This window comes from Myotis daubentonii, chromosome 10 (assembly GCF_963259705.1).
Source record: "Myotis daubentonii chromosome 10, mMyoDau2.1, whole genome shotgun sequence".
NCBI classification, from domain to species: domain Eukaryota; kingdom Metazoa; phylum Chordata; class Mammalia; order Chiroptera; family Vespertilionidae; genus Myotis; species Myotis daubentonii.
Genome location: NC_081849.1, coordinates 18760897 through 18905075, shown reverse-complemented (window position 1 = coordinate 18905075; position 144179 = coordinate 18760897). Strand labels below are relative to the sequence as shown.

Below are 144179 nucleotides of genomic sequence, written 5' to 3'. Positions count from 1 at the left end.
GCCAGTGTTAACATAAGAAATATCCAAACCTGTAATAGAATTTTTTGGAGTTAATTTGAGCCAAACTGACAACATATGCTAAGAAGCAAAGTCTCAACAGATTGAGAAAATGCTCCAGAGAATGGCAGTTTTGCAGCTTATTGTACATTAGAATTAAACAAAGAAGGAGACTTAAGTAGGGTTACATGTAATCTATTGGTGGTAGGATAAGGGAGTGGGAGAAAACTTAACAAAAAATCTTTAGGACTAGATAAAAGGCAAAACAGAAAAGCACTTACTTCTTTTACATTGGGAGGGGGATGCTAGATAGTTAATAATTAATATTTACAGCACATGGAAGCAAGATAGCAATGAGGGGTTCTGGTCTCTCATACTCTTCTGGTCTTGTGTTCTGGTGCAGTTGTCTGTGCCTCCTAGGGGTAGGAAAAGAAATTTACCGTGACATTTCAAAGGTATGTTATCCTAGACACATAAGAGCAATGGACAGGGCTCACTTAAGGTCAAGTTGACTTTGCTAAGGAACCAACCTATACGCCTGAGACATGACTACCCACCATGGCCTACGCAAGTAAGAATTTGACCAGACCCTCTCTGAGTTGTCAACCTTTCCATGTGGCTCCCCTGAGCTTGTCGGATTAATTGCATAGTCCCCTTTTCTTTCACATCAGTATCAGCAATTAATGGCGAGATGTTTTCACAAGGGCAAGAAAAATGAAAGTTTTCTGCTTTTCAGCTTTCAAGTATCCGTGCCCCATTTACTTAACTGACATGTTCTCAGAACTTGAAGACGGCTTCCTCGTGAAATTAAGTTCATAGTTCCATTTGGCCATTTTTGAAAGGTTACCTTGGTTAAACAGAACAGCCACGAAATGAACCTGTTCTGGAATCCTACCCTGACACTTTTATCCCAGCTTTATCTGTGATGGGCAGTAGTAATGAGAGAATGATAGAGCTGGAAGGTCCAAGAGGTTTCGATAGACGTTGAAATCTCTTACGACATGTTACCTACCCATTTATCACCTAGCCTCATCGAGCCATGCTTCTTTAAGGGATTCTTTCCTCCCGACGTTTTCCCCTCTGGGTACCAAACTGTATATATTTTATATTGTTCTAGTCAGCGGGCTTTTGTGGTCAAAAAAGATGATTTAGCCCAAGAGTTGAGAGTCCAGACTGTTGAACCAGATTGCTTGATTTTTATTATTATTTTTTTTGAGATCCCATTACTCTCTATCTGACACTCTTTCCCTCATTTCCCATTCCTCTTACCCTAAGCAACCACTGTAAAAACCATTGTAAAAAAGTTAGCTTGGCATAAAGATAAAATGTGTTTTATAGCCAACCGTCTAGCAAATACATCAAACTGTTTTCAAGCAAAAAGACAAAAAGAGAGTTACATTTACTGAGAGCTTATTGTGTGGCAGACAATAGTTGATTTAAGAAATATGTTGGCCCAGGTCAAGGCTGGAGCATGACTAGATGTCCTCTGTATGCCCCTGGCAGAACCACTTCCTGTGACAGAATGTCCCAGGGGCTCTGTAACCCTCACAAAATGCTCGGAAAGACTGCAACAGACACTAGACTCATACCTTGCTTTGCATGGGCCCAGGATATCTGTAGGGGAGACCTGAAACCTGGTCCATATATGGTGTTCAGGCCTCCACAACTTGTCCAGGAAACAGAGATCTCCTGAGGTGGCTTAAAAAGGCACCTCAGAACCTATGAGATGTGGAGGTCAGGCCTGAGTTGGTTATTGATTATTGATTATTGCCTGAAGGTCAGAAGAAGCAGTGGCAGCAGGAGGCTACATTTGAACTTCCCTGACATTGTCCCCTGCCTCTTAGGCTTGAGTGCGCTATAGAAGGAAAACACTGAGACCTAAGTGACAGATCGGTTCCTGTGGGGCCTGTTACAGTATCTCTGATCATGAGACTCCAAGGGAGTTTTCCTACTGGCAGAGAGAGAGAAGCAGGAAATCAGCAGCCCAGGGGTAAGAGCAGAGAACATGAGAACAAAGAGACGACAGGCAACTGCGCCCATGAGGCCTCCCAGACATAATAAAGTAATGGGAGAAGCTGCTACAAAAAGGCCAAACTTTCTATTAGTCGAATAGCTCTGGTCTCAAAGCCTTGAGATTCAGGATATTATTATAAATGTGCAATATTCAATGTCCTAGCAGGAGAAGCCCAAGGCTATGTGGTTTATGTGCAAGTAACCTTCACAATTAATTTGACAGGGGAAAAAATCTAAGCGGGGCGAAGTAATTTATCTAAGTGCACAGGGATCATAAGCGGCAGAGCCAAGAGTCAAGATCAGCGCTCTCTGACTCCAAAAGCCAGGATCTTTCCCCTAAACCTTAAAGCTTCTCAAGATATGGGGGATTCAGTGGTGCACAATCAGTAAGCATGTATAGCATTTCAACTAATAAGAATAAAAAAGGACAGATATCCTAAGTTATTTGACTGCGTAAAAGTGTGACGTACTGAGAAGTTTACCAGTATTTTGATGCCTTTTTCCATTGTGTTTCTATCAGTCAAAGAATAATGTCAGGGCCCTGTGCCCTTGATGTCTAGCTCTCCCCTGTCCTCAGAGTGAGAGTTCCTAGGACTCATTTCAGAGCCCTCAGCCAGTCAATCGATTAAACTGCACTCTCCCCAGGGGATGAAAACCAAGGCCTCCAGAAAGGGCCCCAAGCCTAGAGTTTGTGCCCCACTTGAAATGGGGGAGGGTTCTGTGTATTTCTTCAAGTGCTTGGGTCTGCATTCTGGACATAGGAGGATGTTTGAGTACCTGTGAGAATTGACCGTACGCACTGTCTCTTGAGCACCTGGTGTGCGATGGCTCGGCCAAGCAGTCAGCAGAGAAGAACATTGTGAATAGACACGAGTCAGCCCACCCAAGGAGGCCATCTCCAGTGAACGGCAGAGAAGCAGAGCTTAGCGACTGCTGAGCACTTAGAAGGCTGAGCCGCCACCCATTTTTGTGAAGGTTGTGTACTTAGCGGCTTTGCATATAGAAACCAAATGGACCCAAGGGGGAAAGGGCCATCCCTATTGACCAAGAACCAGGCCCTTCCCCATTTTTCTAGGAATATGCAAGCACCAGGGGTTTTGTAAGCTCCAATGAGGATAGCTTCAGTAAACACCTTATATGGGGCTTATCATTGATCTTGATGGGTTGTGATTTGGAGATGACTTTATCTAGAAAATAAAAATCCATGATATCTCCTGCACCTTTGTCAAGGAGCTATTCATATCTATTATACATACAGTAACCCACTTTCTATTCACACTAGGCAGTACTGAGGTTTAGTATCATTCTCTCTCTCTCTCTCTCTCTCTCTCTCTCTTTATTTTATTGTTTAAAGTATTTCATATGTTTCCTTTTTCCCCAATTGACCCCTCCTGCCAGAGGCGAATACCAACAGAAGTTAGCATATTAATGCAAAAAGACCCATTGGAAGGCTAATGGACTTTGATATTCAGCAGGGCTGAAAATCAGCATAATATGGCTCTGCTATTGGCTCTATGGCTGAAGGCAATTCCCTAACCTGATAATCCTTTTACTGTTTACCAAACTTTACCTTTGATATGCCTGTATGCATTGCTAATGGCAAATGTATACTCAAGTAAATCAAAAGCAGACTGGCCAGAAGTCAGTGTGCCTCTCCAAGAAGGAGGTTTCCACCTGGCCCCCCCATGCCTTCTAAATTCATATTGTATAGTGTTTTCATTTGTGCACGGCCCCTTCTTCAGATCCTGAACCCTAAGCCATGCTGGATGCAGCACCCTCCCAGTATCATTCTCTTCTTACAGATAAAGAAATTAAATGCTTAAAAACTTGAGCAACTTGCCCATGCTCACACTACTCATAGTAAGCCTTTCTTTATATGAAGAATTAGGCCTTTCGCACTCACCACTCATAAAAAGCACTGCAACACAGCTTCATCCACGTGCCTGAAAATTAATTCAAGGAGTCTGTCACCAGAAGCTATATAAACAAATTGTTATTTAGCATAAATAGGATATGCAGCAGAATTCATCCTTTAAAAAATACTTATTAATATTTGATTGTGTATAGAACATAACAGGGTTGAACGTAAACAGGTACATCTTAAAATTTAGTTGGAGAGATAGAACATGTATTAGTAAAGGGACATTTAATTAAGTTTCAAGAGAATGTTTTATAGATAATAAGTGCTATAGAAATTTGGATTGAAACACTATTAGAAGGTCCAATGGAAAGGTCCTTAGATAACAGGACAGGAGTTCCAATTCTGCCACCAACTGGACAATTCTAGCTCCTTAACCTTCAAAATTCTTCCTTTCTCAGCGCCTCAGTGCTAGACTACAGTGCCCAGTTGTTTCATCAAACAACATCTAAATGTTGCTGTGAAGATATGTTTTGAATGTGGTTAACATTGACATTGGTGGACTTTGAGTAAAGCAGATTACCTTTCATAATGTGGTAGGCTTCATCAAATCAGTTGAAGGCCTTAAGAATAAAAACAGGTTCTCTGAAAAATAAATAAATAAAAGGAATTCTGCCTCCAGACTGACTTCAGACTCAAGACTACAACATTCATTCCTGCCAGAGTTTCCAGGTTACCCACCAGCCCTTCAAATTGCAGACTTTACATTTCCCACAATCACATGAGCCAATTCTTTAAAATAAATCTCTCTCTCCAACCAGTGGGGTATACACACACACAAAAAAATATATGACCTATTGGTTCTGTGACAGTAGGCAGTTAGTTAGACAATAACCAAAGAGGAGGGAGCCAAGGAAACCAGATATCTGATTAAGCCTGAATAAGCTTTACAGTCACCCCAGGGAGTCCACCCCCCACCCTCACCCCCAATGGGGGAGGGAGAAATGGCACAGAGGGATTCCTTTCGCTGAGTGCATGCACAGTAAGAGCCAAAATGACAACCATAAAGCACAAGGAGACTAGCCTGGGGAAAAGATCAGATAGGATAAGGGCACAAGCCCCCAGAAAATCCAGGAAAGAGGTTGGATAGGCAGAGGGCACCAGCACAGGCCGGGGAGGGGCGGGGAAAGAGGGGAGGAGGAAGGAGACAGGAAAGAGATTGGGGTAGTTTGAAAGAAAGTCTGCTCTTTCCCAAAACTCAAGGAAATATATAGAAGTTGAATAAAGGCCCTTCTCTGTGGCAGCCACGTGGGCCAGAGGGCAATCCCGACCTGGACGCCATGAAGCCTTGGCAGCAAGCATGCAGAAGGGAAATGAGGCCCAGAGAAGTTAAGTAACTTACCCAAGGTCACACAGCTAAGAGTCTTGATGCCAGCTGGGAGCAGAGGCTGGGCTGCATTCCTGGAGCCTCAGGTGATGGCACTGCAGCTCTGGTTCCTGACTCTCCCGGTCAGGTGGGCACAGGTGCAGGCCTGCAGCCCGGGAAACTGGACTTCTTTCCCAGTGAGACGGAGCTGGACGTGGCATGGGGCATGGTGTGACCAGGCTCTACCAGCTGAGGGCTGGGAAAGCACTTTGTCGAGCTCTGCCGCCTCTTCCAGGGCATCTGCGTCTTGCGCACCCTCCTTGGAGCACGCCCGCACCCTTCTCTCGGGCAGTACGTTTGCTTTCTTTTCTCCCAATCTTTAAGGGTCCCCACAAGACCAGACCTGCAACCACGGGAGCAGTGGGCTTTAAGCATTAAGGACTCTCCTTTTGCCTCTAACTTCCTTCCCTGAGTCTAGGCAGCCCAGTCTAGGCTTACTCCCATTGCTGGGATCTGGCCTCTTCTATCCTAAGCCTTTCCTTTGTTTTCGCTCTAATAAGTCTTGCCTCTATGGCTTAAAATTACCCTACGTGTGTGTCCCTGAAATTCCTTTCCGGTGACATGGCAAACACCTATTTCCAGACCACGTTGGGGCAGACCCACCACAGTCCCAATCTTTCACCCCCCCCTCTTTACCACCCCCCGCACCCCCAACAGATCTATTTCCCTGAAAAACCCTAAGGCAACAGCTGTCCTTAATGAAGAATTTACTTTGACAAGAAAAATGTGGAAAGCGATCAGAAGAACTTTAGGAGTACAATTTACTCTCAACATACTTTCTGTTGATCATTTCTTTGACCGGAACCTTTCTTGACTCTCCAGCCAAATCAAGTCCCCAGCTAAATGCTCTAAACGTGTTTCAGACTTTTTCCTTCATAGAACTCATTACCATTTGTTAAATACATGTCTTTGTGTGATGTTGAACAGCCAACTTTGAACATTTATTAAGTAGCAAATAATAGAACGTTTCATAATATCTTTCATTATTCCAATGAAATATGCACACAATATACCCAAGTCGCAAGTACGATGAAACAAGAATGTTTGCTGTTGCCTGGAATAGCTGATTTGCCTCGTGTGGCCTGAGTGTGTGTGTCTTTGCTCAAGACATGCCCTGCATTCGGAATGACTTCTAGTCATTTCTTGTCTACATGGGATGTGGCCCATTTGCTAAAGCCAAGTGTATTGATCCTTCTCAGCGGAGATGCCCATATTCTCCGCCTCAAAATAGTCACTACTTCTTTTGACTCTGTTTCTCTGAGGGTATTCATCACCGTATTCCTGAATTACAGCTAGTTGTGTGTTTGTGTTGCTCCCACCTCTAGAAATAACAATCTTCGTAGCTACTGATAAAGTATAGTTTTCATCAGAGCCTGCTGTAAATCCTTCCCTGAGATGACTTGATAAATAAATAAAGCCTGTGGATCATTTTGGTCTCTGGAGTTTAAGCTCCTCTCTCTAATTTGTGCTCTCACAAGTATTATAATAATTTTTATCAGAGTGACTGTAATCTTTTATGTATGGTAGTGGTTGACTGGTGAGTTTTTATTAGGTAGTGAAGAAATAAAAACTAGCAGCATGGGGCCTTAGCTTTGAGCTTGAAAATTGGCTCACAATGACATTTTAAATGAGGGAATTTTATGGACCGTGAGAGTAAAAATCGCAGAAGTTTCCACACATACTCTGGTGACTGTACAGGAACCAGGATACTTCCTTGTTCTCCCAGGAAATGTTCTGATATTTATTAGTGATGTAAACTTATTGCTAAATATGTAACAAAGGTAAAGCACAAGTATTTGCATACCCATCAAATATTTTACTTTCAAAGATATTTTTGTGCCCTCAGTGAACAGTGTGTACTCTTCGTCTAAATTCAGAACACTTTACTAACGTCACATTATGCCGACAGACACAGTGACACAACGAGTCAGGATGACTTTCCAGGGGTAAAAAGCAGAGCTGGAACCTAATTTAGATCCCAGAATTTTAAAATTCCAATTAGGCATGTTTGACAATCAATATTCTTTGTGCCTTTTTTGGGGGAAATGCATCAATGTGATATGGTTGGAGAACAGAAGTTTGTTCTTGAGGTCTTTCAACTGGTTTTACATTTGAATGAATCTAAAAGTTCCCCAAACCAGAATTATTTTAGAAGATGAATAATAATCTATAATACACTAACATTCATTGATCCAATATTTTTATTGATACCATTTATGAAGAAAACATAGTTCCTACCCTCAAGAAGACCATTGTAGCTTTGAAGAGAGTGGACACACACACCAAAGTGACTGTTAAATCTTGTTGTTTAATGTTAGTTTTAGTTTTCCCTGCTGTCAATTCACCATAGTAAAATAAATTATCCCCTGTTCTATCTTGCATGTGAAAAAGTGAGATCTATTCTCTCTTTATATTGCAATTGTCCCTCCCCACTTAATAAACACAAGCAGAACTCCAGAAAGGAAGGTGAACTGTGTGGATTCAGACCCACTGAGGAATTTTATGCTGCATTACCTCAAAAGGGGGGTGGATAGAGGTTATTGTTTGCACTTGAAGAGGAGGGTGACTGGGCCCTAGAGGTCATTTCCTAATGACCTGGTACTTATTTCCACTTGGTTCTTATTTCCACTCAGACTCCCAATGGGTAGCAGAACCATATAGGTTGCTGGTGACTGAATCTCTATTGCTGTAGCTTGGCAAGCCTTGCACCAGGCCCCTGGAGCTGACTTGAGCATGGTGGAAGGGTACTACAGAAACAACCAAGCAGCCTAGCTCTCAATAGGCCACGTGGGTTTGAGCAATGGGAATGTGTGGGGTAGGGGGTGAGAAAATCTCCTCTATCCTTCTAGGTTCTTTTAGCTGGTTTAATATCAAATAACATAAGACAGATTAACAAGAGAAAATGGCCAAACATATTTACATATATATGTATGGAACCCCATATACATGTATGAGAGGTTCAGAGACAGAAAGTAAAAATGAAGTATCAATGGCATTCTGCACTGAAGACAAAATTAGGTGCCTTGGGACTTTCAGGGGAAGAAAGGTCATTCACAGGACGATAAGAAAAACAGATGTTCAGCAATTAGATGTGTGCCCTGTCCTACAGATGAGTCATACAAAGTTATTTCTGGTGACAACTCTTATTATGGGCAAGACCCCAGTTCGTATTCTTTCAGGGAGAGAGAAAACTTTCTTGTGAAGCCAGAGTCTCAACTGCCTTCAGCTGAAAATAATCCATGTGCCCAAGGGGCATATCTTGGGAAGACCTCCTCTGAACCCCTCTGGTGGCAACATATTTTCAATGTAGCTTAGGGATGTGCAGCGCTTTTATAGGTTGGCACCCAGCTGGGCTGTTCATATGGCCCAAGTCTTAATCTAGCTCTCAGTTCAAGGACCTTTGAGACGCGAAGATGAGTTTGTGGGAGGGATGGGAAATGAGACAGTAAAACAAATGACTGTTCTAACGAAACACGTGGGCATGCATGATCCCTCCTGATCCCCACATCATTATATGCATCATCACCTCCATTTTAAAGTTGATGAAGATGATGCAGGCATTTCAGGGTCCAGGGATCTGAGGGTTCGTGACCCACTGTGGGTTCTTGGCTTCATGCAAATAAGAATTCAAATATGAGCCAGCATAGAGTTTAAAGTGAAAGTGAACTTATTAGTGAAGCAGTGAGACAGAGAGTGGCTACTCCACAGGCAGGCAAAGTGGGATTTACTTCTGTTATTGAGGCTCATTTAATCGAGGGGTACGGCAGGTAAGGGGGAGAAATATTGAGGAATTTGCAGGGAAAGGGGTAGAGGCTTCTCAGAAGAGCCCCGTCAGCCGGTCTGTGTCCTTAGACAGGCTTCCTCATCACGGCTGCAGAGTGTCATTTAGCATGCTAATATATTACAACTAGAGGCCCAGTGCACGGGTCCCTCAGCCTGGCCTGCACCTCTCACAATCCGGGACCCCTCGGGGGATGTCAGAGAGCCAGTTTCCGCCCGATCCCCACAGGCCCAATCCAGACAGGAGGGAGCTCGATCCTGTGCATTGAACGTCTGTCCCCTGGTGGTCAGGGTGCATCATAGCAACCAGTCGATCTGTTGTCCAGTCATTCAGTCGCTTAAGCTTTTACATATACAGACTAGAGGCCCATTGCACAAAGGGATTCGTGCCATAGGCCTTCCCTTCCCCTGGCTGCTGGCACCGGTTTTCCTCGGGCACCCAGGACCCAGGCCTTCACTCCAGCCGGAGCCTTCAGTCTTCACTCCGCGCTTCAAGCCTATGTATGTAAATTAACTGCCATCTTTTTTGGGTTAATTTGCATACTCTCCTGATTGGCTGATGAGCTTAGTGGAGGGACGGTCAATTTACATGTTTGTCTATTATTATGTAAGATGAGCTATAATGAGGCTAGGGGTTACTTTAGGTGAAATTAGTCACCATATTGGATTGAGCTGGTCTCTACCAGTTCTAAGACATAAATCCATTGGTCTTACTATCTACCCCTCATAGTACAGTAACCTTATTGCTTAGACCCGTTTTGTTTCAGACCCTATCTCAAAACTGAGACTGAGGAAATTAACCTACCTAGACAAGGCTAATCAAATAGTGCATAAGTAGACAATGGAGCATAGGTCCTCTGTATCTCAACTACCTGCTCCCCGCCCCACCTTAATGGCACTGTGACTTATTGCTCATTAAGAATGTTCTCAGCCTGGACGGTGTGGCTCAGTGATTAAGCCATGAACCAGGAGGTCACGGTTCAATTCCTGCTCAGGGCACATGCGTGGGTTGTGGGCTCCATTCCCAGTGCAGGAGGCAGACGATCAATGGTTCTCTCTCATCATTGATGTTTCTCTCTCTCTCTCTCCCTTCCTCTCTCTGAAATCAATAAAAACACTTTAAAAATAAATTAATATATTTAATCTTCAATAAGTGTTTATGCCACAAATGTTAAAGCAAGTGAGAGAATGAAAGTAAATTACCCACTGGTTTAGATTAGAAAAGCACCACATCTCTTTTCTTACACTCAATGTAAGGGCTCCTACCCAATGAACAGGCTCCTAGTTGCCAATGGTGGAGGCCGCAGCTCATATCTGACCTCCTCTAAAATGTGAACCTCAACAAAAGAGACAACCACATAATTGGCTCCTGCGACTGCCAGGGCCCCTCCCACATCCTGGAAGGCTTCTGGTTTTCAATAAAGTTGGTATCTGTTGTGAACACTGGCAAATTCAAATCCAAGCAGTTGTGGTTTGTAGAGCTCTTTATAGAGTCAAGGTAAGCACATTTATTTGCAGCAAAACACAGGCAATGGAAGTCCTTTGGGATACACATTCCTAAATAAGTTGCTGAAACACGGTGGATTTTTAACCACGGAGTAATTCCCTGGTAATCAGTTTTGAATGCTGACAATATTGTTTTCTTCCTGGTTTCTTATTTCTGGCCTCTTTAATTCCCTTCTTTAGCAACAGTAAGAACATTCCAAAATGATTCTTTCCAAGGACTCTGTCAGCAGCTGTGAAACCTCTCAACTTCTGTTTTTATTTGGCGAGTCATTAAGTGAGGTCAGTGTGGGGCTTATGCCATACTTTCTAGTTGAATTAAACAGCTTCTCAGCTGGTGAAAACTGTAATATTCTCAATTGCAAACATTCTAAGAGTTTCTAAAACTACTATGATATTGCTATTATGCAGTACTCAAAAATTCTGTGTTAAATTTCTGACTAATACGTAGGTTATAAATAGTTTGAACTCGTTCATTTGACAACTTATTTTTTTATGTGTGTTTTTTCTTTTAGTTTATCCTTGTTATCTTATTTTAATAACTAGACTGAAATCAAGTAATTAAAAAAAGAATCTGGATCTAATTCTTTATTATACAGATGGGAAACTAATATTCAAACCACAAAATTAAATTCTTTTACAAGTACTGTATACCTTTGCTATTACTGGTACATGACCCTGGACACACACACACACGCACTCACACACTCACACACACACTCACACACACAAACACACACACACTCACACACACACACACACAGCAGCCAGGTACCTTTCAGCAGAAGTTTTTTTCTAAAACAATTAGATGAGCTCATATACATAGTTATGACAGTTATTTTATTGAAAGGGAGTAACCAACAGCTATGCGCACAGTGGTGATTCAGCATGTCTTATATCTTTAATAGAGTAATTTAACACACCTATGAAAGTTCTTTCTCAGGATCTTAAACACATGGCTGTCCAACAGTGGAGTGTGTTCCTCCATGTCATAATGTCATACTTGTGAAAATCATAGGTAATTTCAAGATCTTTAAATAGTATTTAAAGAGGCTTCATATGGGTTCCCAATTATCTGTTTAAAATTGTATTTGTCCCTCATTACCCTAACCTAACCTCGGCAAAATAAAACGTGAACTTTCCTGGCAGTGCTTCTTTGTTTAAACAACTCTTTCTGCTTAGAAGTACTTCTAACCCTTTGTGTCTGCCAGCGTTTTAATTTTGTCACTCACATAGCACCTCCTCAGTAAAATCCTTTTAACTGACTTTGGGGACAATTGAGCAGTTATCCCCCCTGTTTTAATGCCACTATGTGTATAGCTTGGTTACAGCACTTAACACAATCATGTGTGTGCCACTGCCACTAGATGAAGTCCACCAACACTTATAGACTATTGGAAATGTGACAAGAACTAGAAATACAATAATAAGAAAACAACCAATCAACCAAAAATGAGGAAAAAGTCCCTGTATAGAAGAGGCAAATCAATCCATATGTTTTTATATACAACTTAAGGATAAGAATCATGTCTAATTCATGTTTGAATTATCAGTACAGGCCAGGGTTTAATGTATAAGAGGCACACAGGAATATTTATTGAAATCAACTGAATTGAATCAGAATCTCTCAGAGCTGAAACTCAGGTTTCTTGATCAGGAATAAAGAAAAGCATATCCTAAGCAGGTATCTGTTTATGTCACTGCTACACTCTAGAAAAAGACAAAGAGGTTTATTATACAAAGATTTTATATTTACTTATATAATGATAAAAATATTGCAACTGTCAGCCACAAATTTGGCCATGAAAAATTCGGAGTATGGCCAAACTTGTTTTAAGTGTATTCTGAAGTATGGTAGTATGTATTGCATATCCCACTTAGTCATAGCATATGATCTTTTTAGTATATTGCTGTATCTAATGTGCTAATGCTTTGTTGAAGATTTTAGCATCTATGTTCATCAAGGATATTGGCCTGTAATTCTCTTTATTGTGTCTTTAGCTGGTTTTGGAATTAAAGAAGAGCTTGGAAGTTTTCCTTCCTCTTGGATTTTTCAGAATAGTTTGAGGAGGATAGGTGTTAGTTCTTTAAATGTATGGCAAAACTCCCCTGTGATGCTGTCTGGATGAGAGCATTTGTTTGCTGGGAGTTTCTTTCATTACAATTTCATCAGTTCTTATTGGCCTATTCAGGTTTTCTGATTTTTTTCCTGATTCGGTTTTGGAAGATTGTATGTTTCTAGGGATTTGTCCATTTCATCCACATTGTCCAGCTTGTTGGCATAGAGTTGTTCATAGTATTTTCTTACAATCCTTTGAATTTCTGTGGTGTCAGTTGTTACCTCACCTCTTTCATTTCTGATTTCATTTATTTGAGTCCTCTCTCTTTGTTTCTTGATGGGTCGGGCCAAAGGCTCATAAATCTTTTTTATCCTTTCAAAGAACCAGCTCTTGGTTTCATTGATCTTTTGTATCTTTTAATAATTCTCTATGTCATTTATTTCTGCTCTGATCTGGGCTTTTCTTGTTGTTCTCTTTCTAACTCATTAAGTTGTCGGGTTAGATAGTTATTAGAGATTTTTCTTTTTTTTGTTTGTTTGTTTGTTTTTTAGGTATGCCTGTATTGCTGTGATCTTCCCTCTCAAGATTGCTTTTCCTAGCCTCAGGTTCAGAAGGAGACCAGGTGAGAGATCTGCCTCTGCCTGCAGTCTATTATTCTGTCTTAATGAGCCTCAGGCTATGGGCCACAGCAAGGTGTAGACTCCACAGGGTGGGTGAGAGGCTTTCCAAGAGGGTGAGGCAATTGTTTCTCCCCTAGGCAAAAGCTGCCTGGATTGCAAAGGTCGGCCTGACAAAGATGTCCTCTGCAGTATGAGAGGATGACTCAGCCCAGGAAACCAGGGCGGGTGCCTTCCTAGCTTTAATCCCAGAGCCCCCAACTTCGGCTTCTCCTCACACAGCCCTAGTCCACTCTGTCCTCCCGCTGCTGAAACCCAAGGTGAGTGGCTGCACACAAAATTTTGTTGGCCCTTTAAAAGGGTGCCTGCATTTCCAGACATCGCCCCTTTGCATACAGCAACCTGGCTACTTTTTACAACCAGATGTCATGGGAGCACCTTTCTTCCTTCTGCTGCTCTGGGCTGGAGCCCAGCTTGGGGTTTACACACCAGAGTTCTCACTGGTTCCCACTGTTGCAATATCCCTCCAGAACTTCAACTGCAGTCTGTGGGAGCCTGGCCAGCCCTCTCACGCCTCCATACTTTCTACCAGCCTCTATGCAGTTTCCACTTTCCATCCTTGGTTCTCTCCAGCTAGCCTTCAGTTGATTATTCGGGACGGCTTTTCTCTAGTTTAGTTGTAATTCCAGTTTGGTCCTGGGAGACTGCCAGTATAACTTCCACTTAATCCATGCCATTTGGGAACTTCTGTTCTGCTATTTTCATAGGTACCCTCAAAGACATAACCCCTAAGAGAGCTTATCTAGTACACAGTTCAGTGGGCAGCCTTCCAGCGGTGATAGCAGGATCCTATCTCCTTCCATCCTGTGGCAGTCCCATCTTCTAGGGTTCCTTGGAGTCCCTTGCTGGGCCCTTTGCATTCAGCCAGTCATTTCGTGTCCTTTTCTCTTCCTAGCACCTGCTTAGGAGTCCAGTTCACATGCTCCTCCTGCCTTTCCTCTGATCAAAACAGACTCTCTTCAGGTTCTCCTGGATTCTTCACAACTGATATGACTGCACATGGAAGGCGGAAGTTGATTTGGAGCTTGAAGGAAAGGAAGAGCATGAACCTCTGAACAGAGACTGTCTGTCAAATAATGACTCCTATCTGTTTTGTGTGCAGAGATAAGATATCCTTCCAGGGAGGGTTTTTCTCAGGCTTTTATGGTAATTGTAGATATTTGACGGCAAATCAGAATGTTTGTTTTACCTGACAGAGTCCTGAGGGGTCAGCCGGCCAGCTTCTTAGAATAAGGGAAACCAGAAGCAGCATTATCTGTCCGCCTTCACGTGTATCTCCAAAATCCCAGACAGCTGGGAAGTCACTCAGCACAGCTAAGAGGGTTTGCTCCAACAACGGGTCCCATTTTCCTCTTCCCTTTTCTCTTCCTATTATAAATATTGCAGTTCCTCGAAATTCCTCAGGGTTTCTCCTGTTCTTGCTCAGTCCCCCTGGGTGACAGTATCCAAGATTGAACCCGGACTTACTCCCTCCGAGCTCCAGCGCTGGGGCAGCAGCTTGAAAGGATCCAGGGACATACAGGGAGGAACTCTCTGGTGTCTGTTTTATACTTACAGTCCATCTCAACTCTTACGAGCCACATTTCAAGTCCTCAGTAGCCACATTTAGCCACCATATTGGAGCGTGAGTTCTAGAACCTCTTAGCTATTTTGTGTTTGGGTGTGCAGACGATTTCATATATTCTTAGATGATGATTCTGAGAAAACTTTACTACTTGTTGAATAAGAATATGTAATAAAATAATAGTCGCTGGCATTTCTTATTTTCCTTTGTGCTAGCCACTATATCAAGTGTTTTGTATGCATTATTATGATGTCATTCTTGTATCTGTGAGATAGTTACCATTTGTATCCCTATTTTATAAAAGAGGAAACAAAGGCCGAGAGAGATTAATTAACTTGGCTAAGGCAGTTAGCTAGTAAAATAGGACAATGAAATGCAGTGCATAAGAGCAAGGATACTGATTGGTGCCGTATCTTCAAATTCCTGTTTAACTCTTTACAAAAGATGACTTGGAGCAGATTGTTTAGTAAGGAAAAGTTACATACTAGTGTAGTAATGTTGTACGGGTTCCATGAATAAACTAAAGTAAAGCGTGAGCCCACAATCTGTCACATATTAAGCTCAGTAAATGTTGGCTTTGTTAGTATGTATATGATTCCATTATTGCTACTATTCTTGTGAGAATTATAAAGTAGCAGAACCAAAAGTCAAACTTAGGTCTACCTAATTTTAGGGCCTTCTCACTTAATGAGAATTACACAATTTGCGTTCAAGCACCACATACTGCTAATTCCAAAAATAAAAATAAACTACTTTGTATGAGTTTTTGATGCGCATCCAATGTGCTTTTACTTTTTGAAAACTTACTTAAGATGTTTCAAAAGGTCAAAGAAATAGATAATGAGTATTCATGTTTCCAAACCCAGACAATGTACATCAGTTTGAACTCTTAGGAAAGAAAGGTTATACATAAACCCAAGAAATTAAAATTATAACTAACATGTTCAAATAATTAAGACAATTCAGGCAATTAAGTCTGAGTCTCTCTTAAATCCATCCATTAAACGTTTATCTGGAGATAAAACCTTTAAAAAAATTTTATTTTGAAAATCTTCAAACATACTCAAATCAGGATTTTATAATAAACCGACACATACCAATTCTGCAGCTTCAACAACTAACAGCACAATTTCATTTCCCCTATACCCTCACCACCTTCTCCACCATTATCGCCATTGTATTATTTTATTCTTTTATTTTTTTCTTTAAGCAATACATATTTATTATTTATTGTCAGAAATTCAGTAGCAGCTACCTTAGCTAGATGATTCTAGTTTGGGGTCTTTCATGAAATTGTAGTCATAGAAAGTAGTTAAATAAAAAATAATAATTTGGAATTTCAGAAATTCAGCTAATATTTCTCCCAACTATACTAAATTATTGGAAGCTTATAAAAATAAACAAATAAAAGAAGAAAATGTAATACCTTTATTAATTTTCTCATTTTAGAAATATAAAGCAAGGAGGTGGAAAAATTAGCTCATGATTGAATTAGAATAATTATGTTATTCATTAGCACTGAATTATTTTTTTAAATATATTTTATTGATTTTTTTACAGAGAGGAAGGGAGAGGGATAGAGAGTTAGAAACATCGATGAGAGAGAAACATCAATCAGCTGCCTCCTGCACACCCCCTATTGGGGATGTGCCCACAACCAAGGTACATGCCCTTGACTGGAATCAAACCTGGGACCCTTCAGTTCACAGGCCGACGCTCTATCCATTGAGCCAAACTGGTCAGGGCAGCACTGAATTATTTTTATAACAATACAAAGTTCTGTTTATAATAAAAATATACTTTTCTAGGACACAATATAAAAGTGGCAGGTTTATGGAAATAAAGTAATAACGGTATTTTTTAAATTAATTTAAATCAATAAGCATGTAGTGAAATCTATCACATGCTATTAGTACTTTAAGCCCTGGAAAAATTCAAAAATAGAAACATAAAACCTATCCTCAAGAGTTCATATTTTATCCAGCTAAAAATTTTGTATGCATAAATTAAAAAGTAAAAAAAGTGGCATATGACTTTGTGCCCATATGTTAATTATCAATCAGCCCTTTCCAATGGAAATATGCAAGTTATACATGTAATTTTTAATTTTCTAGTAAATGCATTTTAAAAAGAAGAACGATATGACATTAATTTTAATATTATATTTTATTTAACCCAATATGTACAAAATATTATTTCAACACATAATCAATATTAACAAATATATTTTACATTATTTTATACTATATTCTCAGAAATTGATGTGTAGTTTACATTTATGAAAAATTTCAACTCAGATCAGCTACATTTCAAGTATGCAACAAACACATAAGACCAGTGGCTACCATTTTGCACAGAACAAAGTATAACAAATAGATAATGATGGGAGAATGTCTTTCATAAAAATAGCACAATAGCAGTGTATGGTTTAGAAACTGCATCCATATGAACATTTTGTAAATTTAACGCAAGTTTCCCTTGGTTTCATCATTCTGGGGATACAAAAGAGTTTTTATCGACAGCTATTACTCAATTTTGGTGAGTTTGTTTTTCTCCTTTGTACTTCATTGGACAATAGCCAGCCACAAAATTCCCCTTCGCCTCGGTATATTTTCAGAGTCTCCAGGGCTGTCTTGCCTGAGTTTACAACCAACCAATCCCCTAAAAGCCACCTGATGGGACTTACCACCACGGCCCAAACCTGTGTCTTCCAGGGCATCCCAAACCTGCAGCGTGAGGATCAGAAGTGGCCCTGCATTCCAGTAACTACTCACTGTGCCCGCACAGCAATGTGTCCTGCTCCGACGTCTAGAAATCTCCCTCTCTGAAACCTTGTCTTCTCTCACACAAACAGCTCCTTCAGCTTCACCCAAAGCGCCTCGCTCCAGGGGGCTCAGATTTAATAGAGATGGGGAAGGAGACGTGTTGCCTCCACGGCAAGTGTTTCCAGCTCCCAGGCTTCCAGGCGCAAACTTCCTCATGCTTTCTGTGGCCCAAAACAAAAGTGCTCATGACAATCAACCCATAAAAAGCAGGCTCTACTTAGGCTGGTTCCACTAGTTTTCAAAAGATGCCTAAGTCCTGTATTATGCTAAGTGAAATAAGCTAGCCAGAAAAAGCCAAATACCATATGTTCTCACTTATCTGTAGGATCTAAAATAGACAAAATTGAAAGAGACTTAGAGATACAGACAACCAAACTGACTGAGGCCAGAGGGGAGGCGTGTTGGGGGGCTGGGTGAAACAAGGTGATAGGATTAAGGAAGTGCTCATTGGCACTTACAAAATAGACAGGGGATGGAATTTGTAAAGCATAGGGGATGTAGTTAACAATGTTGTTATAACTATCTATGGTGCCAAGCGGGCACTTGAATTATTGGAGGGAACATTTTGTAACCTATACGAATGTCTATCCACTGTGCTGTACACCTGAAACTAATACAAAATAGCATTGAATGCAACAACAACAAAATGCCTTAAGTCCCAGCATTGGCCCCAGTTCAGTAGGAAGCTGAGATCCCTGCCATATAAGGATTTACACGCCAGTTAAGGGAATTCAAACACCAAGACACATAGAAATATAGAAATATACATCTATGAAGAAGATATTTTCTGAAGCTTTTATATAAATGGGAAATATGTAAAATAATTCATATATAAAGTGGATTATAGAATAGTAAGTGTTGGCTGTTCCCCAGAAGAACCTCTTCTGATGCAACTTTTCTAATTTTCCAGATGAATAAAGTGGCCTTTAGAGTATGACCCAGCAAACTTGAGAGAAATGTGGTGTCTGTTTTTCAAGATACCTGAAGGTCTTCCTACTTCTGGTTAGTGGGCTTTGCATTATACCAGTTGCCTAAGGAAGTTTGCTATTTTAAAGATTCATATGGAGAATTCTGGAAAAAAGTTATGCGGGGGTGGGGGGAGGGGAGCAGGGTGCTCTATTCTGTTTGTTATTTGATGGAGAGAGAAAGAAAAAGAAATCCAAAGATTGGAATTAAGAAGCCTAAATTTAAGTCCCTGTCCCAAATCGGCTGCATTCAGCATTTTATATGAGGAAAGAGTAAAGAAATAAAATGGAGTCACTATAGTCAAACTGCCAGGTTACTAAAATAGGCAGGGTGAGGCATAAGGAAACAATTCTATTCTTGGTTTTACTAGCCTGGGCACTTAAACTTTTGAACTTTTCAGTTTTGTTTCTCTCTCTCTCTCCCTTCCACTCTCTCTAAAAGTCAATGGAAAAAAATATACTCTGGTGAGGTTGAACAACAACAACAACAACAAAAAGACAAGGATATAAAGGACTAAAAGACAAGAAGAGAAGCAATTTCAATATTGTCTACAGTAAAGGTGCACATAGACGAGGTACCTAACCCAGGGAAAACTGCCTGAAGCAGTGATGATGGAGCCAAGACATTCATTCTGAGTTGGAATCAGCTAGAAAAGGGGTGGTGAAGGAAGCAGAGAGATAAAGAATGTCAAGGTGAAGAGTCAGAATGGAAAGGTCATTAGAAGACTCAGAGGTAAAAGAGGACATGTTCGGCTTGAGAGTTTCAGGGAGAAAGTGCCAGGAGTTGAGGCAGGGGAGATAAACACGAGCCACACCAAGAAAAGCTTTAAAGAAAGCCAATGACTGGACTTCACTATGAGGGGAATGGAAGCTATGAAGGAGTTTTGAGTAGCTTGTGAAAAGATCTGATTTGCATATCAGAAAGATCCTATGATTGCAGAGATTAATAGAATCAGAGGCAGAAAGAAAAGCATTTTTAGAACTAGATGTTCTGTTTAGCCCACTCTTCCTAAGGGAGAATATTTAAATTCATGACGCCTGCAACTGGACTTTTTATCTTTTTTCCAAAATCTATCTCTTCCTCACTCTCTCTTTCTATTAGTGAGACTACCACTACCTCTTTCTCTTCCTTCACCTTACATTCCTTTTCCTTAAGCCCTTACATTTAATATATCGCCAAATCCTGTTGATTCTCTTTCTACTCTGTTTACCACAACCATCTCCTCCTTCAAATTCTCAATGCCACATTTCCAATCCCTTTCACAGACGACAACAATAGCTTTATAACGAGGCACAGAATCTGCACTATATAATTCATTTAAGGATGTTTTATAAATAAAACCTACTTACTAATAAATTATTTTTCTTAAAGCACAAATTTGATCATGTAAATTCATTGCTCAAACCATTAATGGTTCCCCATTGTCCACTGAATAATCAGACCCCAATGTATTCCAGTGTCATTGCTCAACACTCCTCTACATGACTAACGTCCCGCCTGAGCAGGATTACAACACTTCATTATGTGATTACCCTACTCTTTCCAACCTTCAAACATTTGTCCATATTGCTCACTCAGCCTGAAACCTCCCTGACTCATTCTGCTACCTAGCTTTTCAGAACTTTCTGGTTTTAATGTTACCTTTTCTACAAAGACTTCCCTAGTGTCCTACAGGGAACTTCCGCAGTAGGTTGTGTGTGTGTGTGTGTGTGTGTGTGTGTGTGTGTGTGTTTAAAGATCTCACTTAGGGCATTGATTCCCAAATGCCAATCCACAAACATACTATTCTGCTGTCCATGATTAAATGAGATAAATAAGAACAATGTGGCAAATTTTTGTAAAGATAAATTTATTTTGCCCAGTCAGCATAGCTCAGTGGTGGAGCATTGACCTATGAACCAGAAGGTCATGGTTTGATTCCAGGTCAGAGCACATGCCCAGGGTTGCAGGCTCGATCCCCACTGGGGCCGTGCAGGAAGCAGCCAATCAATGAATCTCTATCAGCATTGATGTCTCTCTCTCTCTCTCTCTCTCTCTCTCTCTCTCTCTCTCTCTCTCCCTCTCCCTTCCTCTCTGAAAGCAATAAAAATATATTTTTTAAAAAGATAAATTTATTTTGTTTAAACAGTTGACCTTTATTCTGATACATCCATCCTAACTTTTAATATTAAAATACTTTGCTTCTTCAATTACTTATGTTTTGTTTTGTTTTTTTAAAATTCTTATTGGTAAAAATAAAAGCTGGTAACCTTATGTTTGTCATCTAGATTTTTTAAAATATATTTTTATTAATTTCAGAGAGGAATGGAGAGAGAGAGAGAGAGAGAGAGAGAGAGAGAGAGAGAGAGAGATCAATGATGAGAGAGAATCATTGATCAGCTTGCCTCCTGCATGCCTGGGGATCGAACCTGAAACCTGGGCATGTGCCCTTGACCAGAATCAAACCCAGGACCCTTCATTACACAGGCCCATGCTCTACCCACTGAGCCAAACTGGCTAGGGCTGTCATCTAACTTTTTAAGGAAAATTTCATTGATCTATGAAATCTAAAAGTCTTCATATCACATTTGACCTTTATATGATCAAGTGTTTTTTTTCCTTCAAATCCCTTCCTCTAATGGGCACGAGCCAGTGATTATTACTCCATGAGATTCTTTGCAGAAGGACTATATAGCCCTCGCCAGTTTGGTTCAGTGGATAGAGCGTCGGCCTGGGGACTGAAAGGTCCCAGGTTCAAGTCCTGTCAAGGGCATGTACCTTGGTTACAGGCACATCCCCAGTAGGGGGTGTGCAGGAGGCAGCTGATCGATGCTTCTCTCTCATCAATGTTTCTAACTCTCAATAAAATATATTTTTAAAAAAGGACTATATAAATACAAAGCAGAAAGATGTTTGTATCTCACAATCTCTTGAACTGGATGGTTAACTGCAGTGGACATGGCAATGAGTCACACAGATCCTCCTTCCAGAAGGACTGGTTTCCCCAGCTGCTGGGAGGGCTCTTGATAGATAGCTTTCGGCTGCCAGCCCCTTCAAGGATTGCTCTGACTAGAGAGAGCCATCTCGTCTAAGGTAATGCCTCTTTATTGATTGTTCATATCCAATGACTAATTGATACCATCTTGGGAATCTCTGAAGGGCCATTTTAGCTCGAGGTTTCCCCGAGATGAGCCCAGACTGTTGTTGGTTCTGCGTCACAATTCATCCGTTTTCTCCTCCTGCCTACTCCTGCTTCCTTCCCCTCTTCAATAGCTGTAGGTCCCGGGGACGCTCCTGTAACCTAAACACTAAAATTCTGTCTCGGGTTCTTTTCCTATAAAAACTAACCTGTTTCCTGAAGGCTTTGAAATCGCAAACTACGTTACCAATCTCTGTATCCTCCTAAAAGCCTTACAGTGCATCTTCAAATATCAGATATTTGAAGCAGTAAGGAAAGTTAATTAAGGTAGACACTTTTAATTGAACCCATAATTCTCCTTTGAGGGGGGGAAAAAAGATAAAATAGACGTAGGTAATAAACTAATCATTTGTGTTTCTTTTATTGTTACTATATCACAGAAATTTTACTTCAGTATTGATATATTCTTGTACTGAGTTTGTAAGCTGACATAAGAAATATAATTTAAAAGGTTAAAATTATATGACATCCACTAAGGAAGTTTCATGGGTTTCTAAACAAGAATGCACTTTAGCACACAAAAAGGAAATTATTGAAAGAATGAGGAAGCTCATAAAAACTTTACCCAGGTCAGAAACCAGGGCATCAGGAACTAAATAGACAATCTCCTCAGCTATGAATCTCCTCAGAATGAATCAGTTCCTGTTTTGCTTATAGAGTAAAACTCCTCTTGAAACTCAAATTTCAGGGAGGAATGGTTTGATGGCCTGGCTTAGGTCACATGCCTACCTGTTCACAGATGGCAGGACACCTAGACTTACCATCCTACCAAGACTGCCTATATAGGAAAAGATGTGGCTCCTCAAATGACAACTGCAGTGCTATTGCTAAAATAAGCGTGGTAAATGCTGATTAACCCACCTGTCTTACACAAGTCTGTCACAAGACACAAACAAAAGCCATCCTGAGAAACCAAGAGTCTAGGGATGAATCAAAGAACCATTGCTCAATAAATGCACTATAGTTTCATATATGCAGGTGTGCTAAATAAGTGGAACTATATTCATAAGTGGGTATTTATCTTAAACAAACCAGAAAGTGGAAAATGTAGATGCTTAAATGACATCAATTAAACCTACAAAAATAAAATGAGGGCATATTTCTTGAATTACTGGATCATTATTCAATTTTTTGTTGTTGTTAATCCTCAGCTAAAGATATTTTTCCACTGATTTTTAGACAGAGTTAAAGGGAAGAAAGGAGCAGGAAATGGGAGAGTGAGAGAGAAACATCAATGTGAGAGAGACACTTTGATTTGTTGCCTCCCACATGCACCCTGACCTGGGGCCAGGGATCAAGCCTGCAACCCAGGTACAAGTCTTTGACAGGGAATCAAACCTGAGACCCTTCAGTTTGAGGGCTGACACTCTAACCACTGAGCAACATCGGCCAGGGCAATATTTTTTTCTTTTTGATAAGGAAAATTTGATTTAAATATATGCTATTTTTATTATAATGATGTAATCTTTACAACACCTATTATTCTGGATGTATTAAGTGGCTAGTATAAAATTACTTATATCTTATTTCTTTAAACTGAACCTTAATTATACATTCTTTGTGTTGTTGTTTTTTCTATTGAATTTATCTACATACCTTTGTGGAAGATTTGCCTGTTTAAATCTAAATTTCTTATAAATAACAAATAACTTTTTAGTATGAGCAGTTTCAAATATTGCATGTGATGCACTTATACTAAAAATGACTCATTGTTTATCTGAAACTTATATTTCACTGGGTGTTTTGCCTTCCCTCCCCCACCCCCATCTGGCAACCCTACTTTATGGTATACACCTGATGTTTTTTCCTATTTAGCACTCATTTTCCCTACCACTGGCATCTTAGTCAGTTCAAGCTGCTATAACCAAATACCATAGACGGGGTGGTTTATAAGCAACAAAAACTTATTTCTCATTCTCTGGAGACTGAAGTCAGAGATGGATGCCAGCATGGTTGAATTTTGGAAAGGCCCTCTTTTTGGTAGCAGAGTGTTGACTTCTCGTTTTATTCTCACATGGCAGAAAGCGGGCTAGGGAGCTCTCTGGGGTCCCTTTCATAAGGGCACTAGTCTCATTTATGAGGATTCCATTCTCATGACATGACTACCTCCCAAAGACCCCACTTCCAAATACCATCACATTGCATGGGGGTTAGGATTTCAACTTATGAGCCTGAGGCAGAGGACACAAACATTGAGTCGACTGCAGCTGGTAAGCACATCCCTTTTCCTTTAGAAACTGCCTACCTACAAGTATAGATGATGTGAGTGGAACTGACCCATCTCTCCCAGATACATGATCCAAACTTTACCAATCAAAAGACTGCAAACTCCATGCTATAGTGATTGGTTAAGAAATGAGTATATGATGCTGGTCAGGGCAGTGAGAGCCAGACCTAAAGCTTTCACTCTAGTTGTAGGGAAAGAGAAGCTTGTTTGCTTTTTGCTGAAATTATTGCTAAGCTGGTAGGTGATAACTCCTGGGGCTACAGGGAGAAGGACATAGAGAGAACCTACCCAAGAATCATGGCTACATGATTCAAAAAAGCTGACAGGTGAGGAATGAAAGGCTGAGACCTACTGATTATTGAGCCATGAGTCCATTAAGAGGTCTATCTTGGACTTCCAGTGATGACAACCAATAGATGCAATTAATTACTGTTATTATTTACATACGCTAGTTGCATTTGATTTCCTCCAGCTGCAGTTAAGCGTCTCTCTAAGCAAAGATATTTTGAGGCAACAAAAGGCACATACAATAAAGTTATTAAATAGAAAATGAACCAAATATAAGGGAGCAATATAAGCCAATCCTAAAGGTTAATACAGTTCAATGTTTTTCAGTGTATGATATGTATACCACTAATTGTATGTGAGATTGCTTAATATTTATTTTAATGCAAATTAAAAATATAGCAAGCACATCAAACCCAACTCTTCTTTAAAAAAACAATTTGTTAAGTTAAAAAAATGATCTGATTAAGATTAGAATATAAATTCTTCTAGAAGTATTAGGAAATGGCAAACATTATGAAAGTATAATGCAAATGTCGAAATTTTGAAAGCGTTGACATAGTTGATATGATTGGTCATCAAATGCTGCTCTGAGTACTCTAGCAGCCTGAGGTGGAGCAGGTGGGCCAGGGGGAGGTATGGGGAGAGACAACATTTTACAACTATCATGAGAAAAGAGACATTATGGTAATGCTCTGGAGAGCCTGTTCTCTGCAACTAGATTTCAACCGAAATGTCTCATTTAGCACTTTTTATAGAGAAACTATTAACTTATGTGACTTAAGAAACATATACTGAACAATAGTTTTACAATCCATATAAAAGTGACTTTGTAATATTTTTTCTTGCTTTTCTATTAAACTCAAGAGTTTTTAAACTGTAACAGTGCATTTGATTCTACAAGAGCCTTAAGTTAATAAGCACATCCCTGCAGCCTTCCAGGGGTCTAAGTTATGCAAAAATAAAAGTCAGGTTACCCAGGGGTTTCAATGGAGAACATTTCCATTGAACCCTTTTCTTAAATCCCACATCTCTTACTGGGTTTTAAGAATAGCTGAGTAGCAAAAAATTATGGTTTATGCTGTCTGAGATGGTTTTGGAGTACTGGTGTTCTACATTTTTAATTGAGGGCAGACTCGTATGCTTTGGAAATCAAGGGAACAAAAGGCAACAATTATTGACGAACAACAAAAAAGGATTTTTGTTATTCAAAGAGTTCTATAGCAACTCAATTAGGAGCCTTCTATATAGGGAGAGTAGGTAAGATGTGAACATAATGTCCCTCAGAACAGAATGTAAGTTATTAAAAATCCAAATTGAGCAGGCCTTTTCAAGTAGGAACTAAAGGAATAGAAGTTGGAGAGTGGAAAATAAGAATCTATTTGTTGAAGAAAGAATAAGTAGCTTAATGGAATAACAGCAACAAGCAAATGAGAAAAACATCGGGAATTGGCCTTGGAAAGCATATCTTTGGAAGGAAATTCAAATAACTTACGGAAGGGTGAAATGATAAAAAATGAAACCTGATGAACATGAGAAAGTGATAGAACATATCCAGAGAATCAACTGTCTCGAGACAATGTTTTGCTGTAGTAAGGAAACAGGAAGAGTATATTGTTTACTATTTTTAGGTATGAAATATTTTCAGTCATAGCCTTCATTGAAATAAATATAAAGACTAAGATAAAAGCTTGCACTGTTTTGGGAGTGAATGAGTTGAAAGCAGTTGTTCCCTTAAGCCATAGTTTCTGATCATTTAAACATTTAAAAGTTATTTTTTCTTTTACTTACATAAATATTTCCCATTGAATGGATTAATTTTGAAAAGACAAACTATTTCATTAGCAGATATCATTTCTGACAAAAATAATGAAAAGAAGGGAATAAAGGGCAAAACATGAGAGTCAGAGACCAGAAGTCCCTTTCTCACCACATTTCCCAAAGAATGAACAGGTACCCAATACCTTTGATGTGCAAAAATCCCTAATATATTGTACCCCCCAAAATTGTATACTGTCAATTTCTCACTTCACTTCTACTGACATGTCCCTCTTCCCTACCCCTGTCCCAGCTTGCCTACACAAGATTGTTCTATATAGGCGACAGCTTCTCGTGGTTATCATCTTTCTTCGCCTCAGTGACAATTTACTTTATCACTTGGTGCTTTGTTAATTCCAAAGAAATAAAATGCAAGAACTTCCGGAAAAATCTATATTAATTGTTTCCTAGACAAATTGACATTTTCAAATTAATATATATTTTGAAGGGTGGATAAAATGTAAAATGTTTTGCTTGTAAGTCTTTAAAGTTGCATTTTGCAGTAGAATAACCTGGGCACAAGTAGGCTTACCGTTGTTCCTCTGGCTTGATTTGGGGCACAGACAGAAGAGATGAGAAGAGATGGGTAAAGCGTTAATAGGAGTAAAATTGACCGGATATGGTGACTGGAGATTAGAGGGCAAAGCAGTGTGAGAGACAGAACAGGATGGTTTTGTGGCTTCTGATTGGCAAAGAGTAGATGGTAGTGTTATTCACTAAGATAGAAAACACCGGAAGGGGAAAGATTTGCAACGAAGATCATGAGTTCAGATGCGTGCATGATGACTTTGAGGAGCTTATCAGTTGGCGCTTTAGATCTAGGCCTCAAGAGAGATATTTGTGATTCACAAAGGTGACGGTAAGAGCCGTGGACATAGTGTCATTGTTAAGGGTATATCAGCGGTTCTCAACCTGTGGGTCGAGACCCTTTTGGGGGTCGAACGACCCTTTCACAGGGGTCGCCTAAGATCATCGGAAAACACATGTATAATTACATATTGTTTTTGTGATTAATCACTATGCTTTAATTATGTTCAATTTCTAACAATGAAAATACATCCTGCATATATTTACATTACGATTCATAACAGTAGCAAAATTACAGTTATGAAGTAGCAACGAAAATAATTTTATGGTTGGGGGTCACCACAAAATGAGGAACTCTATTAAGGGGTCATGGCATTAGGAACCACTGGTATAGAGGCTCTCTGTCAAAAGACGCAGGTTGAATCTGGTTCTCTCACTGACCTTGTGCAAGTTGTCTACATCTGAAAAGTGGTGATAATAATACCTCCCATAAGGCAAGGAAGAATTAAATCAAATGAGAATGTATCTAAAGCACACAACAAGGTTATAAATGCTCAGTAAATGCTAGCTTATATATTCTTATGAATAGGATTAACAAATTAGAATTAATCTATTCACTTAATCTTGTTAAGATTCCTAATATATTCAACACCAAAGAAAAGAGCAAAATAGTCAAACTTTGAGTGGATCAATATTAAAGCTGCAGAGCCCACAGATAAAATGAGTGGGTGAGTGGTCATATAAGTAGGAGAGAGACAGCATCTTAATTGATGGTAGAGAGCCTTCAAATAAGAGAAAATGTCAAATTCTACCAACATGCCATAACTAATCAATGTTTTGGGGATTTAGTAGTTACTAAGTCATTGGTGAACTTAGTCATTGAAATGTTGCTTGATGAGTGAAAGAGAAAGAAAATAATAGAAACAATGAGTGTAGATTTCTCTTTTTAAAGCTTGACTTCGAAGAGGAGAAATACATGTTAGTGACTAAAGAATCAAGGTAGTTTTAATTTGAGAGATAGTTGAGCAGATTTATACATTGATCAGAAGGAGACAATGTAGAAAAAATATTTATAATATAAATATAATACAAATATTTATAACAAGTTTACAGAGACCTGCTGAGCACAGCAAAGCAGGCTTTAGAAAAGACATGCCCTAACCGGTTTGGCTCAGTGGATAGAGCGTCAGCCTGCGGACTCAAGGGTCCCGGGTTCAATTCCAGTCAAGGGCATGTAACTTGGTTGCAGGCACATCCCCAGTAGGGAGTGTGCAGGAGGCAGCTGATTGATGTTTCTAACTCTCTATCCCTCTCCCTTCCTCTCTGTAAAAAATCAATAAAATATATTTTAAAAAAAAAAAAGAAAGAAAAGACAAAGTTCAGTGCCTCAGTGAGCACAGAATACCAGAGCTAATGGGTGCTTGAGTAACATCCTAAATTCAATGATTCTTATAAGAAATTTACAATAAAATAACCAGTGAATTTCTTTTTGTAAGTGATTTTAGTGGTCACCCCCTACCTCATTACAAAGTATTTATGATACTATAATCCATAAATCATTAATCTAGCAATTCTGAACACAAAACTATCCAAGATAGTTTTTTAAATATTTTTTTTTATTGATTTCAGAGATGAAGAGAGAGGGAGAAAGAGAAATATCAATGACGAGAGAGAATCATTGATCTGCTGCCCCCCCTCCCCCCGCACACCCCCTAGTATGACCTGAGACTGCAACCAATCCAGGCATGTACCCTGACCAGGAATAGAATCCTGACCTCCAGGCTCATACATAGATCAATGCTCAACCACTGATCCACACTGGCCAGACTTTTTTTCTTTTTTAATTATCACAGACTGTCCCTATCAGGCTATGCTCTGAGATAGGAATTCATAGACTAGAGTTTGTCATTTTCCCTGGTTACTTTATCCATTGTTATCTAACAGTTCTTGAATTTCTCATACTTTTATTTGATGTCGAAAAAATATGCAGTTACCTAGAGCAAGGGTCAGCAAACTTCTTTTCTGGAGGGCCAGATAGTAAATATTTGAGGCTTTGTGGGTCATACGGTTTCTGTTGCAAATTTCAGCTCTGCCATTGTAGCATGAAAGCAGGCAGAGATAATACTTAAAATATGAACATGGCCATGTTTCTATAAAGCTTTATTTATCAAAATGGGTAACAGACCAGATTGAGCCCCAGCCATAGTTTGCAGACCCCTAAAGCATTCTCTAATCTCAGTAGATGCTAGATTTTTATTTATTTTTATTTTCCAATTACAGTTAACATATAATATCATATTGGTTTGACATTTATATAATTTATGAATTGATGATCCTAATAAGCCTAGTACCCATCTGACACCACACATAATAATTACAATACTAGAGGCCCGGTGCATGAATTTGTGCACAGGTGGGGTCCCTTGGCCTGGTTGGCAATTGGGGCCAATTGGGGCCAATCAGGGCTGGCGGGCCAGGGAGAGGGACCGCGGGAGGTTGGCCGGCCACGGGGGGTTGGCTGTGGGAGTGAACTGACCACCGGTGGCAGCTCCTTCATTGAGCATCTGGCCCCTGGTAGTCAGTGCGTGTCATAGTGACCGGTTGACCAGTCGTTAGGTCAACCGGTTGTAACTGTCCCTTAGGCTTTTATATATATAGATTTAATAATTCCCTATTCTGTACTTCACATCCCCATGACTATTTTGTTGTTGTTAATCCTCATTCAAGGATATTTTTTCCATTAATTTTTAGAGAGAGTGGGAGGGAGAGAGACAGAGAGAGAGAGAGAGAGAGAGAGAGAGAGAGAGAGAGAGAGAAACATCAATGTGAGAGAGACACATCAATTGGTTGCCTCCCACACATGCCCTGACAGGGGTCAAGAATCAAACCTGCGACCCTTCAGTGTTCGGGCCGACACTCCAACCACTGAGACAAACAAGCCAGGGCTCCCCATGACTATTTTTACAAGTGACAATTTGTACTTCTTAATTCCTTCACTTTTTTCACCCATCCCTCCAGCTCTGCTCCCATCTGGCAACCATCAATTTGTTCTCTGAATCTATTAGTTTGTGTTTTATTTGTTCGTTTACTTTGATTTTTTGATTCCACATGTAAGTGAAATCATATGGTATTTGTCTTTGTCTGACTTATTTCACTTAGCATAATACCCACTAGGTCCATTCATGTTGTCACAAGGGCAATAATTCGTTCTTTTTTTTTACACCTTCTTTATCCATTCTCCTAAGTAGATTCTAAATGCTAATAATCAGAGACAATAATATAATGCTGTCTCACTGCTATTGCCATCTTGAATATGAATGGCAGCTTTACTATATCTTGTCTCATCACGCCAGATAACCAATTCCAAATAATTTAATCTCCCTAAAGATCTGTTGCTTTCAAGCACCTTCATGGTACAAAATTCAGACTCGCCTAATTTTTCTAGTTCCAGAAACTGACCCTGGATAACTGAAGATAAAGGGAATTTACTGGGGGGATATTGTGGGGCTCACGGGTCGGCTCATTTCTCAAGCATAGGTCAGCTCTCTTAGACCAGTGGCTGCAAACTCATTAGTCAACAGAGCCAAATATCAACAGTACAATGATTGAAATTTCTTTTGAGAGCCAAATTTTTTAAACTTAAACTATATAGGTAGGTACATTGTTATTAACTTAATTAGGGTACTCCTAAGCTGGCCTTTGCTAAAAACGTCCTCAATCTGATTGAGGTACGTTCGCTGAGGGCAACCCCTTCCAACTCTCCCATCCACACTCATCTTATATACTTGTTTCGTCTATCTCCTTTGGTTCATCCTCTCTATATGTCCAAACCATCTCAACATACCTTTCTCAATCCTCAACACTACATCTTCTTTCACTCCACAACGTTCCCTAAAATTAACTTAATAAAGTTTACTTAACATTTTAAGTCTTAGTTAAACTATAGGTATGTTGAATAAACTTGATATCATACTTAATAACAATATTATTGATAAAATTAAATTCCTTACAATTTACCTTACACTATCCATAAAATTAAATCATGACAATGACTGACAAACACTAATGTGAACTATGGCCTTGCATCACCTTGGAAAGTTTGGGTAAGTCAGGTTTGTATGTTGTTGCTTTTAATTTTAGGCACGATTCCAGGTTCTCATCAATAAGACGACTTCTCAATTTACTCTTGATAAGGTTCATGCTTGAAAATGATTGTTCGCATACATATGTAGACCCGAATAAGGAAAGAACAGCAAACGCTAGTTTTTTCAGTTGATTATATGAGTCAGGAATACTATTCCAGGTGTTAAAAATCAACATATCTTCCTTCTCCAGGTCTTTCAAAGCAGACGACTTGTGCTGTGAACTAAGTTCACATTTGTTTTTCTCCAATATTTCTATATCAGCACAAAGATGTTCAAATTTCGAGCTCCACAGTTCTTTGTTTTTTAAATCCAGCAATTGCATTTCAAAGTTGCCAAGGTCAATATTAAAGGGAGAAAAATTTAATTCTGTTACAGTAGCATTGACAGCTTTTTTAACAAAGGCTAACGTCGCTTTGCTATTTCTGAATTCCTGAAACCTGTTAAGAAAAGCTTCCCTCATATTTAAAATACCACATGTGGTACTTTGTGGAAGAGCCACCCTCAAGGGGCCAAAGAGCCGCATGTGGCTCACGAGCCACAGTTTGCCGACCGCTGTCTTAGACCATCTTCCCATTCTACTTGATATCATGCTAGTTCCTGGCATAAAATTACATCACGCTGGAATGGCCTGAGATTAGGAAGTTTCAAGTATTCTAAGTGCCTTGGTCAGATAAATGAATGCTTGGGGAGGTAGATACTACTATCAAATACAGGAGCCTGATACTTCAGGGATGCTTCTGGGGGGACATGTACCAATACCTCCTTCAAAATGAAGGACAGATTGCTATTCCTTTTGTGTCTTTCTAATGAGGCTTGGTGGATCTCTTTGGATTCTTATATCTGTAGATATGAGTGCCTTGTTTCAATCTATTTATCCAGTTATCTCAGAACTATGTTGGAATGGAACCAAGAGTAAAGGAAGTTTCTAGTAAGTATGGGCTGAGGTGAAGTTGTCTGTCAATTGTCCCTTATGACACAGTAAATCCCATGGTGCTTGGAAAGCCTGGGGAAGACTGGGATGTTGGCTGCGTCTGCATTAAGACAGGAAATTGTGACAGGATGACACATTCGCCTTGTGTGTCAGATCCTTAACATGTGTATACGTGTAGATACCATCATTATGTAGGAACTGAGTCAACACACCAAGTCAGGGGTTTTTTTTTTGTTTTTTTAAATATATTTCTTTATTGATTTCAGAGAGGGAGAAGGAGAGAGAGATAGAAACATCAATGGTGAGAGAGAATCATTGATCAGCTGCCTCCTGTCGGCCTCCTACTGGGGATTGAGCCCGAAACCCAGGCATGCGATGTGCCCTTGGCCGGAATTGAACCGGGGACCCTTCAGTCCATAGGCTGACGCTCTATCCACTGAGCCAAGCCGGCCAGGGCATACCAAGTCAGTTTTAATGCTTCATAGATTTTCCTCCTTCATAGATTCAAAGTCCCAGTCTAATTGAACATACTTTAAGCATGCAACAGCTTCAGTATGAAGAGTACCAGGGGAAAAGAAAAGTACCGATACCCACTGTTTACATCTTCATAACTATCTGAAAGGAGAAGAAATGGAAATGCAAGAAAGCAAATATGTAACTTAATTTCATCAGGTTAGTTTTACATGTTGACCTAATCAAAGATCTTTCTGTTGCAGGTAATAGAAACCCCCTGGAATAAGCCAAAAAAATAGGAATTTACACAGGATAACAGAGTATTTCTCAGAATCTAAGAACAGGAAGTGAAACTGGCACCTCAAAAGATGGAAACTAGTAATGGGAAAGTGAGCAGGATGCAGGCTACCCTTCCTGTGTCTCTCTCTTGGGGGGGGGGGGGGGGTCACATGTCTCCCATCTATGCCTCTCTCTGTAAGTCTGCTTCATTCTGATTTCTCTCTGCGAATTATTTTATCTTTCGTGCACACGGTAGAAAATGGCCACCCCACATTGTTTGTGTTTATATGTCCTTAGTTCATGCAGTTAGCATACACTAACATTTTAGAGCGTATGGTTCTCAGATCTCAAGAGACAAATTCAATTGGCCTAGCAGAGACTAGGTCTTCAGTCCCAGTCCAATCCACTATGGCCAGAGGGCAAGGTCACAAAATATACCTGGCAAATGTGGCTGCCATTACTCGGGGGCATGAACATCAGATTTTGTGGGAGAGTAGGCATCTATTATAGGAAAATGTAGAAGGCTAAAGGTGACGTGTGGAATCCAGTTATAGGTAAGTCATTTGAAGGCTAGTAATGAGCAGAAACTCTGAATGGGAGACGTATAGTCAAGAGAGAATGAATTTGGAAATATGTATGTGTTGCTCTTTCTGAAGGAGATATTCTCTGGGATTGGAAACTCAGAGGTTATGTTAGCAAATATTGGATCTGTCCTTGAGAATTTGTTCTCAAACCTATTTCTCACCCTTCCTCTGCTCTGTCATGCGTTATAGAGATTGGGGAGTGAGCCCTACAATGTAAAATTCCCAGCCTTCAAATCAGTTGACTTCCAGCTGGGTTCAGCCAATGAGAGGCACTGAAAGGACTGAGGACTGGAAGGCTGGAGAGAGAAATCAGGAAACGCTCTCCTCTTTCCTGTGAGGGCCTGGCAGCACAGAATAGGCCAGCTGTGGTTCCAGCTGCTGCAAGGTGACCAGCTCCACCTTCTCTCTTTACGACTCCAGCCTCACATCTGTAGAGACCTTCTACTGCTGATAATCTGTTTTTATAGTTTCCTAGTTTTTCAGCATTCCTATCACCTGTGGGAACAAGTTCTTGAATTAAATTCATTCTGGCCGAAACCGGTTTGGCTCAGTGGATAGAGCGTCGGCCTGCGGACTGAAAGGTCCCAGGTTCGATTCCGGTCAAGGGCATGTACCTTGGTTGCGGGCACATCCCCAATGGGGAGTGTGCAGGAGGCAGCTGGTCGATGTTTCTCTCTCATCGATGTTTCTAACTCTCTATCTCTCTCCTTTCCTCTCTGTAAAAACTCAATAAAATATATTTAAAAAAAAAAAATTCATTCTGTCTTAAAATCTTAAAGTAACTTATGATTTCCTGGTTGGACCAGGGCCTTTGAGATTTTTTCTTTTTCGATTGCCGAAGTTTCTCTGAAGTCTCAGGGCATTAGAGTCAGAGCTGAAGCGAGAATCTAAACCGAAGCTAATACAAATCTCCAGGTGCTTTGGGGACTAAGAAGTGACAGGTTTTGTTTTTTGTTTGTTTGTTTGTTTTTAACGTATCCCTAGTTGTAAGTGAAACCAAGATTAAGTGATGGCCAAATAGACAAAAGCAATCATTGGACTTAGATGACAGGACAGTTTGTATCCGAGTATTATTTTTCCTTTTTTTTTTTTTTTTTTTTCAGGTGATCATCATAGCTAGGTTCTCTGGCCTGGTTCTAGCCAGGATCTCCAGCCAAGTTCTGTCTATTTTTCCTTAAACATTTGTATTACCTTCCTTGCCCTGCTGAGCAGTACTTATTGAGATCTTTCCATTGCAGCTTATACTTAGAGTTGTCCCTAGTCTATTCAGGGCTTTGTAGGAATTAGCCAAAGATCTCTCCTCTGAGTGCTAGGGCCCACGCACAACCTGGCCAACATAGTGTGACTAGATTTTAGCTCATATAAGCCTCGTTATTACCATTTGGCATGCTGTGAGTGCAAAGGAAAAATCATAGATTTAGAAACCTTCCAGTACAATGAACTACAACCCCTGGACCAGTCCTTGCACCCAGCTCCTAGCTGCTGGGAGTGTTGCCGGCTAATGGCTCACATTTGCTCCCTTCTCCAGAGATTTGGCACTGCCGTGGCTATTGGGAGCCATCACCCAAACCGCTCCCTCCTCCCAAAGCCAATGGCTGTGTAATAAATGACGTACAAAAAGTTAATCCTCTTGCCTCAAGGTGACATTTCTGTGGAATGACTTATGATCCAGGGCCTCAGTTTCTGGGATCAAGCTAAGGGTAGCCTTCACCTGAGACATCTCAGCTGTCATTTGCATAACTATTTCCTCTTCCCTATGCAGTCTCCTTCATTCCCTGACAAGTGTTTCCTGAAGAACATGTCCTCAATAAATCACATGGGCCTGAATCCCTGTCTCAGGTTCTGCTTCTAGGGAAATTGGTTTAATACAAACACTAATTATGATTTTTTTAATCTCTAGAGAAGGACAAATAAATAGACTCTGGAGAAAGAGAGACACAATTAAACCAGAAGTTATATTCAGTAAACTAGTATTAAGATTTAGGGCTCCAATCTTAAAATAATAGGCAGACTTGTAATTATTGATGAGATGGCAAAATATTTTTTTAGTGTTGGAAACTCAAGAAATGAGAGAACAGAGCAGGGAAATAAGCTTGAAACTTTTGTAAGTTTTCAGGCTAGAATGTTTGTGTGTTTAAATAAGGCTGAATAGTTTCTGTATATACATAAGGCTGAATAGTTTGATCTAATATTCTTGAAAATCATTTTTGTGGGAAATCCTTGGACTTTAGATCTATTTAGTAGTAACAGCTACCATTTAATAGTAATAGCACCTTTAAGCATCAGGCTTTGCAGTAGGTACTATTACACACATTATTTCATGTTTATTCCCTACAACAATCTCATGAGATGAGTATCATCTCCATTTCACAGAGGAAAAACTGAAGTACAGTGAAGTTAACTTGACCACTGTAGAGCTGGTCTTCAACGTAGGTCTGTCTGACTAGAATGTCTGCATTAGTTTCATTACATTATCCTGCCTCTCAATGAAATTTTATTCAATGCCTGTTGCAATGTAACAAACCAATATATCCATATACTATATCCTGTTTTACATTTTTGCCTTTTCCATTTTTAGGCATAGGTGAATGAGGGATTTGAACTGCATAATTGCCCTCCACTTCTGACACACTGACTCAAAGCAAAGCTATTGAGCTGAATGACTTTCAAACAAGGAATAAAGAATTTATTCTAATACTAGAGGCCCAATGCGCGAAATTCATGCACTTCGGGGGGTCTCTCAGCCTGGCGTGCGCCCTCTTGCAGTCCAGGATCCCTCGGGGGATGTCCACCTGCTGGGGGGATCAGGCCTAATCTGGCAGTCAGAAATCCCTCTCACAGTCCAGGGCTCTCACAGTCCAGGGCTCTCACAGTCCCAAACTCCTTGCTCCTTACCGCCCACCTGTCACGAAGGCAGGAGAGGCTCACACCACCGCCACTGTGCTCGCCAGCCATGAACCTGGCTTCTGAGCAGCACTCACCCTGTGGGAGAACACTGACCACCAGGGGGCAGCTCCTGCATTGTGCCTCTGCCCCCTGATGGTCAGTGCACGTCATAGTGACCAGTCATTCTGCCATTCCCTCAAATTGCATATTAGGGTTTTATTATATGGGATGACCACTGACTCTGGCTAAGTTACTAAGTTATCTAGTTACTGTTTTTCCTTATCTAGTAAAAAAAAAAAAAAACCCAATAATATTAACCACTAGCCATGGAGACTTGAGAGGCATAACAAATATCAAGTATTATACAATCCAGTTTTGAATATAAATGATACATATTAGGTCAATAATTCCATGAAACCCATAGTCACCAATTATGCATTCCTGTATACTGTGGTAATTCATAGTAGGATTTTTATGCTCAGGGACTTATAATGTTTACTGCCCCCTATTCCAATAGAAGTGGGCTTATATTAAGGTTTATATATTCACTTTTATACCACCAAAATGGTATTTGTCATAATGAAAAAAATAACATTGTTTACATTCTCTTATGCACTGCCACTTTACCCATTACTTTTAAAAAATAATTTTATTTATGGATTTTTTAGAGAGAGAGAAAAAGGAAAGGGGGGGGGGCAGGTGGAGAGAGACAGAGAGAGATTTTGTTGTTCCACCCATTCATGCATTCATTGGTTGATTCTTGTTCGTGCCCTGACTGGGGATAAACCCGAAACCTTGGCATATCCGGACGGCACTCTAACCGACTGAGCTCCCCAGCCAGGGTACCCATTAGTTTTTAAAATGCTGAAAGTCTTTTAAATCCAAAAAGGGATGAGATTATATCATTTGAGATGAAAAGAACCTTAGCAATCATTAATTCATTCCTTTCATTTCACAAATCAGTAAATCGAGTATTCAGAAGTTGAGTTACTCTGCTAAGATGGAATGGCTAGTTAATATAAACTCAGAACAGCTAATTGTTTGCACTAGCAGCTGTTTTGCCAGGTGTGAACAATGAACATATTGTGTGTACAGATTCTACCTTATCTTGGCCTTAAACTGACAAGAATAAGTCCCAGTGGTTTTTATAAGTTCCCTCCCCAAAAAGGAATAGAGGAATGGAATTCACATACAATCTGTTTAATGCTATGTCTTACATACTGGGGGGGGGGGGGAGCGTTTGTTGGTGCAGGTGAATTTAATCACCTGGATGTCCTTTTGACGGTCAGTCCATCATACTCACCTAGAGGGCTTTTAAAACATAGATTGTTGAATCCTACCACCAGCATTCCTGATCACTTTCTGATTCCAGCTCTCAGAGAACCTTCAGTCTAATGAGGGAGACAAACATTTAAAAAGTAATTTATAAGTTCCAACTGGTAAATCTGTATATCACTGGCTTTGACAACATATTAAAATGACATGCTACAATTGTAATAGATCAGCTAAACAGCTCTTCATAGATAAATGACATAAAAGCATATGAAGTTATAGTGTTATTGGTGGGGTGCCCTCCATGTCCCCTCCTGTTGCTGGTGGAAGAGGGCTTCTTGCAATGTCATGAGAATAGAGGCTTTCTGAGACTCACATGGGAGAATGAGTGGCACTAATTTGCATGGAACTAAACCCCTGAGTTCCCAAGGCTCCTCTCCCTCCATCACACCATGGAAGAAGTACAGTACGCTGTGTCTTCAGCGGAGCCACAGCCCCTTTTCTTGATTAAAACCATTGCCTAGAGTTTCTGTTCTATATTTGTACAGTTCAGTCCAGAATCAGACCAACTTAGCTTATTTCCAGCTGCAGTCCATTGTGTGTGGGGTCTGCATTGCCCTGGGTCATGTGGCCTTCAGCGCCACGTGGTTATGGAGGAAATACAGGTGCAAGGAAGCAGGAGCAAAGCCAGAGGAACACACAGAGAGAATTCTTTGGGGATTTTAATCTCCTAAGATTTCTTCATGTACTTGCAGTGGCTCCATCCCCTTTAGCCAATCCACGGTTTCCCAGGCTAGACTGACAGGGAAGTATTTTTCCTCAACTTCACTGTGCATGTGCCCACCCTCCCCCTTGTCCAGTCCCTTCCCGCAGTGATTTGCAGGGAATGGACTGGCGGTTCTCTGGGGAGTGTAAAGTGGCAGCTTCCCGAAGAAGCTGCCCAGATGGCCACCCTTATAATGCCTGGCCTTCCCTTTGCTCCTTTCCAATTAATATTAATAACTAGCTAATTACAGTAGTAACAATAGTCCCAACCCATTCACCCATTACTAACTTTCCAAAGACAAATAACCTAGTTGATGTAACAAAACACTGCTAGTTCTTATTAAATTCAAAAAATGGAAAAAGACTGCTTACTTCCTAGAGACAAAGTTTTACAGTTCTTTCATGTATGTAATATGCATGTAATGCAAAACACTGTCAACTTGAGAAAACTAAAAAGCAACTTTATGTTTAATATATTACTGTTTTGCCTTTAAGAAAGACACCCCCGTCATTTGACAGGAAGCAAAGTTTGCCACCCCCAAATTTTGGGATATTATTTTAAGCTGGTTATTTTTAAGAAATAAAAGACTCAGAAGACTCAGGTGCAACTTTCTTTGGCCATCCTGAATCCGGACTCACCTGGCACCAGCTGCCTCCACCATGCTGCAGAAGTTCGACCCCAATGAGGTGCACCGGTGGGGAAGTGGGTGCCATGTCTGTCCTGGCCCCCAAGATTGGCCCCCTGGGCCTACCTCCAAAAAAGGTTGGTGATGACATCATCAAAGCAACCGGTGATTGGAAGGGTCTGAGGATTACAGTGAAACTGACCATTCAGAACAGACAGGTCCAGATGGAGGTAGTGCCTTCTGCCTCAGCCTGCCCATCAAAGCCCTCAAAGAACTGCCAAGAGATAGAAGAAAGCAAAACAGACAAACAAAAACGATTAAGCACAGTGGAAATATCACTTTTGACGAGATTGTCAGCATTGCCCGACAGATGCAGCACTGATTTTAGCTAGAGTACACTCTGGAACCATTAAAGAGATCCTGGGAACTGCCCAGTCTGTGGGCTGCAATGTTGATGGCCACCACCCTCATGACATCATAGATGATATCAACAGTGGTGCAGTGGAATGTCTGGCTAGTTATGAACTACAAAGGAAAATGTTTCAGTGAAAGATTATTTGACAACAATAATAAATAAATAAATAAACAAATGACTCAGCAGAAACAGTGACCCTACCTAAAAGAATTCATATAGAAAGACCTGCTTAAAGGAAGGGAGCTATCACCTTATCACCATCATATAAACTACATGTTACAAACAGGAAGAAACCAAGCAAAATCTGCTAGACTTCCCTCCATGTCCCAGTGTTTTTGGGTGGCCAAGCAAGATTCTGTTTACCAAATATTTGCTTCTTTGTCTGTTAATTGACTGCTTTCCCTCTGTAGTCCCAGACCCTGCCTCTCTCTCCATAGTTCAGAATGGCACATAAGCCTTTACTACTAAATGTGTCCTAAGCCCCATATTCTTATGGAACCTCTGTAATGTACAAGCATAATAAACTTGGTCATTTTCTCCTGTCAATCTGTCTCATGTTAATTTGATTATTACTCTAATCAGAAGAACTTAGAAGGGTAGAAGGAAAATTATTTTTCTGCCCACACATTCAATTCCTTGAAGTTCTCACTATTTGTTGCCATCCTCTCCCCAAACTTAATGAGTGCCTATGAATAGCCTTCCTATGTTCAGAGAATTTCTGATCTTGTGAATCTGTAGATCTCTAAAGTTGCACTTGAACTCTCAGGCTATCTTGCAGCAAGGGTACAAGTATTTGACTTTTCTCTAAACAGTCAAACCCATGGGCAACTGTGATTTCTAAGTACATAAAGAAGCAGTGGCACGAAGAAATCCATTCTGGCAAAGAAATACACAGCTTTTAGAAACCCAGGAGAAATTCTAGTTTCCAGTTTCCAACTTTAACAGTGAATTTATGGTGTCTGTGTCCAGAGATGAGAGTTCACTAGTGTGATTACAGAGTGAAACTCAGGGGTACTTTCCGGTTGCATAGAGAATGAATCAGGAAGTCTAACATTTGACAAACAGGCATTTCAGAGAGAGAGAGAAATAACACAAGAGAACTTTCCAATACTAAAATACATGAGTTTTAGATAGAAGGGGCCTTTGGTATATCCAGTACTATGAACGTAAGAAGATCCCAATATGGAACATCATCAAATTTCACAATTTCATGAGCAAACAAAATATTCTTAAAACTTCTAGAGATAGTAAAAAGCCATACACAGAGGATCAGAATCAAAATAACATCATCATATGTCAACAGCAATGTTCAAAATTAGAAATCAATGGAATAACACCTTCAAATTCTGAAGTAAACTGATTTTCAATCTGAAATTCTATATCCTGTTTAATCAGTCAAGGATGAGAATTAGACATGATCTGATATACAAGATCTCAAAATGTTACTTTCTATACATTTTTTCCCTAGGAAAAAATATATATGCTACCAAAACAAGGGAATAAAGCAACATATATAACATAGATCTAAGACATAGAGGGTACAACACAGAATAGAGGTTACACAAAACCCCAGACAATAGCCATGTAGCCAAGACAGCATATCTAGATTAATATAGCAGGATGGAGGGCCTTGGGAAGTCTCTGATTAAAAAACAAAAACCATAAGTGAATCTAACATATTTCTGATACATTTGATTACATGGAAAATATATGAGATGAGAGTTTATAGTTGTTGAAAATACAGAAAAAAATGAAAAATTTAAATTAAAAAAACAGATGATATCGAGGGGGGAAAAAAACCAAAAAATTAAAGTGGTACAAGAATGTAACCATAGTCATAGTGCAATACTTGAATCACTAGAGAATACATTGTTCTATGTAATAATAATTAAAATACAAATTGTACTATAACTTACACCAGGGGAGGAGAAAAGGGGAAGTGGTAGTTTAAGGAGAGAATTCTCACCAGTTATGATAGGAAATTGCTAGGTAATGCTTTAAATTAATTGATCAATACATAGCAGCTTAGCATATTATTTAGAAGTACCTCAGTAAATTCTAGAAGTATAAAGTAGATGTTTCTGGGGAGAGTAAATGGAGCTTCTGTTTTTTTTTTTGTTTAAGTTTTGTAGTACTATTTTATTTTTAAAGTTATGTGCATATATCACTTTTATAAATCATCATGAGTATTCACACTGCCAACTCCTCCATAATGCAAATTATCCTTGAGCACGTTATAATAAAGCCAATGTTTTTCCCTCTTATCTGGTATAATTAAACTGAGAGCCATTTAATATTCCTTAAAGTTAAGGAGCAGAGAGGAGAAAACCAGTAAGTAGCATTCTGGGAATTGTAACATACTTAATAACATACTTAGTTCTTCAAATCATTTCTTGAATAAAGGTATGTACTAGGTATCTGGAGACTAGGCCATATATTAGTAGTAATTGGTGGTAACTATCACTGGTAATGCACTAGCATAGTAAGAATTCAATTTTTCACTAACATCAATAAGAAATCAGAATGGGCGGTAAATAAGCTATGCATTCCTAAAAATTAAAGCCCTAAAGAGGCTTTGTGAAACGAATTACAAAGGGAGAGGGAGAGAAAAAGTTTGGTAGCTTATTTTTTAAGATTTTAGTTAATGAAAAAGAAAAGACTGAACATTTAACTTGGGAAAACAAGTACTAGAACAAATTCTCTAAAACACTGCCATATGCAACATTTACATAAAAATGTACACAGATATTTTACAATGCGAACATTTTAAACCCATGGCACTTGGAGGCTGCATGGGAGATGTGACATTCATCTCCTGCTGTATCCAGGTTTGTCGTCTCTATAGCTCAGTTCTGCCGTAGTCAAGCCTGTACCAGTAATTATGGCTACAATGGCTGCTGAATGGCATAGATCCTGGGTGTAGCTGCCTCTACCTTGCCCTACAATGAAGGGTGTCACTACCTTTTAATTAACCTTCGCAAGGGGAACAGGGTGTTTTGGAGGACTTGTAGCAGTACATAAACAATAATGTTTGTAAAGAAGAAAAGTGTGCTGTATTATCAAAGGATCAGAAGAAATGTGCAAGATATAATAACAGCAGGAATGCATCTAAAAATTTGCCCTCATTTCTATAAATAAACTACCCTAATGTTTCCTGTTAAAATGAGGGCTTCACTTTAAGGGATTATAGCAAAGAAAGAAGAAAATAAAAGTACTAAATAGGTTCTAATTGAGTCAAAGAAAGTCAAATGGAAGAAATATCCATAATTCAGTATATGCATTTTATATGTATATAAAGATAAAAATTCCTAGTCTTTTTAACCTAGCTTACAAACTTAGTTGAAGGGAAATAGAAACCTTCTCATTTCCTGGATCAAATCCAATCTCTAAAAAGAATTTCAGATAAAATAACTTGCCAAAGGAAACAGAGAGAAAGATGTCTTATGTTCTGACAAAGAGAGGATATGCTATCAAGAATGAAAGGAAAAAAGGACTTGCTAAAACTTTTGAAAAAAGTACAGACAGTACTGCTTGGTCTCAGGATGGACATGGAAAAACAGACACTTGTATGCATGGTAAAGGGGATAACCCCAAATATTGCTTGTTCAAATGTTCCAAAGAGGAAGAAAGTCTTAGTTCCAATACAGTGTTCACACTTACATTTTCCACATTTTAAGAACAAAGAGTTGGAAAAAGCCCAGATAATGGCAAAAATAATGACCAAGCAGAAAATAAGAACTGAAATTGCAATTTTGTGGACAAAATTCCGTATTTAAAAATTTGAGGAAAAGTTAAAGAAATAGTTTGGGGTTGAGAAAGAAAAGTCTCTGGTGGTTATAATCTTCTATCTTCATTTCTAAAGAAAAAAAAACGGCAAATAGAAAATTTCACTTAGAAATAGATAAGACATTTAAAATTTCCTGGGGGGCGGGGAGGGGGGCGGGGCGCGGAGTAATGAAAGCAAATAGTGTCAGCTAACAAGAAGTTATGAAATGATTGGAACCCAATAGTTCTCTGTGTGGGAGTCTTCAACTCATAGCTACCGTCATTCACCCATGCTCCCACAGCTTTTTTTCCTTAACCCTCTTCCACATCTTTCAGTGGACAAGTTTTAAAGCAGGCATTCTAGCATAAAAATTGCTACCTTTCAGTCTTTATTCATTAGAAACTTATATGATCCTGTCTTTAGCTTTCTAGTTTTAAAAGGCTTTGTACTTTTGGAATGCTGGGACATATAGCCTATTGGCATAATATACAGCCTAATCAGAAATTCTGCTGGCCAAGGAACTGTAGCCCAAAGTAATCACTATGTATTTGGAGAATTACATAGAATTCTAAATATGAGGGACAGTTTTCAAAGTATCAGGTTTAGGTAGAACAAAGGTTAGAAAAAAAAATCCCCATTTCAACACAACTGTTGACCCTTTAGCCAAGGGGAGGCAGACTATAGACCAGGGGTGGGCAAACTTTTTGACTCGAGGGCCACAATGGGTTCTTAAACTGGACCGGAGGGCCGGAACAAAAGCATGGATGGAGTGTTTGTATGAACTAATATAAATTCAAAGTAAACATCATTACATAAAAGGGTACGGTCTTTTTTTTTTTTTTTTTAGTTTTATTCATTTCAAACGGGCCGGCCCGCGGGCCGTAGTTTGCCCACGGCTGCTATAGACAATAATCCTCAATGACAGATAATATTTGAGAACCATGATGTATCAGGTATTTTACATGTTGTCTTGGTAAATCTTACAACTTTGAAGTAGTTAATTATCTCTATTTATACTATACCTTTATTAAATAAAAATTATTTTCTATTTTATGGATGAGGAAATGAGACTCAGAGAAGCACTGATCCAAAGTCCATAAGGTTGTTAAGTGGTTAGAACAAGAACTCAAATTTAGGCCTATCTGAAGCCTGTACTTTTGCTACTATCCTGGTTCACGGGTTTGAAAATATTAGGGATCTACTTTCTATCATTCCACAAGAATTTGTCATGCTTTCCACTGTTACTGCGGTTTGAAGTTATAGGGACCTCAAGTTTGATTCAAGAGACAAACTGCTTTAGCTTCGGGTTTCTTTTTTTAGCTCGGTAATTCAGAGAAAACTCTAGGTTTACATTTCTACCATTGCATTTATAAACATAATTACTTAATAAAAAGTCCATTTGCTTTTTAAAAAATTGATTTCAAAGAGGAAGGGAAAAGGAGAGAGATGGTAACATCAATGATGAGAATCATCCAGATCTGCTGCCTCCTGAACGCTTCCCACCAGGGATGGAGCCCACAACCCAGGCAGGTGCCCTGCCAGGGAATGGAACCACCTCCTGGTTCACAGGTCGGTGCCCAACCAACTGAGCCACACCGGCCTGGGCCCACTTGCTTTTTTTAAAAGTCACCTTTCCCCTAACATTATTAATCAAGTGTAATTTTGAAATATCCATATTTTATGTGGAGTCCAAGGATTACATGATCTCATTTTCCTTTGCAGATTTATTCCTACTTAGCTCATGCTATTAAGGACAGCTTTAATGTTTTAATTTTTATATTTTCCCGAAGTGCACTGATAATGGTTTATCAATCCCCGTAGTACTTTCGGGATTTGTATCGTATCGCAGATGTTACAATCAAATAGTTTTACCAAATTTGATTTGGCATAGGATGGTTAACTTTTTTATTGAAATTGAATAATTAGCAAACATGATGGGTAAAGTTTATGCAATAAATGCTGATTTGTTTAAAGTCGGTAAGTCAGATGCTTAGTCTAAAATTCACTGCTGTGGGTAGTATTTATATATCCATATCCCAAAACTTCGTTTCACAACAGTTGTTTCATATTTAATTGACTGAACCGAAGGGTTCCTCTTAGGTAACCTTTAATACTCTGAGACATACAGTTTTGTTTTTAATTCTTGAGATTTACTTCTAAGTATTAAACCAGATGTCATTTTCCTGTGTGACATTCCAAAACAGGCACGATCACTTTGGATCAAAGAAAACAAGGTCTTCGGGGTTTAAGAGAAACCGAAAGATGCAAAGAAAAAAAGGACTATTTTCCGGTTCCCCAGACAGGGGGGAGGAAAAACGTCTTCAGGATCCTTTAAGGAAGAGCTTGAGCTTAAATGCCGCAAATACTTTGGCCTCCGTGAGCCGCGGGAGGACTTTCCTGGTGTTTCCGCAGCGCCAGCAGCAGGATCCCTCCCTCGCAACCCCGGGCGAGGCCTGTGGGCTCCCCCGCGCCCAGCACCCAGCACCCAGTCCGGGCAAAGTGCAAGGAAGCCGGGCACCTGCGGCTCCGGCCGAGACCCGCGAGGGCGCGGGGCAGCGCATGTTCCCCCCCCCCCCCCGGCGTCCCGCCGGCCTCCGGTTCCACTGCGGGGTGACGTCCCGCGGCCGCGCCCCACAAGCAACAGCCGCTCCGGGGCCGGGATCCAGGGTCCGGGGCCCGCACGGGCGCTTCTCAAACGTGTCCGTGCGCAACAGGGGCCCGCAGATCCGCGGCGGAGACCGGCCTCCCTCCCGGCCGCAGCCTGGAGCCTGGAGCAGCCGAGCGATGACACCAGCGGCGGGTCCCGCCGCAGGACCGCAGCCCCCGTGCGACCGCGCGGCGCACGCCTCCGCCGGAAGGGGGCGGGGCCCGGGCGGCGCGGCGAGACCCGCGGCGGCGCACGGGGTGGTGCGTCCCGGCCGGCCCGCAGCCGCGCGTTTCCGGCGCGCTCCCCCGCGCCCTGCGTCCGTGGTCTCGCCCGCCCCGCAGCCATGTTGGATCGTGCGGCCGCCGCCGCCGGAGGAGGGTTGGCGGAGCGGGGAGTGTAAACGCGGTCGCCGGAGCGCGAGGACCGCGGCCGTCCGGCCAGAGCCTCGCCGGGCCGGAGCCGGGGGCTCCCCTTCCTGCGCGCGGCCCGCCGCCGGCTCCTCCTTCCCGCGGCCGCCGCCGCCGCCGCCTCCTCCTGGCGCCGGAGGAGTTGCGAGATGCTGAGCCTGTGACTCCCCTCCTCCCGCCCCTGTCACCGAGGGGAACGCGCGCTCGCCCACTCGCCGGAGGAGACGGCCCCGGACTCGCAGCCCCGCCGGCGGAACCATGAGCTCCGGCCAGCAGCCGCCGCCGCGGAGGGTCGCCAACGTGGGGTCCCTGCTGCTCACCCCGCAGGAGAACGAGTCCCTCTTCACCTTCCTCGGCAAGAAATGTGTGGTCAGTGGCCGAGACCCGCGGCGCCGCCGCCGCCGTTCCTCCCGGGCCGGGGAGTGGGAGTGGGCAGGAGGCGGGGGCGCGCGGAGGGTCGGGCTGCCGGCCAGGCCTCCCCCGGCCTCGGGCCCCGCGTCGGCGCCCCGGACCCCGCTCCCGAGGTCCGCTGCCCGGGTGCGGGCGGTGCGGGCCGCCGCGGCCCCCGACGCCGCCTCCGGAGCTGCCCGGGAGCGGGGAGTGCCCGTCCCGGAGCCCCGATCGGCCAGGTCCGCACCCTGGTTGCCGGTTCAAACTTTGTCGCGGGGAGGTCCCGACGCGGGGTTCTTGCCGGAGCGGCTGGGTCGTCGCCCCCGGGCCCCCGGCCCGGCCCCGGCTTCACCTCCTGCCGCTGGGTCTCCACCAGGCCAGAGGTCTCAGCCGTGGGTCGGCGGGGAAAGGAAGCCCAGATATGAATGAATCGGGCCATGGAGTTGTTTTTAATGCCCCTGGAGAATTGCAGCAGGGAATGCAGTCGGGCGCATCGGTTCAGGACGAGGGCAGGCCATGCTCCTGCCTCCCCTTGCCGAGCAGCGGGTCTTATTCCTCTAGGAATCTCGCCCAGAGGCCTGGTTATCCCTCTCCTCCCCACTGGTTTTTCTTTCTTTTTACCTTGGTGGGAGGAGGGGCGGCTCCCCCCACACCCCTGCGCAGGGGAGCCGAGGTCTGTGGTCGTTCTTGACCTTTGGGGGCCTGCGAGTGAGCCTTAGGTTGGCGGTGTGCGGCCTCAGACCCCCCGATGGCCGGTTGGGAGCCGGCAGTTCCGCGGTGGGAAGGGGCAGGGGCCGGGAATGTGTGTTGTTGACGGAAGCGTTCCTGACATTGGCCGCTGCCGCTCCTGGGGGTGGGGAGGCTCCGTGCCGCGGCGCAGGCCTCGTCCAGCGGGTGCAGCCGCCCGCCGCTGAGTTTGCAGAGACGCTGCTGCGGGTGCCTTTCTCCCCTCGTTGCTCCGTGAGCACCTGCGGGGTGGGTGCCGCGGGGACCCACGAAGCACCAGCAGAAATGTCCGTGGGACCGTTCTGCCACTTGGCGTGGTGGCGTTCAATGTGTCAAGACCTGCTCCACCTGCTTTGGAAGTTAGGCTTAGAGCGTTTCCGGGAGAATTACTGCATTAATGGTTAACTGTATAGGCGTCCACCTGTCCAACTGGACATTGAGTCGGGACAGTCGGTTCAGATGTGTTTCATATTTCAAAAGTTAGAGCTCACAGGACGTACGTTGAGTTGACTTACGGAAAGAATGAAATAAGAGAGGTGGCTTAAAATCGGAATTTTGGGAAACTAATGTAAAGATAACCAAGTACCCCCGCCCCACCCCCCAGCTTTTTTTAAACAAATGAGAAAACTGTGCCAGTGAACCCTAAGTCACAGAGCAATTTAGTAATGTGACCAGAACTAGGAAACCACGACTCCCGATGCCTGGTCTGTTGTACTTTCCACTACATCATGTTGTCTTAGAAGTGGTTTTTCTCTCTCGTTACTGCTTTATTTCTACAAGTGGTGTTAAAAGAATAATAACTTTTGTTCAACCCAACATCGATGTAATTAAAGTTTAAGTTCTTATTTAAGCCCTAATTTATTGCATATTTCCAACTTAGGTAAATCTCTAGCACTTTAAATGTTAAATTATCTGCAAATGGAAAATAAAAACATGGTTGGTTTATTACATTTGCTGTCAGCAAGTAGTTGTATGTACTTTGTTTTACATACCAAACACATTAGCTTTGGGCAGGAAGGACATTGCAAGTATACTGACTAATTGCTCTGTGCTTACCTATAAGGATTACGGGTTTCAATAAATGACAGATGTGGAAGAATACAGTGATAAAGATAACATTGTTTACTAGTTAGTGTAAATGGATTGCCAAATAAACTGTATTCAGCGCTTAATTTCTTTATGTCCTCTATTAATAAACTTTACCTTTTGAATTTCTGTCATTTAAAAACCACACTGCTATAGTTACCTGCTCTCCTGGTATGAAATTATTGCAAAGATTACTTTAATATTTGTCATTTCCAGTTATTAGAGAGTAAAGTAAGAATGATATTTTAATTTTTGGAACAATTTTTTTTCCCCCTTTGCTGACTATGCAGGGGTTTTTTTTTTGTTTGTTTTGTTTTGTAGTTTAAGATAATACTGAAATAAGTTGTTTCATTTTTTTTTTAAAAAGTTCCGCAATAAGATTTACAGGTCAAACCAAATTTGTTAAGCAAGTGTATTCAGAGGAGTAGTTACAGTGCCAGCTCTCAGGCATTTCAGTCTTTCATTCACTCAACAAATATGTATTGAGTAACTAGATGTTGAGGTCAAACCAGGGTCGATGCCTACCCTCAGGGAGCTTTCTGTGTAAAAAAGAAACAAATGTGTAAACTGATGTGTAAGTCAGTACTTCAGAGTGATATGTAAGAAGCTGCATGTTACCCTGGAAACTGTGTTGCTTAGTAGTCAGACAAGAGTTCAGACTCAGGTGGTCACTTTGCACAAGGTAAGCTCCCTGTCCTCAAAGTAGTTTTCTCATCTCCGAAATAGTGGTACCATCTTATGGGGGCAGTGGGGCTGTGGATTAGGACTGTATGTAAATATATGGGCTATTATTTTTATAAAGACTTAGGGGACCAAAAGAGAGGATGAGTAGAAGCTTTTTTAGAATGGTGTATACTTAAATATTTAAGATTAGTGGGCACTCCCCCAGGTTAATGAAAGGTATGAAACAGCTTGGAAAGTCAGGAGACCTACCAATAATAGTATGTTATGGAGCAAGGAGGGTCTCTGCTTGGGTTCTCAAATTTAGTTTGCATTGGAATTATGTGGAGATGATCTTACAAATGCATATAACTACACTGAATTCCTAGATGATATTCAAATTCAGTGGGTCTGATGTGGAACTTGGGCATTTCGATTTTTAGCAGGCTTCCCAGAAGACTGGCACCTATCACAGTGTGAGAACCACTGCTGTTGTCCACAGTTTTCTGACAGGGTAACCCTGAAGCACATTGGACATGTTAATAGGTTTCCCCTGAACCTTTGGTCTGTATTTTGTGAATTAAGGTAAATTAAGTTAAAACAGGTTATTTTAGTACAGCATTTCTCCATCCCTTTAAAATATCAATGTGTATTTATTTCATAGATGTGAGAGCGAGACAGTTCAAGTATTAACACTACTTAGTGAGGAACCCAAGGTCAGATTTGACTTTTAGAAAGTTTAGGGAGGAAGGGGGAGGCACCACAGGAGGTGGATTGAGGATGATGAGAAGGAAGACAAAGGAGGTCAGATAGGTGTTTATATAGTCAATGTGAAATGTGTTGAGGGCCTGAATTAAGGCAGCGCTGGTAGGAATTCAAGGATAATTAAAAAGACCCTAGTAGGATTTCTTCCCCTTTAGATAACAGGAGTTGGGGAAGGGAATTGTTATAAAGACAAGAATAGTCACCAGCAGGAGTATGCAGAACTTTCTCACTGGATGAAAATATACTCAGATGTAAGTTGAGACTATTGATGATGGTTTCATGGAGAAGGCGAATCTTCAGTAAATCTTTGCTTTTTCAGTTTTTAAAAATAGATTTTGTGAAAGTTGAGGTTTTATTTAAAGTTATATGTAATGTATGTGTTATGTACTTCCACATAAAGTAAATAGTTCATTAGCTGGTAGTGTTTTCTAGAATAATTAAAAAGGGCTAAAACAAGATTATCAGGTTTTGTTTTGTAGTTAGTTTTGTTGTCTTTCATGTAGTGTGGTTTAACTTATTTTCTATAAAGAGTATGTGCTCTCTTGCCAAGTGGAGTTTAATATATAGTCCTGAGTAGGAAATTAGGTAAGGATTGGAAAAAATAGAACCTTATACTAGCTCTCTGCAACCAACCATCTCTGGCCTAAAAGGATTGGGGTTTAGTAATGTTGGCAGTTACCTTTCCCTTTCATACTCACCTGGTTTGTTTGTTTCAAGATTTAATGATACCATTTTTATTAACCAACTTTAATCTTTATTTCATTTAATTCCTAGTACTCGCTTATATTCTTTAGGTGTTTGTTTTCTCGTCCTGTATATAATTCTGGGAGATTGGACTTTATGCTTGTGTAGTTTTCTATATGTATATAATTTTGATAACATCTAACATACAGATCACTGAATACTCTTTGAATTGTTCTAATTGCTAACTTGTTTATTGCTTAGGAACACATTCAGCATTTCTTACTGCTTCATCAGGTTGTTAAGATCTTCCATTTCTAATGTTCTACTAATAAAGTCTTCATTTGTTAAGAAAACAAAGTGGTTTAATGTTGCTACTGATAGGTGGTATCAGTAACTGTTCAACAGTTACTTGTTTCTGCTCTAAATCCTTAAGTAGGTCTAGATAGACTGAGGGAAGGGTGCTTAGAGGGATCATTGTGTTGATGAAGGCCTGAATTAAGGGAGTTAGGGCTAGGAATGTATTTCACCTTGAGTAATGTGAAAGGAAAAGGTTAAAAATTCATGGGATTTGGAATATACAAAACTGAGAAATTAATCTTTCCTGTAGTATAGAGGAAAAAGGTGACTACAAAGTAACAGAGTGGATATTTACAAGAATCCAGACCTGGGTTATAAGCTGTATAACATTGGTTTTCAGCCTTTTTCATCTCATGGTACATATAAGCTACTAAATTCTGCAGCACACCAAAAAATAGATTTTTTTGCTGATATGACAAAAAAAATGGGCATGATTTTGATTTCCTTTGTACCGGATGGCTGTTGTGTTGGCTGTTGTCACTTTTTTATTTGACAGTCTAATTGAAGAGCGGTCATTTCCCCTGACTAAATAGTCAGGTATTGCATGTTTTAAAAATTCTTGTGGCACACCCATTGAAAATCACTGCTCTATAATACAGGAAAATTTCTTAACCAGTATGAGCCTTAGTGTCTAGATTTGTAAAATGGGCTTAGTCAAGGATTTATAAAATAATGCAATAATGTATGTAAAGCACCTAGAGTGCCTGACACTAAGTGTTCTGGGAGTTTGGAAAAGCATGTGAAAGAATGCCATCATTAGTACCATTCCTGTTACTGGCAAGAAGGTTTTAAAGTAAAAATTTGAACTCTGTATTGTATTTGTTTTGATTTAGGCAAATTCTAACAATTGTATTTAAATGTCAGTTAATTACAGAGTATGTGAATTAGAGTTAAGCAGTAGCTGGAACTAAACTATGGGGAATTCTAGGCAGCCTTAGCTATAGCACCCCTGGCTGCTGACCGAAGAGGAAAAAAGGGATTCTGGTATAAGAGTTAAACAGTTCCTGGGTTTTAGTCTGTGCTCCACTACCATCAGTTAATTGTGAACGTGAACAAGAATCTCTGCCTTTAAACCTCCTTTTCCTAATCTGAAAATGAGGGCTTGGACAAGATAACACCAGTCTTTCCAGCTTTAATGTTCTATCATTATAACTTTCTAGATGCCAGCGACTCTGTAGCAGGAAAAGAATAGCCTTCAGTTAATTTTGGCATACATGTGTTTTGCACTCTGGAGACAAAGATAGTATATATCTAAGTGAGAGGTAGGTAATCAGAAATCATTTCATTGCAAATTCCCATTTCTTACTAACCTTTTCCTAAGCATCACAATTTAATAAATATTTTACTTTGAAAAGTCAGGTGAACATCATTGAAAGGCATTAGTAATAGGATTGTCAGTCTTAACTAATTTTGAATTATTATGAATTATTTCTTGTGATTGCAAATAATACTTGGCTTATTAGAAGTATGCTGCCTTTTAATTAAGATGGAGTTGTTTCTAAGAGTTTCTCTTGTTGACAAATTAATTCCAATTAGAACCTTATTTCTTACATGAAATTTTATTAGTGATATGATATTTAGCCCTTTGCGGTCGTATTAAATTTGGACATGGGTGCCGTACTGGTCGGAATTAATTTCCATTGAAAGAGCAGTGATACATAACATGCAAGATTATGAAGGATAAACAAGATTTATTAATTCTTTTTTGGAACTACGTCACTACTCATAGAATTACTACAAACGTTATCACTGTCTACGTCAGAGTCAGTATTCAAGGTGCCAAAATAAAACCCTTCATCGTTACTGTCAGATTCGCAGTACACTTCTTTAGGTAACTTTCTTTTTGCCATTTTGGAGTATTATTTTGAAATATCTTAACAAGCGAGAATGCCTAATTACAGTTAAACGTAATTTGTAAAGCTTTATTTGAAATTCTGCGAAGTATCTCCGAAGCTTGTCGATTTCTTCACTCTCAAAAGGCGACTGACTCGCCACGGTGTTTTGCATGGCGAGTGTGGAACGACGGCATTTGTTTATATTGAGTTTCGATATCTCCGATTTGTCGGGGCAATGTTTTGGTTTGTGACAAGGTCGCTTAGACACTTAAGAGCTTTCAGAGAAATTATGAACTGATACATGAATGAATAGAGTTAAGATTCGTACGGTTCCTTGCCGTGGTGGCTGAGAGCAGACAAACTACCGGAACGGTAAAAAAGCTTTGGTGGCTGAGAGTAGACAAATGACCGCAAAGGGTTAATAGAGTTCACTTCTACTGTAAAGCTTCTGGAAGCAAAACAAGTTCATACATTCTTGTCTACAGTAACATAGATTACTAGATGTAAATATATTTTTATTGGTGTATGACTGAACAGTGTAGTATTTTTAGGTGTTAAGTATTTTTAAGTGTTCAGTAATTAGAAGATTTTCACATATTTAACTTTATTCATAAGTACAGTGTAAAAAAAGTATATTCTGCTTTTATCCGTATCAGTATTCTTAGAAGTAGTAGTAGATTACACCACTATAATATCAGTATAAGAAAATGAAATTAATAAGGAAACATCACTTTCATTTTGGAATCAGTGTTGTAGAGGCAAAGTGAAACAAAAAGGAAATAAGAAAGACATTCAGTAATATAATGTGCTGTTAAAAATGATATGAGGAGATAGAAATTATTATGAGCCAAATATACAGTGACTTTAGGGCAAGTTTCATTGTAAAGTTAAACTTTATATTAGATTTGGAGAAGTTAAAATTATCTAGTATTTTTAAGAATTAAAATAGAGGCAAAGTTGTTTATTATACCTCAGGTTCCAAAATTAAAAATTTTAAGTGAAATGCTTCCTCTAGTATGGTGAATACTTTTATTGCCATAAAAATATCGGATGATACCTAAATATCTAAGAAATTTTCATAATAATGGAACTGATTGATTTATAAGCAATGCATAAATTTAGTCAGAAACGCAAATGATTTTCTTTACTTTTTATTAATGAAATATCATCATGATCAAGTATTGAGGACTTACTGAGTACATAACCACCTCCCAGTACCTTGAAATACATAGAAGGGAGGGATAACTAAGGTTCAGTTCTTATCCCTTCGGTGCTTACTACATAGCTGGGGAACACAAAAATTATGCACACAAAAAATATGTTTTAAAGCTAGTCTATAATAAAAATTTGAATAGAGAGGAAAGAGGGATCACTGGGATACATCATTGTGGGGCGTGAACATAGAAGGACCTTATGAATTTATGTCATAAGGAAGCAGCTCAGTGGAAGTATGGGGAAATGTGGGAGCAAGTTTGGAGTAGAAAATTTGCATGGAGTATTTGGAAGTATTTAATAGATTGGCTTGGCTAAAACTGAGAATTGTGTTTTCTTGAGGAAATAGTGAATGATGAGGAAGGGTAAAATGATCCCAGATTTTGGAAGATCAGATTTAGAGGCTGAGCTTTAGTCCCTAAGTAGCAAGGGATCTAAAGATTTTTGATTCAAAAAGTGTCGAGATAGGAAGGATCTAGAGATGGGGAAAACTGGAAATTATTTCTAATAGGAATGCTTTAAAGTTTATTGCACACTTTTAAAAAATATTTCTATTGATTTGAGAGAGAGAGGGAGAGAGAGAAACATCAATGATGAGAGAGAATCATTGATTTGCTGCCTCCTGGGGATCCAGCCCGCAACCGGGGCATGTTCCCTGACCATATGACCTTCTGGTTCATAGGTTGATGCTCAACCACTGAGCCATACTGGCAGGGCATCTACTAAACACTTTCAGACTTATCTCAGGAGGCCTGGGCTGGCTAAGGAACCTGAATTATAGCAGCATCCGCAACATAAAAAGGATTATGAGAGATATAAAGTCCTTGGTCTTTGTGCTCAAGGCACACACCATCTAGCCCTCACAGCATTTTTCCTTACTGCTTCCAGGAGTGGTCTTTGAATACTCAGCATATGCCTAAAGGCAGCCACACTAACCAGTCCAGGTTCATAGTAGATGAAATCTAGTTGCCATTTCAAAGCTATATTCTAGAAAACACTGTGAAGAAAAAAAAAATAGCTTTGTGAATTCCAGATGACAACAGAACCTCCTAGTGGAAATGGCTAAATTAGTAAGAATTGCAGGACTAAAGCTTTGGAATCCTTTGCAGAGTGTTGTTATTGAGGTCTTGTAAGTGGAATTAGATCTGTGATGGTGTCAGTGCAGGTCAAGATTACAAAGGGAGGCAGTCTGGCTCGTTTTTGACTTGGCCAGCATTTGAGAAGGATAGATTTCAATGAGGAGTTGAAAGGGAAAAAAGATGTGCTCTTTAATTTATCAGAAAATGGTGTTATACATATTCTGTAATTTAAACTTTTTCACATATTAATTTAACTTTCATATATTTTCACTTCCATTTATATCTGTCGCAGACTTTTTATTACTTCATCCTGTATTTTATGCATTTCTTGTAACTTCTTAACCTCTAGGGCTGCCATAGCCAACTACCATAAACTGGGTGACTTAAAACAAATTTATTTTCATACTTCTGGAGGCTAGAACTTCGTAATTAAGGTATCACAGGGTTGGTTCCTTCTAAAGACACTGAGAATCTGTCCCATCCATGCCTCTCTCTCTTAGCTTCTGGCATTTGCTGGCAGTCCTTGATGTTCCTTGGCTTATAGATTCATGACTCTGATCTCTGCCTATATAATCACATGGTGTTCTCTGCTTGTCTGTCTCTGTCTTCTCTAATAGGACACCAGTCATTGGATTAGTGGCGTTCCTAATGACCTCATCTTAACACATTGCGGAGGGATCACGAGAATGCGCATGTTTTCATATTACACAGTGTTTTACAAAGTATCATACTTTAAAAAGATATTACCTTGTAAGAACATGTAATAAATAACTTCAAAATGCAATGGGTATTTAATTTTAAGGTGTGCCTTTAACATTTATGTAAAAATGTTTTTTGTACTCATTCAGTAGAAACGTATCTGGCCACTGGATAAAGCTAGCAATAAAACTACTGGTCTGCAATGTTAACTTGGTGGTATTTACAAAGAACCTCTTTCCAAATAAAGTCACATTCACAGATACAGGGGTTATGACTTCCACATATCTTTTAGGGAGACACAATTTAGCTCAACAATGGGTATGTTTACTTTCCAAGTTTTCACCTTTAGAAACAATGCTATAATGAACATTCAAATACATATTTTTATGTATCCTTTCCAAGTATTTCTATAGAATAAATTCTAAGAAATGAAGTTAGAGGGCATTAGAAATACTAATAGATATGGCTGGATTGTCTTCTCAAATAGTTGTTACCAAACTCTATATATTCTCATCAACACTAGGATTTAAATTTTTTTTGCTTTTGACAGTTGCACTGGCCAAAAATTCTCATTGTTCCATTTGTAGTTAATTATCTTTACATATCTGTTGGTCATTTATATTTCTTACGTGAATTGCTTTTGTTGTCTTTAGACCATTTTTCTACCTGGTTTTTTCATAGTAACTGGAAGAACTCTTTAGGGATAGTAATTAAATTAAAAATTACAATATTTTTGGCAGTCGTTTTGTTTATCTTTGATAGAACTGTTTTTGGTCACTGTATTGGTTTTAAATTTTTGTGTATCAGGTTTTTATTTAATACTGTCCTAGCTCAGAATTGCAAAAATATTTACTCACATTTTCCTAGTACTTTTATGGTTTTATTTTGAACTTATTATCTTTGATATTTTTGGAAGTGACTTTGGAAAATGAGTATAGTAGAAATCCAGCTTTATATTTTTACAAATGGCTAGTTATTCCAGTACCACTTATTTTCTCCCACCTATTTGAAATGCTACCTTTATAATTTACTTAATAAATTACCAGATTGTTTAGATCCACTTCTGCATTCTCTTCTATTTATTTTATTTGTCAGTACACAGAGTTTTAAATTCGTGTAGCTTTATAATGATGATATTATTTGATTAGCATTAAGTCCTTCATTACTCTCCTTTTCAGTATTTTCTGGCTATTTTTATGTGCTTATGCATAATATTTATTGAGTACAAAAGTAACACCCAATTATACTCATTGTTTAAAGTGTGCACACACGCACACAATGTACTGTACAGAGTTAAATGTTAAAATCATCCTTTAACTCTCATTTCTCAATACAGCTAGGCTCCATAGAAAGCTCTTAATTGTTTGATGTGACTCTTCCCCTTTTTATATGCATAGGATGTGTATATTTTATATTTACATCTGTCTGCATTTTACCTAAAAGGGGTTATATTCTGGGCAATTTATATGAGGTACATTTAGAGCTACCTCAAGTTAAAAAAAAAACAAAAACATTTTTATTATGGAAACTTAAGCACATACAAAGTAAGATAGTATTATCATCTCATAGCTAATCTTGTTTGCTTTATATTCCTACCCACCTTCCCCACTCTGACCCTCCCCCCCCACACACACACACACCTGAATTATTTTTAAGTAAATCCCAGGCGTGTGAGATTTTTTTTCTCCCCTGATCATTTTGGCTAGATGTTTATTAATTTTATTTTTTTAATGGTTTTAGTTTAGTCCTGGACAGGTGACTTAGTTGGTTGGAGGGTCATCCTGCACACCCAAAGGTTGCTGGTTTGATTCCCAGTCAGGGCACATACCTAGGTTGCAGGTTCTATCCCTAGTTGGGGTGCATATGGGAAGCAACTGATCGATGTTTCTCTATCTCTTCCCCCTCCCTTCCTCTCTCTCTAAAATCAATAAACAGCTCAGTGGTTGACCACCTGGTACTTGAATGGTCAGAGCACATGCCCGGGTTGCAGGCTCGATCCCCAATAGGGGGCGTGCAGGAGGCAGATCAGTGATTCTCATTAATGTTTCTATCTCTCTCCCTCTCCCTTCCTCTCTGAAATCAATAAAAATATATTTTAAAAAATAAAAATAAATAAAATCAATAAACATATCCTCGGGTGAAGATTAAATAATAGATTTTCTTTTAATTGATTTCTATTATTTTTCTTGTTTTCTACTAATATTTTATTGGCTTCTACTCTGATCTTTATTATTTACTTCTGGTTAGTTTGGGTTTAATTTACTTCTAGTTTTCTTAAGGTAGTAACTACTAAGGTGATTTGAGACCTTTTTTCATCTTGTAATACAGATATTTAGTGCTATCCATATCCTCCTAAATATGCTTTAGTGGTGTCTCACATATTGGATATGTTGTATTTTCATTTTTATTTTTTAAGTTGCTTTCTGATTTTCCTTTTCATTTCTTTGACCCACTGGTTCTTTTAGATGTATGCATTTTAGTTTCCAGAGATTTATGGATTCTTTCCAGATGTCTTTCTATATCAATTTCTAACCTAATTCCATTTTTTGGGGAGACTATATATGAATCCTTTTTATTGAGCAGTGTTTTATAGCCCAAAATGTCGTCTAAATTGGTGTTCTTCATACACTTAAAAATATGCATTCCAGTCTTGTTGGGTGGAGTATTGAGCAAATGTTAATTATATCAAGTTAGTATATTTTCTATTTGCTCTATCAATTGTTGAGAAAGGAGTACTGAATTCTTCCACCATATAAATTTGTTTCTCTTTGGAATTCTATAGTTTTGCTTCATATATTTTAGATGCATAAACTTTCATAGTTATGTCCTCTCAAAGAATTAACCATCATGAGATGACCCCCATCGTCCTTGATATACTTTGTTCTGAAATCAACTTTGATATTAATATAGCCACTGAAACTTTCTTTTGATTAGTGCTATAATCATTTTTGCCCAACTTTTAGTTGGGTTGTTTGTTTCTTATTGTTGAGTTTTAAGAGTTCTTTGTCTAAACACATTCACTATTAGATGTGTGTTTTTTCATATATTTTCTCCCTGTATGTGGCTTTTCATTCTTTTATCAGTGTTTTTTTTGTAGAACAGATATCTTTAATTTTAATGAAATCCAAATTATCAATTTCTTTCATAGATTGTGCAGCTTTTTTTGTTGGTATTTCTAAAAAGTGAATCCCAAGGTCACCTACATTTTCTACTGTTCTGTTTTGGAAATTTTATAGTTTTGCATTTGACATTTAGATCTGTGACCAATTTTGCATTAATTTTTATGAAAGGTGTTAAGATCAGTGTCTAGATTGCGGTTTGTTTTTTGCATACGGATATTTAGTTTTTCACCATTTTTCAAAAAGATAGCCTTTCTCCATTGGATTGTCATTGATCCGTTGTCAAAGATCTGTTGAATATGTTGGTTTACTTCTGGGCTCTATTCTCTTCCACCTATCTGTTCCTTCTCGCCAAAATTACACTACCTTGATTACTATAACTTTATAGTAAATCTTGAAGTCAGATAGTGTCAGTCTCTGACATTGTTCTTTTTCTTCAGTTTTGTGTTGGCTAGTCTGGGTCTTTTGCCTTTCCACGTAAACATTTTTTCTCTTTATTTTATTTTATATATTTCTCCCATATAAACGTTAGAATCAGTTTGTTGATACCCACAAAATAACTTTGGGATTCCCTTGAATCTATAGATATAGTTGGGAAAAACTGACATCTTAATATTTTGTTTTCTGATCCATGAATGTAAAATACCTCTTTTTTATTTACATTTCCTTTTATTTATTTCATCAGAATTTTGTAAACATAAAGCTCTCATATATATTTTGTTAGATTTATACTTATTTTTCTTTTCTGTGTGTGCTAATGTAATTGGCATTTGTTTTTAAATTATAAATCCCAGTTCACTGCTATATAGGAAAGCAGTTGACTTTTGTATATTAACCTTGTAGCCTACAACTTTGCTATAATTGGTTATTTATCCCAGGAGTTTTGTTGTTTTTTTAATTCTGTGGGATTTTCTTTATAGATAATCATGCCATGTGCAAGCAAAAACAGTTTGTTTCTCCCTTTCCAATGTGTATTTTTATTTCCATTTCTCCTTGCATTAGGTAAGGCTTCCAGTTGAATAGGAGTGGTGAAAGGGGACTTTGTTCCTTGCTTTGTACTTCATACTGAGTCAGAAAGCATATCATTTGTTAGTAGTATGTATGATGTTAGTTTAGGTTTTATAGATGTCCTTTATCAAGTTGAGGAAGTTCAACTCTAATTCTTAGTTTGCTGAGAGTTTTTATCATGGGTGTGGGATTATATCAAATGCTTTTTGGCATCTATTCATGTGATCATTTGGTTTTTCTTCTGTAGCTTCTTAATGTGATGGATTACTTCAGTTGATTTTTTAAAATTTTTGTAAATTTTTGTTATTGTTAATCCTCACTATAGGATGTTTTTCCATTGATTTTTTTAGAGAAAGTGGACTGGGTAGTAGAGAAAGAAACATCAATGTGAGAGAGACACATTGATTGGTTGCCTTCTGCAACACTCTGACTGAAGCCAGGGATCCAGCCTGCAACCAGGGTACAAACCTGCAATCCTTCAGTCCGTGGCCCAACACTCTCTCCATCCAACTGAGCCAAATCGACTAGGGCACTTGAGTTGATTTTTGAATGTTGAATCAAATGCTGCATATCTGGAATAAATCCAACTTGATCATGGGATATAATTCTTCTTATGTATTGTTGGTTTCAACTTACTGAGAATATTTTCATCTATGTTCATGAGATGTATTCATTTGTAATTTTGTTGTTGTTATAGCTTTGTCTGGTTTTGATATTAGGGTAACTGGCCTCAAAGAATAGTTATTGAGTGTTCCGTCTGCTTCTGTCTTCTGGAAGAGATTGTAGGGCATTTGTATAATTTCTTAAATGTTTAGTGAAATTCGTCAGTGAAACCACCTGGGCCTAGTGTTTTCTGTTTGGGAAGGTTATTCATTATAGATTGAATTTCTTTACTAGAGGTTTATTCTAATTAGCTAGTTTTCCTTGTGGGAATTTTGGTAGATTGTGTCCTTCAAATAATTGGTTCATAACATCTACATTTGGGCACATAGATCCTCTTTCATTTCTGTTATTTTTGTCTTCCCTCTTTTTATCTTGGTTACCTTACCCTGTCTAGAAATATATCAATTTTATTGGTCTTTTCATATCTCCCTTTGATTTCCTGTTTTTTATTTCATTGATTTCTGCTGTAATTTTTTTCTGCTCTTTTGGATTTAATTTGCTCTTTTTCTAGTTTCCTAAAGCAGATGCTTAGTTTATTGATTTTGGATCCTTTTTTGTTGTTTTCTTAGATATGCATTCAATGCTATAAATTTCCCTCTAAGCATTGCTTTTGCTGTATCCCACAAATTTTGGCCCAGAATGTGGTCTCTCTTGGTGATTATTCCATGTGAGCTTGAGAAGAATGTGTTGTTGGATGAAGTCGTCTATAAATGGGAACTAGTTCCAGCTGATTGATGGTTGGATGGTGTTGAGTTCAACTCTGCCCTTACTGGTTTTCTGCCTACTGGATATGTCAATTATTGATAGAGGGGTATGGAAATCTCCAGCTAAAATAATCAGTTCATTTGTTTTTCCATGTGATTCTTTCAGCTTTTGTCTGAAGTATTTTGATGCTCTGTTGTTAAATGCATACACATGAAGGATTATGGATAATTGGATAATTGACCCCTTTATGCAATGCCCCTGAAGCATTGTTTTGCCCACAATTAATATAGCTCCAGCTTTTTTCAGTTATTGTCAGCATAGTATATTTTCTTTTATCCCTTTGCTTTTAGTTAATTAATTTGTTTTATTTATCTTTTGAAATATACCTTTATTAATTTCAGAGAGGAAAGGAGAGGGAGAGAGACATAGAAACATCAATGATGAGAGAGAATCATTGATTGGCTGCCTCCTACATGCCCCCTACTGGGGATCAGCTCACAACCCTGGGCATGTGCCTTTGATTGGGATCAAACACGGGACCCTTCAGTCCACAGGCAGTTGCTCTTTCCATTGAGCCAAACCGGCTAGTGCCCTTTGCTTTTAATTTATATGTCCTTATAATAAATACAGGTTTCTTGTAGGCAACATATAGTTGGTTGTTTCCTTAAATCCACTCTGTCAATCTATCTTTTATTTGGTGTTTTTAGACCATTTACATTTAAAGTGATGATTTTTTTTAAAAATATATTTTATTGATTTTTTACAGAGAGGAAGGGAGAGAGATAGAGAGCTAGAAACATCGATGAGAGAGAAACATCGATCAGCTGCCTCCTGCACATCTCCTACTGGGGATGTGCCCGCAACCCAGGTACATGCCCTTGACCGGAATAGAACCTGGGACCTTTCAGTCCGCAGGCTGACGCTCTATCCACTGAGCCAAACCGGTTTCGGATTAAAGTGATTATTGATTAATTACATTAATACTGACTATATTTGTTAACTGTTTTTTTATTTATGGCCTTTGTTTTTTTCACTCTTATTCTGCTTTGTTTGGTTTTAATTGAACATTTTATATGATTTCATTTTCTTTCCTAAGAAGTAATTTATACTTTTTTTAAAAAAAATTTGCCATCATTTGTACTTTACACTTACAATCAATCTGTGTCCAATTTTAAATGGGTGGTAGCAGTACCTTGTTTTTATTTTTAATTTTTATTTATTGATTTGAGAGAGAAAGAGAAACATCAGTTTGTTGTTTCAGCATAGTGTATTTGCTGAAATGTTTAGTAAAATTTAGTTTCGTTTTATTTATGCATTCACTGATTGAGTCTTGTATGTGCTCTGACCGGGATTGAACCTTGGCATATCGGGGCAACTCTCTAACCAACTGAGCTACCCAGCCAGGGCAGTAGCAGTACCTTACAACAGAGAATGCGCATTGCTTCCCCTTATAACATTGCTGTTATTCATTTCACTTACCCATAAGCTATAATCACAAAATGCATCTACTTTTAATTTATGTATTGGCTATTAGAAATTTTGAAATTGCTTATATGATTCACATTGTATTTCTATTGTACAGTGCAAGTTTGGCAGTTTTCAAAGTAATATGACAGAAGTGCAAATCATCTATAAATCCCGTCACCCAGGAATAACTAATTAACATTTTTGTCTATATCCTCCTGGGTTTGTTTGCGTAAATTTTTTTGCACAAATTCTTGAGTAATGTACATATGTGCTTATTCTCAGCAAACACACCTCATAAGCACAGACATGACTTTTTTATTGACAGTGTTTCATGTCAGTGAGTATATTGTTTTCAGTGGATACCTATGGATTTACCAATCTCCAGGGATGGACAGCATCACTACTCTTGAATTTGGGGGTATTACTAAGTAAAATAAGGGTTACTTGAATACAAGCACTGGGCTATTGTGACAGTTGATCTGATAACCAAGATAGCCATTTAGTGATTAATGGGTGGTTAGTGTATACAGCATGGATATACTGGACAATAGGATGATTCATATCCGGGTGTGATGAAGCTAAGATGAAAAGTATGGTATGTTTTGGCATCTGCAGATTACCATAGGTTAAGAAAGAGCTTGAATCCTTGCCAAAGAGTTTGGACCTTATTCTTAACATATAGGAACCTATGTTCACCTATAAATAAAAAGTGAGAGGCAACAAACATTTATTTGAGATCGATCGATAAAAATAGTTATCTGGAAAGCACTGATTCAGACAGAAATCGGAATAGTGTTCTGATTAGGAAACAAAGGCAATGGGTATTTATGAGAAAGGGAAGGATAACAATTGTATCAGTAGAAGGAAGGCATTTCTATTGGTGTAGATAACAAAACATAGTGATGTTCATTCTAAACAGTGTTTTTAATTTCAATTCAGTAGTATAACTGCTTTCTTGTTATCTTTCCAACTAGTTTGGTACACAGTGTTGCTTTAGGCAAATCCCAGAGGTTATCTCACCCTGTTTTAACACCCAAAGATTTGGGGCATAAGACATGCCAGGCAGTTCCGCTAGAATAGCAGCTCCAGCTCCATTTTAAAGTAGCTCTGTTTATATTATTGTTTACATTATTATGTTTTTAAGCATGAATCTATTAAAAGATAATTGTAATAAGAATTTATAGAGAACAAAATAGATACACTAACACTGTAAAAGGGCTGCTTAAAGGGAACTAGTTGCCAAATAATTTACACATTAAACATATAGAACATTCAAGTTATTAAATGTATACATAGGATCTAAGAGTCACCCTTTCCACTTACTAGTATAGACAACATCATTGGCTCGTTTTTGTCTTTACATAGTATAATTTTATGGAGTTACTGTTACTATATAAAATCCTCACATTCCCTCTCCACCCCCAAGTTCATGATTTATTGATGGTAAAGATGTTTTAAAAGAGAAAAACAACAACACATGAACCACCTTTTATTTTGTCAGCTAGCTTCCTACTCCTTTGTGGAGGCTGCAGTCAAACATCTCATTATGGGTATTCATTTCAGTGATAAAAACCACAGCTAGAAATGCTCATGCATTTTGAATAAAAGTTGCCATTTGAAACTAGCAACATTGAGCTTTCTAAGGAAATACATAAAACCCGATGAATAATTTTTCAAATTATTGACTAGGTAATTATTAATGTTTTACACTACAATTTTAAATCTGCAATTGTGAATAAAGTGCCAATATTAAAAACTTCAGAAATGTTCTGCTGCCCCCCTTGTTCTTTCTTTTCTTCTTCTTCTTCCTCTTCTTCTTTTTCCTTTTTTCTTTTGCACCTAATTCTTATGCATAATGTATGGTAGAGTCTCAAATGTTGTACTTAATGTCCTTAAGTTAGGTTGTACATTGCATTTAAACTTATTTACTCTCGGATTAACCTTATCTTTGCATGTCCTTTCCCCCACTTTGATTGTACATATAAAAGTCAAACACTTTAAATGTGTTTGTTTTTGTATATATATATACACACACACACATATCCCTGTGAGTTTCTTTAAAAACGTGAATAATATGAGTTGCTACATATAAAATAACAAGTATGGAAGACAGCCAATTGAATTTTAAACTTATCTTGATTAATCATGTTTAAAAGTTCAGAAGACTTAAAAGGACAGTTTGTGAAAGAAATGATAGACTTTGACCTTCATTACAGACATAAGCTATCATTGCCAAAGTTTGCTTTTTTATTAGTTTATGCTTTTAGACACTATGCTATTCTATTTTCAGCAATGTTCACTTTTAATTTTTAAAGGGAAACTTACAAGTTACTAGAAATTCTTCTTGGATTACAATTTCTAGATAAGAAAGACGTTTGTTTTTGTTTTATTTTTTCCTCCCAGACTTGTACCATAGTGTGACTTGAAATTTTTCGTGTGTGTGTGTGTTTCAAATCAATATACAGTCATTTGAAAAGCTAAAATATTCACCTGGTTGAAAATCAAAAAATATGTAAAGCAATTGAAAAGTTTCTCTTCCATCTTGTCCATACTTTTGCCTACTTTTTCCTTCCCTGACAAAGCACACACACAGAACCCCTAACAGCTAGCAACTGTTTCTAGTTTCCTGTGTCCCTTTTTAAACAGTTTTATTTATACTTTAGGCAAATGCAAATTACTTATTCTTGTTACTGCTTTTGTGCCTAAATGTAAGCATACACTATTCCCTTCATTTTATATCGAGCTTTTTTCTTCTGTATCTTGTCATTACTTAAAGAGCCTCTTTTTTTTTTTTTTTTTTTGCAGCTGTATAGTATTGTATAGCTGAAGTGTGAAGTATGTTTTAATTGAGTGGGTTTTTTATTAATCTAGGAAATTTCACTTACCTGAGTAATTAGGGTAATTTTCAGGTTCTAAATATTTGAATTAATAAATGTAAGATTTAAAATATTTTAATAGAAGTCTTTTAAAAATGTGTTACCTTTTAACCCAAGTTTAGTTAAATAAACACATTATTGAACTTATTTCAATTCACATATGATAAATTAGGTCACCTATGTGAACAGTTTGATTATGTAACATTTCTCATCCCTGCTAATTATCAGAAATTTATACCACAGTATTTTATAAATTTATTACTATTCTGCATAAGCAAGATTGTTTGAGTAATGCTTGCCTATATTTTCTGATCATGTGGGCTCAACTGCAGAGAACTGTGGCAGTTGTGCTTTTGGGAAAGCACTCAATTCTGCTTTCTATCAGGAGAGTTGTTAATGGTATTAGGAGTCCTAGTGGGGAAAACCATGTACTTCCTAGCTGTTTCAGAGATCATACGTTTTCCTGTGCCAAGCTTTTTGTTTTTTCTAAATGAATTTTAAATTTCTCAGCAGGCTTGCTTCTTGTTGACTTTGTGATTATGTATTTCATCTTATTATTTAGCAATTCCTGTTCATTAAAGTATAACCCAACCATTTGTGTAGTTTGAGAGGACCTAGTTACCTGACTAGTCCACTGACTTTTTTGGAGGTAACTTTCTTAGTAAGGCTTATTGAAGAGAGGAACTGCTGCTTCTTTCCTATGATTTGGATGACTGAAGCTGACCAGAGTGTCTTGTTAGGCAAACACATGTTGCTTATCATCATAATTAGTAGGATATAGCAGGTTGAGTGTTAACACTTTGGCCCGGGAACGGGGCGGGGGTCGGGGGGTGTCAGCTAAGGGATCCTATAGATCAGCGGTTCTCAACTTGTGGGTTAGGACCCCTTTGGGGGTCGAATGACCCTTACACAGGGGTCACCTAAGACCATCGGAAACACATATATAATTACATATTGTTTTTGTGATTAATCACTTTGCTTTAATTATGTTCAATTTGTAACAATGAAATTGGGGGTCACCACAACACGAGGAACTGTATTAAAGGGTCGAGGCATTAGGAAGGTTGAGAACCATTGCCTTTGGGGGTGGAACGACCCTTTCACAGGGGTCGCCTAAGACCATCGGAAAACACATACATAATTACATATTGTTTTTGTGATTAATCACTATGCTTTATGTTCAATTTGTAACAATGAAAATACATCCTGCATATCAGATATTTACATTACGATTCATAACAGTAGCAAAATTACAGTTATGAAGTAGCAACGAAAATAATTTTATGGTTGGGGGTCACCACAACACGAGGAACTGTATTAAAGGGTCGCGGCATTAGGAAGGTTGAGAACCACTGCTATAGATGAAAACCGAGATTTAAAAGGTGAGCAAGGTTAGCCAGGTAAAAGGAGGGTGAGAGAGGGAGGATGGAACTGAAATAGAAAGACAGGATCTTTTTTTTTTTTTTTCTGTTTTCAGAGAGGAAGGAAGAGGGAGAGAGAGATAGAAACATCAATGATGAGAGAGATTCATTGATTGGCTGCCTCCTGCATGCCCACTACTGGGGATTGAGCCTGCAACCAAGGCATATGCCCTTGGCTGGAATCAAACCTGGGACCCTTCAGTCCGCAGGCTGATGCTCTATCCATTGAGCCAAACCAGCTAGGGCGAAGGTCAGGATTTGAGAGGATAATGAGTTAGAGAAAGACTGTCCCATGTATCTTCAAAATTTAATGAGACAGAGGAGACCTACATGGCGACAGGCAGGACCTGAGTTAGGGTGAGAGTGTGAGTGGATGAATGTTTGTGAGGGGCAGTGTGGGTGGGTGTGGTGTGGGTGGGCATCTATGTGGAGTAGGAGTTCCGGGGAGTGGTTCAGGCACTTCTGTCAGAGGAGCTGCCAACTGCTATGTGCTGCTGGGCCTGGGAGAGTGCTCAGTTTGAAGGAGCAGGAAGGTATTCCACAAGGGGGCTGCAGGGAATGGTTCTGCGCCAGTGCCCCTAGACCACAGACAGATGCACATGGCCCCACACCTGGGACCCTAAGCACCGGACATACAGACCAGACATAGCAACTTGGTGTGCCTGAGGACCAGCTGGCTACATTGACAAGCAGTGCGTGGAGCCTACCATATTGGTAGTGGGGGTGGGGGACGCCCAGCCCACCCTGCCCCATCCATAGTGGGGACTCCTGGCTGCCCCACCTCCTCCACAGTGGAGGACCCAACCTTCCCTGACTTGTCCATGAGCAGAGCGATCAGCCCACTCTGCCATATTGCCCCAGCCCCTCCACCAGTGGAACAGCACCCAGCCTACTTCACCCCTTCCACCAGAGAACAGTGCTCAGTCCTCCCTGCTGTCTTGACACGTGGCCCACCTGGACACAGGGACCTGCTGCTCTAACCGTCTGACACCACCTGGTAGATGTGACCTGACACCCCCATACACACAGACCTGCCACAGCGATCCTGTGTGTCTTACCTGGAACCACCATATTGGACCCACTGCTGCAACCCAGCATGGCCAGTCACCTCTGGATGCATGTACCTGCCCCTGCTACCCTTGTCTGCCTCACCGGGTGCACCAGACTACTGGACTGCTAAAATGAAGAGGCAAAGAAACAACCCCCAAATGAAAGAAGTGGAGAAATCACCAGAAAAGGAACTAAATGAAATGGAGACAAGTAGTTTGTCAGAAAAAGAATTCAAAGTAATGGTTATGAGGGTGCTCAAGCAACTTAGAACTACAAACAACTTAATGAGAATTGTAAGTAACTTAATGAGAGCTATACCAACATGACAAAAGAGGTTGAGCGTCGACCTGGGAAACACCGGTTCGATTCTTGGTCAAGGCACATGCCTGGGTTGCAAGGTCAAATACCAGTGGGGGACATGAGGGAAGAAGCCTATCAATGTTTCTCTCTCATTGATGTTTCTATCTTACTGTTCCTCTCCTCTCTTTAAAATCAATTTTGAAAAACATGTTTTTTAAAATGAAGTTGAAACAATAAGAATCAATGGGTAGGGGAGAATGTGTGGGAAGAGATCAGCCAAAGAACTTGTATGCATATATGCATAACCCATGGACACAGGTGATGAAGGCCTGGCACAGGCTGGAAGTGGTCACTGGGGGGCAAATGGGACCATATATAATACTTTCAACAATAAAGGTTTATAAAAAAAGAAGAGTCAATGGGAAATGAACAATAACATAGTTGAAATAAATAACACCCTGGGAGGATTCAGTAGTAGACTAGAAGAAGTTGAGGGCAGAATCAGCTAATCAGAAGAGAAGGTAGTAAAAAACACACATTCAAAGTAGCATTTGGGGGGAAAAATACCAAAAAGCAGGAGGAGCTTTGGGACAACATGGAGTGTAACAACATCTGCATAATTGGGGTACCAGATAAAGAGGAATCTGAGCAAGGACTAGAGAACCTGTTTCAAGAAATAATGACTGAACACTTCCCTGGCATGGTGTCACACAGTGCACACAACAAAACACAGTTCTAATCAACATGAACCCAAAAAGACCCACGCTAAGACACATAATTAAAATACCAAATGTTAAACACAAAAAAATCTTAAAGGCTTTAAGAGAGACAGAAAGTTACCTACACAGGAGCTCTCATTAGACTGTCAGTTGATTTATCAATAAAAGCACTTCAGCCCAGAGGGAGTGGCATGAATTATGCAAAGTAATGAAAAGCAAGGGGCTGAATCCAGGACTACTCTATCCAGCACGGCTGTCATTCAAAATTGATGGTGAAATTAGGAGCTTCACAGACAAAAAAGGCTAGAAGAATTTATTACCATCAAACCAGCACTGCAAGAAATCATACAGGGACTGTTGTAAGAAGAAATAGAGAGGGAAGAACATAGGATAGGCATAAAGAATAAAATGGCAGCAAATAGTATCAGTAATAACCTTAAACATAAGTGGCTTAAATGTGCCAATCAAAAGACCTAGGGTAGCTGAATGGATATGGAAACATGACCTATATATATATTCTGTCTATAAGAGACTCACCTCAGAACAAAAGATTTGAAAGTGAGAGGGTGGAAAAAGAATTTCCAGGTAAATGGAAATGAAAAAAAAAAAGGCTGGGGTACAAAAATACTCATATCTGACAAAATAGACTTTAAAATGAAGACTGTAACACAACACAAGGCCACTATAGGGGTTGATCCAAAAAGAGGATATAACCCTGATAAACATAAATGCACCCAATCTAGGAGTACTCAAATATATATTTTTAAAATTCAGGAGGAATTAAAAGGAGAGATTGACAGCAATATAACCATGATAGGGGACTTGAAACCTCACTGAGATCACTGGATAGATCCTCTAGACAAATCAGTAAGGAAATAGTAACACTAAATGACACACTAAATCAAATGGATTTAATAGACATTTTCAGATCATTTCACCCCAAAGCTACAGAATATACATTCTGCTCAGGTGCACATGGACTTTCAACGATAGACCACATGATAGGACACAAGCCAAGTCTCTACAAATTCAAGAAGATAGAAATCATATCAAGCATTTTTTCATCACAATGGCAGGAAACTGGAAATCAACAATAAAAAACATTCAGGCACATGTAGGCTAAGTAGCATGTTATTAAACAAGGAATGGGTTACCATTGACATCAAGGAAGGAATCAGAAACTTCCCAGAAACAAATGAAAGTGAACACCCAACAACCCAAAACCTACGGATCACAGCAAAAGCAGTCCTGAGAGGGAAGTTCATAGCACTACAGGCCTACTTCAATAAATAAGAAAAATTGCTAATAAACTGCCTAACCCTACAGCTTGAATAACTAGAAAGAGAACAAGAAAAGCCCAGAGTAAAGACAGAAAGAAGCAGAGAGAAAGGAAGAAAAGAGAAAGAGCAAGTAGAAGGAAGGAAATAATGATCAGAGCAGAAATAAATGACATATGGATCAATGAAACCAAAAGCTGGTTCTTTGAAAAGATAAATAAGATTGACAAACTTTAGCCAGACTCATCAAGAAACACAGAGGACCCAAATAAAATTAGAAATGAAAGTGGTGAAGTAAGAGCTGACACCACAGAAATACAAAGGATTCTAAGCAAATACTATGAACAAATACTATGAAATATACCAACAAGCTAGAAAACATGGATGAAATGGGACACATTCCAAGAAAAATACAAGATTGCAAAACTAAATCAGGAAGAATCAGAAACTTTGAGTAGGCCAATAACAACTGGTGAGATTGAAGTAGTAATTAAAAAAAAACAAACCAGCGAACAAAAGCTCTGTCCATGACTGCTTCACAGGGTAGTGTTACCAAATATTGAAAGAAGAACTAACACTTATTCTCCTCAAACTATTCCAGAAATCCAAGAGGAAGGAACACTTTCAAGCTCTTTTCACTAGGCCAGCATTATCCTAATTCCAAAACCAGATAAAGACACAAGAGAGAGAATTACAGGCCAATATCTCTGATGAACATTGATGCTAAAATCCTCAACAAAATATCAGCAAATCAGAGCCAGCAATATATTAAAAAAGATCATACACCATGACCAAGTGGATTTTATTGGAGGGATGCAAGGCTGGTGCAACATTCGCAAACCAATGAATGTAATACATCACATAAACAAATTGAAAGACAAATCACATGATCATGTCAATAGATACAGAAAAAGCATGTGACAACATCTAACTCGTTTTTGATAAAAACTCTCAGCAAAGTGGAAATAGATGGATCATACCTAAACATAATAAAGCCCATATATGACAGACCTACACTCAACATCATACTTAATGGGCAAACACTAAAAGCATTTCCCCTCAGAACAGGAGCAAGATAGATTTGTCTTTCACCACTTTTATTCAACATAGTACTGCAAGTTCTAGCCACAGCAGTCAGATAAGAATAATGAATAAAAGGCATCCAAATTGGAAAGCAGGAAGGTTCTCCAATTATTCACAGACGACATGATATTGTACATAGAAAACCCTAAAGACTCCACCAAAGAACTGCTGGACTAAACAAATTATTTAGGCAATGTAGCAGGATAATTAATACCCAGAAATTATTTTTATACAACAATAATGAACTCTCAGAGAATCTAAAAACATCAATCCCACTTGCCATTGCAACAAAAAGATTAAGATTCTTAGGGATAAACTTAACCAAGGAAATATAAGACCTGTACTCAGAAAACTATAGAACATTGCAAAAAGAGGGGAAGACATAAACAAGTGGAAGAATATAAACTGTGTTCTTGGATAGGTAGAGTTAACATTAAAATGTCCATGCTACCCAAAGCAATCCCTACTAAAATACCAACAGCATATTTCACAGATCTAGAGCACACTCTCCAAAAATTTTTATGGAACTAAACAAGACCCCAAATAGCCGCAGCAACCTTGAGAAAGAAGAACAAAGTTGGAGGAATCACAATACCAGATATCAAGTTATATTACAAAGCCACTATACTCAGAACAGCCTGGTATTGGCACAAGAACAGGCATATAAATCGATGGAACAGAACATAGAACCCAGAAATTGACCCAAGTCATTATTCTCAATTAATATATGATAAAGTAGGCAAGAACATGCAATGGAGTACGGATAGTCTCTTCAATAATGGTATTGGAATAGTTGGACAGGCACATGTAAAAAAACAAAACTAGACTACCAACTTAGACCATATACAAGAATACACTCAAAATGGATAAAAGATATAAATGTAAGTTGTGAAATCATAAAAATCCTTGAAGAAAATGTAGGCAGCAAAATACCAGGTATCTCATGTCGCAAAATTTTCACTGATACAACTAGGGCAAGAAAAACAATGGAAAAAATAAATAGGATTACATCAAAATAAAAAGCTTCTACACAGCAAAAGAAACGAGCATCAAATTGAAAATGGAACCCACTATATGGGAGGACATACTTGCCAGTGGTATATTTGATAAGGGGTTAATTTTCAAAATATATAAAGTATTCATACAACTCAAGAGGAAAACAAACAATCCAATTTAAAAAAATGGGCAGAAAACCCAAATAGACACCTCTCCAAAGAGGACATACAAATGGCCAAGAGACATGAAAAAAATGCTCAAGTCACTAATCATCAGAGAGATGCTAATTAAAATGACAATGAGGTACCACCTCACACCTGCCAGAATGGCTACCATCAAAAAGTCAGCAAACAACAAGTGCTGCTGTTGAGGATATGGAGTAAAAGGAACTCTAGTACACTGCTGGCAGGAATGCAGACTGGTATAGCCTGTATGGAATTTCCTCAAAAAGTTAAATTGGAACTGCCATTTGATCCTGTGATTTCATTTCTAGGAATATAGCCTAAGAAGCCTGAAACACAGAAAGAATATATACATCCCTATATTCATAGCTACATTTTTTAGAATAGCTAAGATCTGGAAACAGCCAAGTGCCCATTAGTAGATGAATGGATACAAAAGTGGTGGTACATTTACACAGTGGAATACTAGGCAGCTGTAAAAAAGGATCTCATACTTTTTGAGACAGCATGGAGGGACCTGGATAGCATTATGCTAAGTGAGATAGCCAGTCAGAGGAAGACAAGTATCACATGACGTCACTTATATGTGGAATCTAATGAACAAAATAAACTGACCAAGCAGTTTATGGAAGCATGCCACAGATGAGATTCTCAGAGGGGTGAGGGGGATGGGTGGGAAGAGATCAACCAAAGAACTTAGGTACCTATATGCATAACCCATGGGCACAGACAATAGTGGGATGAAGGCCTGGGAAGGGGACGGGAGTGAAAGAGGGGAGTCAATGGGGGGAGTGGGGAAGACATCTCTTAATACTTTTAACAGGCAAGGTTGGGTCTAAACATATCATGTGGTCCAAGAGAAGAGGGTATTGCTGGGTTTGGGCAGGCATAGAAGTATAATGCATCCTTGATGGAAGTCCCAGTATCACCTTTAGGGATAGCTGGTGAGGAGTGCCTAGGCATGAGGCTGGTGTTGGTACTACCTCATGTGTCCCAAAGGAGAGAACAAGCCAGACCTTGTAAGGGGCTCTTCCAAGTAAAGGACCCTGAAACTTACATTTAACTGACTTCATGGTAAATCTACCATGGATATATACGTTACATCTGTTTGAAGTTTTTTCTCATGCACCAGCAATCCTCTATTTCCTTCCATTTATCCTGATGGGATCAGTAGAGGAATAAAATTATGTCAAGGACTTACCAGTATAGCTCTTGTAAAATCATTTAGATGGGATAGGGCAACATTTTGACCAATTGGGAACTGGGTTGAATCAATGAGTAAAGTATGGTAAATACAAAATGAGTAGCTGATTGGGAAGTTCATCCAGAGCTGAGCAATATATGACCTTTGAAAATAAATTTATCTCATTTGTAAAGTGAGGGAATTGGATTATAAGCTTGATCAATTTATTGTGATATGGTATCAGATGGTATTTGGCTCTAGGATTCAGGAATACTAAAATTCTGTCAGTGACCAAAATATCTACTTTTTCATGCTCTTATCCCAAACTGTTATTTGCACAGGCAAGTGGTGGAAGAGTGTGTGTGGAAGGGGGGGAAGGGTATGTGTGTGGGTGTGTATTTGTATTGCTGTTATTGTTATTAGGGCTTGGATCTTAGCTGATACCGTTAAACTTCCATGAGCTAAGGTGGGAATCCTAAGAGAGCTCTTTTCTACCTTCATACTCTGAAAATTCAAACCCAGACATCAGGTTTTATCAAATTTCAACTGATTTTGCAAGAGAGAATTAGACAAAAAGTAAAAAGACAAAAGAAGAAAGAAAATAAAAAACTTTTAAGCAGGTCCACTTGAGCTACACAGAAGGGAGAGGCAGAAAAGAGCAAGCCATACCTTTGTGCTACCCTTTAACAGTTTCAACAGTGTCCTCACCTGCATATGAACATGACCCAGTCTATAATGAGAACACCTTTATCTGTGTATGATTGTCTTTCAAGTAGAAAATTAAGAATACCATTTGTAGTTTTAGCATCTATAAATTTTATCTTTTGTAGCATCTATAAATGTGATTGTTTAGAGGTCTGTGTCACATATTTAAAATTTTCTAAATGTATGAATTTAAATCACAGTCACCATATGAGATTGATGTATGGCTGTGGTTTAGTGACTGAGCTTTTTCTGTTGCCCAGCACATACCTTTTAGTAAGGCTTTTGGATATGAAATAATTTTAAAAATAGTTCCAAAAAAAGAATGTGTGCTGGTAATGAGAGTGTGCTGTAAAACTTTTATGATTTCTAGTTTTAAAGTTTTGGTGACTTTAAACATATGTTCAATGTAAATGGAACAGAGGAAGGAGCTAGAACAGCCGTGGGCAAACTACGGCCCGCGGGCTGGATCCGGCCCATTTGAAATGAATAAAACTAAAAAAAAAAAAAAAGACCGTACGTACCCTTTTATGTAATGACTAGAGGCCCGGTGCACAAAAATTTGTGTACTCGGGGGAAGGGGGGGTCCCTCAGACCGGCCTGTTCCCTCTCGCAGTCTGGGACCCCTCGGAAGATAACGCCTTGCTGGCTTAGGCCTGCTCCCAGGTGGCAGAGGGCAGGCCCAATCCCTAGGTGCAGCCCCTGGTCGGGCTCAGAGCAGGGCCAATTGGGGAGTTGGGGCGCGCCCCCTGTCATGCACAGAGCAGGACAGATTGGGAGGTTGCGATGCCACCCTCAGTCACGCTCAGGGTAGGGCCGATTGGGGGGTTGGGGCACCGCTCCCTGTCACACTCAGGGCAGGGTCGATGGGGAGGTTGCGGCGCCACCACCTGTCATGCACAGAGCAGGGCCAATCGGGGTTGAGGCGCTGCCCCCTGTCATGCACAGAGCAGGGCCGATCAGGGGGTTGAGGAGCTCCCCCCTCTCACTCACAGAGTAGGGCCGATAGGGGAGTTGGGGCACCGCCCCCTGTCACACTCAGGGCAGCACGGATCAGGGGGTTGGGGCACCGCCCTCTATCACCCACAGAGCAGAGCCGATCAGGGGGTTGGGGCGCCGCCACTGTCACACTCACGGCAGGGCCGATGGGGAGGTTATGACTCTACCCAATCACACGCAGAGCAGGGCCTGTGGGGGGCGGGGGGGGGCGGGGCGCCGCCCTTTATCACCCACAGAGCAGGGCCGATCAGGTGGTTGGGGCGCCGCCACTCTCATACTCAGGGCAGGGCCAATGGGGAGGTTATGGCTCTACCCCGTCACACACAGAGCAGGGCCCGGGGGCGTTGGGGCCCCGCCCCCTGTCACACACAGAGCTGCAGGGCGATCAGGGGGTTTGGGCGCTGCCCCCTGTCAACGCTGATCCTGGTGCCGGGAGACCTCGCGGCTCCGCTGATCCCGGTGATGGGAGGCATATTACCCTTTTACTATATAGGGTAGAGGCCTGGTGCATGGGTGGGGCTGGCTGGTTTGCCCTGAAGGGTGTCCTGGATCAGGGTGGGGGTCCCCACTGGGGTGCCTGGCCAGCCTGGATGAGGGGACGATGGCTGTTTTCAGGCTGGGGGTGACTGAAGCTCCCAACCGCTCCTTTTTTTTTTTTCTTTTTTTTTTTTCTGGGCCAGCTTTAGCTTTGAGGCCTCGGCTGCTGAAAACATGTTTCTGGCCTTTGTTTACCATCTGTATTTGATACAATGTTGCAGTCCAGCTGAGTAAAGCAGGTTTCTGGGGGTTTTTTAGCTTCTATATTCGCAACATAGTTGCTTAGAGTTGCAGCTGAGAGGCCGGCAAGTCAGGTGGGGAATGTTGGAGTCCTCTGTCACTGAAGCAAGCAAGCAAGCCTCCCTGTTCGCATTAGCTGCCTGGCTGCTGGCGGCCATCTTGGCTGCCAGTTAATTTGCATATTTCGGCCCTACTCTGTGAGTGACAGGGGGATTAGCCAATGGGAGGGGTATCGGTTGTATGCCAATTACCATGTTTCTCTTTTATTAATGTAGATACTTCACACCCTAACCAGTTTGGCTCAGTGGATAGAGCTTCAGCCAGCGGACTCAAGGGTCCCGGGTTCAATTCCGGTCAAGGGCATGTACCTTGGTTGTGAGCACATCCCCAGTGGGGGGGAGTGTGCAGGAGGCAGCTGATTGATGTTTCTCTCTCGTCGATGTTTCTAACTCTCTATTCCTCTCCCTTCCTCTCTGTAAAAAATCAATACAATATATTTTTAAAAAATCAATAAAATATATTTTAAAAAATCAATAAAACATATTTAAAAAATAATAATAAATACTTCAGGGTGTGTATCCTAAAATCAAGGTCTTTCCCCTATTTGTTATCAGAATCAGAAAATGCAGGGTTTTTTGTTTTTGTTTTTTAAAATATATTTTATTGATTTTTTACAGAGAGGAGGGGAGAGGGATAGAGAGTTAGAAACATTGATGAGATAGAAACATCGATCAGCTGCCTCCTGCACACTCCCTACTGAGGATGTGCCCGCAACCAAGATACATGCCCTTGACCGGAATCGAACCTGGGACCCTCCAGTCCGCAGGCTGACGCTCTGTCCACTGAGCCAAACCGGTTAGGTTTGAAAATGCAGTTTTAAATTTAACAAATATTTGCTTACAAGGGGCAAAGGTGAACTGAAAGTATAGGCTTGCAGAAATATTTTAGGTGCTGAAGGGAATAACAATGTATTTAATAGGTAATAAGTTAATATAGAAAAGTATTCTATTTTAGAATAAGACGTGATGTAACAAGATTTATACAAGACTCAGGAAAAGGCACTAGAAACATGAAGGAAACAGTAAGAACTTAAGGAATCAAAGATATATACTTCTTGACTGGTGCTGAGGCAACCCAGTAGAGGTAAAAGTGCCCTGCCAGAGGACAGTGGGACAGGTTCCTGTCCCTAAATTCATCCTCCATTTTTTTGTTTGTTTTGTTTTGTTTTTGAGAGAGAAACAAAAAACATGGATATGAGAGCAGCACATCAATTGTCTGCCTCCTGCACCCCCTAGAGGGGATGGAGCCTAACCCGGGCAGTGCTCTGGCTGGGAATCTTTGAGCGCATGGGCCGACACATAACCAACTGAAGCACACTGACCAGGGCAGTGATGGCTAACCTTTTGAGCTCGGCGTGTCAGCATTTTGAAAAACCCTAACTTAACTCTGGTGCCGTGTCACATACAGAAATTTTTTGATATTTGCAACCATAGTAAAACAAAGATTTATAGTTTTGATATTTATTTTATATATTTAAATGCCATTTAACAAAGAAAAATCAACCAAAAAAATGAGTTCGTGTGTCACTGGTTCACCATCACTGGACCAGGGGCATCCTTCACCTGATTTCTGCCCTTGAAAATTAAAGTTCCGAGGATGCACGTGTTACTGTAATAACTCAGTACTGTAATATTAAGATGTGTAAAATATTTCTACAAAATTGATATATACTGTTTTCCATTTTAATTAACAAATTTTAACCCTAACATTTTTGAGCTAATAAGAAATAGATTTCCTTTCCTAAACACTTGTCCTTAGGTTGTTTTTCAAGTAATACCTTTTTGATTAAGAAAGACAAGAAGTAATGGAGTTGATTAGCTGTAATTACTTGAAAGGAAGGGAAGGAATATTTTTAAAAACTTAATTAAACCCCTTGTCAGCCTAGAGTTTAAGGGATAGTCAATTTTTATTTCTAGCATTTATATCTCAGATTTTATGTATGTAAAGCTGCTGTTGCATTCACTATAATATTCTGAATTAATCAGAAAAGGCTTTAAACAGACTTTGCCAGTTTCGATAAGAAGGGGCGAAATAGACTAACAAAGGTTGTAGCAAAATTTTGAAAATCCACTTACTGAAAATTGCTTATGATTAGTTGGGTTCTTTAATATTAACATATAAGTTGTTTTAGAATAAGGTTATAATTCCAACCATGTTTGTGTGGAAAATTATAAAACTGTTTCATGGGTCTCTATTTTTTAAGCAAATATTTTAAGAATTTCTTTTAAACCTATATCAACGTTTAAATATGGATTTTTAGTTTTGGGAGTTTGTTTTTGTTTTAAAATCACATATACATCTAGACAATGTTTTATAATGTTAATCCTATGGCAAGAGATTTCCATAATAGAAATACAGACTCTATTTAATAAGACATTTTTTTCTTTTGTAAGCTGTTACTTCTTGTTTTCTGGTTAAAAAGTAAAATACGAGAATTTTTAAATCTCTTTAATGGTATCTGGTTCCCTAATTGCTTTTCTTTTTAGAAGTGAATGCATTTGGATAGCACCATATTGAAAAGGCTGTAATTTATAGGAATTTTCCTTAGAAAACAAATTTTCCCATCTGATTTTTGAATTCTTTAACCTCGTCTCCTACACCATTGGATAATATATACAAAATCCATTTTTCTGTAGTTTTTAATGCTAAGGCTTAGGGTTAGAGAGCCTATGGAGCTATCATGCTGGGACTGTACTTACAGAAGAGCACAGTATACTTAGAGCAGGCCAAAGCCATACCCACATTCTTCAATCTTCTTTTTAAAGCCCAATGTCCTAGTTTCTAAGCTATCTTTATAACTTCTAATATCTCTTGTGGACATTTTCCTGCTGCTTTGTGTCCTGTTCACGACTCTCTGTGAAATTCAAAGATGAGTTTGGTCTGCAACATAAAATGGAACATTGTTATCTGGAAATGTATGTCTTCATGAAATTTTGATCCCCAACAGTATACTGATCTTACATTTTTTACTTTATTATCATAAGAGACTTGTACATCTACATATAATAGTTCTTATCATAGAGGCCATTTCCTAGGCATAGTTTGGTAACCCAAAACAGCATTATCTTCAAATCTTAATGTAGTCTATTTTTAATTACAGTGCCCAATGTTCATTGAATTGATATACCATAACTATTTAACCATCTCTTCTTTTGGGATATTTAAAGTCTTTCTATTAAGAAATAATTAGCGTATATTTATATACATATTTTGTCCTTTTATATTCATAATAAAATAAGTTTTGGTTATATTTTATTATTTCTCACTTAGGGATATGTTTTTATTGATTAGAGAGAGAGAGGAAGGGGGAGAAAGCAAGAGAGACACATTGATGTGAGAGAGAAACATCGATTGGTTGCCTCCTGCACATGCCCCGACTAGGGATCAAACCCACAACCTAGGCATGTGCCCTGACCAGAATCAAACACACAACCATTTGGTGTATGGGACTACGCTCCAACCAAATGAGCCACCTGGCCAGGGCCATTTTTTGGTTATGTTTTAAATTATTTCTTAATTTTTTGGTTTAGAAATGAAATTACTGGATCAGAAAACATGATGATTTATAAAAGATTTGTAAGTGCTGTACCAGTATATGTATTTACCATTCTTACAGAAACTTAAAATCAAATAGTTGCATTCTAGATTATGCTATAAAATGACTTAATTTATAATTAAATGAAAATTTTCATTGTTTTGTGATACAATTATGAGGGAGGTGGCAACATTGTGTACTGGAAAACCTGAATGCTCACGACTAAGGTGTCCATAGCATGTAATGAATTAGCTCTCTCCTATGCATCTAAAAGGGCACTGCACTATAATTAGTAGCTTGTTTTCAAGTTTGACTTAATAGCTATACTAAAGTGGTTAATTGCTATATAGAAGTCAGCCTTTACTAATACTACTACTTAATTGCTTGAATGTTCACTTTATTAGAAAACAGTTTATTACAGGGAGTAAGAATATAGGATTTGAACTCACAAATATCTGTATGGGAATTTGATCTCTGTCACTTAGGTTTGTCATATTGGACAAATTATTTATCCTCTTTAACCTTGGGTTTCTCAAGCATAAAATGAGGACATAATAGAAATAAAAATTAAATGGAGTTATATTTGAATGTGCTTAAGCACATTTCCTAACACATTTTAAGCATCAGTAAATGTTAGCTTTCAATAATTATTTTCAGCATAGCTATTACTTATTACTGCATAAGAAATTGCTTCTAAAGTAGTGACCTAAAATAACAATAACTATTAACTCCTTTTTCTGGGTCGGGAATTCAGGAGCAGCCTAGCTGGGTGGCTCTGGTTCGGTGTCTCTCAGGAGATTGCATTAATATGTCAGCAGGGGCTGCAGTCAGTTGAGTGTCACTTTGAACCTAATGGCTATAAATTTTTTATATTACAGACTATGTCTTCAGCAGTGGTACAGTTATATGCAGCAGATCGGAACTGTATGTGGTCAAAGAAGTGCAGCGGTGTTGCTTGTCTGGTTAAGGACAATCCACAGAGATCTTATTTTTTAAGAATATTTGATATCAAGGTGAGTTTTGTTTGCTTCCTCTAAATTGCAGGTGATTAGATTTTCTACCTCAATTACAATTTAGTGTAGATTTATTTATACCATATACAATATTTAAGTTATACTTAAATTAGTATTACAAGGGCAAGCTTGGTTTTAGATATTGAAGCCTGGACATTGAGACCAAATGGGAACATCTCCTAAGCCAGACATGAATAGTTCCCTAGTTTTCTTTCTACCACCTTTGTTTATTCTATGCCTTTGGGTCTTAGGCTTTCTCCACATTCTCTTCTTTTCTAATGATACTCTTTTATTCCATACTGTCAATTACAGACTAGTATATATAGATAGTCCTTTCAGGGAACTACAAAAGTATATTTTAGTTTGGTATATACTGTCATTTACTCAGCTCAGGTTTAAAGAATTATACAGTATCTATAATCATGTATTTGCACCCAGCCGGAATAGCTCGGTTGGTTGAGCGTTGTTCTTTGCACCAAAACGTTGCCGGTTCAATTCCCAGTCAGGGCACATACCAAGGTTATGGGTTTGATCCTGGATCAGGACACGTCTGGGAAGGCAGCCGATTCTCTCTCTCTTTCTTCCTACTTCCCCCTCTCTCTATACATGTTCTTGGGTGAGGATTAAAAATAATAATGATGATAATGTATTTGCTGCCCACTTTTCCTTATGATCCTCTCAAGATGGGCATGTTCACATTTTTGCACCCTTGTATCCCTCACTCAAACATAAATCCACATTCCCATTGTCCAGATTAGCTGTTCTTTGTCAGGTATTCATCCATTATAGCTATTATAAAAGTAATTCTCTTTTTGCTGAGATGAAGTCTCCATTTACCTTTTGAAACCTTTTTCATAGGTAAGCCTCTTTAATATTTGTATGTGACAATAAGTATAGTGAAATTATAATTACAGAAAACTAAAATTGACTTTGACTATTCGATGATACTTATGGTCAGATAGATTGTAGTCAAACTGTTTTACTTCTCTAGGCCTCAGCTTATTTATTTGTAAAATGGGATAACCATCTCGGTCTGTTGCAAAGTTTTTTTCCCTGAGATTTATGCTCCTGCACTTTCGTTTTTTGGGGGAGGGGAGTATTGTGTGTGTGTTGTTTTTTAAACAGCCACATATTGCATAGTGAAGTATTTTTGTTTGTTTATTGATTGGTTGATTGATTTTAGGGGGAGAGAGAGAAATATTGATTTGTGTTCTACTTATTTATGCAGTCATTGGTTGATTCTTGTATGTGCCCTGACATGGGGAATCGAAGACTCAACCTTGGTGTATCTGGACAATGCTCTAACCCAGTGGTCGGCAAACTGCAGCTCACGAGCCACATGCAGCTCTTTGGCCCCTTGAGTGTGGCTCTTCCACAAAATACCGACTTCTGCGCATGGGCCACGAAGTTTCAATCGCACTGTACATGCGGGCCCACACGTATTTTGTGGAAGAACCACACTCAAGGGACCAAAGAGCCGCATGTGGCTCGCAAGCCGCAGTTTGCCGACCACTGCTCTAACCAACTGAACTACCTGGCCAGGAAATTGCACTTTGTAAATTAGTGTTTTTTAGTTTTTTTAAAAAATTTTTGAATTGATTTTAGAGAAGGGGGAGGGGAGAGAGAAAACATCGATGTGAGTGTGAAACATCAATTGGCCGCCTCCTGCACCTCTCCCACCAGGGATGGAGCCCGAAACCTGGACATGTGCCCAGACTGGGAATTGAACTGGCAATTTAGTACACAGGACTATGCCCAACCAATTGAGCCACACCAGTCAGGGCTGTTAGTGCTTCTTAACACCTTTATTTCCATACTGCCGGGGTCCAGCCCCAGCGGGTCCAGGGGTCCCCAAAGTTGTGGACGAAGTCGGCGAAGAAGGAATGACACGGAGACAGCGTTCAGTTGATCAGCAGCCTAGCCAGGATCTCTAGCCCGGATCTCCAGAGAGGTTCTGCTTCGGATCTCCAGCGAGGTTCTGTAGCCATGTTCCCTCGCTAGGTTCTCCAGCCAGGTTCTGTTCAGGCTCTCCAGTCAGGTTCAGTGTCCAGGTTCCAGTCAGGTTCTCCTGCCAATCTCTGTAGTCAGGTTCAGTCCAGGATCCCTTGCCATGTTCTCCCGCTAGGCTCTGTCTCTAGGCTCCGAGGCCAGTCCCTCTCCAGGATCCTCCGGCATGCTCTCTCCAGCAAAGTTCTTCTGTCTCTAGGCTCCGTGTAGGTTCTGTCTTCTTGATTCTGTTCTAAGTTCTGAGTGTTTCTGTCTTGTTACAACTGTATTTATACTAGTTGATTCAATCCTATCAATCTCTATTACAAAGGTTAGGGCGTTTCTTATCTCCATTCCAGGGAGAAAAGATTATGTAGTTTAAGCATGATTGTTCGTAGTTAAAGGGATTAATTACCCGCCTGGCACTTAGTTGAGGGTTTTTATTCCCTCCCTAACTTCAGGGGAAAATCCCTACCTGGGGAAAACAACCTTTCTCAGAGACCTTGGTTAAAACACATAGTGCCAAGAAGGTGAGCAAACATATTAAGAACAGTATGCCATATATGCCAGGTCCCTTGAAACAGCAAGCATGGACCGGCTCCCGGCACCATACCCCAACACAGCTGAGAGATGTGGCATACTCCTGTTACTAATAGTGGCTTGCTGGGCAGTGATTATGGGAAGTGGGGGAACACATGCATAGTTTGAAAGAAATTCCTAAGTCCTTTGACATAAGGGTGGGTCAAAAGTAGCTTTACAGTTATTCATTTGGAAATACAATAAATAATAATGCAAGGATAAACTCTGTTTTGCCTACTCACAACTGAAAACCTACTTTTGCCCCATTTTATTTCTCATCACCAATGAGAAGTACTGTTTAGAAATGGAATGCCCATATAACTTCACTGAGAAGAAAGGAATTCCTGTATAGTGATCATAATTTATGTACAGTGTGTTGTAAATATTTTTAAATTTTGGTATAGGTATAACCTTGCATTTCAGAATTGGGCAATGATTGTATTTCCCTAACTACTTATTTTCAATTGTAGATAACCATTGCTGAATACTTGCAATTAGCCACCTTTGGTATTAAGGTTAATTATATTTCTTATACTAGGGCCATAGGTATGACAGTCATCCATGGCTCTCTTAACCATTGTTTAACCGTGGTGCACTCTAATCATTGGTTTCTTTCTGCACATGATTGATATTGTTTATACCAGTGTTTAATTGGGAGGCTACTCTGCAAAAGTTAGGATTTCGTAGATTGCTAATGAGCAGTACAGAAAAGGTATATTTGACCCTACTAGAGAACTGAGAAAAAGAACATGAACTCTTTCTGTAATATTTAATAGTATACAGTCTATAAATATTGCTGATGAAATTATGCATTGATAATCAGTGCATATACAAAAGTATTCTATTTAACATTGCTGATCTAGTAATTGTTCTAGTTATGTAATTGAATAAGTATAACTGTATTTGGGAATGCTTGGCTAATGAGATAATATCATAACATATGGAATTAAACTCACATGGTATGTACTTTTTATGAGAGAAACATTATCTAGTATTATTAAGAAATTACTGATTATAGTGTGTTACTTATGTATTACATATGTTGTATGTGTATGTGTAAAAGCTATTAATATAAATAATTCCCTTAATAGTAGTCATCTTCTTTGTTTTATTCCTAGAGATTATTTATTCCTAGAGAAAGTAACTCCAGTTTTTACTTTTTTCTAGGATGGGAAACTATTGTGGGAGCAAGAACTATACAATAACTTTGTATATAATAGTCCTAGAGGATATTTTCATACATTTGCTGGAGATGTAAGTTATATTTTTCTTTATTGCCTTGTTTAATGTAATTGCTTTTTACATTTGTCTGTGGAAAGCATTTATGAGTTTTCTGTGTAACTATTGAATAGAAAAAGAATTATTTTACTTTTAAAAACTTCATAGATATAGCTACATTGGAAGAAATGGCTAAGATTTTTTTAAAAATTATGTATATTTTTACTGATTTTAGAGAAAGGAAGAGGGAGAGAGAGATAGAAACATCAATGATGAGAGAGAATTATTGATCGGCTGCTTCCTGCACACCCCCTACTGGGGATTTAGCCCGCAACCCGGGCATGTGCCCTGACTGGGAATCAAACCATGACCTCCTGGTTCATAGGTCGATGCTCAACCCTTGGGCCATGTTAGCCAGGCAGAAATGGCTAAGATATAAGGGCAAAAATAAAAGGTTTTAAAGAGGACTGTAAATGTAATTTGCTATTGTAGAAAGGAAGTTTGATCTTGTTCTTTTTAAAAAAAAAAATATTTTTGTTGATTTCGGAGAGGAAGGAAGAAGGAGAAAGAGATAGAAACTTCAATGATGAGAATCATTGATCGGATGGCTGCCTCTTGCATACGCCACACTGGGTACTGAGTCCACAACCCGGGAATCGAACTGTGACCTCACTGAGGCATGCGGGCTGGGCTGATTTATTTCTTTTTCTTTTATCTTCTTTCTGTTTTGGGGCAGATAGTTTAATCTCTCTGTGTTTTCTTATGTATAAAAACGAAGTCTTAATTGTTCACTCACTAATCCATTGTAGCTTTTAAATATTGAAGATTCTATTGCCATTCAAATTATTTTCTGAAAGAGTAGTTTATGACCTAGAAGAGTGCTAAAATACAGTAAATGGAGCGGGGGGGGGGCAATTTAAAAAATGTATTGCATATACTTGGGGAAAATTGCCGGGGTCCAGCCCCAGCGGGTCCAGGGGTTCCCCAAAGGTGTGGACGGAGTCAGCGAAGAAGGAATGACATGGAGACAGCGTTCAGTTGATCAGCAGCCTAGCCAGGATCTCTAGCCCGGATCTCCAGAGAGGTTCTGCTTCGGATCTCCAGCGAGGTTCTGTAGCCATGTTCCCTCGCTAGGTTCTCCAGCCAGGTTCTGTTCAGGCTCTCCAGTCAGGTTCAGTGTCCAGGTTCCAGTCAGGTTCTCCTGCCAATCTCTGTAGTCAGGTTCAGTCCAGGATCCCTTGCCATGTTCTCCCGCTAGGCTCTGTCTCTAGGCTCCGAGGCCAGTCCCTCTCCAGGATCCTCCGGCATGCTCTCTCCAGCGAAGTTCTTCTGTCTCTAGGCTCCGTGTAGGCTCTGTCTTCTTGATTCTGTTCTAAGTTCTGAGTTCTGAGTTCTGTGTCTTTCTGTCTTGTTACATCTGTATTTATACCAGTTCATTTTAATCCTGTCAATCTCTATTACAAAGGTTAGGGCGTTTCTTATCTCCATTCCAGGGAGAAAAGATTATGTAGTTTAAGCATGATTGTTCGTAGTTAAAGGGATTAATTACCCGCCTGGCACTTAGTTGAGGGGTTTTGTTCCCTCCCTAACTTCAGGGGAAAATCCCTACCTGGGGATTCAACCTTTCTCGGAGAGGTGACCTTGGTTAAAACACATAGTGCCAAGAAGGTGAGCAAACATATTAAGAACCGTATGCCATATATGCCAGGTCCCTTGAAACAGCAAGGATGGACCGGCTCCCGGCAAATTCCCCCTTTTTTATTTTTTAAAAGCAAGCATTAAAAAGAAAAACCTCAAATGCTCTCTTATATCCATTTTAAGAGTAGGATTGGCGCTTTCCACTATTACCTGAGTCCTGATCTATCATCCCAGGGAGAGCTTGCCAATCCTGCACTTTCCCAGGGTAGAAAGGCTGCAGTGGGGTTAAGGATAAGGCTCCTTGGGCCTACCTTCTCCCATGCCATTACATTTACCTTTCCTTCCTCAGAAAAGCATGGACATACTTCTTGTATAAAACGTTCTGTCTGACTGGGAGTAACCTTAATTCCTCTGCTAGCAAGCACATATGTTAAAAGATCAATACAGAGTCTTTTTTCTTTAGACTCAGTATGGCACATCTTCTTAATCTAAAGATCAATACAGAGTCTTCTTTCTTTGGACTCAGTATGGCACATCTTCTCAATCTAAGGATCAATACAGAGTCTTCTTTCTTTGGACTCAGTATGGCACATCTTCTCAATCTAAGTTCTGTACTATCCACCTTCTTACCCTACTTATCCTCTATAGGGGGGTCTGTAGCACCCTGGTGGAGTCCTATCCGTCCCGAATGTGGGGGTTCTCAATGGGGGGGGCTTACCTAGGGGAATCCTTTCCAGGGGTTCCCAAAGGTGTGGACGGAGTCGGCGAAGACTATCCACCCTCTTCCTATGGTGGAGTCCGATCGGTCCCGAGTGTGGAGGTTCTCAATGGGGGGGGCTTCCCTAAGGGAATCCTGTTCCAGGGGTTCCCAAAGGTGTGGACGGAGTCGGCGAAGACTATCCACCCTCTTCCTATGGTGGAGTCCGATCCGTCCCGATTGTGGGGCACTTACCTAGGGGTCCCTGTTCGGGCGCCATATGCCGGGGTCCAGCCCCAGCGGGTCCAGGGGTTCCCCAAAGGTGTGGACGGAGTCGGCGAAGAAGGAATGACACGGAGACAGCGTTCAGTTGATCAGCAGCCTTGCCAGGATCTCTAGCCCGGATCTCCAGCCAAGTTCTGGTCTGGATCTCCAGTGAGGTTCTGCTTAGGATCGCCAGCCAGGTTCTGTGGCCATGTTCCCTCGCTAGGTTCTCCAGCCAGATTCTGTCTGAGATCTCCAGCCAGGTTCGGTCACCAGGTTCTAGTCAGGTTCTCTTGCCATATTACTGTAGTCAGGTTCAGTCCAGGATCTTTTGCCATGTTCTCTCCAGCGAAGTTCTTCTGTCTGTAGGTTCTGTGTAGGTTCTGTCTGTAGGTTCTCTCTTCTTAGTTCTGTCTCCTGAGTTCTGTGTTCTAAGTTCTGTGTCTTGCTGTCTTCTGAATTCTGTCTCTTGCTGTCTTGTTACAACTGTATTTATACCAGTTCATTTTAATCCTGTCAATCTCTATTACAAAGGTTAGGGCGTTTCTTATCTCCATTCCAGGGAGTAAAGATTATGTAGCTTAAGCATGATTGTTTGTAGTTAAATTGATTAACTACCCGCCTGGCACTTAGTTAAGGAGTTTCATCCCCTCCCTAACTTCAGGGGAAAATCCCTACCTGGGGATTCAACCTTTCTTGGAGAGGTGACCTTGGTTAAAACACAGCGCCAAGAAGGTGAGCAAACATATTAAGAACCGTATGCTATATATGCCAGGTCCCTTGAAACAGCAAGGATGGACCGGCTCCCGGCAGAAAATGTTAGAAGGATTTTTATACCATATGCTCACAGGGATTATCTGGGTGAATGGATTATAGGTGAATTAATTTTCTTTGTTTTTATACTTGTATTTTGTAAATGTTCTTCAATGAAAAAGGTTTGGATTAGATGGTATACCTATCTTTTCTGACAGTTTTTTTTCTTTAGCTATGATTTTTTCATATTTCTCTTGATAGGCTATAAATATATACATATTAAAGTGTGTATTAATTGCCATTAATAATAATATCAGTATGTTTCTATATTTTTAATAATTTACCTGAATTAAGGTTGTAATTTAAATAATGCCTATAATTAAGCTGCAAAATGAAAACAAACTAGTAAAGATAGTTGATCTGCATTTTACCAACTTTTCCAGTGTTTGCCTTTTCAAATCTAAATTATATACAGAGCTCTATTGAAGGATCAAATTCAATTTGCCTCTGTTGTTTTTTTGAAGATACTCAGTTTAATATTTGAGTATCTACTGTGATAGGTAACTTTTCTAATAGTCTTTTCTTTTACCTTTTAACTTTTTGCCTTCTTAAGTTATTCATGTCATAAAATGAGTTCTTATCTTTTAATAAAGTTAAACTTTTCTTCAGAAATGTGCTTCTGTTAGTTATCACCTTTTTGTTATATAAAACTAAATTCATGTTTTTTATTGTTTTTCTTTTTGATGAAAATATTTTAGACTTGTCAAGTTGCTCTTAATTTTGCCAATGAAGAAGAAGCAAAAAAATTCCGAAAAGCAGTTACAGACTTGTTGGGCCGACGACAAAGGAAATCTGGTAAATTTTATTTTTTTCTAATTCCTTTTAACAGGAGTTAGCAAGCTATGGCTTACAGGACAGATCTGGCCCATTGCCTATTCTTGTAAATAAAATTTTTTTGAAACACAGCTATGCTCATTGGGTTACATACTGTCTATGACTGCTTTTTGCCACAACACGGTTGGATAGTTATGACAGAAAAAAACCTAAAAATCTAAAATATTTACTATCTGGTCCTTTATTTAAAAAGTTGCTAATCCTTACCTTTAAAATTAAATACTGACTTTTAAATTTGCATTTTTATGACACTATAACTTACATTTTTAAAAGTATTTCATACTTTGTAAACAGATATTTTAGGCAAGTCTTGAAGCAAATAAGCAAAGTTACAAACAAGATCTATAAACATTGCCTGGTCTCTATTTTGTCCCTAATGTTGTAAATGATGAAACCATAAGGAACTTAGTTTAATGTATACAATGCTAATGCATGTAAAACAATTAAATGATGCATTGCAGTACAGAGCTTTAAATTCTTTGGTATATAACTATTTGACAATAGTGTGCCAGGCCTTTCTGTTGTAAAGTAGGAGAAGGGGGGTGATTTAAGAAAGGTGAACCTCTCCATAATTATCTTAGGCAGAGCAGCTGTAGGAAAAATAACACATGGAGTTGAGATGAACAAACAAATCCCTTTAAAACTAGCCATTCCCGTATACTCCTTGAAAAGTCTTTTTGTACACTCACGGTACATGTTACCCCAGTTTGAAGATTACTGTATTCACGATTGTACTTTACCAATAAGAGGAAATAAGCCGTAAAAATGGTAGAAACTGGATTGGGAAAACAGGAATGTAAAAGCATATATTCCAGTTTATACATCTTTATTGTTCTCTTAAAGGGTTTGCAAGTGGGAGGTGAGGTAACACTGAAAATAAAATGAACTAAGTTGTTGCCCCACTTATTATATTCCACTTGTAGTGAGTGAATAGGAGAATTATTAGGGGCCTATTATTTTTGTTACTTCTTTTGACAGCTAAGGCATTTACCACTTGATTCCATGTTAGGAAAGGATTTAATTGCTATGGAATTATTTGTGGTCCAGTGCGTATTTCAGTGACATGCTCTGGTCATAGGCCAGGAGCTCCCTGGGACTTTTTTTAGTCAAAATATGTGACATTTTCATTATACAAAAGAGTAAAAGAATACTTCTTAAAATATATAATAGTGACTTTGAAATTAGTAGGTCACTTACTCTTTTACCTGGTATAAGAATTCTATTTGATATAGTTCCTAAGCTTTTAGACATAGTGTTTCAAAAGGAGAAAGATCACATTAGGGAGGGAGCTGATTCATCATTTAGTAGCTCTTCATGCTAACTCAAATTCCAACTACCTCTCTTTAACTTACATGTATGGGGTTCAACTTTTGGGGCAACAAAGAATTAGTCTATTTTATTTTCCTCCCAGTAGCCATTTAATATTAGAAGTTATCTGTTCCATCTATTATGTACTTCTTGAGTCTAGTTCTGTTTTCTTATTTCTCACATGATGGAGTTTATAGACTCATCATCCTGAGTACACTGCTCTGAATCTACTTTTGTGTCTTCTTCAAATGGTCCAGATTTGAAGAAATGATCCAACTTCAACTATGATGTCCAGATTTCAATACCATACTCCAGAAGTAGTCTGGCTGTACTGTCACACTAAAATGATGCTTGATTTGATTAAGCACTGTTCTGCTAATGCTTCTAGCAGACATTTCACAGTATTAACATTCCGTGTTCAACCAAACCCTCCCTTTTTTTACATGAATGCTTCTCAAGTGAGGATAGTGTCATCTAAGTAATTGCTTTTTAGAACTTACGCTCTCAACTTCATATTTATCTCAATATATGTCCACATCTGTGTCATCACCAATTTTAAGAAGTATTTCCTCTCTGGATGCAGAGATAACATCATCTTGGAAATTGGAGATTGACATTCATTGACATAGATAGGGCTAAATTACTTCAACTGTTTTAGAAAGTTATTTCATGAGACCACCAGATGGAGTAATATATTTACCATTGCCAGGATTCTTAATTTTAGATTATAGTTGTTTATGCTCTATTATTTTATCATGTATGTGTTTTTCTCGTATAATTTTGGAGAATTCTTAATTTAAAAATATCTGGAAATTATATTTGTTTAAAGTCCTTGAACTACTTTGAACTTTTTAAACCAAAATTGTGTCAAACCTGGTAGGTGAGAGTATGAATACAAAGGATTGATAGCAGTTCTCTTTGCTTTACTCCTGCCTAATTGGCTACAGCTTTTCAGTATTTTTTTTTAGTTTGCCCCATTGCTCAGACATCTGAGTATTCTCATTAACTTTGAGCTTTAACTCAGTCCTGTAGCTTTGAAACTGTCTCTATGCTGATGATTCCCAAAGTTTTATCTTCACTGCTGACCTCTCTTCAACTTTCAGATTTGTCCACCTTAGTTGGGTTTCAGAGTAGCCTTCAAATTTAGCAATCTGAGCAGAACACTTGACCATGTTCCCCAACCCCAATCAGACCTGTTCCTTCTCCTTGCCTAGTCTTCCCATCTCAGTAAGAGACATTGGCTCCCTCTCATCTCTCTGGCTCACCATGGTCCCTCATAAATCCTGTCAGTGAGTCGCATTGGCTCCACGTTCAAAATATGTCTTGGATCTGTTTCTCACCACCTTTGCTGTTGTCACCTTAATTAAAGCCATCATCTGTCTTCAGGACTACTACAACTCCCTCACTAGACTCCCTGCTTCCAGTCTATGCTTCATACTATCTTTTTTTTACATAGTAGCCAGAATAAACTTTTAAAATATAGATTAGATCATGTCTCTTGCCATTTTCAAAACCTATAAGAGCTTCGTATTATACATAGAATATAATCTATGTACCTTAACCGTGGCCTCTGGGACATTACATTGTCCAGTCCCTGGCTCTCCTTCTAACTTAATCTCATTCCACTCTTCCTTTCTCTCATTCCAGTCCTGCCTTTATGCTGTTCCTTCATGCTATTTCCTTCTCAGGGCCTTTGAATATGTTTCCCTCTCTCACTTTATTCAGATGTCTTCTCAGTTGTCAGTTCCTCAGAGAAACCTTCTTTAATCACCTGTAATCAATCAAGACAGGAGTTTAAGTAAATTTTTATGTTGATTTTTGTACTACATATGTCTAATAATATTCTTTTAATTTATTTTCTAACAGAGAAAAGACGAGACGCCCCTAATGGTAAGCTTTTTTATAATTATTGATCAAAAAGATCTTAGATTATAGTTTAATTCTTATAGAAACATATCATACATTAATACCTAATATCTGATCTAATACTATGTTCTTATTTTAAAATAACAGATGATAGATGAGACTTAGAAATGTACCATTTGGCTTTTTTTTAGGATGAAGGAATACTACATAGATCACTAATCTTATATCTTAATTTTGTATTCACAATTAATTAAATTTAGAAACTGCACAATCTAGTTTTAATATCTTCCTTAAAGGCACTAAATTTTGCCTAGCATGTTGATTGATTTCTTACTTTAGATTTATCTTTTTGTCTTATTTCAAAATATTATTTCACACTGGTAATATGAAACTAGCTCCTTTCAATGTTTAGAACTAATAATAGCTGCACATAACCCTCCTTAATTTGATGAAATATTATGGGTTCATATATTTTTAAAAATACTGTATAGTAAAAATAATACCAATATATAAATGACAAAGTCCCAGACCTCTAGGGCAGAGATTCTCATAGGGACTCTATAAATCCTCCTTTAAAGTGTGTGTTAAATTTTGTAAGTATTTATGATTTTTACTCTGAGGAGAGAGAATCCATGACTTTTATCACATTTAAATGGTGTTCCTGACCCTGTGACAGTAAATAACTATCGCCCCAGGAGCCTTCATTATAATGGGGAATATATCTGCTCCTTTTTAAAAGCATCTCAAATCCTCTCATCAGAATTTAGAATAATTATTCAGAGAAACACTTAACATAATACAGAGTTCTTACTATATAACAACTGTTAGTGATTATTGGGATTTGCTTCTTTTAAACAGATATATTGCTTTCTGATTTTGTCCTTAAATTTATTTTCCAATATAAAAACATGAACCAAATATTAATTTTGGATTACTTGCCTTACCAGTTTTGTTTTTGTTTTTTTAATATATTTGTATTGATTTCAGAGAGGAAGGGAGAGGGAGAGAGAGAGATAGAAACATCAATGATGAAAGAGAATCATTGATTGGTTACCTCTTACATGCCCCACACTGGGGATTGAGCCCGCAACCCAGGCATGTGCCCTGACCGGCAATCAAACCATGACCTCCGGGTTCATAGGTCGATGCTCAACCACTGAGCTCAACCATTGAGCCACGCCGGCTGGGCCTTCCCAGTTTTTTTAATGTCTGACTATTTTCAGTAGTACTTACCATGTGCCAAGTATTGTATACTTTGACTTTCTCTTAGTTAGTTAGTTAGTTAGTTAGTTAGGTTAATCCTCACCCGAGGATATTTTTCCATTGATTTTTAGAGAGATTGGAAGAGAGAGGGAGAGACAGAGAGAGAGAAACTTCGATGTGAGAGAGACACATCAATTGGTTGCCTCTGCACGCACTCCCCAACCAGGCCCTAAGTGTTCGAGCCTGCAATGGAAGTACATGCCTTTGACAGGAATCAAACCAAGGACCCTTCCGTCTGCAGGCCGACACTATATCCACTGAGCCAAACCAGCTAGGGCTGACTTTCTCTTTTAATGGAAATTTTAATACTAAGTTTATAGGGTTTCTGTGGAGAAATGAAGTGCTCAAAGTGCTTAGCATAATGCTTAATAACTTAGTTATCACGATGAAGACAATAACAAAGATAGTAACAGCAGCTACTATTTAACAATCATTGACAACCTGCCAGGCACTGCCCAGCAACCTTTTGAAGTAGCTCCTAATATCCCCATTTTATACATGAGTAAACTGGGGCACAGATAGGTAGTAACTTGTTCAAGATAACCTAACTAGTAAGTGGTGGAGCAGGATTCAGTCTCAAGAGATCGGCATCCAGAGTCACTTAGCCACTGTACTGTCAAGATGATTTTGTAGGAGAAACAGACCTAGAGGGAGTTAATAACATGCTTCAGTTCACGCAGCTAGCATGTTGCAGAGGCAAAGGAAGCAGGAGCAGCTGAATCAGAAGTCATTCATCTGTGAGCCTTTAAAGCAGCAGTGTAATTATTTTTCCTTGATATGTGCTCAATATTTTCATCTCTTTTTTATTAAATTACTTTGCATTCTGTGAGCATATATCAAGTACCAGTGGGGAAGGCTTCCTAGTGGTAGCCTCTTTGGAGAGAGTAACCTAAGATTTGATGTTGTACAAAATAATCCTATACTAATAAAAGAGAAAAATGGTAATTGGCGTACAACCGATACCTTTTTCATTGGCTAATCAGCGAGATATTCAAATTAACTGTCAGCCAAGATGGCGGCTGGCAGCCAGGCAGCTGAGAATAGGAGGCTTGGTTGCCCCAGCGATGGAGAAAGTCAAGGATCCCCTCAGCTGCAGGGCTCTGAGCTCCTGAAGCAACAACTCCAAAAGATACAATGTTTCAATTATAGAAGCTAAAAGATGGCGGTTAATTTGCATACTCAGGCTCCAAGCAGAGCCAAGCCAAACAGCCCTGAAGCAGCAGGGCAGAGAGGCCTCAGGGCCTGGGATCAGCAGAGTCGAGAGGCCTCCTGGCCCTGCGATCAGCGGAGCCGAGAGGCCTCCCGGCCCCAGTGATCAGCGGATCCGAGAGGCCTCCCAGCCCAGGTGATCAGCGGAGCCGAGAGGCCTCCCGGCCCCAGTGATCAGCAGATCCGAGAGGCATCCCAGCCCAGGTGATCAGTGGAGTCCAGAGGCCTCCCGGCCCCGGTGATCAGCGGAGCCTAGAGGCCTCCCGGCCCCAGTGATCAGCGGATCCGAGAGGCCTCCCAGCCCAAGTGATCAGCAGAGTCGAGAGGCCTCCCGGCCCGGTAATCAGCGGAGCCGAGAGGCCTCCCGGCCCCGGTGATCAGTGGAGCCGAGAGGCCTCCCGGCCCCGGTGATCAGCGGAGCCGAGAGGCCTCCCGGCCCCGGTGATCAGCGGAGCCGAGAGGCCTCCCAGCCCCGGTGATCAGCGGAGTCGGAGGCCCCGCGATCAGCGGAGCCGAGAGGCCTCCCGCCCTGGTGATCAGCGGAGCCGAGAGGCCTCCGGGCCAGAGATCAGGGGAGCCGAGAGGCGTCCTGGCCCTGGGATCAGCGGAGCAGCAAGGCTTCCCAGCACCGGGATCAGTGTGACAGGGTGCGGAGCCCCAACCCTCTGATCGGCCCTGCTCTGTGCATGACAGGAGTGGCGCTGCAACCTCCCTATGGACCCCCCCTGAGTGTGCCAGGGGGTGGTGCCCCAACCCCCCAATCGGCCCTACCCTGAGCATGACTGAGGGTGGCATCGCAACCTCCCAATCCGCCCTGCTCTGTGCATGACAGGAGGCGGGGCCCCAACTCCCCAATGGGCCCTACTCTGAGCCCGACCAGGGGTTACACCTAGGATTAGGCCTGCCCTCTGCCACCTGGGAGCAGGCCTAAACCAGCAGGTCCTTATCTCCTGATGGGTCCCAGACTGTGAGAGGGCACAGGCCAGGCTGAGGGACCTCCTCTCCCAACCCCGAGTGCACAAATTTTTGTGCACCGGGCCTCTAGTAATATAATAAAAGGATATAAATACTTTATGGTTTTTCAAAATTTTAACCTTTTCAATCCATATAAAATGTATTTCTGAAGAGGTACCTAATCCATGAATAGATAGGATTTGCATATTCTTCTTTATGTGACAGTGGTATCTCACAATTTTATTTCTCTACTAAGAGAGATACTCATAATTAATGTAGTTTCTTTCTCTGAGATCGATCTTGGTTTTAAATCTTTAGATCTATAGTTCTGACCCCTTGATGCAGTTGTCCCAAACTAATTTTTTTATTAAATAAATGGAGAGTTAAAAAAATAGAATCGTTAAAAGGCATAAATACACAGCATATATTGCCAATATTTGTATATTTATTTACAAAATATACATATAATATGGTATTGGTATAACATGTTACAATAAATAATGAAATAATAATTAATAGAAATGTTAATATTTTTCTCCTACTTTGCAGTCGATTGTCTTGTTCTCTCCCTCCTGTGTGGAGACCCCTGTTTTGGAGGCAGCGCATTGCTTTTCTGCATTTGGTGCCATACCACTAGGTGGCAATGGACACCTTCACTACTTTGCATTATCCGTGCTTTGTCTCAGATCCTCATTCACATTATCAGTGTAGCAGACCTTTTCAAATGTTACTATTAAAAGGATACTTTATGTAGAAGTAACATATATTCCTGAAATGCAATTCAGTGTCTTCCTCACTAACTCCTAATCCATACATCTTTCTTTTTTCTTTATTGGTCAATCTCACTTATAGCTTAGACGCTTTCCAATAAGATTTGTTCTCAACTTCATGCCTGCTTGACATCAGAGGCCTCTGGGCCACCTGTTTCTCAACTATTTTACCTTGGTGAGAGTTCCTACTTTTTATGTAATTAAGGGGAAGACTTTAGTTTATTCTTTTAATTTTAAAACTAACTAGAAATGCTGTTTAATGAGAATATTTTTTTTAAAAAAAAAACCATTTCTATGACAGTTGTCCTTAATCAGAAGAAGGTAATTTGTCCTCTGACTTGTTTTTTTGTTTTGTTTTGTTTTCCCAAAAAAGGAAGGGAAATGGCCCTCTCCATTATATATTTAGTGTAATTTCATAAACAGCAAATTAAACTTTATTAGAAATGATTCAAGAGTATCTCTGTTACCAGATCTCCTGTAAACGTACTTATTAAAAAATGACTCTGCCTTATACCCGTTATCACTTTTTTTTTACTGTCACTTTTGAAACAAATATTTACTTGGGCTTTAGAACTCCATTTTAAACTTATGTCATAGCACCTTCAAAGTCTGAAGTAAATTACTGTTGTCAACCCAAATAACCAAGTACCTCATTTCTTGAATGTGTAGAAAACCTTTTTTCTAAATTGTGAAAGTTAGTAGTAAATATTTATTGAATAATGAATTATTGGACTACAAACTTAAGAGAACTGATAAAATGATAACATTTGTAGTATTATTATTGTTAATCACTTTATGGTTTGAAGTTTGGTAGAAAGCATAGGAGTTAATAGAAAGGTTAGTGGTCTAGGAACCAAGTAGACTTCATCGCCTTTGTCACTAATTATGTCACTTTAAACATGCCACCTGATGGTTCTTGCCCTTAGCTTTCATATATAAAATGAAACATTTAGAAAAACTCGAAATTTCCCAGCTAATAGTAATTTTCTAACATGTTTTTAATCTGGATATTCTTATATAGACTTCAATAATATCTTAACAAGTACTAATATAATTTATATATAATGACATTAAATAGCTAATGCCAGGGCTCTATAACTGTGTGGAGAGATGTGTAATAGTGTATCCATACCTGAGTTTTGGGTAGAGAGAGGAATGGAAACAGTGCATCTACAGTACGAGTTAAACTGTTATTCATTCCACATAGTGTAACTACAGTGTGAATTAAACCCTGTTATTCATTCCACATAACACTTTTATTTCTGTCTCTTCATCTTTGAACTTTCTTCAGAGATGCTGTGTTATTTTCTCTAGTGAGTTATGAATTGGGTTTGTAAGAACCTTTACTTTGTTATTTCCCAGAAAATAATACATTTTTTTGATAATTTAAACTGTTAAACTTAACTATATCCAATTCTTACCTTAGAACAGCAATGGCAAACCTTTTGAGCTTGCCGTGTCAGCATTTTGAAAAACCCTAACTTAACTCTGGTGCCGTGTCACATATAGAAATTTTTTTATATTTGCAACCATAGTAAAACAAAGATTTATATTTTTGATATTTATTTTACATATTTAAATGCCATTTAACAAAGAAAAATCAACCAAAAAAATGAGTTCATGTGTCACCTCTGACATAGGTTTGCCATCACTGCCTTAGAACATCCATAGTATAATAGATTATTTTATATAAGCTAAAGCAGCATAAAAATTTTTTTTTGTTCTTTTATAAACACTAATTACAGTTGACCCTTGAACAACATGGTTTAAACTGCTTAAATCTACTTCTATAAGGATTTTTTTTCAATAAATATGTACAGTAATATAAATGTATGTTCTCTTCCTTATGATTTTCTTAATAACCTTTTCTTTTTTCTAGTTTACTTTATTTGTAAGACTACAGTATATAATATATAGAACATACAAAATACTTGTTGATTGACTGTTTATGTTCTTGATAAAACTTCCGGTCAACAATAGGCTATTAGTAAGGGGAGTCACAAGTTATGCACAGATTTTCGACTGTATGGAGTCAGCACCTCTAACCATTATGTTGTTCAAGGGTCAACTATATAGTTGCTAATTTTGTTTTGTTTTGTTTTAATGGTGAATTTGTTGCTTTTGTAAAGGTGTGGCAAAAGTAGACTTAGTTGTTCGTATGGAAAATAATATAATTATTAATAAATAATAATACAAGAATAAACTCCGTATTTCATGTACTCACAACTGTAAACCCACCCTGTAGTTGCTGTATGAACACCTATTTTGGAAGGGTGGTATGTATAAAGAGAGCACCTAACTCTGGTACTCCCTAAGTCTGTCTTAAGTCAGTGCTTACGTCCTATTTTATTTATACTATTGAGTATCAAGATAAGAGAGTAAATAATAATTTGCAGTATCTTACTGTGAACAGTGTTGCTCTTACTGATTGGTAAAGGTAAATTATAAGAAGGAAGAAAGCAGAAAGGGGAGAGTGATAAGTAACATCAGGTCACTAGATAAGTATATAAAGGTATGGGTATGACCCCAATTCAACCCTCTAACACACAAATTCTGGGTATTCTCAATAACTTCTCTTACTTTGTGAAGTTACAGCAAGCATGGAAATCTAATGTCTGAACAACTTGGAAAATCCAAGTCTTAATCTATTTAATAAGCTTTCTGTATTGCTTAACTAACCTTTAATTCTTCTTTGTCTTTTTTTAATTGAATGTATTGGGGTGACATTGGTTAGTAAAATTTTATAGGTTTTAAGTGTACAGTTCTATAACACATCATCTGTATATTGCATTGTGTGTTTACCACTCAAAGTCAAATCTCCTTAGTCATCAAATATTTGACCTCCTCTACCGTTTTCTAGCTCTCCAACATGCCCCTTTCCTTCTGGTAATCACTATATTGTTGTCGGTGTCTGCGAGTTCGTTTGTCTTATTTGTTCATTTTGTTGCTTTCAGTTTTATATCTCACATATGATTGAAATCATATGGTTCTTGACATTTTCTGTCTTTATTTCGTTTAACATGTAATCTCAAGATCCATCCATGTTGTTACAAATGGCAGTATTTTAACTTTTCTTATGGCTGAGTAGTATCCCATTGTGTATATGTACCCACATCTTTATGCAATCATCTATCAAAAGACATTTTAGTTATCTCCATGTCTTGGCCACTGTGAGTAATGCTGTAATGAACATAGGGGTACTTATATCTTTGCTAATAAATTTTTTTAAAATTTTTCAGGTAGATACCTAGAAGAGGGGTTGTTGGGTCATATGGTAACTCTATTCTTAACTTTTTGAGGAATTTTCATACTGGTTTTCATAGTGGCTATACCAGCCGTGGGCAAACTATGGCCCGCGGGCCGGATCCGTCCCGTTTGAAATGAATAAAACTAAAAAAAAAAAAGACCGTATCCTTTTATGTAATGATGTTTACTTTGAATTTATATTAGTTCACACAAACACTCCATCCATGCTTTTGTTCCGGCCCTCTGGTCCAGTTTAAGAACCCATTGTGGCCCTCGAGTCAAAAAGTTTGCCCACCCCTGGGCTATACCAGTTTACATTTGCACCAGCAGTGAATGAGGGTTCCTTTTTCTCTATAACCTCTCAAACACTTGCTTATCAAATAAACAATTTGGAAAGTTATGTGTGTATTACATATTATTTGTCTTATTGATAGTAGCTATTCTAACAGGTGTGAGATAGTATCTCATTGTAGTTTCTCTCATAGATGGTGAAGTTGAGCACATATCATATATCTATTGGTCTTTTGTATGTCTTCTTGGGAGAAGTGTACCCCAAAGGCAAGGGAAGTAACGGCAAAAATAAGTGAATGGAACTATATCAAACTAAAAAGCTTCGAAAGGAGAAGATATTTGAAAACAATTGCTCTCTGATAAGGGGTTAATATCCAAAATATATCAAGAAACTCATGCGGCTCAACAACAACAAAACAAACAATCCAGTTAAAAAATGATCAGAAGACTTGAACAGACACTAAATCTTTAATTCTTGATCCAGTTATTTTCAGATTATTCCTTGACAGTGAATTAGCTCTTAACGATCTTATCCATATTGTTCACTAGCTTCCATTTTTTCCAAGAAGAATTTCTTTATTTCTTGCCAACATGAGCAACTTCTATGGAATTTTATATGCAATTATACATAGAACTTTTAGACATTTGTATATTATAATTATATATAAGTGTACTTTGAATAGTGAAGGAAAGTAGCTGAGTTTTGGTGATATTAAACATACATATCTTTCCAAATTGTTTAATTGTTCTATGAGGTGGCAGATGACTTTCATAATTTTATTATAGCTTTAGTTCATCTTTAATAATAGAGAGGAAGAGAGATATAATTTACCCATGTGGGTAAATGTGTTTCTTTAGTTTAATAGACTACCTTTGAGGTTTTTAGCACAATTTAAGAGTTGTAGTTAACCAGTGATCCCACTACTAGGAATATATCCCAAGAAACGAGAAACGCCAATCAGAAAGGATATATGCACCCCTATGTTCATAGCAGCACAATTCACCATAGCTAAGATTTGGAAACAGCCTAAGTGCCCATCAGCAGATGAGTGGATTAGAAAACTGTGGTACATATACACAATGGAATACTATGCTGCGGTAAAAAAAAAAAAAAAAAAAAAAAAAGAACTCTTGCCTTTTGCAACAGCATGGATGGAACTGGAGAGCATTATGCTAAGTGAAATAAGCCAGTCAGAGAAAGATAAATACCACATGATCTCACTCATTTGCGGATTATAGAGAACAACATAGACTGATGAAAAGGGACAGACCCAAAGACTGAGAAACAGCCATCAGGCTATCAATCCCCAGAAGGAAAGTAGGGGAGGGCGGGGGTAAGGGGAAGAGATCAACCGAAGGACTTGTATACATGTATATAAGCCAAACCAATGGACATGGACAACAGGGGGATGGGAGCATGAGTGTGCGGGGTGGAGGGGGGGGGGGAGGTTGGGGGTTAATGGGGGGGGGAATGAGGACACATTTGTAATACCTTAACTAATTAAAAAAAAAAGTTGTAGTCAAATTGGCATTTAGTAATAACTTAATATAAATTAGCCTACAATTTCTTGGGATTTTTATTTGCTCTTCTATGATTGTGTTCAGGTCCCCAAGACTACCTCCACAACTGGTTATTTGCTAGAAGGACTCACAAGACCTAGCATATAGTGGTACTCATGCCAAATATTTATTATAGTGAAAGGAGATACATATCTAGATAGATAGATAGATAGATAGATAGATAGATAGATAGATAGATAGATAGAGCTAAGTGACTGACTGTACGTCTGTTCAACTGTCCAACCGACTGACTGGCCAGCACATATGACATGCACTGGCAATTTAAAAATAAACATTGACTTGTGCATGCATGATACATATAAAGCTCTCGCTGGCGCCAATCGCACGTGACGCCAGAATGTATCTGAAGACCAACTATTGGCATAATGTACCTCTGAAGCTGAAAGAAAGCATGTTACCGACAGAATATGTCTGAAGACCAACTATTTTGACATGTAAATTTTTGCAGTAATGTAATTACCGCACAAATTTTTCTTCTAGTTTATTTCTTTTGATTGTGCACAAATCTGTGCACCGGGCCACTAGTGTGTGTGTGTGCGCGCGCGCCTAAGTGACCATTAGGACAGAACAACCAGATGACCAGCCAGTAGCTGTGAAGTGCACTGACCCATACCTTACTGCTGGGGCCCTAATAGCCCCAAATCTGATTCACCCGCACCCCAGACCCAGACAGGAGGGAGAAGGGAGCCCGATTCCTCGCAGAATCAGTCGTTGGTTAGCTTGCTGCTGGGGCCAACCTCCTGCAGTCCCTCCACCTGGCTGGCCACCCACCTCTCCTCTCTCCCCCCCCCCCCATCAGCCCCAATCGCCAGCCAGGCAGAGGGACCCCACCCGTGCACAAATTCGTGCACCTGGCCTCTAGTATATAATAAAATCAACAATGGGAAAGACACAGGGTTAACTCTGGGGGAAAACCACACAAGAGTATTTTCCCATTGGAGTCACAGGGACGCGTTTAATTTCTCCAGTAATGAATTGTCCCGGCACATGTGAAATGTCTAAAGAAGCGGCTCCTGGGAGCCTCAGGTAATCGTTTAAAGCCCAGGGTTTCTTGGTGGCTAGTCACATAGATTGCTAATCATATAGTACCTACCAGGGTTCTAAACTCCCAGAAGGAAAGCAGCTGTTTAGCATAACCCACATTGTTGCCACAAACAGTGTATTTTATTTTTTTTTAAAATATATTTTACTGATTTTTTTACAGAGAGGAAGGGAGAGAGATAGAGAGTTAGAAACATCGATGAGAGAGAAACATCGATCAGCTGCCTCCTCCACACCTCCTACTGGGGATGTGCCCGCAACCCAGGTACATGCCCTTGACCGGAATCGAACCTGGGACCTTTCAGTCCACAGGCTGATGCTCTATCCACTGAGCCAAACCGGTTTTGGCCACAAACAGTTTAGAAATAGCCAGTCTTATCAGGGAATAATGAGAACCCTCCTGAAGTCCGCGATCCCAGATAACCAACTAAAGGCCAACCTTGCAAGCAGGCCTTTCAAAGGATAGTGTTGGACCTGTTGGGTTTACTATTTTTCTGCACAATGGTGATTGTATTTTATACAACATTTTTTAAATTATCATTGATATGATCATCTCAGAGGAATTTGGTCTGTTTGGAGATTTTGTTGAAGACTCATGTATTATTTGGAAACAGCCCAAGTGTCTATCAGTAGATGAATGGATAAAAAAGCTGTGGTACATATTTACATAATGGAATACTACTCACCTGTAAAAAGAAGAAAATCTTACCCTTTCTGACAGCATAGTCGACCTGGAGAGCATTATGCTAAGTGAAATAAGCCAGTCAGAGAAAGACAAGTACCATATGTGGACTCTAATGAACAAAGTGAATTAAGCGACAGGCTGAGGGGAGTTTGGGGGGAATGGAGGGGTTGGAAGGAAAAAAAAGGAATTTATGGACTCCGGCAACTGGTGATTGCCAGGGAAGCAGGAGTGGAGGAGTGTATGGGGGGATAAATGGTAGTGGAAGGAGACTTGACTTGGGGTAGTGAGCACTACAATAAATTGTACAGATGATGTGTTGTCAATTTGTGCACCTGAAACCTGTAAAGTGGGACTTATAAGGAACATGTGTTACTCTTCTAGTAATTTTATAAGAAAATTTTATGTTGAATACATTTTGTTCAGACTCTTACTTTTAAGACCAGTAATATTTTATGAATCATAACACAGGTTTTGTGCTACATTTAGTGCAACTCCTAAAGATGCTATTAACAATATTTAATAGGTGCCTAAGATAGTTTTACAGTTGGTTATTGCAGAAAATGAGAGTTTTGAGAATTTTCTTTGATATTGTTTTTGAGCTCTATACTTATGATAATCAAATTCTCTATATACTGATGGGGAAAATATTACTGGACTTAATTATGGAGGTTTTGGAAAAAAGCAGCAGTAATTACAGTACTTTTTTCCTCAAACTACTAAAATTGAAACAAAGAGGTAAGACTAGATTTCTTTATTAGATTTAAAAGTAAAATAGGTGGCTATTTTACTTTTTTTTTTTTTTTTTTTTTTTTTTTTTTTTACTATTCTTGGTATGTGATATATACCACTCTATCAGTGACTAATGTGTTGGATATGAGGCAATTACAGTGAAAATTTAAGGGACTACTAGACCAATTATATTTAAATTCTTATTGAAAATTTATATTCTTCATGAGATTTAATGTTATGAAGTTTGCTTTGAAATTATGTATGTTTAAGAATTTATTATATAGTCTTTTCAAAATTTAGGCAGTACTTTTTTCATTATTTATAAAAATTAGCCTGCAGTTTTAAAATGTAAAAAATTTATAATATTGAAGTGGTCCTACTTCAGAAAAAGACATTTAAATTATATATTATGATTATAACAATTATGTTAAATTATATTCTTTTAATGTTATTTAAACTTTATTTTCAGGTCCTAATCTACCTATGGCAACAGTTGACATTAAAAATCCAGAAATCACAACCAATAGATTTTATGGTCCACAAGCCAGCAACATCTCCCATACCAAAGAAAAGAAAAAAGGAAAAGCTAAAAAGAAGAGATTAACTAAGGCAGATATTGGAACACCAAGCAATTTCCAGTAAGACAGTTCTTTTGTTGCTTTTATCTTTATTTTTTATTTAGTCATTATGACTCTAGGTTTTTAACTTGTTATAAAATTTTCTTTTGATAGAACCCTTACATTTATCACTTGCATACCTTTTAGTTACAGATTTTGCTGGAGTTTTCTGTTTGTTTGTTTGTTTTTTAAGCTGACTTTCTGTGAATCTTATAGTTTATTTTACATTTTCATTCATTAGAAAAAAAAATTAGGTAAAGTTTCTTTAATTGTTGGACATAAAGATGATTTCTCACTTTTCTCTATAAAAAAATGGTATTTGGCAGTTCCTTAGAGGCATTGTCCTAATCTATTTGCGGTGCAATAACAGAATACCATAGACTGGGTGGCTTATAAACAACAGAAATTTATTTCTTACAGTTTTGGTGACTGGAAAGTTCAAGATAAGGCACTGGCAACATTTGGTGTCTGGTGACATCCCACTTCCTGGTTCATAGATAGCTGTTTTCTTGTTGTGCCCTCACATGTTAGGAAAGGGTAAAGGAGCTCTCTGGGGCCTCTTTTTTAAGGGCACTAATCCCGTTCATGACTTAATCACTTCCTAAAATTCTCACTTCTAGATACTATCACACTGGGGATTGGGTTTTAACATCTATGAATTTTCAGGAGGCACAAATAGTCTGTAGCAGGTATTATTTTATTAGCTCATTACAAAATTCCTTTCCTCTCATGTATATAAATAAAAGCCTAAGCAACCGGTCGCTATGACATGCACTGACCACCAGGGGACAAATGCTCAACGCACAGGATCAGGCTCCCTCCTGTCTGGATCAGGCCTGCGGGGATCGGGCTCCCTCCTGTCTGGGTCGGGTCTTTGGGGATTGGGCTGAAACCAGCTATTCGACATCCTCCAAGGGGTCCTGGATTGCAAGAGGATGCAGGCAGGCCTCTAGTGTGTGTGTGTGTGTGTGTGTGTGTGTGTGTGTGTGTATAGATATATATATAAAATGCTTGTATTAATATTCTAGTTTGACAGTTAAGGAAATGAATGCTCAGAAAGATTGTGCGAAAATGTTAAGACTCATTTAGTAGCAGAGCCTGGGCTAGAATCCTCTTCTCCTGCCTACTTATGTACTTTTTCCCTGAATTTCGTTATATCTTTGAGAACTGTTAGTTAAGGCCAACAATTCAGTGGGTAGATTGGATTTCATATATATCTTGGTGTTAATGCCCTTTGTGTGTTTTTTCCCCTATCTTCTACTTCAGGCACATTGGACATGTTGGTTGGGATCCAAATACTGGCTTTGATGTAAGTGTCTTTTCAAGCCATAAACATTACTCTAACTATGTGGGAATATTATGGCCTATATTTGGATTTTTGTTTTTATTATTTATTTTTGTGAATTTTAGTGTTTATTTGAATGTGCTGTGTTTATGTACACATCACTAGGTTTGAAACCGTAGTATTGTTCTGTAATTCATGGCTAAGTCTCTAAAGAGAAAATTTTTGTATACCTTGACTTTATTTTACTGTATAAGTAAAATCCTTGTGTTTTGAAAGCAAAGAGAAGAAAATTATTTCTGCTCAATAATTATTTCAGGGAAATAAATATATGCCAAATTATTGGAAAGTACTGTAATCAAATTCTGAATATTCAGTTGTTGAATGATATAGGTCTTTTCATTCTATTATTTTTGGCAATTTCATCATTCATTAATTTGTAGCACTGTGAGCAAGATAGGTGAAACTTCAGGCAAAAAAAAAAGGTGTTTAATATTTTATCTCTACTTTGGTTATCTAAGTAATAGGTATTTCACATTTGACAGTCAGGATTTGTAAAAATTAATTTGAAAAATATTTCTGATTGAGGTTAAAAATCCTTTTGGTTGTTTTGTTAAAGCTACAATGTTAACTCCATAAGTGTTGAGTGCCTTTTGTGTTGGACACTGTACAGGGTGCTTGGGGTTCTCAAATTTGCAAGTTGATTTGTATTTTTTTGTGGTTATAACTAAATCTTATTTAGGATAATGTAGTATAGGTGAGCATTAAATATGTCTGAATCATGAATGGGAAAATATAAAGATATAGTCTGTCTCTGGCCTCAGAAATTTTATAGTCTAGTGTGGAAACAGGTATGTAAACAGGTATTCAGTCATAATTATTATTGTGGAAACACAATGCTAGTTCCACTGAAACTAGTATGATGCTAATTTATCTATAATACAAAACTATTAATTTAAAAAATCCGCCGAAACCGGTTTGGCTCAGTGGATAGAGCGTCGGCCTGCGGACTGAGGGGTCCCAGGTTCGATTCCGGTCAAGGGCATGTGCCTGGGTTGCGGGCACATCTCCAGTGGGAGATGTGCAGGAGGCAGCTGATTGATGTTTCTCTCTCATCAATGTTTCTAACTCTCTATCTCTCTCCCTTCCTCTCTGTAAAAAATCAATAAAATATATAAAAAAATATTAAAAAAAAAATTTACTAAAAAATCTATTTGACATTCCCTATTTTTGAAGGCAAGGAATAAAAGAGATGGAGATAAAATATAAAGTCAATTCTTTTAAAAATATATATATATTTATTGATTTCAAAAAGGAAGGCAGAGAGAGAAAGAAATAGAAACATCATTGATCTGCTGCCTCCTCCACGCACTCTACTGGAGATGGAGCCTGTGACCATAGGTCAGTGCTCAACCACTGAGCCACACCAGACAGGCTAAAATCAATTCTTTTTGTATTATTTTTTTAATAAGAAAGTTTATTTAGCATATAAACAATATAACCATATTAAAAGTTTATGAACTTAAAATAATTTCATAAATAGTACAGATGAGAATTAAATATTATGCTTGTTTTTAAAAATTGGGAGAGATTTTATTAGTTATTTTATCTGTTATAGCTGAATAATTTGGATCCAGAATTGAAGAATCTTTTTGATATGTGTGGAATCTCAGAGGCACAACTTAAAGACAGAGAAACATCAAAAGTCATATATGACTTTATTGAAAAAACAGGAGGTGTTGAAGCTGTTAAAAATGAACTACGAAGGCAAGGTAACTTTTATTTCTATTTAGGAATCCTGGTCTATTTGTTCTTTTGAATCTTTAGGTTAATTTCTTGAAAGACAACTGCACACATTAATGTGAACCTTCCTTAAGCAAATATTTGAGTTTATTCATAACTAGTTTGGCCCAGTGTACTAGGTTTTACATTATTTTGGTATAACAAAAAAGCTTGACAAAGTTTTGCTTATTATAAAGATGTCTTATGTTAAATTATGAAAATTCATACAGAATCTTCTGGCTATTCTATTTTAGAATAAAAATGTATGATTACCTAATATTTTACTTAATCTTAGAAGCCGTTAAAATTGTTTTTATTACAATACAGAACTATTAATTTAAATACAATCACTACCTAATCAATAAATTGTAAGGATACTCAGGATATAAATAACAAAAATATCTCTATTTATTTTTAAATACAAACTTTTTTCTTAAAAGGTATAAAATTTGTCTTTTGATACCTGAATGCACAAATAATTTGCAACCTTTTAAGATCAAAGCACCTTGTATTTTAGTTGTATCTTAATAATTATCACAATAAAATGCAAAGACAGTAACTCTAAATTTTCCAGTATGGCAATCATTTCTTTGCTACCTTATTTATTTGGTGCTGCTTTTCTTCTTTGTTTTTGCATACTCATAATAAAGTTTAGCAATGTGAAAGTTCTAGTTAATCAAATTATTCTTCTGAAGAATTTACCTGTCATTTTAACTTAGGTGTTTGACTTACGTGAATTTTTAACCAGTGATGTTCATTTAATCTTTCATTCATTCATTCATTCATATATTCAGTAAATATATACCACCACTAGTCTCAGGATACTAAAATATAAAGATACAGTCTGTCTCTGGCCTCAGAAATTTTATAGTCTAGTGTGGAAACAGATATGTAAACAGGTATTCAGTCATAATGACTATTGTGGAAACACAATGCTAGTTTCACTGAAACTAGTATGATGCTAATTTATCTTACTTTGTTAAATAATTACATTTCCAGTTTCTGTAGAGTTTTAATAAAACATTGTGAGCCACTGTACCATTGTTATAAATGCTCCCAGAGTAAGTCAGGGTTACTGTCAGTGTACAGATGATGGGAAGTCTTGAGGACCCTTGTGTGTTCCTTGACTCTTTTTGTTCACTGTTACCACAGACCCTCACCTTATACCACCAAATGGTTCTCAGGGTCTCTGAGCTCTCTGAATTTATAAGTATAAAGTATTGTTGACATTTATTAGACCACCCGTACTACAACCCTTTCACCTGAATTCCTGTAACTAAGAGTTTACTATATTAACTTGATTGGGTTTGTTTGTGTTTTTAAACTTTATTACTGCTTGTAATTTTAGCTGATTTTAAAACATTAAAATAAGCAAGGCTTTCCGTCAATTAAATGACCTAAAACAAACAAAAAAAGACACAGGTATTAAAAAAAAAACAAAACTGTTGTTAACAGAGTTATTTATTATCATACTCAAGAACCTAATTTCTAGTGTAGAACCCACGAAACAGTGGTTTTTATAGAAGATAAATTTTTTTAAAGGAAGAATAAATTGATATTTATTTTTATTAAGGAGATATTTTCTAAGCTGAGCAAATAATTTTAGAAGTATGAAAAAATTAGGGAAAAGTTTATGAGTTTTTCTGTAAAAATCTATTGAATCAAATGTCTTAAAACTTAATTTTGTAAAATTATTTAATCAGGATTATAAAAAGTTCTAGACTTGTGATTTCCAGTGTATCTTTCTTTGTGTTTATGTGCAATTGTCTGAAATCCATTAACTCGTAATAATCTTCTCTGTAGGTCCCCCACAATGGAGTGGTATGTATGTGGGATGTTATTTGACCCAGTGCACTAAATTATGCATGCTGTGGTGTGTTTATTTTCAGAGAAGCTAGAGTTCATTTACCTTGCCATCAAATCTAACATCCAGTGAGGTCTTTTGCCCTCTACTCAAACCAATGTTTTGGGCATATAGATGTTTAAAGTAAAAAGAAAATTTATTTCTATATGAGTCAGAGCTCATATTTTGTCCACAATTTAGATAACTTTATTGAAATTCTGTGGATTTTTTTTTAATCCCATTCCCACAGCACCACTGTTGTTTTGATTACTTACTAGAGGTCTGATGCATGAAATTCATGCAAGGGGCTCCACCCTCGCAGCCCCAGCTTTGTCCAGAAGGTTGTCTGGACTGTCATTCTGCTGTTCAGTCTAATTAGCAGATTAGCTCTTTATTATATAGGATTATACTTACTTTTAGTCATTGCTTTTTATACTTGGCATTATTTAATATCCTATGTCAAGCATACTTACATTTTTACATTTGTGGCGAGGAGGGAGGACTAAACATAAACTCACACTTAGTTTTGTAATTGCCTACTCAGAGTTATCAGTATTCTCATAAGTTTTAATTTGTGGTTAATAACATTTTTCTGAGTGTATGAGAGCAGTTCTTTAATGTTTTCCTGAGTTCTATAATACTGCATTTAAGTATTATAAATATCTAGAGAATTATCTACTAATTACTCTTAATATGAATATTTTTCTGAAACAAAGTATATTGACCTTCCTCAATAATGTACCATCAAGATAAGGTTTTTTTCTGTAAATATTAAAATTTTTTTCATTTTAATTAAGCTTTGATAATAATAGTTTTCATTTGATCTAAGAAATTTGTCATTCTCAGTCTAGTGTTTGTGATGACTCTTAGAGTTTTAGAAATTTGTAGGCCATCAGACTTTCTCATAGTGTTGTTGTGTGGTATCTGCTTAGCAGACATTTTTGTGCATATAAACCTAACTAACATTGGGCCAAGAATCAAATGTGAATTTAATTATTTAACTCACATTTTTACCTTGGCATGTGGCATGTTGTTTTCCTCACAAAAATATACACATTCCCATTATTTTCAAGTTAATAGAAATGCTGACCTTGTGCTATACCCAAAACTGGATGCAGCTGACCTTTTTCCACATAAATTAATTAAGGCTTCTTCCCTGAGCAATGATTTAGTGTCTATTTGAATGGGTATTAGCTGGATCTCAAATTATTATAATAAATGTACTTACTACAAGTTCTCTTTACTGAAGAAATTTATCATTTTACATATAAAAGATTATGGATGGAAATTCCTCAGTGAAACTATGAGAAATGGTTGACTAATACCTTGTATGGTAGAATAGAGTGGGTCCTTGATTAATAAACAACTAAAACATAAAAGTGCCAGTCTAGACAAATATCATTAGTATCCTATCTAATAATAGACAAACATGGCAATTGACCGTACCTTCGCTACGCCTCCCTTTGGCTAATCAGCGAGATATGCAAATTAACCCAACCAAGATGGCAGCTGGAAGCCACGCACCTGAAGCGAGCAGGAGGCTTGCTTGCTCCAGTGATGGAGGAGGCCAAGGTTCCCCGCATGCCATGGCCTGGCTCTGAGCTCTGAAAGCAACAAACTTTCAATTATAGAAGCTAAACAAACACAGGATACCTACTTTCAGCAGGCCGTGGCCTCAGAGCTGGAGCAAGCAGGAGCCCGGCTCTCAGCTCCAGTGACAGCAACAAAGTTTCAATTATAGAAGGTAAGTAAATCCCAGAATAAAAAAGAAAAAAAGGAGAGGCTGGGAGCTTCAGTTGCCGGCCAGCCTGAAAACGGCCCTCAGTCCCTCACCCAGACTGGCCAGGCACCCCAGTGGGGACCCTCACCCAGGCTGGCCAGGCACCCCAGTGGGACCCCCACACTGATCTGGGACACCCTTCAGGGCAAACCAGCCGGTCCCACCCGTTCACCAGGCCTCTATCATATATAGTAAAAGGGTAATATGCAAACTGACTCTAACAGCAGAAAGACTGGGAATGACTGGTCACTATGACACACACTGACCACCAGGGGGCAGACGCTCAATGCAGGAGCTGCCCTCTGGTGGACCTCTGCTCAGCCACAAGCCAGGCTGATGGCTGCCAGTACAGCGGTGGTGGTGGGAACCTCTTCTGCCTCCTCAGCAGCGCTAAGGATGTCCGACTGCAGCTTAGGTCCACTCCCTGCTGGCAAGTGGACATCCCCTGAGGGCTGCCAGGCTGCCAGAGGGATGTCTGATTGCCAGCTTAGGCCCAATCCCCCCGGGGAGCAGGCCTAAGCCAGCAGGTGGTCATCCCCCGAGGGGTCCCAGACTGCGAGAGGGCACAGGCCGGGCTGAGGAACCTCCTCCTCCTGCTCCCCGCGCCCCCCCCCCCAGTACACAAATTTTGTGCACCGGGCCTCTAGTTTGAAATAAAAATCTTAAATTAGTTAAAATGAAATCTTTGTATCTGCTTGAATGATTATATGTATTGGCTTATTCAGGGAGTATACATAATACATACATACCATGTATCCTATTGGTTTCGCCCTTTTATACAAAATATGTTAGGTCTCCTTGCTTTGGATCTGGTCAGAAAATTGGGCATATCTTAGCTCTGCAGCCCTTATGCCTTGAGTGCAAATCATAGGAGCCTACATCTGTGATGGCCTACATCTAAGTAGGATAACACTCCTATTTTCAGCTGTATATTATTTTTAGTTATAAAAGTTTGTATGCCAGGTGACAGTACCCTTGTGTATATTGGCCTTTCTGCATATTTCATTGAATGTTTATGATTATATTTGATAGCATATTTTTATAGCTTATTTCCCATGAATGTTCCAAATTAAACTGGAAGATGCCATTTCATTTCCTTTGAAGTGAGTCTTTTTTCTCTTTGGTACCTTTGCATTATCGTTATCTGTAATTAAGGTAGGTAATTGTATTCTTGTAAATCAAGCATGTCAAACTAAAAGGCTAACACGAGACAAATAAGATTTAAGTTTATGTGGGCCGCAAAAAAAAAACAAAAGTTTCAATTTTCATAGAAACGTAAGTTTATTTCGATAGAGACATGCTGAATACAAAGGGCTTAAGTAAATGAGTAATCATTAAGATAAAATAATAGAACGTTTTAATAAAAATTAATATTTTTCTTGAACATTAACAGACACTGAATAACTGCACAAATTAAATAAGCATAACGCAAATAAACCTATTTTTCTTGTTCTCCAAAAGCGAAATATTTCCTGTTGTGCACACCAAAAAAGTCAGTACAAGACTAATGACATGGCAATTGCCTGCTAAAATATTCGCTGCTGGTATTAGTGGAGAGAAATGGTGCGCCTGCACGTAAGGCATGTAAGGGAAATGAATGCAACACGATTATAGTAATCAGTCATTAGCAAACGTTGTAGTTCGTTATTAATAATTATGTATAACAGGATATTGTAAAAATTAATTTACAAAATTGTTATTAAAACGTTTCTTACATACCATTATATTGGCTGGGCTGCAAAAATATTAGTTGTGGGCCGTGGACCGCAAATTTGACATGCTTGGTTTAAATTATAGAAGTATCCAGCAATTATATATTAGAATTTGTATCAATAAATATAAATAGCTATTATGAATTCTAAGATTTCTCTACTCCTAAAAATAGTTAATTTTTGTATTAACTTTTAAAAGTGAGTGGAGAAAAAATGTTCGTTATTATATAAATATGTGTATACTGTTGGTAAAATCATATCTCTAGAAATGTCATAAATTTATACTTTGAATTGATTTATCTATTATATTTTATATTTTTACTTCATATAATAAGAGTAAAAATATTACTACCAGAATAATGTTAATATTTTATTAATAGCTTTTATTTTGTATCATGTAGAAATTTTCAAGTTAATTTGTTAATAGTTCTTGTCTCCTGAATAAGTAATTGAACATTTCAGCCGAGCAGCCAACCTCCGTAAGGCCATCACTAGAATCACTGACCATCTTTTAGAAAATACAGGACATTATGTATGTTTTATATTATCCTATACTAATAAAAGAGAAAAATGGTAATTGGCGTACGACCGATACCTTTTTCATTGGCTAATCAGTGAGATATGCAAATTAACTGTCAGCCAAGATGGCGGCTGGCAGCCAGGCAGCTGAGAACAGGAGGCTTGGTTGCCCCAGCGATGGAGAAAGCCAAGGATCCCCGCAGCTGTGGGGCTCTGAGCTCCTGAAGCAACAACTCCAAAAGATACAATGTTTCAATTACAGAAGCTAAAAGATGGCGGTTAATTTGCATACTCAGGCTCCAAGCAGAGCGAAGCCAAACAGCCCTGAAGCAGCAGGGCAGAGAGGCCTCAGGGCCTGGGATCAGCAGAGTCAAGAGGCCTCCCGGCCCCACGATCAGCGGAGCCGAGAGGCTTCCCGCCCTGAGATCAGCGGAGGCCAGAGTCGGCCCAGCCCCACGATCAGCAGAGCCTAGAGGCCCCCAGCCCCGGTTATCATCCGAGCCGAGAGGCCTCCCGGCCCCGCGATCAGCGGAGTCGGAGGCCCCGCGATCAGTGGATCCGAGAGGCCTCCCTGCCCCAGTGATCAGTGGAGTTGAGAGGCCTCCCGGCCCGGTGATCAGTGGATCGGAGAGGCCTCCCAGCCCAGGTGATAAGCGGAGTCGAGAGGCCTCCTGGCCCAGGTGATCAGCAGAGCCGAGAGGCCTCCCGGCCCGCGATCAGCGAAGTCGGAGGCCCCGAGATCAGCGGAGCCGAGAGGCCTCCCAGCCCAGGTGATCAGCAGAGTCGAGAGGCCTCCCAGCCCCGGTGATCAGCGGAGTCCAGAGGCCTCCCGGCCCCGGTGATCAGCCGAGAGGCCTCCCGGCCCACTTCTGGCCCCGCGATCAGCAGAGTCGGAGGCCCCGCGTTCAGCGGAGCCAAGAGGCCTCCCAGCCCCGGTGATCAGCGGAGTCCAGAGGCCTCCCGGACCCATGATCAGCAGAGCCGAGAGGCCTCCCAGCCAGGTTATCAACAGCCGGGATTCCTCCTGGCTAGAGATCAGCGGAGCCGAGAGGCCTCCAGGCCCCAGTTATCAGCGGAGCTGAGAGGCCTACAGGCCATGGTTATCAGCAGCCGAGAGGCCTCCAGGCCAGGGATCAGGGGAGCTGAGAGGCGTCCTGGCCCTGGGATCAGCAGAGCAGCGAGGCCTCCCAGCACCGGGATCAGTGTGACAGGGTGCGGAGCCCCAACCCTCTGATCGGCCCTGCTCTGTGTGTGACAGGGTACAGAGCCCCAACCCCCCTGATGGGCCCTGCTCTGTGCATGACAGGAGTGGCGCTGCAACCTCCCTATGGACCCTGCCTTGAGTGTGACAGGGGGCGGTGCCCCAACCCCCCAATCGGCCCTACCCTGAGTGTGACTGAGGGTGGCATCGCAACCTCCCAATCCGCCCTGCTCTGTGCATGACAGGGGGCGGTGCCCCAACTCCCCAATTGGCCCTGCTCTGAGCCCGACCAGGGGCTGCACCTAGGGATTGGGCCTGCCCTCTGCCACCCGGGAGCAGGCCTAAGCCAGCAGGTCATTATCTCCTGATGGGTCCCAGACTGTGAGAGGGCACAGGCCAGGCTGAGGGACCTCCTCTCCCAACCCCGAGTGCACAAATTTTTGTGCACCGGGCCTCTAGTTATAGTATATTCGGTTATTCATTATTTTATATTATATACTATCTATGTATTGTTATGTAGTCTTTATATGGGGTGTCCCAAAGAAATGTATGCACACACTGAGTAATTATAAAGGCAGTGTTTATTAAAATACATTTTGCTTTCAAAATTGAGCTATCAGCTATTAAAAAGTGTATATACATTTTTGGGGGACCCAAAATAGAAAATATAGGACATAAGTGCAATTGTAAATTAGATAGCAAACGTTTACATTTTAAAAGAAAAAGCATTATATTTGGCTTCAGCTCAGATTACTCTGAATGAATTCTAATGTTAGGCTACATTAACTATATAATTCTGAATGTGAATTGATTTTATAAAACAACTAAGTATATACTTGATTCTTTAGAGGGAGAACGTATCCATTAATTTTTATTAAAATGTAAAATAATACTATTGACAAATATTTAACTCTGTTGTTTATTTTGTTACTTTATTTTAAAAAATGTTTATTGTCTTTCAGAAGTGGTACTGGTTCCTAAAAACTACATTTTACTTTTTTAGCTAATATTTTTTTAAGAAACAACAGGAAGGTGATCTTTAAGTTGAATATTCCTAAATAGAATTGTAAGATACCATCTGTGGTCTGATACCTTTATAAAATAAAAAACAAAGATGAGTGCTTTTTTTATCTTACATAATTTTTTAAATATATATTAAAATAAGTGACTTTCTCACTGACATTTATGGGGGGGAAACATGATTTCTTTTTTTGTTTTTATTTCAGCACCACCACCTCCTCCACCATCAAGGGGAGGGCCTCCTCCACCGCCTCCCCCTCCACATAGCTCAGGCCCTCCTCCTCCTCCTGCCAGAGGAAGAGGCGCTCCTCCTCCACCACCTTCAAGAGCTCCCACAGCTGCACCTCCACCGCCACCTCCATCCAGGCCAGGTGTAGGAGTCCCTCCACCGCCGCCAAATAGGATGTATCCTCCGCCACCTCCAGCCCTTCCCTCCTCAGCACCTTCAGGGCCTCCGCCGCCTCCTCCACCTCTGTCTGTGGCAGGGTCAGCAGCACCGCCCCCACCGCCTCCACCGCCGCCGCCACCCGGGCCACCACCTCCCCCTGGCCTCCCTTCTGATGGTGACCATCAAATTCCAAATCCTTCAGGAAACAAAGCAGCTCTTTTAGATCAAATCAGAGAGGGTGCTCAGCTAAAAAAAGTGGAGCAGAACAGTCGACCGGTGTCTTGCTCTGGGAGGGATGCACTTTTAGACCAGATCCGACAGGGTATTCAACTGAAATCTGTAAGTAAGCTGTTCTTTTCATATTAGACTATCATTATGGATTTTTAAAGTAATTTGTAAGACATCCTTGAAAAGTATTTTTTAATTTTTTCTCTTGGTATTCATTTTTTAAACTATGAATTTCTGATATTTTTATATACCATAAAATGCATAAATTATACCTATACTTCTGTAACTGGTACTTCTGTATCTAAATATCACCCCAGAAAATTCTCTCATGTCTCTTCCCAGTTAGTCTTCCTCCTCAAATGAATCACTGATTTGGTGTCTGTCACCAATGATGAGTTTTTCCTATTCTTGAACTTCATAAAAATGGAAATTTACAGTATGTTTACAGTTCATTTTTTTAGACTTTACTTTTAAATAAAAGGTACTTTAGAGAAAAGTCTTTACTAAAGTATGGAGAAATAAAATAGCCCTACTTGAAATCAATTTTGATTTACCTAGGTAAATTCAAATCACTAACTTTGTGAAAACAAAAGCATACTAAAGTTTCTGTAGCTATAAATTTAGTTGAGTATTGAATCCACTCCACAGAAAATTGAAAGAGTTCTAATAGACTTTTCTGACATGATAGCAGATAATTTTGAATTCTCTGAATTGAATGAGGTGATCATTTTATTTTCTAGAGCAGAGATTTGGCAAATTTTTCCTTTAAAGGACCATATAGTAAATATTTTAGGCTTGTAGGCCATACGGTCTCTGTCACGACTACTCAGCTCTGCTATTGAACCACAAAAGGGGCAGCCAGACACGTATACTTCAAAAACAGCCACCAACAGTACATAAATGAGAAGGCATGATTGTGTTCTGTAAAACTCATGGACACTGAAAGTTGACTTTCATATCATTCCATATCATTTCAAATGTCACAAGTATTCTTTTGATTTTCTTTCAACCATTTAAAAATGTAAATGTTGTTCTTAGCTTTAAAATTATACAAAAACGGAAGACAGGCTAGATTTGGCAAATGGACAATAGCTTGCTGACCTCTGCCTATATTCGGAACTTCCTTCTGGGTCTATACGTGTAATCTCTCGGGCTGGTAATTGATGTAGAATTTTCTATACAATAAGTGGCGATGTAAGAAGATTTTAACTGAAGATTATTTTGGAATATAGAAAATTATGGTAACTTTCTCAAAAGAGAATGATGCATAGGGAACATACTGATTGAATGAAACATTAGCATAGCACAGATTTAAGAAACTTCTGATTTCTCAAATATATCTGGGTCTTCTGTTGCTGATACTTATATCAGCTTGTGAGCAACCATCTCTGCTCCCTCTTGCCATTTAGTTCAGACTAAAGGTTCCTCAGGAGCAATTTAAGAACTTTGAATAGTTGTTAGTGGGGAGAATTAGTGTCAAAATGACCACAGCCCAGGTGAATAGCAGGTTTTATGTAATAGAGTTGTTTAGTTTCTGATTTTACCTTGTAACCTATGCTAGTTCCTGGGTGGGTCTCACTCCCATCTCCTACTCCTAACCTTTTATTTCCTCTCATCTTTAAAACCAGCTTTTGTTTTTTTCACTCATTTAGTGAAAGTAAGGTGTTGATTTTTATGTACAATTGTGTCCTCTTCTTAATTTAACAGCTGGTGAGATATATTTCCTAATTTCTTCCCCCATCTACTTTTTCTATCACCACCACCAAAAAAACCCCACAACCCTATAAATTGTTCTCTAAATTTCTTTGTAGAAAGACATGTTTTTTTTTTCTAAATGTAGAATAGTAGGCTATTTTTATACTAAATGATCACTTTCCTTTTGAATGTATTTGGAGCATTTTCTCTTTTAAAAAAAAATTTATTGATTGATTTTTAGAGACAGAAGAAGGGAGCAAAAGAAACATTGATTTGTTATCCCACCTATTTATGCATTCATTGGTTGCTTCTTGTATGTGCCCTGACCAGAGATCAAACCCACAACCTTTATGTACTGAAACGATGCTCTAACCAACTGAGCTACTAGGCAAGGCAGGAGTATTTTTGTGATGTGCATAATCAGTGAATTATTGGCATGTTATACATGTGATTTGAGTCCATAATTTTACTTCATATAAAAAAAAATAACCAATCTGGCTATGTTTCTTTAAATATTCTATATAAATCATCAATTTGGTATGTGAATATGATTAATATAAAACCACAGATTTAATTAAAATGTTGGCAGGAAGTGTATAGGTATTTATTTACATACATTTTGAATTCTGTGTTCATAGTACCTCAGAGAGCATCATGTCCAAGAAAGTGCTTTAAAAACAGTGTTTGCCGAGACCGGTTTGGCTCAGTGGATAGAGCGTCAGCCTGCGGGCTGGGGGGTCCCGGGTTCGGTTCCGGTCAAGGGCATGTACCTGGGTTGCGGGCACATCCCCAGTGGGAGATGTGCAGGAGGCAGCTGATCGATGTTTCTCTCCCATCGATGTTTCTAACTCTCTATCTCTCTCCCTTCCTCTCTGTAAAAAAATCAATAAAATATATTTTTTAAAAAAAACAGTGTTTATGACAGTGCTGTGCTCCTGTACTGTTCTCTGCTTTATGTTATCAGATTGCTCAAAGGAAGTCAGAATGATTCTCCTTGCTACTGTTACGCTTCTTGTAGCACCCTTGTTCTGCAATTCAGAGTTCTGAAACTATTTGTTATTTTTTTCATTTGTGTTTTTTCTGTACCAGAAATACTTAATATACAGTCTCTGAAAACCTAAATACTAATGAATGAGTCTGTATCTTGTGGGGAACTAGTTTGAATATTTTTTCTTTATTTTTTCCCCCTACACTCTGCCACCTCTACCCACGCCCCTCACCTTGCAATCACCACACTATTGTTTGTGTCCATAAGGTCTTTCTCTTTTTTTCCCTTTTTTTTGTTTAATCCCTCCCCCTCCCTGCAGAGCTGTCAGCCTGATCTCTGTTTATGAGATTGCCTCTATTTTGCTTGTTAGTTCAGTTTGTTCATTAGATTCTACATACGATTGAAATCATATGGTACTTGTCTTTCTCTGGCTTATTTCACTTAGCATAAAGTTGTCCAAGTTCACCCATGCTATTGCAATGGGTAAAATTTTCTTTTCTTGGCCAAGTAATATTCCATTTGTAAATGTACCAGGGCTGTTACCCAGTCATCTCTTGGTGGATACTTAGGCAGCTTCCAGATCTTGGCTGTTGTAGATAACAATGCAGTGAGTATTGGGGTGCATATATTCTTTCAAATTAGTGTTTCAGGTTTCTTCGGATAACTTTCCAGAAGTGGAATCACTGGGTTATAAGCAGGTCCATTTTTAATTTTTGAGGTAACTCCATACTGCTTTCCATAGTGGCTGCACCAATCCCAACAATAGTGCACAGGGATTCAATATATCCTCACTGCTACTTGTTTGTTCGTTTATTAAAAGCCATTCTGACTGGTATGAGCTGATATCTCATTGTGATTTTAATTTGCATTTCTCTGGTGATTAGTGACATTGCGTATCTTTTCATATGTCTGTTGGCCATTTGTATGTCCTCTTTGGAGAACTGTCTATTCAGGACTTTGCCCATTTTTAATTGGATTGCTTTTTTTATGTTGAGTTTTATAAGTTATTTATAAGATCTACTAGAGGCCTGATGCACAAAGATTCGTGCAAGAATAGGTCTTCCTTCCCCTGGCTGCCGGCGCTGCCTTTGCTCCGGCCCAGAGCTGCCTTCTGCCTACGCGCACTGCCCAGATGCCCGGAGGGACTGGGGTTGGGCGGAATGCCTGTGTCGTCACCATGACGATGACACAAGGGTCCTGGCCTGGCCACCGCCATCTTTGTTGGGTCAATTTGCATATTATCTCCTTATTGGCTGTGGGCACCACCATCTTTGTTGCAAAGTGATGGTCAATTTGCATATTCTGTCTTTATTAGATAGGATAAGATCTATCAGGAAATATGTTCTCCCATTCAGTGGGTTGTCTCTTTATTTTGTTGATGGTTCCCTTTGCTTTGCAAAAACTTTTTAGTTTAATATAGTCCCATTTGTTCATTTTTCCTTTTGTTTCCCATGTCCAAGGAGTTGTATCAGAAAAAATATTGCTACAAGAAATGTCTGAGATTTTTACTATGTTTTCTTCTAGGATTTTTACAGTTTTTAGTCTAACATTTTAAGTCTTTATTCCATTTTGAATTTATTCTTGTGTGTGTTATAAGAAGGTGGTATAGTTTTCTTTGTTTTTTCTTTTGCACATATCTGTCCAATTTCCCCAACACCACTTATTGAATAAACATCTTTAAGCCACTGTATATGTTTTTGCCTCCTTTGTCAAATATTGACAGTAAAGGAGTGGGTTTATTTCAGGGCTCTCTATTCTGTTCCATTGATCTACATGTCTATTTTTATGCCAGTACCATGCAGTTTTTATTGCTATGGCATTGTAGTATAGTTTGATAATAGGTAGTGTGATTCCTCCAACTTTGTTCTTCTTTTTCATGATAGCTATTGCTAGGTCTTTTGTGGTTTCATATAAATTTTTGGAATATTTCTTCTAGTTTTGTTGAACATGTCATTGGTATCTTGATAGGAATTGTGTTGAATCTATAGATTGCTTTGGGTAGTATGGACATTTTAATGATGTTAATTCTTCTTATCTATGAACATTGTATATCCTTCCATTTATTTGTATCTTCTTCAGTTCTTAATTCAGTGTCTTACAATTTTTCGAGTACAGGTCTTTTACATCCTTGGTTAAAATTATTCCTAGGTATTTTATTTTTTTTGAAGCAATTGTGAATGGAATTGTTATTTTAGTTTCCCTTTCTGATAGTTCGCTATTGGTGTATAAAAGTCCAACTGACTTATTTGGTATCCTGCTAGTTTACTGAATTCATTTATCAGTTCTAGTAGGTTTTTGGTGGATATCTTTAGGGTTATCTGTATACAGTATCATGTCATTGGCAAATAGTAAGTTTTACTTCTTCCTTTTTTATTTGGATGCCTTTTATTTCTTCTTCTCTGATTGCTGTGGGTAAGACTTCCAGTACTATCCTATCTAATAAAAGAGAAACATGGTAATTAGCGTACGACCGCTACCCATCCCATTGGCTAATCAGGGCGATATGCAAATTAACTGCCAGCCAAGAATGCGGCCGGCAGCCAGGCAGCTGGAAAGCGAACATGAGGCTTGCTTGCTTCAGTGACAGAGGACTCCAACGTTCCCCGCCTGCTGCTGCCGGCCTCTGAGCTGCAACTCTAAGCAACTATGTTAAAAATATAGAAGCTAAACAAAACCCCAGAAACGTGCTTTAGTCACCAGGCTTCAGCCAGCAGAATCACAACATTGTTTCAAATACAGAAGGTAAACAAAGGCCAGATACCTGCTTTCAGCAGCGGAGGCCTAAGAGCTGGAGCCTCAGAGCTAAAGCTGGCCCAGAATAAAAAAAAAAAAAAGGAAAGGAAAAAAATAACGGTTGGGAGCTTCAGTCACCCACAAGCCTGAAAACAGCCCTCAGCCCCTCACCCAGACTGGCCAGGCACCCCAGTGGGGACCCCCACCCTGATCCAGGACACCCTTCAGGGCAAACCAGCCGGCCCCCACCCATGCACCAGGCCTCAATCCTATATAGTAAAAGGGTAATATGCCTCCCAGCACCAGGATAAGCGGAGCCGTGAGGCCTCCTGGCACCGGGATCAGCGTGACAGGGGGCAGCACCCAAACCCCCTGATCGCCCTGCGGCTCTGTGTGTGACAGGGGGCGGGGCCACAACCTCCCTATCTGCCCTGCTCTGTGTGTGACAGGGTGCGGCGCCCCAACCCCCCCTACACGGGCCCTGCTTTGTGTGTGACAGGTTAGAGCAGCCATGGGCAAACTACGGCCCGCGGGCCGGATCCAGCCCGTTCAGCTCTTCTGTCCGGCCCGCGGAGCCGAAAGAACTGAGGGTTCTCTTGCTCTCCCCTCCGCTCCTTCACCAGCAGCAGTGTTAACATGTATTAGTTCACACAAACACTCCGTCCATGCTTTTGTTCCGGCCCTCCGGTCCAGTTTAAGAACCCGTTGTGGCCCTCGAGTCAAAAAGTTTGCCCACCCCTGGGGTAGAGCCATAACCTCCCCATCGGCCCTGCCCTGAGTGTGAGAGTGGCGGCGCCCCAACCCCCTGATCCGCCCTGCTCTGTGGGTGATAGAACACAGCGCCCCAACCCCCTGATCCGCCCTGCTCTGTGCGTGACGGGGGCGGGCTCCCCAACCCCCTGATCGACCCTGCTCTGTGTGTGACAGGGTACGGAGCCCCAACCCCCCAATCGGCCCTACCCTGAGCGTGACTGAGGGTGGCATCGCCACCTCCCGATCCGCCCTGCTCTGTGCATGACAGGGGCGGTGCCCCAACTCCCCAATCAGCCCTGCTCTGAGCCCGACCAGGGGCTGCACCTAGGGATTTGGCCTGCCCTCTGCCACCCGGGAGCGGGCCTAAGCCAGCAGGTCGTTATCTCCCGAGGTGTCCCAGACTGCGAGAGGGCACAGGCCGGGCTGAGGGACCCCCTCCCCCCCCCAGTGCACAAATTTTTGTGCACCGGGCCTCTAGTCTATATATATAAAAGCCAAAGGACCAGAACGACTGGTTGACTAGTCGCTATGATGCGCACTGACCACCAGGGCAGACACTCAACACAGGAGCTGCCCCCTAGTGGTCAGTGTGCTCCAACGGCCAGCCAACCTCCCCCTGTCCCTCCCCCTCAGCCAGCAAACCTCCCACGGTCCCTCCCCCTTGCTGGCCTGGCCCTAGCCAGCAGCCAGCAGGCCTCAAGGCCCTGGCTGGCCCAGCCTCAATCGGGACTGGGCGAGGCGGCTCCAATAGGCCCTGATCGCTAGCCAGGCCTAGGGACCCCATCCATGCAATAATTTTGTGCACCAGGCCTCTAGTGTTGAATAAGAGTGGTGAAAGCATACATTCCCTGTCTTGTTCCTGATTTCAAGGGGAAACTTGTAGTTTTTGCCCATTTTGTATGATGCTGGCTGTGACTTGGTTATATATGGCCTTTATTACATTGAGGTATGTTTCCTCTATTCCCACTTAGCTGAGAGTTTTTATCATAAATGAATGCTAGATTTTATCAAATGTTTTTTCTATATCTATTGATATGATTATGTAGTTTTTATCTTCCATTTTGTTTATGTTGTGTATCATGTTTATTGATTTCTGAATATTGTACCAACCTTGCATCCCCAAAATAAATCCCACTTGATCATGGTATAGGGTCTTTTTAATATATTGCTGGGTTTGGTTACTAATATTTGTTGAGGATTTTAGCTTCTGTGTTTATCAGGGATATTGGCTTATAATTTTCTTCTTTTGCAGTGTCTTTATCTGGTTTTCGAATTAGGATAATGCTGGTCTTGTAAAATGAGCTTGGGAATCTTCCCTTCTCTTGAATATTTGGAATAGTTTTAGAAGGCTAAGTGTTAGTTCTTCTCTGAAGATTTGATAAAATTCGCCTGTGAAGCCATCCAGGATGTTCAGAGCTTTTGTTTATTGCGAGGTTTTTTTTTTAATTACTGCTTTGATTTCACTAGTTGTAATCTGTATACAGATTTTCTGATTCTTCCTGATTTAGTTTTGAAGATTATATGTTTCTAGGAATTCATCATATTTTCCAGATTGCCCAATATGTTGGCATATAGTTGTTCATAATATTTCATTACAGTCCTTTGTGTTTCTTTGGTGTCAGTTGTTACCTCTCTTAATTTCTGATTTCTGGTTTCATATCATTATGATCAGAGAGGATGCTTGACATGTTTTCAGTCTTCTTCTGTCAATTAAATTCATTTGATCTAGTGTGTCATTTAAGACCAGCATCTTCTTAATTTATTGTCTTTCTGGAAGACCTATCCATTGATACCAATGGATGTTAAAATCCCCTAATATGACTGTATTACTGTCAGTCTCTCCCTTAATAGCCATCAAGATTTGCTTTATATATTTAGGTGCTCCTTTGTTGGGTACAAAATGTTTACAAGGTTTATATCTTGTTGGATTGCTCCCTTTATCATTACATAGTGTCCTTCTTTGTCTCTTAAAGTCTATTTTATTAGATAGAAGTATTGCTACCCCAGCTTTTACGTCTTTCCACTTTTAACTATGTTCCTCTGTTTATTTGTTTCTCCTCCTCCCCCCCCCCCTCCTTCCCCCCCGTTTAATAATTTTTGTAATACTGATTTGGTGGTGGTAACCCCTTTGGCTTTTTCTTGTCTGGAAAGCTATTTCTCCTTCAATTTTTAATGATAGCCTTGCTGGGTAAAGTAGCCTTGGTTGTATGTACTTGCTTTTCATTACTTTGAATATTTCATGCCAATCTCTTCTGGCTGGAAATATTTCTGTTGAGAAATCAGCTGACAGTCTTAAGGGAGGGTTCCATATAGGTAACTAACTGCCTTTATCTTGCAACTTTTAAGATTCTTTGTCTTTAACCTTTGGCATTTTAATTATGATCTGTCTTGATGTGGGCCTTTTTTGAGTCCATCTTGTTCAGGACTTTGTACTTCTTGGACTATGTGACCAGGTTAGATAAGTTTTCTGTCATTATTTCTTCAAATAGGTTCTCATTTTCTTGCTCTCTTTTCCTTCTGGTACCCGTATTATGTTGTTACACTTCATGCTGTCCCAAGGTCCCTTAAACTTTCCTCATTTTTTTAAATTATTTTTTTCTATTTGTTGCTCAGATTGGGTCTTTTTTCGACCTTGTTGTCCAATTTGCTGATTCAATCCTCTGCTCCATCCCACCTGCTGTTTATTCCTTCCAATGGATTCTTTATTTCACATATTGCATTCTTAATTTCTGACTGCTTCCTTTTTTATGGTTTCTGTGTCCTTTTTCATACTTTTGAGCACCCTTATAATGATTGCTTTGAACTGTATATCTGATAAATTGCTTGCCTCCACTTCATTTAGCTCTTCTTCTGGAGTATTCTCTTATTTCATTTGGAGCTTGTGTTTTTATCTTCCCACTTTGGCTGCGTTTTTGTATTTGTTTCTATGTATTAGGTAGCTCTGCTATGCCTCCCAAGTCTTGGTAGGATGGCCTTATTTAGTAGGTATCTTGTGGGACCCTGCAGCAGTCTCCCTGATCCCCTGAGGTGATTGATTGCTCTAGAAATGTCCCTTGTGCATTTTATTGCACCTCCCCCCCATTGTAATTGAGACTTAATTGCTGTTGGCTTGTTCATGAACTCAATCCTCACACTGACTGACTGTGAGGCTCAACCACCAACACAGCATGCAAGCTGCTGTATAGTTTACAAAATGATGTTCCATTTTAGTTTCATCAGCTACAACTTTGTGTGCTGGAATAAACAGAAATAACCCAGCTGCAAGGGCAAGTGCTTTTCAAGAAAGAATTTGATTGTTAGTCAAAAATTGGAATTACATTGAATGGTTTATACATTAAGAAGGAGCAGAAATATGTCTTCAATAATTTTTTTAAGGTAGTAGCTTATTTCTTTTTAATTTAGTTAATCCTGTCCTGAGCTTGGTTTGTATTTTTATTTGTTTTTCTTTTAAAACAAGAACTGATTCTAAGAAAGTAAAACTTTTTAGAGACAAAATTTTTGCAAAGGATTTATTACTGAATTTTGCTAACTTTCTTTTTCAAGGTATCTGATGGCCAAGAGTCTACACCACCAACACCTGCACCCACTTCAGGAATTGTGGGGGCCTTAATGGAAGTGATGCAGAAAAGGAGCAAAGCCATTCATTCTTCAGGTACATTTGCATGTGTACATGTATATTTAATAAATTTGAATGCTTGAGTTCTATTTTTTGTTTGTTTGTTTTATGACTCAGTCTTTGCTAGATTTTCCCTGCTATTGAATAACTTATTGTTATGGATTCCAGGGAGTATTTTAAAAGTTGTCCGTCACTGCAACTAGTCTCTCTAAAGCTTAATGGATGTCAGAACACCACAGCCATAACTATAACTTGGAAGAACTACTTTGGAAAAATGGCAGTTTTGCTTCCTATACTGGGTAATTCTGACAGAATGCCTGGCAAACAACCTCTAAACAGTCTTGAGATTCCTGGATCTCGTTCTTAACATTCCTGTGACATAAAGAATTTAGGAAGTTTTCTTGATTTGTGAGAGTTTAGACTAAGAAATTAGATAATTTCACTGTTCCTGGAGTTTGCTAAAGAATCCTAGTGTGTGTTTTTCTTTTCCTTTTTTGTCATTTCCTTAATAGGTTTATATGAATAAACTACTACCAGTCCTGAGCTTATTAATAAATATTAATAAATATTGTAAATAAATATTGCTTTTTAAAAAGAGCAAGCATATGGGTTTTGCTGATATAGGAGTTGAGGTTTAGCTTCCCCAGCATGATCAGATCTTTGTTCTTATTCAATCTATTACTTATTCTCAATGGACCTCAATTTTCTTGTTTCATGGAGAGAATTCATAAATCCTATGACTGATGTGAAGATTAATTAAAATAAGATCCTTGAGCAACATTTGTTTTCCTTAAATTGGCATAATATTCCCATAATGTGTTAAAAGATAGGCTAATTTAGTCCACAGATATTTATTGTGGAATAATTATAAAATAAAAAAACAACAACAAAGATTCATGTTTTCATTCTAGTGAGAGAAAGACAATAAATAAAATAGAAAAAAACATAGCATGTTAAATTATGGTGTGTGTGTGTATATATATATATATATATATATATATATATATGTATGTATAAACTATGGAGAAGAGGGAGATACAGCAAGTTATATGCTATGGGAGGCAGTTTATTTTGCAATAGGGTGATGAGGCCTAGCTGAGGTGACAATTGAGAAAATACTAGAAGGAGTTCAGGGAGTGAACCATATAGAAAACTGGCAAAGTGTGCTCACGTGTCAGCCAGTACAAAGTTCCTGCAGTTGAGAAACAACAAAGGAGTCAGTATGACTAGAGCAAGGGTGGGAGGGGAAGAACACTGAGGAATGAAATGAGGTACAGTGGGGCCTTGACTTACGAGTTTAATTCGTTCCGTGACGGAGCTCGTAACTCAAATTACTCGTATGTCAAATCAACAGTGAACGACTCTCAAAAAACTAAAAATGGAACTCCCATTTGACCCTGTGATCCCACTTCTAGGGATATATCCCAAGAAACCAGAAACACCAATCAGAAAGGATATATGCACCCATATGTTCATAGCAGCACAATTCACCATAGCTAGGATCTGGAAACAGCCTAAGTGCCCATCAGTAGATGAATGGATTAGAAAACTGTGGTACATCTACGCGATGGAATACTATGCTGCTGTAAAAAAGAAGGAACTCTTACCATTTGCAACAGCATGGATGGAACTGGAGAGCATTATGCTAAGTGAAATAAGCCAGTCAATGAAGGAAAAATACCACATGATCTCACTCATTCATGGATAATAGAGACCATTATAAACTTTTGAACAATAATAGATACAGAGGCAGAGCAGCCTCAAACAGACTGTCAAACTGCAGCGGGAAGGCCGGGGAGGGGTGGGGGGCAGGAGGGAGGGGGGTAAGAGATCAACCAAAGGACTTGTATGCATGCATATAAGCATAACCAATGGACATAAGACACTGGGGGGTAGGGGAGGCCAGGGGATTGTCAAGGGCGGGGGGAAAAAAGGGACACATATGTAAAAAAAAAAAGAAAAGTTTAAAAACAAAACAAAACGGTGAACGAGTGAGACACGTGATGCTGGGCTGATGTTGTGGCGTTCACTGTGATGTTCGCTGCGGCAACTAGCGGTGGGGTAGCTGAAGCTGGCTCGTAACCCAAATTTTAGCTCTCAACTCAAAGCAAAAAATCGGCCGAGAGACGGCTCGTATCTCAAAAAACTTGTTAGTCGGGACACTCATATGTCAAGGCCCCACTGTAGTAGGGGGCCAGTAGTAAGGCTTTGGAGGCCGTGAATGTGATGGATGGTTCTTAACAGAGGAGTGGCAGTGATCCAAGCAAAAGACGATAGAGGTTTTAATCAGGTTGCTAGCATTAGTGAGAAGTAGTTGGACCTTCCTCATATTTAGAATGTGAAGATCACTGGGTTTGCTGATGGAATGAAAGTGAGGTTTGAAAAAAATCCCAAGTTTTGACCTGAAAACTGAAAGGGTGAAATTTGCATTAACAGAGGGAACAAAGATTTAGCAGAAGCAGCAGATTTGACAGGAAAGATTAGGAGTTTGGTTTTATACATATTAAATTTGAGATACTTATTTAAAAAGCAACTGTTGATATCAGTAGGCTTTTGGTTATCTGGGATTCAGGGGAGAGGTCTGGACTGTTAGTACAAATTTGCATGTCATTAAGATATACAAGGTATTTAAAGTTATGGAATTGGATGAGATCAGCAAAGAAGTGGAAGTAAATAGAGACGTCTCTAAGGTCTGGGGCTGGAGAATGTGCTGTATTAGAAGCCAGATGAAGAAATTTTTGGCCCTGGCTAGTGTGGCTCAGTTGGTTGGAGTGTCGCCTTGTGGCAGGTTAATTCCCATTTGGATACTTATAGGTGGCAATTGGTCAATGTTTCTCTTTCTCCCTCTCCCTCTCTATTAAAGAAAAGAGAGAGAGAAAATGTTTTTGAAGGAGGATAGACTAATCATTTGCGTCAGATGTGTCTGATAGGTCAATAAATTAGGAATAGGGAGTGAAGCTCTACCTCTAGCAGTGGTAGGTCGTTGGTGACCTGGAAGGAGCAGGGTCTGTGGATTCAGGAAAGAATAGGAAGGTAGAAAGGGAGACTGGGTTTTGGAACTGCCTGCTCTGTTTCTTTTATGGCTTAGTGTCAGTGAGATTCCTGTCTGTCACTGCAATCAGTAGCTGAGCAGTATAGTATGCTGATTGCAATTTTACAGCCTTTCCTTTAAAGATAATGATTAAAAAGATAATGTTTTTCTAGACTTGTTTCTCTGAATGTTTATTTAGAAAACCTTCACCTGCTAATTCGCGTTCTAATCAGCAGATGACCAAATTTTTCTCTTGAAAACATGACTTTCTGACCCATTTGGTTCTAAAAAGTTAGCTGAACTGTTCTTTCAAGACATAGCAGTTGATAGTGACATTACTATAAAAAGTATGATTACTGAAATTGATATTTGATAGAATATTTTCTCACTCTCTTCTTTACTACCTGGTTGGGTGTTAGATAATAACTAGCATAATTTGAACATCTGTAGTAAGTCTCAGTTTATCCACTTACGTATTCACACCACTAAGGTCAGTTAAGGGTATTGCTAAAAATTACCCTATAGTAAGTTTCTGTAAAGATATAAGTAACCATTATATAATAGCTATGTTGATGTGATGAATATATAGTATGGTTTTTACTTATTTTGGGGACCATCTCTTTTAACTATTATTTAGCTGTGGTAGTACCTGATAGAATTGTTAGCTACTTTTCCACACCATGTAAGCTGATAAACGCCTATATTCATCACCCTGTAAATGCACTTGATACCTTCCTCCAGGTGAATTCTGTGAAGCATGCCTAGCAAAAGCTTTGGGGAGCAAATTTTTTCTCTTTTTAGTTATGTAAACGGAGAGATTAACTAACATAAAGTTAATTGAACTCCTTTCCAAATAAATTCTGTAACAATTTAGAGCTAAGTCTCAATTACTTAAAATTATTGTTATTTTTTTATTCTTATTGTTGTAAAAGTGAAAACTTAGTTTGGGGCACAGGGAAGATGTCTTTGCTCTTATTTGGCTTTTGTTAATTTCCAAGTTCTAATTCTAGAGCTCAAGTACTTTGTAGAAGCCTTCAAACTATCTGTTTTACAGGCAAAAAGGTTATTCTGTTTTCTGTACCCATAGCTCACATATGTCACATATTCAGTTTCTATTGGCGCTTTACTAAATCATTATCAAATACAATTGCTCAGCCACTATTCTCACAAACTTGCCCTTTGTGGGTTTTATGAGGTATATAGTTTTTAAAAGGTCAGTAATTATGGGAAGTGGGTACATAATATAAAAGATTGCTCATAGAATTTGATGACATCTTAATATTTATTCATTCACTCAACATGCATTTACTGAGCAGCTTCGTGAAACATTATTCTGATGCTAAGAATTCAGTGATAAAAAGACAGGCAAGACCCTGTTTTAGAGCTTATATTCTAGTGTGAAGACAGGTCTGTAAAAAATTTCAGGTAATGATGCATATTATGAAGAAAATCAAGAGAGAGGGGTTACTGATTGTGGTGGAGGGTTATACCTTACATAGGGTGTCTGGGTAGCCTCTCTGAAGAAGTGGTTTTTGATTAAATCTACATGATGAGAAGACTCAGCCACACAGAGGAATAGTGACTGCAAAAGCTCTAAAACAAGAATAAATTTGGCATGTTTAAGGGACAGAAAGAAAGTCATGCGCCTAGCAACAGTGAATTGCAGGAGATGGCATATGAAAAAAGTTTGGGGGAGGGAAGAGACAATAACTAGGCAAATCATGTAGGGTCTTGTAGAGTGAGGTAACATCAAATTTTATTCAAATAACAGTAGTCGGCCACTTACATCAATAAAATTGTATTTTTAAAACTTAGAATTTAAATATCACTCCATTTGCTTTAAGGCAAATGGACTATAGAGTTGTAATATCCAAGCAAGATGTGATGGTGGTGTGGGAGCAATAGTGGAAGTGGAGGAAAGGAGCAGCCTTGATGGATTGGATGGGGGTGGGGGTGAAAACAGGAATCAATAATAACTTGTAGGTTTGGGGCCTAAACAGCGGAGAGACTGGTAATCATCAGGGCACAGACTAAGGTGGTGGGGGGAAAGCAGGTTGGAGAAGGAGATAAAACTTTAGAACTTTTGAGTTTGAGAATCCATGTAGAGAATACCAGGCAGCAGTTGGATTTGCACTATGTGAATCTAAAATTCAGAGGGGCCCAACCTAAATGTGACTTTACACGTAAAGAAACACGCAGGTTGAAATTTGTAACATAAATACTAAGGGACCAGAACCCGTCTTCTGACTCCAGTTCTCATCTCTTACTCATCACTACACTCTTAAGATGCATTTTATTAGATTCATTTTTAACTGTCTTAGTAACTAGATTCTTCAGGTATCAAATGGTTTGTGTTTCAGAAGTTGAATAATTGAAGAAATCACCCAAGAATTATGTAATATTTTATTTATACATAGGTTTTAATTGTCTCAATTTTCTTTTAGATGAGGATGAAGATGAAGATGAAGAAGAAGATTTTGAAGACGATGATGAGTGGGAAGATTGATCTATATATTATATATATATTTTTAAGGTGAAATACTAAACACTACTTTCTGTCTATGGATTCTGTAAAATTACCATGTAAATGTTCTACCAATTTGCTGTATATTTTTGTTGCCTTTTTTGCTTTTTTTTTATTAATCTGTGCAATACCTCATTTAATCTGTAAAGGTTTGTCATAATCCTCTACAAAGCTACTCCCTGTTCTTGTGTGCAAGTTTACACCAGGATGCTCACTTAATTTGTGAATATTTTTTCATTCCATCAACAAGGGAGTTTAAATATTATATGTGAGACTGACAAAAACCTTAATGTAATTTAGTTATAATGCCAGAAGGAAAACACTATTTTCATACCCTACTTTTTCTGTACCTAAATTTTCTTATTAAAATCTAGTGTAGCACTACATTCTTTTTAAGTGATGCAAACCTTAGTTTATTTAGCCCCTTTATTTTGAACACAATGCTATATGAATGTTGAAGTTGATACATTGCACAGTTTTTAGACGTCACTACAATGATGCAGTTTCTCAAATTTTAGCAATCTGCTCTACCTAAAATCACCACAGAAATGCTAGTCAGGGAAAACAGTGACACACCTCTTACAGCAATATTGCCTGTTGTGTAAAGCAGTGGCATTTGGAGGCTGGTATCATTAGGAGCCCTTACATACCTGTACTTGATTTGGCTCTTTTGGCAAAAATTTTAAAAATAATTTTGGTATTATTCTGAAATAAATGTTATTTAAATTATTGGAGTTTGGGGAATCTTGTGAATAATTTTCATATGAACTGAAGTCAACTACATTATGGTTACTTTACTATTTGGTTGTGTATAGTATAAAAATTAGAACATTATAAAAATTATGAGTTTAATAACTTTTATTTTGCAGTTTATATCGATTGAGGTATTCAAAAATAGCAGCCATAAGAATCTAATCTACTGTTGAACCCATTATGCTTTTTTTAAAAATTTTTTATAATTTCTCAAGGTTTTTATCAAATGTCAGGTGAAGGGTTACATTTTTCTTATAAGATTGCTTTCCCCAATGTCAAATTTCTTGAAAAAAACACACACAACTCAATGACAGATTTTTAAAAAAAAATAAAATAAAAATTTGCAACCTGTACATTTGTTATGCACAGAATAATGATATGTTAAAATTAGGGTTTCCTTGCCTCTCTGCAATACACTAATTGCCTAAAGGTGGTTTTCATATTTGTAACACTAATTATAATACCTTCCTACTTTAAATTTTAGATAGAAAAATTATCTGATTTAAATAAGACATTTTTTTCTCACATTGAGTCATGCAGAATGTAGTTCCAAATGTATTTCATTACTGTAATCACAGTATCCAACTAAAAATTAAGCTCTCTAGAATTATACCGACCCAAATCTAGTATTGGCATGATCTTGACAGGCTGGACCTGCAAGATGTGGCTTGAATTTTAACCAGTTATCACATAACTTCTAGTGATCATGCATCTAGTTATCATAAGAAATAATTTAAAAGGTTTTGTTGCTAAAAGCAGTTAAGTGGTACAGTAAAACAGTTAAGTTATTCAAAGAATGTTACCTTCCTTGCAAGAGTAATTTAAGCACATGGGAAAGATTCTAGATTTAGACTTTTTGTTCTTGCAGAAACAGTGCCCTCTGCTGCTGGAAACCTTTTTCTGCTTACTGTAATTTCTATTGTGGCTTGAGCTCAGTTGAACCTGGTGTAGATGAGGCTAGACAACTTACTAACCAATAAAATTAGGAATTTGTGCAAATGGTAAATAGAACATACTACTTATTTTAAGTAATATCAAACATTTTCCATTTTTTTCTTTCCAACATTATAAAAAACACTTTACATATTCTAGAAATGTCTTTAAGGTAATGCCAATTTAAGATCTCTCTAACTTTTGGCCAAAGAATTCAGGGTTTTCCGCTAACTGTGGTATAATAACTGTCAGGAGCTGCTCTGAGCAGAGGCTATGAATTCTTTGAGTTGTGAACACAATTTTAAACACTTAAGATGGGTAAAAAATTTGCCAAAGGTATTTGAGTTTATTCTTCCTTATTAAAGAAAAGGACTTGTTGTTGTTGCACAAAGTCTAAGTTACTATTGGTTGAAACACTGCAGCTGTGGAGTTCAGTCCGGGCATGAGGACTGAATCTGCGTTAGATGTAAAGGTTGCATGTTTCAGTCCTCCACCACCTTGCACTGTGGGCAGCACTGTACCTGTGCCTTGTCTGGAAGCCTCCTATATATACTCCAGCTAAGTGATTGTCTGACATCCTTCGCATTTAACAAACCAGCATGAGGCTTTTTAAATCTAAATGCTACGTGATATAGACAATTTCAGCTAGCCACATATTGTATGTATGAGATTCAAAATGACTTTCAATCATTCATTTCCATTTATCAACTGAAATTTTGTTTAGTATGTGAATTTCTTTTTGAAATGTATAGTGAATAGGATGTTGCACTGGTGGCAATTCATCATGGAACATAATAAAATTAATTTGACCCAAAAAATATAAAATAGTGTGTTTTCATTTATTGTTAAGAGACTAAAAGTGAAGGCGGCGGCGGGTGGGGGGTGGTGTCAAACGATATAGTGAAGGGCACACAGCGGTGAACGATAATGGTTGGAGTTTTCAGCGGCCGCATGCCCTGAGAGCTGGTGTGCCATTAAGTAAACACGGAAAGAAAGGAATGTTACGGCCTGTTCTGCTGGGAGAAGTGGCAGCTGCTCGGCTCCTGGGCGGCCGCTGCTGTGACATACAGAGCGCTCATGTCACAAGTCGCACTGAAAGAAACCTTCACGCAGCAACAGTGTTGCGGTTCTAAGCTAGAATATTGGAGTTTACTGGTAGTTTCAGTAAAAGCCCAATACAGCAGTATTTTGAAATATGTGGAATTTAAGTAGCTCCTAATGAATGGTATTAAAGATGGTGCGTGCTTTAAACAGGAAGCTCAGTTTTTGATAAATAGAATTTTTTGTTCTACTGACCCTGGCACGCGTGGGTGTCTTAAGATTAAACTAAGTTATGGAATCCAGTGTGTAGGATGCTACTGAATGCCTGCTAAGACCTTTCACCAAATTTAACAAACATGTCAAGAATAGTATGTTCTATTAAAAAGTTGTTTGTGTCGTACAAATGTGAACACTTAAGAATGTATTAACCAAACTTTACCAAAAAGTTTTAGAGCAAAGTGCCTCAGAATTGCTCTTGTCACATATTTATGTAATCAACAGAGAAATTCCTGAAATAACTTGCTCTTTTCACATGAAGTTCTTAAAGGACAGCTATAGAGATAAGGCCTATTTATAGTACAGTAGAAAATACTGCATGGAAACGTGGAGAAATCTTACTTTGCATACTTATTTTATTGCCATTGTCACCTCTACCTCCAAATCATAGCATTTTCTGACGATATTTTGGTCTTTTATTCATGGATTTTTTTAAACTTTGCTTCTCATGAAGCCACTGGGAAAAGGTGTAATAATTCGGTTGTTAGGACTGTGATGGGGAACATATTTTGTAGCTAATAGTAAGACTGCCTTTACTTCTATCTGTGGTATATGGTATCCTCCATTGCCATGAGGGAGCCCAGTGAAAATTTTGGCTTTATAACAAAATATGTCTAGATAAATCAGCCATAGTTTTTTTTATTTTTAAATATTCATCAGTGGTCATAGTAACTACTGATGAGTATTTCACTTCACAGAAGTCCATTGTAAATCTAAACTGGTCATGTGTACCACCATTAAGATTGACAGATCAAGATATGAATAGCACACAATTATTTTGAGTAAAATATAATAGTACCTTATAGGTGGTTTTTAGTTTAGATATTTTTGTGTTGGTGAATTGCTAGTAATTTGAAATGGCCCTTTAGTTTTTAAGGATTTTTTTTTTGAACTTTCTATTTAAGAGTAAGTCCAGTTTTAACAGTATCGAATTGCATTATGGAACTTGAAATTACAGGTATCACATTGACATACAGTGGGGCCTTGACTTACGAGTGTCCCGACTAACGAGTGTTTTGAGATACCAGCTGTCTCTCGGCCGATTTTTTGCACTGAGTTGATAGAGTAACTTGAGTTAACAAGCTCCTTAACGAGCTCGGTCTTGGAACGAATTAAACTCGTAAGTCAAGGCCCCACTGTAATTTTCTGTCTTGAATTGGTTGACATATCTTGACCTAAATTCAGTTTTAGTTATTGCTTGATGTGAGGATTTTCATCAAGGCTTAAGTATAAAAAAATTTTAAGCAATATCACCATATTTACATAACTATTAAGACTAAATATGTAGTGGATATTAAATATGTAGTGGAATAAGATAGGTTCCCCTCCCTCCTTTAAAATACTTCACCACTGGAAGACAGTTGGAGACCAGTGAGTTATTCTCAAGCCTACCCCCATCCCTCAGGTAAAGGTACCCGTGTTCAGAGTGCTGGAGGGGCTTGCCCCAAGGTTAGAAGAGGCTCATACTAGAAGCCAGATCTACTAATTCAGTTGCTCTTTATTATGTACCATAATACTGTTTTTTCCTTGTTTTCTCTACTTTTTGTGAGTTATGGATAAAATGCAGATTTACTCTTTCTGAAAGATTTGTGGCTATAAATTTCACTCTCTCACATGTCATCTGGTGTGACGGAAGCCTATCCCTGTGTTCCCTGGGAAACCTGGCTTGCTTTGAGGAGCCAGCCTCTGACTGAAGCATGTGATCATATTTGGCTCAGGGATGGCAGTCACCCTACATTGTCCAAGCATTTAGTCATCACCAGACACTCCTGTCATTTAGGACTCGGTTGAAATGATTGAACTTTATATTCTACATCCAAATTAAGTGTTAGTTTCTTATAAATGTGAATGGTCATTGCCTTCATTTAAACATAAGTATTTTGTAAACCCTTACAATAAATTTGCCAGACAAAATTAGTTTGAGGCTGTTTTAATCTTTCTGTATAATTTTCAGTCAACAGCTGCACTGCCAATTTACTGACGGGAAGTTCTTCCAAGGAGCATGAGGACAAACGGAACACTTTAACTCCACAACTCTCTGGTTTCCTTAGTAGTAAGAGTTTCTAATTTGGTGGCATGTACCTTACCCTTATTAGAAAACAGGAAGAAAAATAAAACACAGCTAGTGTTTGTGGTACTGAAAGGAAGAAATTAAGTGAAAGGAAAAGGCATTTTGTCCAATTAACTATAGTGAAGCAAAGCTATTCATAATGTCTCAATTCTGGAGTTGTCTATAAGAAATGCTAATTGGCCCCTCAAATCAGCTTGTGAACCTGAGAGAAACAACCTTTTTTTCTGTAACTAGTATGAGGGTCTAAGAGAATAGAAAGGAGGAGACTGTATTTGCAAGCAGAGTTTTAAGATTAGCGATAGGGAGACCCTGACTGATGTGGCTTGATTGGAGTGTCGCCCCAATACAGTAAGGTTGCGGGGTTGGAGACCGGTCTCTCTTCCTTTCCTTCTCTCTCTAAAATCAATAAATAAAATTTATTTTAGAAAACAACAATTACCAATTGGGAGAACACTGCAAGTAGAAATAAGTGGGAGTCTTAAATTTTTTAATCCTATTTTATCTGGTTTCATTTTTTAAAAAAAAATTTTACCATTGCTATTTATCTCTCTTAACCACTGTAGTTCCCTGCATCCCAGATGCGTTAACCCACCAGTGATGGTCAAGAATCAGTGATGGCGAACCTATGACACGCGTGTCAGAGGTAACACGCGAACTCATTTTTTTGGTTGATTTTTCTTTGTTAAATGGCATTTAAATATATAAAATAAATATCAGAAATATAAGTCTTTGTTTTACTATGGTTGCAAAGATCAAAAAATTTCTATATGTGACACGGCACCAGAGTTAATTTAGGGTTTTTCAGAATGCTGACACGCCAAGCTCAAAAGGTTCACCATCACTGGTCTAGATGAAAAGTAAAAATATTACTCCAATATCTTTTCTTCAAATGTAGAAGGCTTGGGATTTTTCTGCTCATGTGTGTACATGCAAAGACCCAAAGGGAAATGTTGTCATTCTGTTGTCAAAACTTTTAAAATGCAACATAAAGGAAAATGTTATAATAATGTAGCTAAACCAGCAGCTACTAAAGCAAGACAAGTTTTGAGATTAGTATAACCCGATTTGTGCAGTATTCAGTTAATAGAATAGGATTTGCTCATCCCCATTCTTTTCCATTATTTTTTTCTATTTGAAAGATTAGGTAACTTGCATGTTTGAGTAATCCCAAGTGCTTAATTATTACACAAGAATTTATTTGGAATTACCTCAGAACCTTCTCTCCAAACTTAAAGCAATCTCTGCTGGTCTGTCTTCTTACCTTAAGCATTTCCCATTTATTTCATATCTTTATCACCCCAGTTGTGACTTTTAATTTATAAACTGGAGTCCCGGTGCACAAATTTGTGCACCAGTTGGGTCCCTTGGCCTGGCCTGTGGGATGGGGCCGAAACCGCTCTCTGATATTCCCCGAGAGGTTCCAGATTGTGAGAGGGCACAGGCCAGGCCGAGGGAGCCCACTGGTGCACAATCAGAGCTGCAGAGGGACGCGGGAGGGTTAGCAAGCTGGGGAGGGGCCACCGGAGGGCTCCAGGGCATGTCTGGCCCATCTCCTTCAGTCTTGATTGGCTGGACCCCAGCAGCAAGCTAACCTACCCATCAGAGTGTCTGCCCCCTGGTGGTCAGTGCACATCATAGCAAGCGGTTAAGCTGCCTTAGCATATCATTAGCATATTAGGCTTTTATTATATAGGATATTACATGTGGACTGGAGAAGAATCTGATGTTCCTGGATGAAAGATTCTGTGAGTATCAATTATGTCCATTTGGTCTAGTGTTTCATTTAAGGCCAATATTTCTTTACTGCTATTCTGTTTGGTTGATCTGCCTAGAGCTGTCAATATAGTATTAAGGTCCCTAACTATGATTGTATTTTGATCTGTTTATCCCTTTAGTTCTGTGAGTAGTTGTTTTATATATTTTGGTGCTCCCTGGTTGAGTGCACATATATTAAGTATTATTTTTTTATCTTGTTTTATTGCTTAAAGTATTACAAAGAGTATTACATATGTCTCCTTCCCCCCCCCTTGCCATTCCCCCATCCTCCCCTCCCCCCCAGTGTCTTATGTCCATTGGTTATGCTTATATGCATGCATACAAGTCCTTTGGTTGATCTCTTACCCCCTCTCCTGCCCCCCAACCCTCCTCAGCCTTCCCACTGTAGTTTGACAGTCTGTTTGATGCTGCTCTGCCTCTGTATCTATTTTTGTTCATCAGTTTATAATGGTCTTTATTATCCATAAATGAGTGAGATCATGTGGTGTTTTTCTTTCATTGACTGGCTTATTTCACTTGGCATAATGCTCTCCAGTACCATCCATGCTATTTTTTTTTTTTAAAACACTGAGCATCCAAATTGGTCCTCAGCTTTTTTTTTTTTTTAATATATTTTATTGATTTTTTACAGAGAGGAAGGGAGAGGAATAGAGAGCCAGGAACATCGATGAGAGAGAAACATCAATCAGCTGCCTCCTGCACATCTCCTACTGGGGATGTGCCCGCAACCAAGGTACGTGCCCTTGACCGGAATCAAACCCGGGACCCTTGAGTCCGTAGGCCGACGCTCTATCCACTGAGCCAAACCGGTTCTGGCCATCCACGCTATTGCAAATGGTAAAAATTCCTTCTTTTTTACAGCAGCATAGTATTCCATTGTGTAGATGTACCACAGTTTTCTAATCCATTCATCTGCTGATGGACACTTAGGCTGCTTCTAGATCTTCACTATGGTAAATTGTGCTGCTTTGAACATAGGGATGCAGATATCCTTCCTGATTGGTGTTTCTGGTTTCTTGGGATATATTCCTAGAAGTGGGATCACTGGGTCAAATGGGAGTTACATTTTTAACTTTTTGAGGAAACTCCATACTGTCTTCATAGTGGCTGCACCAGTCTGCATTCCCACCAGCAGTGCACAAATGTTACCTTTTCTCCACATCCTCTCCAGCACTTGTCTTTTGTTGATTTGTTTATGATAGCCATTCTGACAGGTGTGAGATGGTATTATGTTTTCTTGATGTTGTGCCCCCTTTATCATAAAGTGTCCATCTTTGTTTCTCATTATCTTTGTTATATTGAAATCTATTTTGTTAGATATAAGTATGGCTACACCTGCTTTTCTGTGGATGTTGTTTGTTTGGAGAATCATTTTCCACCCTTTTACTTTGAATCTACCTTTGTCTTTGCAGCTTAGATGTGTCTCTTGTAGTCAGCATATGGTTGGGTTTTGGTTTTTGATCCACTCTACTACTACGTGCATCTTTATTGATGAATTATTTACATTTAGGGTAATTATTGATGTATGAGGATTTGTTATAGCAATTTTATCTTTTGCTTTCTGTGACCCCATTGGTTCTTTTCCTTTGTGTTTCTGTCTGTTGTATTTATTTGGTGGTGTTCCATACTTCTTTCCTCTGTTTCCTCTTCTTTTAAACTATGTGTTCTGGTTTGGAGATTTTCTTGTGTGGTTACCATTAGATTTATAAAAAATAAAGTTGCATATATACAGTAATTGTTTTTGTTTGTTTGTTTTGAGTGCATCTGATTGTCCTCCTCCTTTGCCAGTTCAGACCTTTACTTCCTCCCCTTTTATGTTTTGGCTGTCACAAATTATCCCTGTTTATGCTGTAAGTTTTTTGGTGATTTTACTTGTAGTGTTGTGACTTTATGTTCCTTGTTTCAAGTAGAGTAGTAACTCCCTTGAGTATTTCCTGCAGTGGAGGTTTTGTGGTGATAAAATCCCTCAGCTTCTGTATGTCTGGAAATGTCTTTATTTCTCCTTCATAATTAAAGGATAATTTTCCTGGATATAGTATTTGTAGCTGGTTATTTCTCTTAGACGTTTAAACATTTGATTCCACTCTCTTCTGGCTTGTAGAGTTTCTGCTGAGAAGTCGGATAAAATTATGATGGGTTTTCCTTTGTAGGATACTTCCTTCTTTTCCCTGGCTGCTTTGAGAATTTTTTTCTTTGTCATTAATTTTTGACAGTTTTAATGCCTTTGATGGCCTCTTTGGATTGAGGTAAGTAGCTTTTCTGTTTGCTTCTTGATTCAAGGATCTAATTCTTTCCATAGGTTTGGGAAGTTCTCATCCACTATTTGTTTGAATAGACTCTCCATTCCTTTCTCCCTCTCTTCCTCTTCTGGAATACCTATTATTCCAATATTGTTTTTTCTGATGGAGTCAATTCTCAAATAACTCTTTTATTTTTCTTTATTCTCAGGTCTCTCTTTTTCCTTCTGCATCACTTCTACATTCCTATCTTTAATATCACTAATTCTTTCCTCCATCTGGTTGCCTCTGTTTTCTGTGCTCAGTAGTTTACTCTTAATCTCCTTAATTGTATGCTTCATTTTCAGGATTTCTGATTGGTTGTTTTTTTAAGTTTCAATGTTTTTACTCATTTTGTTCATTGATTTGTTTTCTGAATGCATCGAATGGCCTGTCTGTATTTTGTCACATCTTGATAAGTACTTTCAGAACTGCAATGTTGAAATCCCTATCATTTATGTCACATATTCCCATGTATTCTAGCTTGCTTTCTAGAGACTTTTCGTTTTCTTTCTGCTCATCCTTGTTACTGTGGTTATTCATCATATTTGCTGTTCTCCTTTAGGCATTTATATCTCTATTTTAATGGCTTGCTCTGAAGAGGTCTTTCTACTATTTTCTAGTATATGGTGCTGAATCACAAGATTTTTTATGTCTAAGAGCTCCCAGACTTGACCTTTGTAACTTCCGTAAGAGTACAGCCATGCTGCTTTCAAATGGGGTTTGTTTTGCCCTCACTGTAATGGTGACCCCTGACCTCTGTGAGGGTCCTGCCTCACCTGGGGATCAGTCACAGAGGGAAACAACAGTTCTACTGGTTTACAGATAATATATTCCTCAACCCAACTCCAAGGGCAGTGGGAGGCGAGGCGAGTTTTGGGAGGCCAAGTGGTGGCAGGGCTTTGTGATTCCATTTCTTTGAAACACCGCCGCCCAGTCTGACAGTTGAGAGCTGCATGGCAGAACCCTGTGCTCTGTCAGGTATCTGCTGGCTCAGTCACTGTTCACTCCACTTACTCTGCTGGGCTGCCCCCCACAGCTCTCTGATCCTCCTGTGGAAGGAAGCACCTGCTACTGCTGGCTTCCACACTTCTTCAGGCTGAGCCACGAGGTCCCACCTGCAGGGCTGCACCTGTGGGCCGTCTGAGGTGTCCTCCCTTCTCATCTCATTGTTTATTCCTGGTTGCCTACCTTTAGATGTTTCAATTCCTGGGTCTCTCAGGCATGCCTCTGCATTGAGTGAGTCATTCTTTGTTGAATTATGGTTGGTTAACTTGTTGAAATTTCAGAGGTAGAGGCCAAGGGGATCTCTCACACACCATTCTTCTGCCATCACTTTAAGTAATATTCCATATATGGAGAAGTTGATTTGTTTCATCTTTTTGGTATATGTTAAAAATTATTTGCTTTTTTAAAAAAATCACTTTTATTAGTGACAGCTTCTGGGGTAAAAGAATAGTTACTATCCCAACAAGTTCTGACAGGTCAAGATTCCTGTTCAACTTCCTGTAAGTATCTCTGAAAATAGTCACCAAAATTTCTTGGCTGCATTTAGAGAAAAATAAATGAGAGTGTTAGTGCTCCCTAGCTCCTCCTGAATGTGACATTTTCAGCTTTTTGCTGTTCTGCATAGTCTTACAACTAATCAGTGACATGTTGATAAAGCAAGAGCTACAAAGATTAAAGTATAACTTCTAGAAAGACATTCACAAATCTATATATATATATATATAAGCCTAATATGCAAATTGTCCCCACGGGAGTTCGACCTTGTGACCGATCGCTCGCTATGACATGCGCTGACCACCAGGGGGAGGCACAGAAAGAAGGGAGGCCCCGACCAGTAGCCAGAAGGCCCCGATCGGCCCTGACTGCCAGCCAGGCCTAGGGACCCTACCCATGTACAAATTTCATGCACTGGACCTCTAGTATGTATAATAATTGTATTTTCCCTCTGGTTCTTCCTTTAAATGTTGAAAAAGCTTAATTTTCACAATTTTGCTTCAATGTAAAGAGCCTCTGAGCTGCTATTGGTTGCATCATTTGATCACACGAATGCACTGGTTTTCAATGTAGGATGCTGCCACCATATCGGCCTAGCTTGAAGGGGAATTAATGCAGAATAAACTCAGGGAGGGTACATGCAAATTCAGGACTGACTTTAGATCATTTGTTTCTGTGTTTATGTAACAGGGATTACTCAGATCATCTGAGAGTTCATGCAAAAAGAGAATTTAGAAGTTTATGCTGGTGACAACAGTGTTTTGATCAGAGGAAATTTGATCAGAGACTTGATCAGATACTTTTCCATTAAATACCTAATTTTTTAAAATACGTAACTTTGCGAAAGTTGTCTAAGAAACTGTTTAATTTGTACTAAAGACTATGATTACACAATGTTTAAATCTGGAGTAAGTGATTATTTGAAAATTAGTGCAGAACAACCAATGTACAAACATACTATATCAAAGTAAAAACCTTTGTTTTACAATGAAAATTTGTGAACTCAAGAGTTAGGGTTTTAATGATTATACTGATTTTACCTCAGAATTGTTTATTTACAGAACAGGACTTCCATTTTCTAGTTTTCAGTCCCTGGTTTGTCCAGACATTCTCCCGACTGTATCCTGCACAGTCACTCATGTCTACAGCCCAACACCTGCCCCTGATCACACATGGAAAAGGGGTGGGGTCTTTGAGGGAGGAGGGCAAGTGAGAGGGGATGTGGGTATTCAGAATTCTGGCCCTACAATGTCCACAGAGGGAATGCCTACCACTGCTTACTCCTTTGCGATGTGCTCCTTGGAACCCTTTAGCGCCACCTGCAGATCCTGCCCCATCCTACACGCTGGGACCAGTGTTGCCTCTCAAGCATCACTTCTCAATTATGGTTCTTTCCGATCCCATACCAGGGTTGGCCACCCTTCGAGGACCCTTCATTGCCATTGAATAGCTCATTATCTCCAGCTATTCAAATGTACATACATATTGAGTGCTGGCGTTTTATTAAGTACAAAGATAAGATGCAGGTTCTGATCTCCAAGATACAGAACCCAGTATAGTAATGGGAAGATCAAGGCATATTCACACATAGTACATAATGCAAGGCAAAATGGACTGTGGACTGGAATATAGACTCTAACGGGCAGGCATTGGAGGAGGCAGGCGAGTGCAGTTTCCAACACACTGTCTGTCCATTTGCATGTGTGGGTTTAGAATCATGGGGGTGGTATTTGTGCTCGAAGTCAGAATTGGGGGGTCACATGGTATGAGTGGTACTTACAGATAAGAGTTTGGGTGAAACCACCCAGGGAGAACGTGCAGGAGAACAGAGGCTCTTGAAGGATGCCCCTTCCCCCATCTCCTTTGAAGGATGACTGGGCACTAATCCGCTGTAACAGGGACAGGGACGTTCCAGACAGGTAGGGTGGCATGTGGAAAGGTGTGCTTCAGAGGGGCAGCACTTGTTCAGTGACCTGCAAGTTGCAAAGTCTGGCTTAAGCACAGGGCCCATGAGGACAAGTGATGGAAGATGGGGGAGAACGATATTCAGGGCCATGTTGGCTACGCCAAGGGATTTG

At 39.1% G+C, this 144179-nt stretch overlaps 1 protein-coding gene and 1 pseudogene across 1 annotated transcript; both read left to right on the top strand.

Moving 5' to 3' along the window:
- The first annotated feature begins 38981 nt into the window (after positions 1–38981).
- Positions 38982–39484, top strand: LOC132242712 (large ribosomal subunit protein uL11-like; annotated as a pseudogene).
- Positions 39485–46112: 6628 nt separating this feature from the next.
- On the top strand, positions 46113–133745 carry WASL (WASP like actin nucleation promoting factor). The gene is made up of 11 exons (XM_059711693.1): positions 46113–46529; positions 80654–80788; positions 84521–84607; positions 88682–88778; positions 91992–92015; positions 104230–104398; positions 105644–105686; positions 107278–107431; positions 115723–116243; positions 125845–125953; positions 131393–133745. Exons 1-11 carry the CDS (start codon positions 46419–46421, stop codon positions 131452–131454), a joined length of 1512 nt encoding a protein of 503 aa, XP_059567676.1. The 5' UTR covers positions 46113–46418; the 3' UTR covers positions 131455–133745.
- The last annotated feature ends 10434 nt before the right edge of the window (positions 133746–144179 follow it).

Bases quoted from the DNA above. Each gene is read 5' to 3' on its own strand.
- WASL (XM_059711693.1), top strand. From the start codon at position 46,419: ATGAGCTCCGGCCAGCAGCCGCCGCCGCGGAGGGTCGCCAACGTGGGG. The intron at 105,687-107,277 runs GTAAGTGTCTTT...TATCTGTTATAG, and splicing joins ATCCAAATACTGGCTTTGAT to CTGAATAATTTGGATCCAGA. The intron at 125,954-131,392 runs GTACATTTGCAT...ATTTTCTTTTAG, and splicing joins CAAAGCCATTCATTCTTCAG to ATGAGGATGAAGATGAAGAT.